This window comes from Mobula birostris, chromosome 11 (assembly GCF_030028105.1).
Source record: "Mobula birostris isolate sMobBir1 chromosome 11, sMobBir1.hap1, whole genome shotgun sequence".
Taxonomy (NCBI): Eukaryota; Metazoa; Chordata; class Chondrichthyes; order Myliobatiformes; family Myliobatidae; genus Mobula; species Mobula birostris.
This window is the reverse complement of record NC_092380.1, coordinates 88,393,271-88,504,881: the sequence shown is the minus strand read 5'-3', so window position 1 is coordinate 88,504,881 and position 111,611 is coordinate 88,393,271. Positions and strand designations below refer to the sequence as shown.

Here is a 111,611-nt window from a genome sequence, read left to right as displayed (position 1 = left end):
TCAGGATGAGATGATGGCCATGGAGAAAGGGAAATGAGCTAGCCCCAGGGAAGACTAATACTGGGTAAGAGGCCAGTGGTACAGTTGTACGGCCCATGTGGAGGTAAGGGGGTGACGTTCCTCTTACTGAAGATCTCAAAATGGTCATTATTTTCAACTGGAACACCAACAGATCCACACTAACAGTTGGCACAGGAGGGGATATGCGGACAGGGGCTTGAGCTGGAACCAGACAGGTATAAAGGAATACCGGTCCCCACTCTTTGACGTGCCTTTAGGGACCAGTTAATCGATGGGTTGTGTTGAGATAGCCAGGGAAGTCCAAGCACCAGTGACAGTTCAGGTGTATCCACAAGATAGAAGGAAATGTCTTCCCTATAACTGCCTTCTAGCACAAGTTGGAGGGGTGCTGTGGAAAGGTGGATTCTGCTGGTGCCCAGAGGCTGACCACCCAGAGCCCTGATATCATTATTTCCTCTAAGTTGTTGAGGAGGAACTCCTCATCTTTGAGGTAGAGAGATACCCATGAAGTTCCCAGTTGCCCCAGAGTCAACAAATGCCTGAAGCTCATGGCTCCACCACAGGGAAGCTGAGAGCATTACTTGGTTAGGGGGAGATACTTGCAGAGTGAATTGACTCATCAGAATTCCCCTTCTTGCTGATGGGTATCCTCTTTTTAGGGATGTATGGGGTGTCAGGGAGGGGAAGCACCTCTGGTGGGGGAACATGTCATGTCCTTTTCAAGGCGGTTTGTCCACGTTTGGTCCCCATCTGGCACTCAGCTCTCACCTGTGGCTCCCCGTAGCTGTTTGCATGCGACAGCGGCCACACCCTGGGCAACGGCTTCAACAAGCCAACTAAACCAGGTAAGGGTAGCCGATGGGTCTCAAACCCTCAGTGAGATAGAGAGTTGTCTATCCCAGCATATGAAGACAGACTCTGGCGGATTGAGCGGACGAGACCAATGAAAGGTCCAACAGTCAAGAAGGCGGTCTCTGCAAGCGTCATGGAATGCGTAGAGCAGGACAAGACACAGAAGACGTCCTGGTCATCCACTGCGCCTAGTCCCATCTCCAGCCGTTTTGACTCTGTCTGGCCACTGGATCCAGATGGGAATTGGGAAGAGAGAGTGAGGGTGATGCTGTGCAACTCTCCCTCACTTAAATCCAAATCATGCCCTAGTCTCGACACCATCATAATGGTGTCAAGGACCTCATCGACGTCGACGATGGACGAACACAAATCCTCTTTTTCTGAGCGCTTGGGACATGATGCCTGGAACTATTCTGGAATGATACAGTAGAGGCAGCAACCTGATCTTGTGCCTATCTTGTTCCTCCTGCGATGGGTGCATGTGCCCCACCTACATAGGCTCCTCTGCAGACTGGGTACTGGCTGACGAGGGAGAGGGTGAAGACGTGGTGATTTAAAGAGGTAGGAAGCTCGAAGCATTCTTTCTCTGTGCCACTCAGTTGCCCCGTTGTTGATTCGAATGACCAGATTTATCAGTTCATCTAGGCTATCTTGTTCATGCACTGTGACTTCATGTCAAACAGCTCGAAAGCAGTGATGAGAGATCTCTCATTCCATTTACCGTGTAGTCCCTCACTGACCCCATACTGGAAGATCACTCTCTCAAACACAGACACAAATTGTTGGAAAGACTGGGCTGTGGGGAAAACTAGTTCTTGTAGGTCATTGAACAGGCTAAGTGGGGAACCATCTAAGAGATTCACCATATAAGCTAGTTTACGCACATCACCACTGAACCAACCTGGCTGAGCTTGGAAAGTCAGCTCACACTGAGTTAATAAAATTCCTGCAGCCATCACAGTCACTGGAATCATCTGTCTAATGGAGGAACACTCGGTTCAGGTATGGACACTGCTGAGGGAACCAGGGCATTAGTGGCTGAGGCTGATGTGACTATCACAGAGGAGTATGTGGAATGTGCTGATGCTGGAGGTGGGTCTGTCCTGGCAGAAGGCTGCTGAATAGCAACAGTGAGATCAGTAATGGCTGCCACCTGATTCTGACTGTGACCAATTGCTGAACTGTAACTGTGAGTGTGACACCTGTTCTTCCTATTTCAAAGCAGGGCTTGCTGCTCTGAAAGTAGTAGTCGCACTGTATGAGCCACTTCTGCCAACCCAGCCTCTACTGACTGTAACTTCTCTTCTACTACCTGACCAATGAATGTCAGGATGGTAGTTCTCTCTCCGCTGGGTCCATTTTGAAGTCGAGTCTTGCTGACATGGTATGTGGTGGTGGAGAGTGAGAGACACTGAAGTAGATTGAACAGTTCACTAAATTTTAATAAGAACTGTGTGGAATGAAAGGAAAATAATAAACGGTAGGCTGACAGGGACATTAACTAAAGCTCTTAAACTAAAAGGTAATGCTAACACTGGGGCTTGAAACAGTGAGTTAATATTAAATTAATTCCTCTCATTTACAGTGCCAATCTAAACTGTCGTCTTCTTTCATGGAATGTTAACAGGGGGCATTGCCATTGCTGTGTTTTGGTCAACACTCAACAAAAGAGTTAAATACAACCACAAGGAAGCCCTAATTGGCTGGAAACGTGTACACTCAAGAGTGTGATTGCTGACCCCTTTCAGCTGGCCGCTTGCGAGGGCACTTAGATTCCATGGCAGAGTCTGTGGTTGTGACCCAAAGAGCCACTTCAATGCAGGTGATCAAACTGTTGCTCAGGAAAGGCTTTAGCAAAAGGCTGCAATAAGGGACAGAGGAGACAAAACAATTTGTGGGAAGTACTGACAACATTAAAGTTGCCGAGAGTTGCATCCATCTAATTGCAATTTTGGGTGATTGCATCTGCAAGACCGCAAATGCTGGAAGCTGAAGCAACACAGAAATTGCAAGAAGATCACGGCAGGTAAGGCAACAGCAAAGGAGAGACATAGTCAGTCAAAATGTTGGGGCCATTTTCACTCTCTCATTTCCTTCCATTAATGCAGCTGACCCGCTGAGTTCCTTCAGTTTTATGTGTGATTGCATTTTGGGGGAAGATGGTAAACAAAGGATGTAGACCCATTAATTTTCTTTGTTGGGACTCATCCTCCTGTAAGCTATTTACTTATCCACCATTATTGTAATCATGAACATTGGGCTAATCCATTGCCCTTGGTATTGCATATCCCTGCCTATTGATGACAGCTTTAGCTATTTCGTGTAGTCTGCCTGGCAACACCACTCTGCCAAGATGGTATGTAACTTTAAGGATATCTAATGCTGATCTGCACCCCTCTGCATTGAACCAGGTCTGGAAAAGAGAGGGAGATACCAAACACCGAGCTACATGACTTTTGTGTGACAGGAGATGATGGTGTGTTTAGCCAGTTCGGAGTGGTGTGGTGGTAGACTGGGTGGGATTGGCAGGTCATGGAGAAGGTTGGAATAGGCTCTCTCAGCTTAAAGAAATGTCTCTGCTTCCCTGGTCCACATGCAATGCAAAGGCAGTGAGTAGTGAGCTTATAGATCAGGGATTCCCACCTCCTGGTATCAGGCACAATTGCTGAGGCTCCAGAAAATTCTGCTGAACTATGGAAATAAAAATAATTATGCAAATATGATATGTAACTTCCTTAAGGAATGATGGATTGACCTGACTCCGGAAAACAAAACCATTGCCTATCCTACAACATACACGGATTGAAACAACTGCTCAGGAATTGGTCTAGGTTTAAACGTTTTAACTACTCATCCCAGAATCACCAGATCTTAAAATCACCAGGTCTGAAGTCAACATCAGTTTGGTCATGGGAAGATATGTTATGACTGAGAAGGTGCTCAGGAAGCTTAATGAACTGAGGGTGGATAACTCTCCTGGACATGATGGAATGCACCCTCCGGTTCTAAAGGAAGTAGCTGGAGAGATTGTGGAGGCATTAATGACGATCCTTCAAGAATCAATAGATTCTGGCATTGTATCAGATGACTGTAAAATTGCAAATGATACTCTGCTATTTAGGAAGGGTGGGAGGCAGCAGAAAGGAAACTATAGACCTGTTAGCCTGACATCAGTGGTTGGGAAGTTGTTGAAATTGATTGTTAGGGATGAGATTATGGAGTACCTGAAGGCACATGACAAGATAGACCAAAGCCAACAGGGTTTCCTGAAAGTAAAATCCTGCCTGACAAACCTACTGCAATTCTCTGAGGAAATTACAAGCAGGGTAGACAAAGGAGATGCAGCAGACGTGGTGTACTTGCATTTTCAGAAGCCCTTTGACAAGGTGCCGCACATGAGGCTGCTTAGCAAGATAAGAGCCCATGGAATTACAGAGAAGTTACTAGCATGGGTGGAGCATTGGCTGGTTGGCAGAAAACAAAGAGTTGGAATAATGGGATCCCATTCTGGCTGGCTGCTGGTTACCAGTGGAGTTCCACAGAGGTCGGTGTTGGGACCACTGCTTTTTAAGATGCATATCAATGATTTGGACTATGGTATTAACGGATTTGTGGCTAAATTTACTGATGATACAAAGATAGGTGGAGGAGCGGGAAATGTGGAGGAAACAGAGAGCCTGCAGAGAGACTTAGTTTAGGGGAATGGGCAAAGAAGTGGCAAATGAAATACAATGCTGGAAAATGTATGGTCATGGACTTTGGTGGAAGAAATAAACGGGCAGACTATTATTTAGATGGGGAGAGAATTCAAAATGCAGAGACGCAAAGGGACTTGGGAGTCCTTGTGCAAGATACCCTAAAGGTTAACCTCCAGGTTGAGTCAGTTGTGAAGAAGGCGAATGCAATGTTGGCATTCATTTCTTGAGGAATAGAATATAAGAGTAGGGATGTGATGTTGAGGCTCTATAAGGCACTCATGAGACCATACTTGGAGTATTGTATGCAGTTTTGGGCTCCTTATTTCAGAAAGGATATACTGACATTGAAGAGGATTCAGAGAAGATTCATGAGAATGATTCCAATGTCACGTGACCGGCAACAATGAATATAGAATTGAGTCAGGTTTTATAAAAACAAACATTTATTAAACTCTGCTCAAAAATAGCGTAATGTATTTAAACGACTAACTTAACTGGAAGTTAACTGCTATACAACAACTCTGGAACAGTTCTTAAAAGGGTAAATGCGAAAACAGTTCTTAAAATGGTAAATTTGGACACAGTTCTTAGAATGGTAAATTTGAAAGTCCAAGAGATTTATACAGTCAACTAGGAGAGACTTTCCTAAAGTAAAGAATTCCTCGAAAACATGATGTTACTGCTGATCCCAGCCAGAACCTGCCTTGTCCGCAGGGTTCATGACGTCGGAAATAAAATGGTTTAAAGGAACTGACCTTTTCCTCTGGAGAATAGACACTGCACAATCCTTCCTGCTTTAGCAGAGGATATCTCAGATGCAAGTCACTATATCTTGAACGAAGTTTCAATAAAGGTTGATCCCCTCCAAAACCACCGAACGATATCAGCTTTACTCGACTCTGCGAGTTCCTGTACTTTAGTAAGGTCTTCGCTCTCCAATACTACTTACAATATAAAGTAGAACTCCACTTTAAAATGAAACTGTGTCATAAGATGAATACGCAGCATAATGGAGTATCTGACGAATTAAGTAATGAACTAAACTTAAAACTCAACTGGAAAAACTAACTGCAGCACACCAGGGGTCTCCCTTTATATATCTGGTGAGAACATGTCATCACGTGACCTCACATCGGCAGGAAAATTACAACATGTGACCTCCACAAGACCATTACATCATGCTCATCAGATATTCAATTACATCATGGTCATAAGACAGTCACAAGATATCCATGAGGTATGTAACACCAGGAATGAAAGGGTTACCATATGAGGAACATCTGGCAACTTTTGGGCTGTATTCCCTGGAGTTCAGAAGAATGAGGGGGGATCTCATACAAACATTCCGAATGTTAAAAGGCCTGAACAGATTAGATATGGCAAAGTTATTTCCCGTGGCAGGGGATTCTAGGACAAGAGGGCACAACTTCAGAATTGAAGGACGTCCTTTTAGAACTGAGATGCGGAGAAATTACTTTAGTCAGAGGGTGGTAAATCTGTGGAATTTGTTGCTAAGAGCGCCTGTGGAGGCCAAGTCATTGGGTGCATTTAAGGCAGAGATAGATAGATTCTTGATTAGCCAGGGCATCAATGGGTATGGAGTGAAAGCAGGGGAGTGGGGATGACTGGAAGAATTGGATCAGCCCATGAATGAATAGCGAAACAGACTCAATGGGCCGAATGTCCTACTTCTGCTCCTATATCTTATATGGTCTTATTAATTGGTGCATAAAGTTGATCTATGCGGAACTGAATAATTTTTAAGAAAATATATTGTATTTAAAGATTTGTTCTATTGATTGCCCTGTCTATTGAGCATAAAATGGATGTGAACTATAGTCCCATCACTAAATTCGTCAGATTTTTTTTACACACCACGATGAGCAATTACAAAAAGAATTAAGCTCCATTTGCAGCAAATGTCCATTCTAGGGTTACCCTATGGCCTTTGCTCTGACTACAAAATGCAAAGCGAAAACCTTTAAGAACAATCAACTTGCCCTCTTCTGTATTTGCTCAGGGACACAGTTGGTTAGTAATGAAGGCTCAAAATGACTCACTCAGTTGAGGTCTTTGGCAGCGAGACAATCTCTGGCGTCTCATGCAGTGGAAGTAAATGACATTCAAAGACCAAATTTTATTGATCCTTGCATCTCTTGCTCTGAACATATGCTATTGGCACCAGGTTATGTCTGGAATGCAGACATGTTTCCAGGCTGTTGATCAAGCAGACTATGCTTATTAGCTTAAGGGACATCATAAAACATGAAGAAAGGTTGTGGTCAGTGTGGGTTCTGGTAACTGGAAGAAGTACAAAGAACCGTAGAATGAGATAAGTAACAACCACAAAATGGGAGGATGAAAAGGTATTTGTCAGAGCCATCAAATAAACCCAAATTTTTTTAATTATATGAACTAAATATGAATGGCCACAAGCAAAGTAAGTCTCTTAAACATAGTTGTTAATCCTGTAAATAAAATTAAGGTACTGGAGTCCCTGTTGAATGGATTACTATTCCTTTTAGAACATAGAACTTTGAACAAGAAAGCACAGTACGGGCCCTTCGGCCCATGATATTTTGCCAACCCTTTAACCTACACCAAGATCGATCTAGCCCTTCCTTCCTTCATAGACCTCTATTTTTCTAATGTCCATGTGCCTATCTACGAGTTTCTGAAAGGCTCCTAATGTATCTTCCGCCAGCATCACCCTGGCAGAGTGTTCCACACACCCACCACTCCCTGTGTAAAGAGCTTAACTCTGACATCCCCTTTATACTGTCCTCCAATCACCTTAAAATCATGCCGCCTCCTGTTTTCCATTTCCATCCTGGGAAAAGGCACTGGCTACCTACTCGATCCTCATATGCTAAATGGATTTCATTGGCTTTGTATCTGTACTCGGCACAATGACAATAAAGTTGAATCTAATCTAATCTAAATAAGCCATGCTCTCTAGTCCAGGCAGCATCCTGGTAAATCTCCTCTGCACTCTCCCTAAGGCTTCCTTATACATGAAAAGGCACTATGTACACTTCAGTTATTAGCAAACCAGGAGTGTTGGAGTAACTGCAGTGGTGACGATCTCAATGGCTTGTCAATGGTTGAGCAGCTTCAAATAGAGCACAAAACACCCTTTGGCCTAACTCACAAAGAAGAGAAAATCTGCAGATGCTGGAAATCTGAGCAACACACACAAAATGCTGGAGGAACTCAGCAAGCCAGGCAACATCTATGGAAAAAAAGAACAGTCGATATTTCAGGCTGAAACTCCACCTTGTCCATGCCAGTTGAGATGTCCATTTATGCCAAGCCCACCATCCTGCCTTTAATCCATATACCTCCCCTAGTCCATATACTCACTACCGTCTTGAAAACCCCATTAGATTTCCCTTAAGTATTTCTCCCTTCACCTGAAATTTCACTAATTTTAGACTTAGCCTGCCATAAGAAAAAGACTGTGACCATCTCCCTATGACCCTCAATATTTAATAAACCTCTATGAAGTCACCCCTCAGCCTCACATGCTATAGTGAGAACAATTCCAGCCTGCCCAAATTCTCCTTGAAACTATTGTCGTCTAGACCAAGCAACATGCTGATGAATGGCTTCTGCTCTCTTTCTAGAGTTACCACTTCTTTTCTACTGTGTAGTGACCAGAAATGCACACAATATTCCAAGTGTGGCCTAATGAATGACTTGGACAGTTGCAACACAATGTCCCAACTCTGGAGTAAAGAAGATTAACTTTATTTACCACATGCACATTGAAACATACAGTTGGCAAAATGCAGATGTAGCTGATGTTTGAAAATTAAGAGAGAATGATCGATGTGTCGTATGCTTTTATTTTGCGGGATGCATTTGTTGCTGGGACTGCTGGAATTTCTTGTCCATTTCAAATTGCTCCTGACTAAGAAGGCACTTCACAGTTAACCAGAGGACCAGAAGTTTTGTATACGTCATACTGGTAAGAATAAAAAAGTTCCTTCCCTGACAGATAATATTGAACCAGTTCAGGTTTTACGATTCAGTATTTTCCTTATTATCAATATTGTCAGTAGTACAATCCACTAGTTTTAATATTATCAATCACCTTTTGATTTTTAAATTCCTGATTTATTTAATTGTGGGAATTGGAGTTCTCAGCTACTGTGGTGGGATTTGTTCTCGTGCCTCTTGATCAATGCTCCATGTTCTGGAGATCCTACTCGAGTAACTTAACCATTAGGCTCCCTAACGACCTCAGAGGCCAGAGGGAGCCAACATGGATGTGAAAGGGATAAATCCCACTGATCAGTTTGATCTGAATTTTTTCAAGAGGTAAAGAAATTAGTAGACACAGAGTATTGTTTATGTGCGTTCCAACAGGTGTTTAATAAGGTTCCTCTCCAGAGGCTCAGTCGCTCATGGAACTGAAACATGTTATCGACCTGGCAAGGAAATCTGCTGAGAGACAGGAGATGGAGAGTTAGGGAAATGGGTAACTTGAAATGGAGGGATGTGATATACGTTTTTCTGCAAGCAAGTATTCCCTATATTTACAAATGGGTTCTATAATTGGATATAACACTACACAAAGTAAATTTGCCAAGAATGTGAATATGAGTAGTATTGTATTCAGTGACCATGGAAGTAGTATTTCTCAGAGCTACTAACAAATTGGTCTAGTGATGGCAAATGAATTTCAGTGCAGATCAATGGCAATGATCTCATTTGGATAGAAGGTTTCCAATGGTGAAAGTCACAGAGTCTTGAGGTTGAAGCTTAGTGTCCAAGGAGACATTTCACACCACCACCATGACGCACCTGCTTATGGTTTCATTCACCACTCCTCCAATGGTTCCCATTCCCACCTTCTTTACTAATCAGAATGCTGCACTGGTAGTTCATCTCCCTTCAGCAGTTGTGTTCTATGCAACACACACAAGATGTTAGAGGAACTCAGCAGGCCGGGAAGCATTCATGGAAAAGAGTAAACAGTTGATGCTTCAGCCGACACCCTTCATCATGACCTGATGTATGATCTAGGCCCAAAATGTCAACTATTTACTCTTTTTCATTGATACTGCCTGGCCTGCTGAGCTCCTTAAGCATTTTGTGTGTGTTCATTGGATTTTCAGCATCTGAAGATTTTCTTGAGCTGTCTTCTATCTTCATGCTTCTCTCCACTTTGTTCCATTTACCTCTCAACAGTTTATATCTTCTTTGTCTACATCCATTTATTTTTCAGCTTTGACCTCGCTGCTCTCCTCTACCTGCACAACTTGATTATCATCTTACACCCCTCTACAGCACACCAAACACCTTGGACTCTTGTTCCTTCTTTACACTAGCCATGTTTCCTCTCCATTCTCAGTCCTGGTGCAGGGTTTCAACCAGAAACGTTCCTAAAGATTTTTCTTTCTTTCCACTGATGCTGCTCGAGCAACTGAGCAGATTGTTTGTTACTCCATATCACAGCATCTGCTGTCTCTTATGTCTCCAGGGAAGGCAATGGGTTGGAATCTAAGGGCAGGCCAGTGTCTGAGGTTGCTGCATTGATAATAATCCCACAGGATAAAATCCAGCCATCACCCCTGACATTCAATGTATTTACCATCACCTAATCTTGCACTGTCAGTATTGCAGGGTAAACTGGTAAATTGGCAAATCGTTTTATTTGTGTCACTTGTACCAAGAGATAGTGAAAATTTTGTCTTGCATACCATCCATACAGATCAATTCATTACAACAGGTCATAAAGGTATATAAAGGGGAAATAACAACAGAATGCAGAATAAAATGTTACAGTTACTGAGAAGGTGCACCCCAGCTGGACGATTGACCAGAAACTGAACTGGAACAGCCATATACATTTTGTAGCTAGAGGAGCAAGTCAGAGGCTCGGAATCCTGAACCAAATAACTCACCTGACTCTCCGAAGCCTGTGCACCATCTAGAACACTCATGGCAGGAGTGTGACGGAATACTCTCCACTTGCTGGATGAGTGCAGCTTCAGTGACAGTCAGGAATTGACAACATACAGGATAGAGCAACCCATCCACAACTATTCACTCGCTCCACCAGCAGTATGTCCCATCATCCCTGTACCACTCTAAACCTTCAGTTATAAACGACTACCACTGATGCCAGACATCGTGACGTGCCTTGAACGGCTGATAATGGCATGTATCAAAAATCCGTTCCTGCTACTTTGGACACTCACCAATAAGCTTATTATCAGAATTGCTCTACGCCATAAAATCAGTAATGCACCTGGCCCCAACGCATGTAGAAAACACATGTCAGAATGCTGTTTCTAGATTTCAGTTCAGTGCTGTTCTCCCACAGATCTTGGTGAACAAACTCCTTCTCTTTGGTCTAAGTACATCACTGTGCAAATAGTGTTGGAGTTTCTAATGAAAGGACTTCAGAAAGTCAGGACACACAACTGCTCCTCCCTCCCAATCATCCTCAACACGGATGCCCCGAGAGCTGCATTCTGAGCTCATTGCTGTACACTCTGCTCACACCTGACTGCATGGCCAAACACCCGAGCAATTACATCGTCAAGTTCCCAATGACACAACAGTGGTGGGGCTCACCACCAACAATGATGAGACGGCCTGTCGAGAGAAGGTGGAAGGGCTCAAGGCCTGGTTCCTGGCAAATAACATCTTCCTTGATGTCAGCAAGAGAAAGGAGATGGTTAATGATTTCAAGGGAACTTGTACCACTCACACTGTGCAGCATCGACTGCACAGCAGAGGGAACTGGAAGAGGTTTCAAATTCCTGGGAGTGTACATGTCGCACAACCTCTCATGTTCCCAGAACACATCTACAAAGTCAAGAAAGATCATCAACGCTTCTACTTTCTGAGGAGGCCGAAGAGAGCTGGACTTTGCACATCCATACTCACATCATTCTACAGATGCGCAGTGGAGAACATCCTGTATGTATACATATATGTATATATATATGTGTGTGTGTGTATATATACACATATATGGCCAGAAAAGGGCCAGTGGGTTGTTTGGAGATGGTGAAGTTGAATTGTTTGAAGAGGAGGGCCCAGCGAGCCTGAGGTGGGTTGAGTTTCTGGGACTGTTGCATGAATATGCAGATCTAGTAATCAGTTCAGATCAGGAAGGGCTCGGCGTTTCACATCAGCCAATGTCTCCAATCCTCTAATAGCAAGTATCTCCCTGTCTTCTACTCCATAATGGTGTTGTGTAGGGTTGTACTTGCACACGAAGAAGGCACAATGGTCTGGCTTCCTGTCCACTCCTCACTGGGAAAGGTTGGCCCTGGCACCTGCCCCAATGCAAAAGGTCTGAGGGGTTCGGATGGCAAGGGATGTGAGTGGTGGTGAAACACCTCTTGAATTCCTCGGAAGCATGGTCCACAGCAGAAAACTAGGCCATCTGTAAGCTATGTAACCTGGTGAGGGAAGTCATCACAGCTTGTCACAGCAGACAGCCAGCCACTCTAGTGCTGTTTGGTTGTTGTTGAGCAGGTCAGTGTCAGCTAAATCAGGTGAGAGTGGGCAGTTGCACAGAACGTGTTCAATGTTCTGCACCCTTTCACCACACTCACAGGATTCGCTGGTCTTTAAACCCCACTTCACCATATTGTCTCCCGTGAGGGAAATGAGAGTATGGTGATTTGGCTGTAGCTAGTGATGTTGGAGAAGCCCAAGAAACATGTAGCTGTTTGACTGAGCACAGTTACGATCATTGAACAACGATGCACCCTTTCTCTGGGTCCATGGTTATGCCATGGGATGAAATGACTGTGGTGTGGAACTGCCATTTTTCTAATTTTCAGGATTTTCTGAGGAAACGCTGAAGGACTAAACAGACATGACAGATGTGGTCTTGGGGGTTCTTGGAGAAGAAGAGGATGCTGTTAAGGTAGATGAACACATACCTGCATAGCATGAATTGGAGGATGTTGTTTTTGAAAATTTGGAAAATGGCTGGGCTGTTGGAAAGTCTGACTGGCATCACCAAGGATTTATGGTGGCCAGTGGGTGTCATGAATGCTGTCTTCCACTCACCCCTGCTGGATGTGGATCAGATTGTACGCACTCTGTAGATCCAGTTTGGTGAACACCTGGGACCCAAAGTGTGAGTTAAATGCACTATCCTTCAAGGGCAGAGGGTAGTTTCTGTTGTATCCATGGCACTCAAGGCAGGGATGAAGACCCTCGTCTTTCTTTTTGACAAAGAATCCTGCACCGGCTGGGGACTGGGATGGGCAAATGAAGCTGTGTTGCAGTGCTTTGGCAATGAAGTCATTCATGGTTTGGGTCTCAGGAGGAAAGAGGGAGAACAGACAGCCACAAGGAGGGCTGGATCCCGGGAGGAGGTGATCATGCAGTCGTGTGGTCTGTGAGGCGGCAGAGTGCTAATTTCCTTTTACTGAAGGTGATGGCTAAGTTGTGATATTTCAGTGGGAGTTTGATGAGAGCAAGGGTTTTCTCCACGGATTTATGGGGTGAGGTCTACTGAGGTTGCAGGCATTTGGTCCAGCAGATGGGTCCCCAGCTCTGCAGTGAACTGGATGGGCAGGAGAAGTGAGGGTCATGAATGGAGAGCCAGGTATAACCCGGGATGAAAGGTGGACAGATGATCAATGGTTTCCTGCTGCTTCTGCATCACGTTCTCATGTTAGCAGATAGCTTTCTTTAGGTAAGCACACTCCGCTGGGTCAATCGCGGGTTCACTCATCCTGTCAGAAAAATGTAGAGGAGATTTGGCCCAGATGATGTAACAGTAAATGTTAAATTCAATAATAGGCAAACTTAAAGTAGGCGGAGGGAAGGCTAGGAGCAACTGGTTGAGGCCGGCTGGATCAATGACTGAACAGGACTGTGGATGACAGCTGGGGTTAAATAAGGTGCAGGTGACGAACTTGGAATAAGAGGCAGGTGAACCCCATGAGCTGGGTGGAGACTGGGAGGTGCCTACAAAAGTACCTTACAGAAACCAACCTCTTCTCCATGGAATCTGTCTACATTTCTTACTGCAGTAAAATAAAAGACCCCACCCATGCTGACATCTGCTTGCCTCCCATCAGGCGGAAGATACAAAGCCTGAAAGCACATTTCAGCAGGCTCAGGGACAGCTTCTATCCTGCTGTTATAAGTCTATTGAATGATTCCCTTGTGTAATAAGATGGACTTTTGACCCCTCAGTCTACCAAATTTTAGCACTGCACCTTACGGTCTGCCTGCAGGGCACTCATTGTAATGATAGCACGTTATCCTGCATTCTGTTATTGTTTTCTCTGATATTCCTTCATTGTATGGTTGTAATGAAATGATCCGTATGGATGGCATGCAAAACAAAGGTTTTCACTGCACCTTGGTACATGTGACCATAATAAACCAATGTTCTATTTTAACCATTTCATCAAGTAGTTCCATACGATTGTTTACCTACAAATGGGGCATGGGTTTAATAACTTATCCGGAACATGGTATCTCCAACAGTGTAGCATTCCCTCTGTAATGTACTGGAATCTTATCTTGAATTTCTGCATAGATTTTGTGTAGGTTAATTGGTCAGCGTGGACCCATTAAGCCAGAACGACTGTTACTGTGGCAACACCCACAAAATGCTGGGAGAACTCAGCATGCCGGGCAGCATCTATGGAAGTGAATAAACAGTCGACGTTTCAGGATGTGACCTCTCTTTGTGCCTGGAAAGCCAGGGGGAAGACACCAGAATAAAAAAGGAGGGGGAAGGGGAAGGAGGACTAGCTATAAGGTGATAGGTGAAGCCAAGTGGGTGGCAAAGGTAAAGGGCTGGAGAAGAAGGAACCTGATTGGAGAGAAAAGTGGACTACAGGAGAAAGGAAAGAGGGAGGGGCACCGAGGGGAGCTGAGAGGCAGGTGAGGAGAAGAGATACAGTATATAAGAGGCCAATGTGGGGAATAGAAGAATAGGGAAGGGTGAAGATAAAAGAAAAAAAAGCTACTGGAAGGAGAAATTGAAGTTCATGCTATCAGGTTGGAGATTATGTAGATGGAATATGAGGTGTTGATCCTCCATCTTGAGAGTGGCCTCATTGTGGCAAAAGAAGAGGCCATGAACCATCATGGAAAATGTTTGGCTATCGGGAAATGCCGCTTTTGGCAGATGGGGCGGAGGTGCGTGACAAAGCAGACCCCAATTTACGTTGGGTCTCACCATCGTAGAGGCGGCCGCATCGGGAGCTCAGGCTACAATAGATGACCCCAAAAGATTCGCAGCTGAAGTGTTGCCTTTCCTGGAGGGACTGTTTGGAGTCCTGAGCTAATGGAGGTGGTAAATGGGCAAGTGTAGGGATACGTGGCAGAAGGGAGATTAGTTGGGGGGGGGGGAAGAATGAACAGACGAGGGAATCATGGAGGGAGTGATCCCTGCACAAAGCAGAAGTAAAGATTTATTTGGTGGTGGGATCCCTTGAAGATGGCAGAAGTTGTGGAGAGTGATGTGTTAGATGCAGAGGCTCATGGGGTGGTGGGTGAGGGCAAGAGCAACTCTATCCATTAAGGTGGCGGGAAGAAGCAGAGATGTTCGGGAAGTGGAGGAGATACAAGTCAGAGCAGCATCAATGGTGGAGGAACAGAAACCCTGTTCTCTGATGTCAAGATAGTGTGCATTCAGACTGTCAGGAAGGGCAAGCAAATAATAGGACAAAATTGCAGCCAGCAGGGTGAGTATCAGTGCATTAGGGATGCAAAATCAAAAGTGGTAGCAAATGCAGTACTCAAAGTGTAATATCTCAATGCACAGAGTATAAGAAATAAGATGGATTATCCTGTTGCACTTCTACAGATTGTTGGATATGATGTTGTGGCTATCACTGAAACGTGGCTAAAGGGTGGTTGTAGTTGGGAGCTGAATGCCCAAGGTTACACGTTGTATTGGAGGGATAGGAAGGTAGGCAAAGGGGACGATGTGGCCCTGCGGTAAAGACCATAAGCCATAGGAGCAGAATTAGGCCATTCAGCCCATCAATTCTGCTCCATATTTCCATCATGCCTGATCTTGCATCCCACTCAAGCTCATACACCTGCCTTGTTGCCATAACCTTTGATGCCCTGGCGAATCAGGAAAGAACTATCAATTAGGAAGGAATGGTATCAAATCATTAGAAAGATGTGAATTGATTTTGAATTGAACTTATTTAAATCTTACATCCACCCCACGTTGCGAGGGAGTAAATCTTTGCATTATGACTCCATTGCATTGTACAGACATGTGAATTTATAAGTCTAATGGCTTGTAGAAAGAAGCTGTCCTGTAGACTGTTGGTCCTGGCGTTAATGCTGCAGTACCATTTGCCATATGGAAGCAGCTGAAACAGTTTATAGTTGGGGTGACTGGTGTCCTGATGATCTTCCAGGCCTTCTTCCTGCACCTGATGCTGTAAATGTCCTTAATGGAAGGAAGTTCACATCCACGGATGGGCTGAGCTGTCCATACTACTGTCCGCAGTGTCCAGCGATCAAGGTTGGTGCAGTTCCCATACCAGGCAGTGATTCAGTTAGTCAGGATGCTCTCAATGGTGTCCCTGTAGAAGGTCTTGAGAATTTGGGGGCTTATGCCAAACTTCTTCAGACGCCTGAGGTGAAAGATATGCTGGTGTGCTTTTTTGCCACATAGCTGGTGTGTCCAGTCCAGGTGAGATCTTCAGTGATGAGACACAGGATCAGAAGATGTTGAATCCTTGTGGGTTGAATTAAGAAACTGCAAGGGTAAAAGGACCCTGATGGCAGTTAGATACAGTCCTCTAAACAGTAGCTGGGACGTGGACTGTAGAATACAACAGGAAATAGAAAATGCATGTCAAAAGGGCAATGTTATAAGTCATGGAAGGTTTTAACATGCAGGTAGATTGGGAAAATTAGGTTGGTAATGGATCTCAAGAGTGAATTTGTAGAATGTCTACAAGGTGGCTTTTTAGAGCAGCTTGTTGTTGAGCCGACTTGGAGATCAGCTATACTGGATTGGATGTTATGTAATGATCTGGAGGTGATTATGGAGCTTAAGGGAAAAGAGGCAGTGATCACAATATGATTGAGTTGAACTTGAAATCTGATAGGGAGAAAGTCTGACATAGCAGTATTTCAGCGGAGTAGGAAGGAGATGCTGGCTGGAATGACAGCAGTACAGCAATGGCTTGTGTTTCTGGGAAAAATAAGGAATGAGATGTAATCCAAAAACAAAGAAAAACTCAAATGGCAAAAGAGTACAACTGTGGCTGACAAGGGAAGTCAAAGCTAATGTAAAAGCAATGGAAAGGGAATATAACGAACCAAAAATTAGTGGGATGATAGAGGATTGGGAAGCTTTTAGAAACCTACAGAATGCAACTAAATGAATTGGTAGGAGGGAAAAATTGAAATATGAATGCAAGCTAGCAAACAATATCAAAGTGGATAGTAAAAGCTTTTTCAAATATGTAAAAAAATAGAGAGATGAGAGTGGAAATAGGACCACTAGAAAATGAGGCCAGAGAAATAATAACAGGGGACAAGGAAATGGCAGATGAACTAAATGAGTATTTTACATCAGTCTTAACTGTGGAAGACACTAGCAGTGTGCCAGGTGTTGAAGGGTGTGAGGGAAGAGAAGTAAGTGCAGTTACTATTACAAGGGAGAAGGTGCTCTAAAAGCTGAATGACTTAATGGTACATAAGTCACCTGGACCAGATGAACTGCAACTTATGGTTCTGAAAGAGGTAGCAGTAGAGATTGTGCAGGCATTAGTAATGATCTTTCAAAAATCAGTGGGCTCTGGCATGGTTCCGGGGGACTGGAAAATTGCAAATGTCACTGCACTCTTTAAGAAAGGGGGAAGGCAGCAGAAAGGAAACTATAGACCAGTTAGCCTGACCTCAGTGGTTGGGAAGATGTTGGAGTCAATTGTTAAGGATGTGGTTATGGAGTACTTGGTGACACAGGACAAGGTAGTACAAAGTCAGCATGGGTTAAGGGAAAATCTTGCCTGATGAACCTGTTGGAATTCTTTGAGGAGATTACAAGTATAGAATAGAATTTTATTAAAATCTTACATCCATCCCACAACATAAGGGAGTAAGAATCTTTGTGTTATGACTCCATTGCAATGTACAGACATGTGAATTTAAAAGTCAAATGGCTTGTAACAAAAAAGCTGTCCCATAGCCTATTGGTCTTGGCTTTAATGCTTTGGTAGCATTTGCCAGATGGAAGCAGCTGAAACAGTTTATGGTTGGGGTGACTGGTATCCCTGATGATCTCCCAGGCCTTCTTTCTCCACCTGCTGCTATAAGTGTCCTTAATGGAGGGAAGTTCACATTCACAGATGCGCTGGGCTGTCCGTACCACTCTCCGCAGTGTCCGGAGATCAAGGTTGGTGCAGTTCCCGTACCAGGTGTGATACAGTCAGTCAGGATGCTCTCAATGGTGCCCCTGTAGAAGGAATTAAGGATTTGGGGGCCCATGCTGAACTTCTTCAGTGCCAGAAGTGGAAGAGATGCAGTTGTGGTTTTTTGGCCACACAGCCAGTGTGTACAGTCCAGGTGAGATCTTCGGTGATGTGTATACTGCGGAACTTGAAACTACTCACCCTCTCAAGTACAGACCCATTGATGTTGATCAGGCCGAGCTTGCTTCTGTTCCTCCTGTAATCCACAATCAGCTCTTTTGTTTTTTTGACATTGAGGGAGAGGCTGTTATCCTGGCACCACTGTGTTAGGGTGTCAACCTCTCCTCTGTAGGCTGTCTCATTACCACTAGAAATAAGGCCAATCAAGGTTGTGTCATCTGTAAATTTGATCAGCAGATTGGAGCTGTGTGTGGCAGTACAGTCGTGGGTGTAAAGGAAGTAGAGAAAGGGACTCAGAACATGTCCCTGTTGTAGTAGAGAGCAGGATAGATAAAGGGGATGCAGTGGATGTTGATACTTGGATTTTCAGAGAGCTTTTGACAAAGTGCCACACATGAGGCTGCTTATCAAGTTAAGAGCCCATGGTTTTACAGGAAAGTTACTGGCATGGTTAGAGCATTGACTGATTGGTAAAAGGCAGTGAGTGGGAATAAAAGGATCCCTTTTCTAGCTGGCTGCCAGTGACTAGTGTTCTGTAAGTGTTGGTGTAGGAAATGCTTCTTTTTATGATGCACATGAATGATGTAGATGATGGAATAGATGGCTTTGTGGCCAAGTTTGCAGACGGACGAGTCTAGGACAAGAGGGCACAGCCTCATGATAGAAAGACATCCATTCAAAACAGAGTTCTGGAGAAATTTCTTTAGCCAGAGCGTGGTGAATTTGTGGAATTTGTTTCCACAGGAAGTTGTAGAGGCCAGGTTGTTGGGTGTATTTAAGGCAGAGCTTGATAGGTTCTTGAAAGGCCATGGCATCAAAGTTTGCGGGGAGAAGGCCGGGGAGTGAGGCTGAAGAGAGGAGAAAAGAATCAGCCATGATTGAATGGCAGAGCAGACTCGATGGGCCAAATGGTCTTACGGTCTAAGTGATAGAGCTACCACTGAGCCACAGGCAGAAATATTCCATTCTTTCTGTTTGCAACCACATTCTCATCTGGGAAGGAGAGGTTTTGCAAGGGTAAGTATTTATCATCAGCCGACCTTGTCTTTCCAAGTATATTTAGTCACAAGCTGAAATGTATACAGAGAAAAGTACAAACTGAGCATTTGTGTCCATGTATAGTTTCAGGATACAAAATATTGAATTTTGTAAAATAATTTTCACTTTTTTTTGTCCTAGATAGAATCTTGATCCAAGGTGAAGGAATCTTTCTTTAGATGCAGAGTTTTCTGGAGCAAGTGATTTATGTAAAAATTCAATTACGTAGCATCACAGTACCCCCTCCCTCCCACCATACTAATATTGAATTAATGGAGGAAGCTTTTGCAGTGCCTAGCACTCAGACAATAGCTTAAACATTGAGGTTGTCTTAATCCATTGCGTGACTCTGTCATTTAGCTCAAGGAAATCATTTTACCATGAAGATAATGTTATAGGGTCAACAGTGTGACAATGATCAGTACAATCAGAATTATCACAAACAACATTAATGCAGTCCTGATTCACACATCTATTCCGGCAGAGTAAACAACCTCCCACCATTTAATGATATGTTGTGGAAAGTCGTGGTTGTCAAAAGTTATCCAGCTTACAATGACCAAACTTGATATTCTCACAACCTTGACAACTTTGGGTTGAATATCCACCAGAGGCAAACTTATTCTTGCACAATAGATGCGGAAGGAAAAACGAGGTAACATTTGTAATGATGTTACTTACTTACTTTTAATTTTTTATCTACTTACTTTCTTTCCCTGCAGATTCCTGATCTTTTATTACATCTTATGGATGGAGAGAGGAAGAAAATTGTTTCTGTATCATTTGAATTCTGACTCCTCTCTCTGGTGAAGGTGAAGAGTCTCTGGATATGCTGGTCAACATCCACCATGAAGGAATCCCTCCCATGGATTCAATGAATCTTTCCTAGAAGTTTGTGAAGATTCAGCATGTCATCTAAAACTTTGACAAACTTCTATAGATGTGTGGTGGAGAGTATATTGACTGGTTACATCATGGCCTGGTATGGAAGCATCAATGTCCTTGTGCTGAAAAGCCTACAAAAAGTAATGGATACAGACCAACCCATCACAAGAGGAAGCCCTCCTCACTATTGAGCACATCTACATGAAGTGCAAGACAGCAGTGTCCATCAAAGACCCCACCATCCAGGCCATGCTCTCTTTTCACTGCTGCCATGAGGAAGGTGGTACAGGAGCCCCAGGGACCCACACCACCAGGTTCAAGGATAGTTATTACCCCTTAACCATAAAGCTTGTGAATCAGAGGGAATAACTACACTCACCCCAATACTGAACTGTTCTCACAACTCATGGACTCTCTTTGAAGAACTCTTCATCTCGTGTTCTCAGTATTTATTGCTTATTTATTTATTTATTTATTTATTTATTATTACTATTAATTTTTTTTCTCTTTTTGTATGATGTTTTTTGCACATTGGTTGTTTGTTCGTCTCTCATTGATTTTATTGTTTCTTTGTAATTACCGTGCTTGCCTGCAAGAAAAATGAATCTCAGAGTCTTATTTCTTGACATGTATGTACTTTTATAATAAATTTAGTTTGAACTTTGAAAGCATTTATGGACAGCAGGGGGTTGATATCTGGTTGGTAAGTGACTAAGCTGCATAACATTGTTCATTTGTTACCTATGGGTGAAGGGCATTGAAAGGTATTGGTTCAACTTAACCTGTTTAACCTTTTGTCCAAAGTGCTTTTAGTGGGCTTTGCTTTTGTATTAAAGTACATCTTCTTACCCTTCTTGAGCCAGTAGTTTGTAATTGGCTCATCTCAACTGCTTCAAGTAGGCTTTCCATCACGTATCTTGTCACTGAGCTCTGAAAATCAATGTGTAGATGTCTGACATTACTATAAGTCTGCCAGTCATGATCTTGTAAAGTTTTAACAGAGCAGAACTTTGAACTACAAGGCCTCAGGATAATAGGTGGTTCAAGATTTTTGTTGATTAGGTAACTGACATTGGGATGTTTGGACAACTTTTTCCTAAAGAAGGGGGCCTCTTTGTCTTTATTGTCTTCAGACAATGTAACAATTTCTCAAGCACTCTGTCAGTCAGACAAAAGTCTCAATATGCTCATAGTGAATGTTCAGGAGTGTAAATAAACAACTGCCACTATGGATATATAAGAGTTATATCTTAATACAACACAAAATAAAATAAATCTGATTTATCTTCAAAATCATAGTGACACTACCCACGCACATTGTTATTTTATCCTAATAGGACAGAACTTTTTAGCAGTCACACATGGAAGACAGGAAGTTGCTTCTTGCTCTTTTGAGAGGATCAGCAACCAGAGGCTTATCTATTCAAAGTAAAAATGATTTTCTAAAGGAAACAGAAGTCTTTATTTCTGATTTGTTCAGATTTTAATTACTTTTGGCAGTTTATATAACATTTTTAATGTGAAAACTGGTGCCACAGAGACCTACAAATGAACGCAACCTCCAAATTAAATTTATTTTCACAATTCACATTGATGGTTTATATTGGGGAAGTTGCGAGGTGTTTGACTTATGGTGGTTACAGAATCCACCTCTGTGCTTCTTCAAAGATAGCTGATTAATTATTAAGGTGGTCAACATTTCTCCTTTAATCTGCTCTATTTTTCACTCCTCATTTCTTGGTTTCCTTACAATCTCACCCAGCTTCCAACTATGTGTTCTTGTCATTCATAAGTTCAAAGAAATGTTACCATGTCAAAGGCAGCTATTAGGCCCACTATATTCATATCTAACAACAAAAAGCTACCCAATGTACTTTCACATTCCAACAGTAGATCTGTTAGTAGTTCACAACTCTGAGGTTGTCTGCCTCTATCACATGTAAATTCCAGACACCTACCACCATCAAGGTAAAAACATTTTTCTTCATTTCTCCTCTAATATTTCTTCAATTCTACCACTTACTTCATGCTTTCTGGATTTGGCACCTCCTTGCTATTTATAATTTTATGCTCCTCCATCAGGTCTTATCAGTGCCAAGGAAAACAACCCTATCTCACTCAAAATGAAAGTAGTTAGTGCTGAGAATATTCAACAGGCCAGGCAGCCTCTGTGGAAAAAAACAATTAATATTTCAGTTCAATGTCCTGTCACCAGAACTGGAGACATTACCCCTGTTTTCTCTCCACAGATACTGCTTGATTTGAGTATCTATATCATTCCCATTTTTAGTTCAGGTTTGTAGCATTTTTTATTGTGTGTCATACTCTGCCAGAGCCTTGGCGACCACTTTTCAAGTGGTTGTCTTGGAGGAAAGATTCTGTGAGTGGTCCCCGACGTCCTTCTCACAGCACAGTTTTTTTTTTACAAGGCAGAGTTGCGAGCTCGACACTCAACCCGACACGGATGGAAAGCGTGCTTGGGTGTGGCCCAACTGGGTTCGAACTTGGGAACCTTCGCTCTGGAGTCTGGCACTGATGTTACTGTGCCACTAGCCAGTGTAGCATTTACAGCTTTTTAATTTTTTATTAATAATATACTGTACATATATACTACTTTCAGGAACTGGCAACATCCTCATTCCTCTAAACAGTCAGCGTTCTATTCAAGAATTAGTTTGCACTAACCATCACATAGTTAGCAAGCAGAGTTGTCTATACTGTTTATTTTATGCCTGCACTGTTCCTTGTTCCTTTGATTGCAGTGCAAGTTTCAGAAAAATAAATCATGAATTATTCACAGAAGACAATGGGATGTGTTGCCCACTTCCAAGACAACCCCCTGAAGTCAAGGGTGATTTGGATGCGCTCCATTTCTGACAGTTCCAGGGTGAATAATACATCCTGTGTGGGATTTGTAGATGGCCACAAAAAAAACACGTTAAGCTTGACAGAGTGAATGGATCAGACTGTTGCAAGCTTTTTTCTGCTACTCTGCCTGGCTTCCCCATGCTCCTGGAGAGGTGAACTCCTTGGTACCTTTCCAAATGCTTCTATACTAAAGTGAGTGGTCATTTCGAAGTTTTTTTCCTGTTCTTCTGAAAATTGCTTGGAGCTCAGAGTTGAGTGCTCGCTTCACAGGTCTGAGTAGACGTGTAGACAAGGTCGCCAGGCCATTGGAGCCAGCAGAGCAAGGTCAAATACTCAGTGCTGGGGATATAAAGCCCAGGAGCGCACACTCTCATCAATTTCACTATTCTGCTACTGGAGCTGTAGCATTTTGGTGAGTCAACATTGATAGTATCACTCCAACTGTCTGAGATGCGTCCTCTAAGTTGTTCATGCCTCTGGCACACAAGGAGGGCGGGAATCGCTGCTGCTTGGTGGATAATGGTAAATTTCATCAATGACTAAATTTCAACAACAGTGATGAATTTCATCACCAAAAGGCAGGTCTCACAGAATGGGAAATGATTCATGTTGACCAGGGTAGCATTGTTGATCTTGCTTGCCAGGCTCAGGTGGATGAAGGACTTTTTAAATTCCAGATGTTTATTTGAAAGTCCATCCTCCTGGAGGTTTCAGTGAAGGAATTACAGACAATTTTGTTGTATACAGTATGTAATTATTGGGCAGAATATGTTAAGTGCAACACAAGACATGGCATTTGCTCAAGGATGAAACTTTGCTACTGGACTTGAGCTAATGCTTAGCCAAAACAGAAATGAACTCTTGAATTGAGGACATACATTTGAGCTATAAAATGTAGGTCGTTTACATTTGTCAAGTTAGAACTTTCACATCAGGATTGATTGCCTGTGATGAAGAGTTCACTTTCTTTTACTTCCACAGATGCTGCATGACCTGACCAATCTCACCAGTTTTTACATTTCAAATTGCCAATTTCTCTCATCCATTTTGTTTTCAATTTATTTATGCAGAGGGCTATGATCTTGTGAATGATGTTGGGAATCTACTTCATTGTGATAAATGGTGCCGGTAAATTTAAAGAGAATTAGAATTTAACAAATGGATAAGTAATTATATTTTGACTGGTCAGATTGACTGTGTGTGATTTTCTGGACCTGCATCTTGCTATATATCCAATATTGTAACTGAACAAAATTCTGGTTATATCTTGGCTAAGTAGGTTTCATTTACGTATTTCTGTCCATTTTTACTTTAGTCAATACCAAACTGCAGCGTTAGTGGGAACTATGAAGTTGAGAGTATGCTAATATAAACCATTTTAAGAATTACTTTAACAATACTGAATAATGAGATTTTTTTCATTAATTTTAAACGATCATCTCATGGCTAATGACTCCTATCTTGCATTTTGCACAAAAGGCTTTTGTTGGCTGTGCACCAACTTGAACCAGGACTCTATGAGAGTTTACATACGATTTAAAAAAATCGTTTTCTCATGTTATTTTAGGTGGCTTATCAGTAACACTATATAAACTGACTTTTAAAAAATCTAAACAATCTGGTCTTGGTAAAATTCTGGATTTTCCAATATTAAACAGAACATCTTTATTGTGATAATACCATTTCATATGTAAACCACCCAGAAAGACTTGGGAGAGCAACCAAAAGGAAAATGCATGGGAGATAAACTGTGCTGGTGATGCAAGTAGGAAAGCAAGTACTAGCAATATTTATGGAGCAATACAGATTTTTATATATTAAATGAGTATATGATGGACACATAAAATAAAGAATTTGACTATTTCTCCCACAGTACCATTTGCTATCAGAGCCAGTATCAGATGCACAATGGATGTGAAATTGAGTGCAAAGGCATTAGATATGTAGCACCTCCAAGGGCATAAGGGAACAGTTTTGAAAGTGTTAGTGGATGAATAAAACATTTAAAAATTCCATTGATTCTGCAATGGCTCCTGCAGTTTGGAGAAATATGTGCTGTTTAAGAGGCAGAGAGAAAACATGGAACCACTAATCTGTTAGCCTAACATTAATAATAGGTAAAATCCTGGAATCTATAATGATAGACATAATAGCAGGACACCTGGAATGCTGAGGGTCAGGTAAGTGGCATTCAGGTCTGCTGACCAAGTAGGATAGAAGAGGTCCAAGTACAGTCTCCAGAAATCTATCTCACTTGCCAAGTGGCAAAACTGGACCAAACTTGAATCACTGAAGGATGCTTGACAGTTGCGGCAGGGGCTGAATGCTATTAACTCTTACAAAGTGAAAACAAGAGACATTAGGTGACAAGGTTTCGCTTCCACATGAGCTTAATGCATTCTATGCTCCCTTTGACCATCAAAACATGGGGAAAACTGACCCTGCGATTTCAGTCCGACATGAGAGCATCCTTCAGAATGGTGAACCATTGAGGAACATCCAGCCCAGATGGGGTACCTGGCTGAGTGCTAAAGACCTGTTCTGATCAACTGGTTGGAGTGTCCCTTGATGTCCTGAACCTCATACTTCAGCAGTCTGAGGTACTCACCTGTTCAAGCGGGCTTCAATTATACCAGTGCCTAAGAAAAATGCGGTAACCTGCCTCAATGACTATTGTCCGGTAGCACTTACATCCAAAGTGATGAACTGCTTTGAGAAGCTGGTGATGAGACATATCAATTCCTGTGTGAGAGGTGACTTGGATCTGATCCATTTTGCCTATCGGCACAGCATGGCCATAGCAGACGCCATTTCATTAGCTCTTCACTCAACCCTGGAACATTTGGACAGTGAAGATGCATACATCAGATTGCTCATCATTGACTGCAGCTCAATATTCAATACTATCACCCCCTCAAAGCTAATCAATAAGCTTCAAGACCTTGGTCTTAGTACTTGCTCGGATCCTTGATTTCCTCAATTGCAGATCCCAGTCAGTTTGGATCGGTTACATCATCTCCTCCACAATCTCCATCAGTGCAGGTGCACCACACTCAAAACTTAGCCCCCTGCTCCACTTGCTTTATTCTTATGACTGTGAGGCTAAGCACAGCTCCAGTGCCAGAGGGGATAAGTTCACTTGCCCCATCATTGAACTGCTCCTACAACCTACAGACTAACTTTCAAGGACTCTTCATCTTAAGTTCTAAATATTTACTGCTTATTTATTTATTAATATACTTTTTCTTTTGTACTGCAGTTTGTTGTCTTTTACACACCGGCTGTTAATCAAACCAGCAAAATGTACATACCTGCTTTTAAAACCAATTAGGTCAGAAAGCAAAGAGAGGTAGAAAAACTTTACGTGGTTGATCATAACCAATTAATGACCAGATTACAAAGTATAGTTGTTGCATATTAGTTCCTTTGAACTGTCTTATTTCACCAAATTCTAAGGTAAAAGTTTCAGCTGGCTGTAGCAGCAGTGTAGGGATAGTGTAGCACTTGCTCTGCTTGTAGGGTAAGGGCCAGGAGGGAGATCAGTGGGGAGAGGCAAGTGGACAAAGGAGTCATGTAGACAGCAAAAATAGAGAGTGGGAGATAAAGATATGCTTAGTGGTAGGATCCGTTGAAGTTGGCAGAAGTTATGGGGAATGATATGCTGGATACAGAAGCTCGTGGGGTGCAGGTTGAGAACAAGGGGAACACCCTATTTCCATTATGGCACAGGAAGATGGGGTGAGGACAGATGTGCCGCAAATCGAGGAGATGCAAGTGAAGGCAGTATCAATGGGAGTGGAAGGGAAACCCTGTTCTTTGAAGGAGGAGGATATCTCAGATGTTCTGGAATGGAAGGTCTCATCCTGAGGACAGATGCAGCAGAGAGAAAACTGAAAAAAGGGAATTGCATTTTTTCCAAGTGACATGGTGGAAAGAGGTATAGTCAAGATAGCCATGGGAAATGGTAGTTTAGAAAAGATGTGGACAGACAATTTGTCTCCCGCGGTGGAGACAGAGAGATCGAGAAAGGGAAGAGAGGTGTCAGAGATGGACCAAGTAAACTTGAGGGCAGGTGAAATTTGAAGATAAAGTTGATGAATTGACAAGCTAGGCATGGGTGTAGGAAGCAGCACCAGTGCAGTTGTCAATGTAGCATAGAAAGAGTTGAGAAGCATTACCAGTGTGACAATATTTCCCAGGTACCTTCCCACACATGTGAGACTGACCCAATGTTAGCTTGACAATTTTAAAAAGTGAAAGTATCATTACAATTTCCTTTACAGTAAAATCAATACGCAAATAAAGAAACACATTTAGTTTATTGTGTAGTAAGCCTTGTTTAGAATAGTGTTCAAGTTTTAACTCTAGATTAAGAGCACCACCTGCAGGAACAAAAAGTCAAGGGAGCTTAACAACAGTATTGTCAACAAGTGATGATTAGCTACTCAACCAGAAGTTCCTATTCAGGTATCCAAAAGAAAGTTAATTGTAAATTTGTAATTGTATTATGTAAACATAATTAGACGCACCATAACTCCATTGAATCACACCTTCTGGTTATGCTTGTTCAGTGAAACCATCTATATAACAACCAGCAGAAGAACCTTGTTCAGCTTTTACATTTGAGTCATTAATCATAAAATTCTCACAAATGTACAATAATAGCCCAAGACAATTTTATAGTTTCTTGTGTAATCACCTTACATTTTTAAGACAGCATATTAAAGCAATTTCTCTATGAGCGAATTTTAATAAGGAAATAAATGTATATTATTGAGACTTATGCTAAAAACACCAAAAAAAATTAAACAGCAAACTGTATTTTAAAAACTGGAGGTTAGTATACTCTACATTTTGAAGGTCTGAAATCAATGTGAAAACTAAAGTGTTGCTAAATGAATGTGTAATGAGACTTCAGTGCTTCAAAATTTTAAATATTGTGAAGTGATGAATCTAATTTTTTACTAATTCAGTTTTTCTACTGAAAGGGATTTATGTCTTAAAAATATGAAGCTGAGTTTGCTGCCTTTTCAGCAGAATCTGCTGGATTTTTCACTTTTTACACAAGATTTATAGAAAAGTATAAAATAAATGAAAATATTTTCAGTCATTAAGAAATAGTTTATTGTTCACCTGCACACAAGTTCCCATTTTTCCCACAAGGATTTTAAACTGCATTTTCGTGACCTGATCACACATAAAAAACATTCTGAGAACCATTTTATACAGTACCGTCTGAAATATACAATCAATACAACAGTCATTTGTTTTAATACAATTTATTTTCTTTCCAGGAATTATATTCAAGGTGTGATAGTTATAATACTCTTTTTTTAAAGCTTTGTTCCACAGCTCATTTTATTTTCCATCAACTAAATTTGCACAAATGAACCCACCCAGCCCCCCAATGAAACTAGATGTGCGCCAATTTAAAACGGTCTGAAGCAGAAATTAGATATTTTTTACTAATGGTTACCATTATGGAGAGCGTCTCTGCATTTTCGTTAATAAATGACACTGGATTGTGCGAAGGACATGTTTTGCTGGTCCAAACTCCGGTTGTAGTTTTAAAGTAGATTCATACCACTGCATTGCTTTGTCGTACTCTTCCTGTGAGGCAGACAAACAATTTATAACAACCTGAAAGCATGAATAATCACTTTATATTATCAAAGAGCTTTCCAAGTGTTACCTTGATTATATCCCTCCGCTAATTTAGTAAATTAGTTTGCTTCAACTCTTACCATCTTTTCACCAAGGATGCGTGACTATTTTAGACCAACTTTTACCAACTCTGCCTTCAGGATCACCCCACAAGGTCTGGATAGTACAGTCTCCTTGTTTCATCTTGCTCTGATCTTAACTACTTGTTGGAATTCTTATTAGGTGTAAGTATTTGCTGTTTTAATCTGGATCCCAGCTGGTTCTTAATTTTCATTAGAATATGTAGGACAATCTTTGGTCCAAGTACAAACAGAACATCCTGTGTTATTAGATTCTTCAGATTGTGGTGCTTGTTTCTTCTCTTTCTCCAAACCTTTGAACTTAATTTATTGCACTCTATTTCCAATACGTATTCATCCCTATGTACCATTTTATTCATCTACAAATAGTACATCTGACTACAACCTCTCTAGATGCAGCTTGCTTTATTGATGGTGACTGGGCTTTCTTCTATTCTAAGCATTACAGCAAATATACTCTTTCATGCTTACCTCATCCAGTGTAACACATTCCCTTAACAGAAAAGGATGTTTCCTCATATTGCAGAGAAAATTTAGGTAACTACTTTGTGAATATCTGTGTTCCCTCTAAAATTATTATCCATAACTGGATGCAGTTCATTGGAGCAAGTCCACCCCTCAGTTCTCCTTTGGTCTCTACACTGTCCCCACGAGATTCAAAGGAATAAGGATTCCATCTTGGGTAACTTATAAACACAAGAAATTCCGCAGGTGCTACAAATCCAAAACAGCACAATCAAAATGAGTTCCCGCAGCATTTTGTGTGTGTTGCCTTGGGTAATTTGGCTTCTGTAATACCTATGTTTCCTATGTGGTTCAATGTATTCATAAGTAACGGATGTCTGTCACTGTCTGATGTTTGGTTATTATCTGACTTTGGAACCTGTAAGGAAACCAAACAGTGACAATTTCTTCCATTTTGCTTTCAAAAGTTCTAGCTGTATCCATATTGGTGACATAAATTATAGTTATTGGGTACATTTCATCTAGGTATCACGTGTATGGGCAGAAACATCTAATCTACACCGTTCTTTATATTGCATTGGGAAACTTGAAGAATAAGCTCAGTACAGAGCTTAATCCAGTTTCTAAATGCAAGATAAAGAACAATGTGGATTAGATGCATAGAGGCAAATCAATTATATACAAAAATATTCCCACATCAGTTCTTCAAACATTTGTGTACTTTGAAATAGCCAATGCATGGTTGCACTTTCTTGAACACACTTGGATGAAATCAATGTAAATAGGAAATCAGCCACATCAACAGAACATGAAAAATGTAGCAACAAATATTGTCACTTACCATTCCTACGTAGACATTAGCCAGGGTAAAGTGATTGACAACAAAATGTGGTGCGATTTCCACTGCCATAGAAGCAACAACAAGAGCATCGTCCCACAGTTTTGCATTGTGAAAAATGTTTGCCAAGCTGATGAGAGGTACATCCTGCTCAAATAAAAAACAATGCATTTAAAAGGATAAACACAGCTCTATTTGTATAATACCTTTCATGTCAATTTCAGACTAAACCAGCATGGTGAAACATTCAAGTACAGTCACTTCTAGTGCAAGAAGAGAAACTATGAGGTTTGAGGTCAGGTTACTTCTTCACAATTGGGATCACCAAGTAATCGGCAAACTTTAGAGGCAGGTTCAAAAAATAATGTACCAAAATTTAGTAATGCTGATTAAAAACTAAAGATGCTTTATTTAGCTAATTATAGAACCATGAATAAAGAAATAACAATAGTTTCATTTCTATTGTCTGACACAATTAAATGGTTTCTATTAACATTTTAGGATGGCATCAGCTTCTCCTTTCCACATCTCCTCCTCCTCTCACTTTTGAAAGCTTAGTGACATAGTGATAGGCAACTAGGTGTGATGGTTGTTTGGGTGCAACAGTGGTATTACAAAATCTGAAAAGCTTTATACGCTGATGAAAACCATTTTGTTGATCAAAAATGTCCAGGCCTTTGGAGCTTACAGTTTACATTTGTCAAAACAACATGCAGATTAGACAATAACATAAGCAACACCTCACCACTGCATCCAGCTACTCCCAGACTCCTCCTCCTGTGCCAGCTCGACTATATAAAAGAGCAAGGAATCCTTGCCATATGACAACAGTTTCCTCAAAATGTTAAACTTCCTGAAGCACTGATCATTCTTCCCCCTTCCCCAGATTCATTATTTGCATCTTAAATCCTCGTTTATTTAGTAAATTACAAACACAAGATATTCTGCAGATGCTGGAAATCGGGAGTTATGTTCACAAAATGCTGGACGAATTCAGCAAGTCAGGCAGCATCTATGGGGGAGGGGGAGTAAGCAGTTGATGATTCAGTATGAAGTATCAACTGCTTATTGTCTTCCATAGTCCCTCCAGCATTTTGTGTGTTTTGTAAGTTGGTTTATTACTGTCACAATGTGCCAAGGTACACCGAAAAAACTTGCTTTGCATACTATTCATTACAACAGTGCATTGAGGCAGTATAAGGCAAGTATGAGCAAGTATTTACTGTACACAACAGCAATAGTGTTTATGCTCCGGCTAAGCCTTCTCATCCTCCTGTTCAGTTATTCCAACGGACATGTACCTTTCTTCATTGTGCTTCCTTTTGGAAGCATCTATGCAGTCTGCCTCAATCACAGTCTGTAAACATGAATTCTGTAACTTAAATACTAAGTGAAGAAGCCTCTTCTGAATTCCTATTGAAATTATTAGCAACAATCATAGTACCCCAAATTCCTCCCTCCAATTCCCCTTACAATCGTCAATTAAAATCTTGAAGACCATCAGACCACCCTTTAGTGTTTTCTTTTTCAGAAAATGAAGCAGAAGACTATTCAATTTTTTTTTTAATGATGGTTTACATTTTGTGTCATTTTAACAATCTTCCTTTTAGGCCATTGGTCTCCTGTGGACTCATCTTGACTCTTCTTAACAACCTTCTCCTACCCAACATCCCACGTCTTTTCACTATTTTATATGGCCTCTTTACTTCTCATTTCCTTTGATTCCATGCCTCCTCTTATGTTACAGCCAATTCTATTGCCTTCAGGAATACAGCCTGTCATAAAAGATCCAGTGTCGATGTTCATTATTAGGATCGGTGCTGAAGTTGAGGCTGACAAAGCAACACCAGTGGAGACAGAGGATTCTTCAGGTTTATAAATATGGTCTATGACATACTTGTAAAAGCTGGCCCCTGATTAAATCCCACCTGCAAGGAGCAAGCTGTCTTTCCCATTTCTCCAGGCCTAGGGCCAAGAATGTAAAACAATTTGAAGGCACCTCAGCTGGCTCTGCACACAATAAATCATGTGACCCATGCTGCACAACTGCAAATGAGAAATAATTTGTCAGGATTTTTGCCGACTAGAATAATGCAGCTTGTAGACAGACTTCTGTCTTCTAGGATGTGCCTTGTGCATCAGTGATTTGACTGAGTCCACCTTAATAAAATTGTAGCTTCAACCTTTTTTATTGGCAAGAAATATGACACAAATTCAGAGTTACAAACTTCCGTTGGCTCCTCCAAATGGAAAGTCAATGTTCCACTCTTAAGCAGTGGGATTGCATTACTTAATTTGCGATAACATTTTATTTTCAACTTTCTTATAACTCTAACAATTAGATTAACCTAAATACTCACCTCCACTCTCACAATTTCTCTGTCAAAGAGAAAGTCCTTTCTCTTTGGTAAGGCACTCCTGCTTTTTCTGTAAACCTCTGCATATCTTTATGTATTTCTCTCACTCCTTTTTGAAAGGTGACTGCATCTGCTTCCAACAATCTTTCAGTCAGTCAAATGAAGATTATTTTTCATATAATCTCCTTGCACTCACATTAAATCTGCAACCTTTAGTTCATACTGTCTCTCCTCAGTCCTCCTCCCAAAATGATTTTACTAAGTCCAATGTCTGGGCTGGTCCAGGAATCTGTTAGTATTCTCATAATATATTTTTGAGCTTCTTGTCACCCATAAAGTTTAAATTATGTTCCACGTTAATAAATCCTGGCCACAAAGATGACTGCGTTCTTGGAAGAAGCAAACAAATTCTCAGAGAATCAGGGTTTTACTACTGGGTTGATTAATGACAAAGACTGAAGAAACAGAAGGCAAATTCAGTCATGGAGATATGTTTGGTTCACTTGTTACTTAACATGAAGCAGAAATGAACAAAGCAAATTGATGGATACTAAAAGGTGTCTGTCACACCAGGTCATGGTGAAGTTATACCTGGAATAATGTGTATAGTTCAACATGATGCAACACATGGGGTCATTGCAGAATACAGAGAACATTAATTAGGATTATTAATAATATTCAGGATGGTGCCAATAAAGGGATTGGGTAAAGTTTTCTGCTCCTGCTTTTGTTCCTTTATCAAAGAATAAATAGATGCAACAAAGAAGATAAAACTTTTTCAGATACTTGGCATGATACAGAAATAAAAACACAGTTATATTATTAGCATGGGTAAGGGATGAGATGGTACAAGGTTGAGTATTGTGAAAAAAATTAGGACACATCTGCCACATTAAGATGAGCAGAATAACGCAGAAGGATTGTATGGAAGACCAGAAATTAACTTCCACAATAGGTTGGAATTGCACTGCGTCTGGTGCACAGCTCATGCACTGTGAAGGTAATTACTAGATTCAGAATTGTGCCCCTCAGCTTCTGCACCCTTTGCAAACAAATCCTAAGCAATCAAATATTATTTTTATTCAAGTGAAAGGAAAACAATGTCTCAATACTGCAGCTTGTACTCATGGATACTCACCAAAGACACCCACTGATGTGTGATGGGCAAACCAGCAGTATAAAGGTTTGTGTCAAGTCTGCACAAAATGCAGCAAGAGTGAAATCAAGTACATGTTCAACATACCTGACAGATTTTCTAATTTTACTGCAAATGCACTGGCTTAGCAGCAATCTTATGTATATATTGGACCGTTGTAAAAACATTTATTCACAAAAAGATCATCTGGCTCACTGACCCAGGTTACAGTAACCTCAAATTAAAACTTGACTTTTTCATTAGGTCATGCTACAAGCCAATTCTCACCTTCATGTGGTAAGGAGCAAAATGTAGTGCTTGACGTAGACAATCAATAGCTTTTTTCCCTTGACCTTTAACCCTCCAATAGAGTGCTGCCATACTTGTAATTACCCAGGATGTTTGATTCTATTAAAATGATCAAAAAATTAGTTGACATAACTTGAAAAGTTTTACATTCAAGTAATGTTCATTTTCACAGAAAACATTGTTTTTCATTAGATTTCGTCCCTATAAACAATACTTCTATTTCTATGCTAAGTTCAGATTGAAGTGCATATCACTGGCTTAAAATGAATATTCACAGCTATTAACAAAGCACACATGTAAGGAGTGTGAGCTGGTATTACCTTGTAATAGGTCACGAAGAGATCTGCAAGAATGGACATGATGATTTGCTCTTAAGCTTTCATCTTACAAAACTTCTGGTGGCAAGAAGTTTTGGATCTCCTATCACAAATGACTCTGTTATAAGCTGTAGATTCTAACCCACATTCAATTTTATTCTATGGTTCAACATATACACAGGCAGGTTAAATCAATCACTCCTTTGTAGACAAAAATCAAAAAAACACCTTTCTTTTTGGCAATAGTTAGAGAATGCAGTGATCTGTTACCAAGGAGTGCTGAATAGCAGTAAAGATCAGTAATATATTTCTACATAATACATCCTGATTTTCCTATACTAATTTCCATATTTAACATGCATCTTAAATTGTTTCTATGATTAATTCTATACTTCATAAGATATATATCTATAACTGCAATTGACACTTGAATGTGGCACTTTGACTTTTAGAACTATAGCCCAAATAAAATTATAGCCAGCAACTCACTTTTTCTAATTCTTTGGCTATTCGTGTTCCAACCTGCTCAAAAGGTTGAGGTGGATACTTTCCTTTGCCCAGGTTTTGTAAAGCCTATCGGAAAGCAAACAATCTGTTATTACAGTTTATATTAATGTAAAATAGCACTTTCTCTTAATACACATTTTCTATTTTTGTTAAGTTCATGTCCTGTGATTGGTAATCCTCCTGTTGATGAAAAAGAGCTTCCTTTTTATTCTAAAATCTCTTAAATTTCCTATGTCTTCTATACTTGAAATTATCTAGACTTTACAAAACAAATTAAAATTTTAACCATATTCAAGATATGTATACTAAAATTGTAAATGAAGGTCAAGCCTGGAGGGAAAACAGTAAATTTACTATACTTGTTATACTTATAATATTTATTCTGGTTAATTGGGACATTGATTAATTGGGCAGCCACTTATTTGAAGCAACTCTCAAAGAACAAAAACAGCCGGGATTCTATTCCTTTACTTCCGACACTATGCTACTTAATTTGGACAGGAAACTGTTGCCAAACAGTTTCTAACTAGCGTCATGGCATGCAGGGCTGTTAGACACTATACCATGCAGAGAGTGAACAGTTTTTAAATAGCATCACCTGCATGTGTTTTTGTTCAAAAAGCAAAAATTTCTGGTGAGTAGTAAGCAGCAAGACAATTCAGAACAGTTTTGCTTACTGTGGTTTCAAGCATTCTGGCTGGGAGATGTCAGAAAGAGCCAGGAGTGAAAAGAAATAGCGAAATGATTTCACCACTGCAACAAATTAGAAACTAAAAAGAATTTGGAAGTATCAATAATCATCTTGAATGTTACAAAGAAAATGAATATTTGGAGTACGTAATCATTGAAAGCATTGTTTGAAGGCAGTTCATTATCTGTACTAGGTGTCTGCACTGATTTTGTTCATTTACAGTCAAGCAAAAGAACATGGCAACATACACTGTATGAATTCCTCTGTTGATAACTATTAGGAACTAATACAGTTTTATAGTACTGAAGTCATTTTGGTAATGCTCTACTGTGGTCTGTATTTTATTTAAATACATAATTTGTTACTCAGTTAAATGTAATTTGTTTTTTTGTTTATTATCTTTTTAACTATTTCCATGAAACTTCAGCTAATTGGCTACTTAACTGGCCCAAAATCTACTGCCCCGATGTGTTCCAATTAACTGGAATCCCTTGTATTAAATTTCATGTTAAGTGACAGATTTTAATGACTAAATAATTATCTTCATGTAACCTGTACAACTGCAATACAATCCATGGTAGAAACAACTTCATGAAGTATTAATCTCATACTCCCTCTATCATTTTACCTAAGGTATCCAAACAACTAGCACTTCACAAGATATCTATGCAGAGATTTCAAAAAAAATGGCAAAATGTGTTTCCAGACTTCTGTTTTACTTGTGCATAGATCTAGCCAGTTTAAAACTTTTAAATCAGACAAAAATGCAAACTTTAAACAAGGCTGAGCAGAATAATACATTGAAAGAAACATTTTATTAACTGTCAACATCCCTTAAATCCAAACTTCTACATTTCTAAATGATCTCTACATTTGAATTAATTTTGTCAGCCCACAATACATGGTACTTGCTGTTGTGGTTAGATATTAGACTGAATTATCCTGGACTAAGTACACTGCCCAGACTTGTATGCAGTACTCATCCACATGGATTAACTCTTTCCAGATGTGGAAGACAAATCAAGCCCAAAAAGGATCTGAGCTGTGGGCAGCCTCTGAAAGCATATCCTGTGGCCACATTACTGGAATGTATTGATACTCTTTGACAGATCACAGCTGCCATGTGTTTCTGATTAATCTTTAAATCCCTAATGGTCAGAGATGTATAAGATTTCTTAAAGAGGTACAAATTTATTAATAAATTTTATGTATTAAAATACCCCTTTGGCAGACTCTTGGAATCAAGGATAATTTGCTTTCATTATGGTTCTACAGGTCTGAGATGCCAATGAAATAAATGCAAAAAACTCCAGCACCTGCATTCTTCCTCATGGAATAAAAGCTGATAGGCTGAATGTATCACCACCCTCACCTGAATCTACCTATCGCCCGCCAACTCTTGTTCTACCTCTTCCCTCCATCTTTTTATACATGAAGGATCATTAAGGATGAAGGATCCCAACCCAAAACGTTGACTATCTATTTCCCTCCTGCCTGACCCACTGACTTCCTCCAGCTTCTTTGTGTGAGGCTGGATGCCAAGTATGCTCGCGGTCATCTCCAGCAGGAGAGTGTTCTGTTGTCCAGTGCCACTGTGGAAAGTGAAATGCCAGTTTTGTATTTCTACATGGAAGCCCAAGCCACACTGGAGACAAAACGGTTGAAAGACAGGTTCTGTGCAGAGCCAGTTCTTGATGAGCACTATCTGCATCACTGGAAATTGGCCACATTATGCTCTTTGCAATACAGAATTCTTACTGGATGTCACATGATGGAAAACTGTTTGATTACTTTGCAGTACAGAATGAAAGTTTCTGCAGAGTAATGTCATAGTTGATTAACACAGCACTTGAAAACCATTGTTAATTCAACACATTTAATAAAATCAGGAAGAGCATTTTGAGAGCTTCAAGACAGAACCTGCACCTACAGCTCAGCATACCTCTCTCAGTTGCTTTTCTCCAGTATAATGTATACTGAGTCGACTTGCCACACCATATAAATGATCCAAGGTGTGCATGCTGGCATGGAGGTTAGCATTACAAACTGGTTCCACAGCTGGCTCTTGCAGGGATGTGGCAAAGTCAATATGTTCTGTAATGCTAAGAAGTAATTAAAAAAATAAATCATATTTTTAAAAACAACCAAATCACTGGAATTTGTGTTTGTGCTGCAGTTACACACATAACGCTTCTTCAGTAGTGTGGTGAAATGTGGCAAATTGTAAAGCATCACTGCTATATTAGTTCTGTACCAATAATGTATTATGATTAGTTCTTTTTTTCATTAATATCTGAACAAAGAAGGTTTCAATATTCTAGTATATCCTATAAGCAGAACTAAGTCTGTTTACTTTGTGTAAAAAGAAATTGGCACATCATTTTATTTTACAGCATGGAAGGAAGAAATTTTATTTAGTCTTAATTAGATCCACTCTTTTGCTCTTTCCCTACCATTAGTTTCCTTCTAATATCTGACCTTTTAAAGTTTCCCATTGCATTTACATTCACCACCTTAATCTGCAGTTCATTCCAAGTTCTAACCACTTGTTGCACAAAATAGTGTCAAAGTGGCCCAAAGTTTCTTCTAAAATCTCTGTCCGTTAGTCATCGTCAATCATTCCTTTTAGTTTAATCCCTCTCAAAATCTTTCATAATTTTCAAAACTTTAATCAAAACATTTCTATCTTGAGAATAACCACCTAAATTCTCCTGTAGATCTACAACCTTTGAACCCTAGAACAATTTTAGTCAATCTGCACTGTTATTTCTCCCCTTCTTCCCTTTTCTAAACTGTGGTGCTCCGATTGACATCCACTATTTCAGGCATAGCTGTAATGGTATTTGGCTTTATCATAACCTAAGCTTTTGTAGTCTATGTCTCTATTCATAAGAGGATGCAATAATTTATATTGGTCTACATTAATAAAATATTTCATGATTATAAAAACTCAATTTATTAGCAGCTTTTGTAGGTAAAGTTAAGAATTTTATCTTAATGCTTATTTTCCACATCCTCTCTCTTAATATCTAAAGTTTAGGATACATAAAAGTGGATCAAATATTTTATTTATAACTAAACCACTAAGAGAGTTAAAAAGTGTACATTAGAAATGAACAAATTTTACCTCCTTCACAACAAAAATTATATAGCTGTGCATCCTGCTTATGCGTTGTGCTACAGATTTGATTAACTCAGCATGGACGAATTGGGTTGAAAGACCTATCACCATGATGTCATTTTATATAAAATGGCTTAGTACCAGACAACAAGACTAAATCAATGGCAAATTTCCACATTCTTAATTTTAAAAGGTACAGTAGTTGTGTCAATACAGAAATTAATTGGGAGGCAACAATGCTGCAAAGTATATTAGATAGAAGAGGTCAGTAATTTAAAAAAAAATCAAATAACACAACCAGGGTTTGAACAGCAAAGGTGCATTAAATAAATACCAGGAATTTCTCCCTACCCCCCAAATTAACCAGTTTTTCATACAAAGACAAAACATAGTAATTTATTATTATAGCGATTTTTTAATTTACATCTGAATTGTCCATCTCAGACACATTGGTCAACAAAGTAACTTCAGGTTGCATAAAAAAGTGAAATTTAAAGTGAAAAAAACTGTAATAGCTACTTACAGAAAACACAAATAAAATATTATGCTTATTGACAGTTTAAAGAATTATCTATCACTTTATTTTATTTTAGTTACTTTGGATAAGATAACAGCCAGTGCTAAACTAGGACTGAAAATAGGCCTTGGTATTTAAAGCCTATTAGCCCAAGTTGAGTTGTTAAAAGATGGTGGATTAAAAATATTATTCCTTTGTTCAAGAAAGGCAATAAATAGACATAGTCCTGGAAGTTGTAGATTAGTGAGTCTTACATCAATTGTGAGCAAAATATTGAAGAGTATTTTTAAAAACAGGACTTATGAGCATTTGGAGAAGCATAGTCTGACAGTGGTGTCTGAAAAGAGGATGCTGTCCAAGTTGCATGCCATCTTGGACAATGTCTCCCATCCACTACATAATGTATTGGTTGGGCACAGGAGTACATTCAGCCAGAGACTCATTTCACCGAGATGCAACACTGAGCGTCATAGGAAGTCATTCCTGCCTGTAGCCATCAAACTTTACAACTCCTCCCTTGGAGGGTCAGACACCCTGAGCCAATAGGCTGGTCCTGGACTTATTTCCTGGCATTTACATATTACTATTTAATTATTTATGGTTTTATATTGCTTTATTTATACTCTATTCTTGGTTGGTGCAACTGTAATGAAAACCAATTTCCCTTGGGATCAATAAAGTATGACTATGACTAATTAGAGACAGTCAGCATGGCTTTGTGAGGGGCTGGCTATGCCTTATGAACCTGATTGAGTTTTTTGAGGAAATGGCAAAACAAATGATGAAGGTAGAACGGTGGATGTGGTGTATATATATTTTAGTAAAGTGTTCAACAAGGTTCCCCATGGTAGGCTCATTCAGAAAGTCAGGAGGCATGGAATTCAGTGACACCTGGCTGCATGGATTTAAAATCGGCTTACCCACTGAAGATAGAGGGTGATAGTAAATAGAGCATATTTTTCCCCGGAGATTGGTGACCAGTGGTGTTTCACTGGGATCTATTCTGGAACTACTGCTCTCAGCGATTTTTATAAATAACTTGAGTGAGGAAGTGGAAGGATGGGTTAGTTATTTTAGATGACACAAAGGTTGGTGGTTTTGTAGATAGTGTAGAAGGCTGTCAACGGTTACAAAGGGACATTGACAGGATGCAGAGCTGGGCTGAGAAATAGCAGAGACTGTTCAATCTGGAAAAGTATGAAGTGATTCATCTTGGAAGATCAAAGCAGAATACAGGTTAATGGTAGGACTTGGAAGTGTTGAGAAACCGAGGGATCTTGGGGTTCTCATCCACAGATCCCTCAAAGTTACAGCACAAATCGATGTGTTGGCCTTCAATAGTTGAGTGGATTGAGTTCAAGAACGTTGTGGTAGTATTGCAAATCTATAAAACTCTTGTTAGAGTACACTTAGAGTATTTTACTCAGTTCTGGTTACTTCAATATAGGATGGATGTGTAAGTTTCAGAGAAGGTCAAAGTAATTTTATTATCGATATAAGTATATGTACATTGAGATTCATTTTCTTGCAGGCATTTACAGGAAAATAAAGAAATTCAATAGATTATAAAAAATTATACAAAAAGACTGATAAACACCAATGTGCAGAAGACAAATTGTGCAGGTATTAAAAAGAGTAAATAAATAATACTGAGAACATAAGTTGTAGAGTCTTTGAAAGTGAGTGGAGTTGTGGAGTCAGTTTACTGTTGAGGTGAGTGAAATTATCTACATTGGTTCAGGACCCAGATGGTTATAGGGTGATGGTTATTGTTGCTGTCAAATCTGTATTGACTAGAGTCTGCAAGTGAGGAAATTGCACAGGGAGGTATCAATGCCTAGGTCTTGGAGTTGAGTTTCAAGGGGATAAGAGTGCTGAAAGCTGAGCTGTTGTCAATGAAAAGCATTCTGATGTATGTATTTTCATTGATCAAATGTTCCAGAGCAGAGTGAAGAGGCAATGAAAGGGCATCTGCTGTTGACCTGTTATGATGATAGGCAAACTGGAGCAGATCCAAGTCACTTCTCAGGAGTTGATATACTTCATGACCAACCGCTCAAAACACTTCATCACAGTGGATCTAAGTGCTCCTGGTTGATAGTCAATGAGTCAGGTTATCAGGTTCTTTTTGGGCACTGGTAAGATTGAAGTCTGCTTGAAGCAGGTGGGTACCTCAAACTGCTGAAGTGAGAGGTTGAAGATGTCAGTAAACACTCCAGCCAGTTGATCAGTACAGGTCTTCTGTACTTGGCTAGGTACATCCTCTCTGCCAGACACTTTCCATGAGTTCACCCTCCTGAAGGATGCTCTCAAGTTGGCCCCAGAGGCTGAAATCACAGGGTCATTAGGGTCTGTGGAAGTTCATATTCTGTCAGTTAAAGCAAACATAAAAGGCATTGAGCTCATCTGGGAGCAAAATCATGTTGTTATATGCTTGGTTTTGTTTTGTAGGAGGTGATGGTATTCAAGTTCTGCCACAGTTGTCTGAACATCCTTCTGAACTTCAAGTTTGTTCTGGAATTGCCACTTTGCATGTGAGATGGCTTTCTGGAGATATTAACCAGATGTCTTGTAGTTTCCTGGATTGTCAGCAATCCAGACTTCGGGGCTTCTGTCTGCGGAAGATTCTGAATAATGTTGTGGGGGTACACTCGTCCGTGAGTGTCTTTATAAAGTTATGACAATAGTGGTGTATTCATTCAGGTCACCTGATGAGCCCTTGATTACCAGACCACCGACTTGAAGCAAATCTGTAATGAGGTTGAAGAATGGAACGGTAGTCATTCGGGATGGTATTGTAGCAGTGGTCGAGTGTGTTAGGTCCTCTAGAACTGCAGGAAATGTGTGGATGACAGTTGGGCAGAGATTTCTTCAAGTTAGCCTGACTGAAGCCCCTAACAAGGATATGAAAGGCATCAGGATTGGCTGTTTCTTGTTTGTTATCGTGGCACTCAGTACATCAAATGCTTGCTTGATATCTGCCTCTGGTGGTATGTAAACTGTGGTTAGGACCATGGAGGAGAATGCTCCTGGCAAGTAAAATAGTCAGCGCTTAATCATTAGATGTTCCAGGTTGGGAGAACAAGAGTGAGACAAGACTGCTACATCTGAGCACCACGAGGGGTTTATCATGAAGCAGGCACCTCCAACTCTATCCTTTCCCAATTTATTCATTTATTTAGAGATACAGTGCAAAATAGGCCCTTACGTTCTTTTGAGATGCACAATTTACAATAGCCAATTCACCTACAAACCGGCACATCTTTAAATTATGGGAGGAAACTGGAGCACCTGGAGAAAACCCACGGATTCCATGAAGAGGACGTACAAACTTCTTATAGAGGATGCCGAGATTGAACTCCAAACTGTAATGGCGTCGTGCTAACCGCTACACTCCCGTGGCACTCATCTGGTAGGTTGAGAATCCCTTGAGCTGGAGCATGCTGTCCAGAGGGTCAGGGGTGAGCCATGTCTCAGTGAAACAGAGTTGCAACAATCCCTCATTTCCCTCTGCTACAGCAATCTTGTCCTTAGGTCCTCTATCTTGCTCTCCAGTGACCACATCAGCCAGTAAAATGCTAGGGAGCAGGGGTCATGTTCCCCATTGCTTCAGCCTTGCTTGAGGTCCATTTCTTCTGTGCTTTCTACGGCAGACATCCAGCACTTCAAGGTGTTGTACCTGTATTCCTCACAGTCAAGTTTGCCAAATCCTTCAGGAGATTGTAAAATAACTAGTACATTTCTTAAAGGGAAATTACATGCTGCGGATTGCTGCGTTAGCAATTCAGAAGCTGTATATCTGGTAGTTTTGAGCTGTCCACAAAACGTTACCATATATCGGTGCACCATCTTTATTCTAGAGATTTACCAGGATGCTCCTTGTATTAGAAGGCATGTCTTACAAGGTTAGGTTGAGTGAGCTCAAGTTTTCCCTCTTAGGATCGAAGGAGGATGAGAGAGTCGAAAGAAGTATACAAGATGAAAATCCTATGGTATTACAGGAAAGATACTAGCATGGATAGTGGAATGGCTGACAGGCAGGAGGCAGTGAGTGGTTGGCTGCCAGTGACTAGTGGTGCTCATCAGGGGTCAATATTGGGACTGCTACTTTTCACATTGCTTGTCAATGATTTGGATAATGGAATTGATGGCTTTGTGGCAAAGTCTGCGGATGATACGAAGATAGGTGGAGGGGTAGGTAGTGCTGAGGAAGCAATTCGATTGACGTATTGGAAGAATGGGCAAAAAAGAGTGGCAGATGGAATACAGTATTGGGAAATGTATGATAACGCATTTTGGTAAAAGGAACAATAATGTGGACTATTATCTAAATGGGGAGCTGGTTCACACATCAGAGGTGCAGAGGGACTTAGGAGTCCTCGTACAAGACTCCCAGAAGGGTTGAGCCTGTGGCAAATGCAATGTTGGCATTTATTTCAAGGGCAATAGAACATAAAAGCAAGGAGATAATGCTGAGTCAGGCCCTATGATGGATGTGGAGATGTTTCCTATGGTGGAAGTATCCAGAACTGGAGGGCAAAGCCTCAAAATTGAGGGGTGACCTTTTAGAACAGAGGGAAGGAGGGATTTTTTAGCCAGAGAGTAGTGAATCTGTGGAATGCTCTGCCATTGACCACGATGGAAGCCAAATCCGTGGGTATATTTAAGGTAGAAGTTGGTTGTTTCCTGATTGGTCAAGGCATCAAAGGATATGGTGAGAAGGCATATGTATGAAGTTGAGTGGGACCTGGGATCAGCCATGATGGAATGGCGGAGCAGACTCCAAGGGCTGAATGGCCTAATTCTGCTCCTATGTCTTATGGTCTTATAAGAAGCATAGACTGAGTGGATAGCCAATGCCTTTTTCCCAGGTTAATGTGAGAGGACATGCTTTCAAGGTGATTACTGGAAAGTATGGTGGGGGGGATCTCTGCTTTTTTAAGTGGATGGAAAGCACTGCCAGGCCAATGAGATATTTAAGAGATCCTTAGATAGGCCCATGAATGAAAGAAAAATGGAGGGCTACAAGGGAGGGAAGGTTGTGCATTGAAAGTACTGTACTATGCTATACTGTTCTATGATTTTTCACATGATTTAGCAACATCATTTTGTTGTGAACAAAACATATAAATCAGAATGAATAAAGTCAACTAGGTCTGAATTTTGACATTGATTGCACTTCCTGTTTAATTTACTTTGTTCACGAAGACTGGTCTATTTATCCCTGAGTGCAGCAGTTCCTCTAGTATTATTAGTTTGCAGGTAACCGGACTGGACCTCAGAACAGCCGTGAGTTAGAACCCGTGATGTACTGATGTCCTGAAAATTTTGTGACTTAAAAAATCTTTCAAGATGGAGAACGTGATCATTTTCATTGAAATGATTGTTTTGAAAAATCTCACTCAAATGAGAACATATTCACAGCTCGACTAGCTGGATACGTCCTGTAGCTCTGCATTTTATGTGATGGGGTTCTGAGTTACCCCTACGGACTGTGATTTTGAAAGAGAGAGAGAAAGTTATTTAACACCGACATGTTGTTTTGAAAGAGAGAGAGAGAGAGAGAGAGAGAGATGAAGACTGCTCACAGGTAGTTTATACTTTCTTCAAGGATATTTGCCTGCTTGTACATTTCTTACACAGACAAAAGAAGGAGGAGTTATTCGAGTGACAGTTGATGCTCAGCACGGGAAGATAAAACAGAAGGTCAGATGATACAACTCAGGCACATGTTTGTGGACACTGAATGAGCTTTGTTGTGCCCACAGAAAAAGTGGGTTTTTGGAGGATCGATCAGGCGGGCCGATCAGTGGCACTTGCAGAGAAAAGAAAAAGCAGTGACCGGTGGGGAGTTGTCCATGTGTCCACCCTTTGCCTGGGTTGACAGCTCCACCACAGAAAAGGTCTCCTTTGTTGTGGTCACAGTCGACGACTTTTAAAGCATTTCTGAGAAAATCGACGGCGTCAGCTCATCTGAAGACTCAAATCTCTCCCTCTCTCTATCACTACTCAACTCAATACCACGAACCAAACTGAACTGAACTTTACTCATCATCGTAAGACTATATCTTTTTACCCCTAGACTTAAAGAAGCTTGGTTTTTCATACATATATTTCCACACTTACTGATTTACTTTTTATATATATAAAATCACTGCTAATCTGTTTGATTTATCTACATTTATATTATTGTATTGTGTAGTTACTAATAAATATTATTAGTTAATAGCAATACTGGACTCCAAAGTGTTTTCCATCTCTGCTAATTCTTTCTTCCCGTCGCGGGGTATGTGACATTTGGAACTCTACATCCCTTTGTCTGATTCTCATTCTCTAATTTTTATTTCATAGTTTTTTAATAACAAAGGACAAGTTCTCTCTGCTTAATTACCTTCAATGACCCACTGACCAGATGACATTGTGTAAAGATTATCCTTTTTAATATACTTCCTTCCTCCATCCTCACTACAGCATAATATATTGTTTTCCCCTATTCCAATTTTAACTCTTCACTTTCCACTGATTCTGCCTGATCTGCGGAGTGTTTCCAACATTTTCTGTTTTTCTTACAGATTTCCAGTATCTTCAGCTTTCTAGTATTTTCAATAGACAATAGACAATAGGTGCAGGAGTAGGCCATTTGGCCCTTAGAGCCAGCACCGCCATTCACTGTGATCATGGCTGATCATCCACAATCAGTATCCAGTTCCTGCCTTATCCCCATAACCTTTGATTCCGCTATCTTTAAGAGCTCTATCCATCTCTTTCTTGAAAGCATCCAGAGACTTGGCCTCCACAGCCTTCTGGGGCAGAGCATTCCATATATCCACCACTCTCTGGGTGAAAAAGTTTTTCCTCAACTCCGTTCTAAATGGCCTACCCCTAATTCTTAAACTGTGGCCTCTGGTTCTGGACTCACCCATCAGCGGGAACATGCTTCCTGCCTCCAGCGTGTCCAATCCCTTAATAATCTTACAGATTTCAATAAGATCCCCTCTCAGCCTTCTAAATTCCAGAGTATACAAGCCCGGTCGCTCCAATCTTTCGACATATGACAGTCCCGCCATCCCAGGAATTAACCTTGTGAACCTACGCTGCACTCCCTCAATAGCAAGAATGTCCTTCCTCCAATTTAGAGACCAAAACTGCACACAGTACTCCAGGTGTGGTCTCACCAGGGCCCTGTACAGCTGCAGAAGGAACTCTTTGCTCTTATACTCAATTCCCCTTTCATTTACAGCCTGGTTAGGTTTAAGCTGGTATTGGATTGATTTATTTTGAACATCCAATAGCAAAGCAGATTATGTTCTCTTGGTTCTATTATCTGAGTTATAAAATTGCCAGTTCATATAACCAAAGCTTAAGAATTGCAGAAATTTTAACAATGCAATTAACAAACTATACAGCCTCTTAAGAAGTCAAATTATTTGCTCTTTTTTAAGGCTATATTAAATACAACAGAGTGGGTATGGATTAAAGGAGGAGCAAAGGGATGCCAACTTACTCAATATTTTTAGTTGAAACTGCTAGCCACGTGCTTGCAACTGTTGTTAACTGCACTTTTCGGATTTTTAGACATTCATCAGGACTAGGCCATCCGAGTCTAGCATAATCTCTCCTCTTTCCTGTAAGGTGCAATATTATTAAAACAACTAAAATATGTAAGAACATATAACAAACTTCCTTAACTTTTGGATTAATGCAAGAAGATTCTGGAGTATTGCTGCAGCGTATATACATCTCTAAAGGATGAAACCAATTCACTTTGAAATTATAGTGGTGCAGTATTTTAAACTTAAATCTACAAAATTACTTCACCTCCTATTTTCAATCTAAGAATTTGTTTCAAACAAACTCCCACTTACTGTGATTAAAGCAAAGAGTTTAAAATTCTGGAATCTGAAGGCCATTGTAATAGGCAATGATCAAAAAAACATTCAGCAAATATCAGTGCTTAACACATTAACAAATAGACATTAGTAATCTGTAACTTACTTTTGGATACCATCCATCCATCCATATGAAAATAAAACATCTGCAGGACTTATTAACCCAAAATCCCAAACTTACATAATGCACCAATTTACCTTGTGGTCCTGGAGATGGTACTTTAGGCCCACTTATTTCAAATGCAGACTGGTAGTGGCCATCGCCTTCTTCATTTACCAAATAATTGTCACTCTTCTCATCATTTTGAGCAGTGTAATCCTGTGCATCTGTGCTCTCCATTCTTGACCTCTTAACACGCTTAACTTGAACAGTAATCTTTTCCAAAAATGAGAGGACAGTTGTAAGTTTTTTAAAACTTTATGGTACAAAGACAAAACATAGTTCAGTTCAATTGAAAATGCAATCTTTGTTATAATCAATGGCAATGAATGCCTTTCTACTAACAGTGAGCAATGCTATAACTAGAGACTTTAAAGAGAATGCCCACCAAAGATAACCCAACATCTGTGGCAAGAATGTTCCTTTCGCCAATGACTGCTGCTGTCAGCCATCGTACAAGGAAAATCCTACAAGCTAGCAGCTGTTTGTGGTCCACATTAAAAGTATTTTTAAAAAAAGAATACCAAGAATGGAATAAGCAAGCTTATGCTTAGAAACAGAAAATTATAGTATTAAGCAAAGTTTGGAGTATATATATATATAAATAAGGTTGAAGATGATTGTCATAAATAAACTTAAAAATAAGGTCTTTTAGAACTCTCAAATTTCTAAGTATTTGCAAAGGAACTACAAAAACCTGTATGAATTTTTTTAAGGTTCAAGTAATTTGCTAAGCAGTAATTACAACCAAGGACACCATTAAAGACTCATGAAACAAAGTACTGGATTTGAAATGCATTTTGTAATGTTAGCAGTTAATATATAGTTTGAATTCTCAGAAATTCAACTCATTTGCCTTTATTTTATTAAATGCAATGGCAAATAGCACCACTCTGTGGAGGAATGCAAAATCACCAAGAGCAACAATGAGATTTCATTGTTAAATGACATCAATCCAAAAATCCTTCAGTTGCTGCAAGCTTGACAGCAATTTAAGGATTTCTGCATTGATGTCATCAAATGTGCGAATGACAATATTTCATCAAAATCACTCCCGTAAAACCTGGATCTATTATTGCTGCATGTGTCAGCACAGTGATGCTATAGGGAGGACATTTGTCTCAAAATTCCGTGACCCAGGTTTGATTCCCGGGACTGTATGAAGTAAGTTTACACGTGACTGCCTTTGGTTTGTCCTGGATACTCTCGTTTCCTTTCAGATTCTCTCTTCATGGAAGAATAGGGGTGGGGAAGGGTGTTGTTTACTAGGCAAGCTGCAGAGGAATAGGTAGGGGAATGGGATTGATCTAAGAACTAGCATAGGCCTGATGGGCCAAATGTTTCTTCTATGACTGAAAGCAATATGAAAACATAATTACTCCAGTATTTGAAGATAGATATTACTATGGAAACAAAAAATGCACATTTTTTCACATCTGTATGCCCTTCAACTGTAAATCCTAATGTCCAAAATACAAACAGTAAGTTTGTAAAAGTAAGTCAGTTTGTTACTCCAAAAGAATGATAAATTTTGTTCAATGAGCTGTCTTATCTTTTAATTATCTTCATTGAATTTTGTATCTCAAGATCTCGGATTTCGCCAATGGACTAGTGACAGGATATTTGTCATTGTCCATTCAAGCATGATGACTGGATATTTGACATTAAAATATGTTTGTATATACTGCATAACGAATATATATAATTCTCAATTTATCAGCAATGGAATCATGCATCTCCTTATCCTGGCAGGATTTCTGCATCCAGACTAATTTAATTACAGGTAATTTTTAACAAAAACATGGATTTCTGAATAGCTAAGCCCTTTTATCAAGTTCTAGCTGAACTGCCCATGAAGATACCAGGCTTGGTCTCTTACTGACATCACTCAATATTGAACTACTTCACCTTATTAAAGAAGCAAACAAGTAATTCAACAAAAAGAAGTTATAGTGAATGATCAAATCTCAACACAAGTATGCACTCTTAAAATCTTAACTTTAATTGAACTCAATTGTAATGGTTCATGTTGTTAGTTATCTACAAAATTTGAGGAAGTTTCAGACAGGGATTTCCAAACTGGATTGATATATCTTAATAACTGTTTTCAGTGATGTTAAAAATGAGAATTTTAAAATAATTATGCAGATTCAAATATAAGAAAAAGTTTGAAATTTCTGCAAAACAATTTACCAGGATAGTTTGATTACTTATCATCCATTAAATTGATCAAGAATATTTTATATGAAGCCTTTCATGACTTCAGCACCTCTTAATTACAGATGGCTGGAGAAAATAAATCACACTGTGGTTGCAAAATTTTTGCTTACATTTTTTTTGTGAAGTAATATCAGCTGTCAGAAAGTTCAATCAAATGTAACACAGGTATAGATTTTGCAGTTGGTTAAATACTTTTGAAACATTGTAATAATCAAGAAGTTGAAGAATTAAGCCAAGGTACAAATATGCCTTGCAAAGGGTACTACTGTAAAGGAAAATAACTTGCCAAATGATTTGGGAAAGTATGACCAATTTGATACGAACTAAACTTACCTGCCAATACTAAAGACAAATAATTACAGGAAACACTACCATGACAACAATCAAAATTCCCCTTTTACAGAACTATTACTTACCCATTCAACTTCATCATCATTATCTTCACAATCTCCAAAACAGGATCCAGGCACTCCATCCTGAACACTTTTCTTTAAAACCCGAATACCTTGTAGATCTACTCGATGACCTTTAGCTTCAAACGCTCCTTCAAAAGCTCCCAAAAGGTCTTTCTCTGTGGGCCATGTACTGTCAAAATCTTCAGCTGCAGCAGATGGATTTTCATCAGACTCCAATGTTTTTGAAATTTCTTGTTCGTTAGTACTGTTGTTTTCTGCCATGTTACAAACAGTAATATGTTAACGTAGAACATAGACAAACTAAGGATTAGGTTCAAGATGCAGACAAGTAACTTGATACCCTAAAAAGCTAACATGCTTCATGCATTGTTTAAAATAATGATATGACAGTGCTCCACTGTTATAGCCAAGCAGAGATACACACTTACATTGGTAGTAGCTTGATCAATACCCTAACATTGACACAAAAATTAGTTACTGCATAAGACCATACAGCAATTAGCTGGAACATTGTATTGTGTTTAAAGTGTATACAAGCTGATATTACTGTAGTCAGTCAAATGTCTCAATTCCAAGTTTGGATCTGCTTTATGGATTATTTCAGTCCACTTTGCAGAATGTCATGTATATTGAAGAAGTTCCTTTCAATTTGACAGGAGCACAACTACAAATTTCCAAGAGAGCAGAATCTTGTACAACTGTGCTTTCTTGAACCAATCACAAATATTATAATCTGATACCTTGTCTGAATTGCATACCCTAAATTAAACTGCTCTCATTGGGATCCCGATGGGAGTTCTGAGATTAATCCCTTTCAAAATTATATCTGATAGATAATCACATCTTGGCAAATTGTAATGAGCCAGTTGTCTGCATGAAAGCACCAATGGGAATGTTGCTTTTGCATGAGTTAGCTGTTCCATTTGCCGCATTCTTGCCCAAGTTGGATGATGATCTGTGGAAGATGCAGGATCTAGGTCTGTGCCTTGACACGGCAGGGAGCACTGCAACTGTCAGGTGCCAGTTGCAGGAAAAATTTGGAGGAAAAATTAAGGGGAGGCACTACTTGAAGAGCAAAGGATAGCTTTTAATGCCCCTATCAAACTTTAATACTTAAACAGTACTTGCAAACACAAAATACCATACCGGTATCTGTAGAACCTTGCTGTGTTTAAATTGGTGTTTGTCTATAATCAAGGGAAACTTTTGGAAGAGATGGTGTAGTTAAAAATTCCAGAACAAACATGAAGACAGAGTGTGCCATGGCAATACAAAAAACATTGTCTAATTGTGGTCATCCCAATGGTGCTACAATAAGGATCTGGGAAAGATTGTGGATAAAGGGAAGTCTTAATTGAACAGTTCACATATGGAAAACCTCAGACAGATGGCCATGGACCTAAAGAAGAAATGGATGCTGGAGACAGAGTGCCAGTTTGCAAGGATGAGGTTCAGAGTGATGACAGCAAATTGCAAAGGGAGGTAGTCCTACAAGAAATTATTTTAAACTCCAGGAGGTCCAAGACAGGAAAGTGTTGGGTCAGTGGTTCTGCCAATGTAAGTATGAGAAAGAAGGAGGTTGCTTCATTGATAAGGAAGAAAACAGAATAAGAAATGTTCGGTCGAAAAACTTTAAAATGAAGCAAGTTCAGGATTAGATTATAGGAAATGCGATGGAAGTTTATCCAAACAGGCTTGGGGAAGGGAAGGATGTTGCACGCAGCTGAACAGTCAATCACGATATTAGTACAAAGTCATCTAGAAACAGAGGGTGGATGGGAGAGGAGAGCATAATGTGATCAAGAGGGAGAGCTTAAAATTGTGCTTGGTAGGATATCATGGAAAAACTAAAAGACAAGTGGGGGAAAAGGGCTAGTGTTTAAAGTTAGAATTCCAGAATTATGTAGGGGGTAATGACCAATTTTTGTCAAAGGAAGATAAGAACACAGCAGGAGAAGAGCATCAGCCCCTTCAAACCTGCCCCACTATTTAATATGAAAGTGAATGATCTATGCTGGCCTCAACAGCTCTTCTGTTCTTTTTTCCATAACCTTCATTCCTCAATCTATCAAATATTTATTCACCTCTACTTTACATACTTCAAATAAGCCAGCTTCCAACACCCACCAGGGCAAAGAATTTCACAGATTCACCACTCTCTGTAAGAAGAAATTTCTATGTATTTCAGTTTTAAATGATAAGCCTTTTGTAGTTACATTCCATTGATTGTAACTCTCCCACTAGTAAAAGCATTCCAGCATCTATACTGACAAACCAGCTTGTATGTTTGAAACAATCATGCTTAATTTATCTAAGTTTGAAGGAGCACAGGCCAAAATTATTTCGTGTCTCCTGGAAGGACAACCCTCTCATCCTGGTGGATGTTGCAAATGAGAAATGAAAAATTCATAAAAAAAGTTATCTGACAGAATATGCTTTTCTGATGAAAAATAATTTCATTCAATAGAAAAACATATATGAGAGATGAATAACTTACTCATGAGACTAGTAAGAAATTGAACGAGGAATTCATTGAACCATCAAATTTAATTTAACCCTACAACATCAACACTGAAACTTGTTTTTCCCCTAATAGCTGTTGACAGTGTTAGAAAAGTATCACCTCCCCAGTAGATAACCTGATGTGCAAATTCTTCAAATATATTGTGCTGAATGAGAAACTGAATTCATTCTTTGCTTCTTATTAGCAAGCATGCTGTCAGATTTAATCCTGCGCAATGAGGAAGGGTTAATTAATAATCTGGTAGTTAAGGGGGCTTCAGGGAACATTATAGTATATGATAAAATTTTATCCAATGATTTAAAGTGATTTTGCTCAATCTGAAGTCTGAGTCATAACACTAAAAAAGCAAACTATGAAGGAATGAGACGAACTGGAAAACTACATTAAAAGGTACGGTAATAAAAGTATTACATTAAAAGATTAGCAGTCTGCAACAAATCTATTTCCCTTTAAAGTACAGACTGTCCCAGGGTTACAAATGCCTGACTTACAGACACCTGTACATATGAATAAGCTCCCATATTATCAAAAGTCCTGACTTACACCCATATCTATTCATTCCTACAAATGGTAAAACTTCCACTCTTTCTCTCCACTTTTAGTAATTGTTCTTATCAGTCTTAAATGGTTTTGACGTCATTCATTTCAATATTGTGGATGCAGGGTTACCATTTCAAGTAATTTTTGTACATTTGCCAATCTACAGACAAAATTGACTGATGAATATCTGTTAAAAACAGAATCTGTTCAATACCCAACTAAGTGGACAAGTGGTTCAGCCATGGCTATCTAATAATAGTATTAGATCAAGTGGAAGGCCAAAGCAGCAGCTAAAAAGTACACAAACATGAGGAATTTCTGCAGATGCTGGAACTTCAAGCAACGCACATCATAGTTGCTGGCAGTTAGTCCTGACGAAGGGTCTCGGCCTGAAACGTCGACTGTACCTCTTCCTAGAGATGCTGCCTGGCCTGCTGCGTTCACCAGCAACTTTGATGTGTGTTGCTAAAAAGTACAGTAATCTTATGGATCAGGAAAATTTCAGAAATTAACAGAGGCCCAAAACATTGATAAGGAAAAAGGTAAAATATGAGTGTAATCTAGTAACAAGTGTAAGAGTTGTAAAAAGGAAAAGATGAGCTTACATAGGTCCCCTATAGACTGATATAGGAGACATTATACTGAGGTATAAAGAAATGTAGAGAAAATGAAATGAAAGATGTGTTGTGTCCATTTTCAAAGCAAGATGCAGAAATTCTTCTAGAAACTGCAGAATAACAGGTCTGAAAAGGATGAGGAACAGAGTGACATTAACACTGAAAAAGTATTAGGGAACAAATGGGGCTAAAAGCCAAAAGATCCAATAACTACATCCAAAGAAATCAAATGTGATGATGAATCAGCATACAGGAGGGAGACTGAAAATTTGTCTGAGTGTTGTCATGACAACAACTTCTCACTCAGTGTCAGCAAGACCAAGGAACTGACTTTAGGACAGGGGAACCAAAGGTTCACGAACCAGTCCTTGTAAGAGGATCAGAGGTGGAGAGAGTTAGCAACTTTAAATTCCTGGGTGTTACTATTTCAGGGGACCTGACCTGGGCCCAGCATGTAAGTGCAATTCTGAAGAAAACACTGCAGCAATTCCACCGTCTTAGGAGTCTGCTGAGATTCAGCATGACGTCTAAAACTTTGCAAACTTCTATAGATATGTAGTGGGGAGTATATTGACTAGCTCCATCATGCCCTGTTATGGAAATACCAATGCCTTTGAATGGAAAATCCTACAAAACGTAATGGATTTGGCCCAGTACATCACATTTAAAGTCCTCCCACCCATTGAGCATGTTTACATGAAACACTGTTGCAGGAAAGCAGCATCCATCAGAGATCCCCACCATCCAGGTCATGCTCTCTTCTCGTCGCTGCCATCAGCTAGAAAGTACAGGAACCTAAGGACTCACACCATCAGGCTCAAGAACAGTTACTACCCCTCAACCATCAGGCTCTTGAACAGAAGGGGTTAATTACACTCACTTCCCCATCATTGCAATGTTCCTACAACCAATGATCTCACTTTAAGGACTTTTTATCTCATGTTCTCATTATTTATTGCTATTTATTTATATTTGCATGTGCACAATTTGTCGTCTTCTGCACTCTGGTTGATCTTTCAATGATCCTGTTAGTTACTATTCTAGAGATTTGCTGAGAAACCCAACAGGAAACTAAATCATAGGGTTGTAAATGGTGACATACATGTACTTTGAACTTTAAAGCTACAGTGCATGGATATAGTGGATGTGCTGGCTGTTATCCTCAAATGCCACAACAGAACATGGCTCACATATTGGAAGATGGTAAAGCACTCCCAAAGAGGGGAAACTCCAGATTCTGGAGGGAAAACATCAGTCATATGAAAATCTTATGAAATGTTATTAAGAAGGTAGCTACAAAGCACTGAGCAAATGATAAAAGAGATGTAGAGTCAATATAGATTTATGAAAAAAAGACTTGACAAATTAAAAAATGCTTTTATTTTTAACTAACAGAACAATGAAGTGGATATCCAGGCCCAGCGGTCAATTTTTGCTCTAATTTTCATGTATTCTGGTGTATTTGGATTTAACAAAATGTCAATAATGCACCAGGCAAAACATTATTGGAAAAAATAAAAGCACAAAGGACAAAAGTAATAGACAGGCATGGATTGAGGATTAGTTGGTAGACAGTAGGAGATGGAACTTGACAGAATGGATGAGGGAAGATATTTTCACTTGCAGGAGTAGCTAGAAATACAGGAGATATTTTTAAAGTAAGTTACCCACTTCGGACACAGAGTAGGTGATTTTTTTTCTCTCTCAATGGGTCTTTGGAGCTCACTTTCACAAAGGCAGTGGAAGCAATGTATTTGAACATTTTTAAGAAAAAAGATAGATAGATTCTTGAAGAGCAAGGTTGTGAAAGGTTACCTTTAATAGCAGCAATGCAGGGTTGCGGTAACAATTAGGCCTGCAAAGATCACAGCAAACACATGCTGAGGGAGATTGATGAAGATAATGCAGAGAAAAGTATCAAACAATGCTGGAACTGAGATGCAGAACACAGTAGCTGAAAATCAGAAATAAAGTCTAGAAATAATCATGTCATATGGTAACTGAGTTAAAGATTGATGACCTTGTCATAGTACTGAGCAGAAGAGGGTGTTTCTTTGTAACTGTTGAGGATTGAAACTTGCTCAATTGGAAGAAGACATACTGTTCCTTGAACTTCCACTGGGCTTTACTGGCACAGTGCAAGCTGACAAACACAGTGAGATTGGGATTGACTGGCTCAGACATTAGAGTGATAGGTAACTGCTGGTTTGGAGTCATACCTGTAGAATGAATGAACAATCTGTGCTTGATTTCTAAGGACATCAGTCTTTGCAGCAAACGGATTTGGCTGAGGGTAAAAATGTTTATAGGAATGATATTGGGCTTAGCTGAGACTTCCACTGGAATGTGTGTAGGCCTGGTCTCAATATATAAACAAGGATATTCTTTTAATTGAAAGAAGTCAACCAAGATTCATCAAGTTGGTTCCTGGGATGAGGGAAATTGGCTTAAAAGGAAAGATAGAGTAGGGTTTAAAGAACGCAAGGGATCCAAATTAAACCATAAAATTCTTAGGGATAATGTTACAGGTTCGATGTAGAAATAATGATTCCTGACAGGGATGTCCAGAAACAAGGCTCAGTCTAAAAATAACAGGGCAACCATTCAGGACAAAGATGAAACAAACAAAATGACACCAAGAGAATGATGTCCTTGGAACCAAATAGGGTTATGAAACCGCCTACATCGTCTATTCAAAACAAAAATAGGTTGATTTTTGGATATTATAGTAAAGAGAGGTGGAATGAATGCATGAAAGTGATACTGAGGTAAAAGACCAGACATGACATTGAATGAAAGACCAGACATACGGGTTCAAGTGGTCTAATCTTGCTTCTTTTTTTTTTAATGTTTTTATGTCAATTTTGTAGGTACTAATCTACATAGCTTGCGACTGATTAAATCTAAATGATGGTGAGTTTATGATGCCATCTGTGTAAAGTCAAAAGTTGTTCAGTTACCATTAAGTCATTTCTGTACCTTTGACTACAATGTTTTCTACTGTTTTGAGGGATACTTCCATTATTTGGCTGCTTTCATGAAATACAGTCCAGATCTGAATGATATTTAAAATTCGTAGTTTTCAGCTAAATTACACACAGTACATTTCAAACTTTTAATTAATACACATTAATCACAAACAAGAGAAAATCAGCAGATGCTGGAAATCCGAGCAACACACACAAAATGTGTGTGTATGTTGTTCGAATTAATACACAAATATGAACTTTGAATTCAGTAAACCTGCACAAATAAAAGTCCGTTCAAGTTAAAAATTATCCATCAGAAAAACTGCATAAACTAGTAAAGGGATTCACTTTTAGTATCAGATGGCGAAGAATCCATTGTTGTAACTCCAGGTAGCTGTGATGGTTCTTTGATAACTCTTTCCTCTGAGGACTTGATTATTTCTTCTTGATCTGCATAATACTTCTGTTGCTCATGAGTTAATATGTTTTTCTGATTGCCATAGCAATGACTTTCTAGGAATAAGAACACAAAAATAAAATGCAACTTTTATTACAAACCCAATCTGGAAAATTTATGCAACATATTTACATAAACGATTAAAAAGACCTCAGCCCAACTAATGAACTGGAAGGGGACTAATAACCTTGTGGGAAGATTTGCTAGTAATGCACGGGGTGAGGGGGGGGCGCGTTTAAAACTAGAGTTGCAGGGGGATGGGAACCAGATAGTGGAGAAGTTGTGGAGACAGACGATGTTAAGACCTCAGACAAAGTCAAGAATCAAAAGGTTGAGCACAGTGCAACTAATGCCCTGAGCAGTGTATATTTCAATGCAAGAAGTATCGTAGGAAAGGCAGATGAGCTCAGGACATGGATCAACACCTGGAATTATGATATTGTAGCCATTAGTGAGACTTGGTTGCAGGGAGAACAGGGCTGGCAACTCAATATTTAGGGGTTCTGCGACAGAGCAAGAGGGATTAAAGGTGGATGGGTGGTGTAACTAGTCAGGGAAAAATGTCAGGGCGATGCTCAGTCAGGACAGACTGGAGAACTCATCTAATGAGGGGTTATGGGTGGAAATGAGTAATAAGGAAGGTATGACCACGTTAATGGGGCTCTACTACAGACCATCCAACACTCCAAGGGATTTAGAGGAACAAATTGGTACAGAGAGAGCAGACTGTTGCAAGAAACATAAGGCTGATGTAGCAAGCAATTGCCTTAGCAGACACGGTGAAGGAGAATTCTCAAAGGATTCTACAGATATGTTAAAAGCAAAAGGATTGCAAGAGACAAAATTGGTCCTCTGGAAAATCAGAATGGTAATCCATGCATGGAGTCAAAATAGATGGGGGAGATTTTAAAAGATTTTTTTTCATCTCTATTTACTCAGTAAATGGACAAAGAATCTTCAGAAGTGAGGGAAAATGGCATCAACTCCATGGACCCGAGAGATTACAGTGGAGCTGTTCACTGTCTGAAGGAAATAAAGGTAGATAAATCCACAGGGCCTGACAAAATATTTTCCTCTGGCCCTGCTAGAGGCAATTGTAGAAATTGCCAGAATCTTAGCAGAGATACTTAAATTATCCATAGCGACAGGTGAGGTACCAGAGAACTGGAGGATAGCAAACGTTGCTCTGCTGATTAAGTAATGCTCTAAAAATAAACTAGAAAATTATAGGCCAGTGAGCCAGACATCAGTATTGGGAAAGTTAATGGAAGCTATTCCAAGGGACCGGATATATAAGTATTTAGATTGAGGATAGTCAGCATAGCCTCATGTGTGGTAGGTCGTGTCTAACCAATCTTATAGAAAAAGAATCTGGTGCTTTCCCAGCATATATGACCAAGTCTTCTCAGGCTTCTGGCCGGGTACAGTTATCGATTATAACCGACATTTCAATGACAAATTCTATCATCTTCATTGGGGATGATGCCTGGGCACATCTAGTCCAGTGGTACTTATACGCCCGCAGACCATCACTCCTGATTGGATGAGGGCTAACCAATCAGTTTTCTGCTCTCTCACCTTGTTTACAATTCCAGTTCTAACAGAGCGAGACCTTCGTCTTTGTTAAAATTCTTCTCCTCTAGTTTTATGATGTTGAAGTCAATCCTATGGTCATTACAAATGCAGTGTTCTGCTACCGCCGATTTCTCCAGGTAACCCAAACAGATATACCTCCTGTGCTCCTTGATGAGAGTTTCCACCGTGCACCCTATAAATGCCAGCTGACCTGAGTCCTGGATCATGTATGGCCTGCACAAGCTGTGATTTGAGCTTCCTTATGGGTTTGTGGGTGGTATTAACCTGGCATTTCTTCAGGATCCTGGTGATTCTTCCAGAAACCATGGAAATATGGGGAAGACAAGCAGTAGCGATGGGTTCCTCCTCGTTATTAGGTTTCCTGGCTTTCCCGTTGGCTCTTTTGAGGGCCCAATTCATTTTCTTCACCTTGTAGCCATTCTGTAGAAACACCGTCTTATTTCCTCCAGGGTCTGAAATAGTTTTTGCACGATTAATGAAAATAGAAAGAACAACTCTACACTGAGATGTACGATGGTGGCTGTGACTGTTGAGGTATAAAGTCCGTGTGAGTTGGTTTCTGATAGACGCCATGTCCAAAGCTCCCATCTGGTTTCTGTCATATTGGAATGGCCAGGAATGGGAGGCAACCATTCTTCTCTATTTCTATCGCAAACTGAATGTTTGGATGTATACTGTTCAGATAGTTGTGGAACTGCTAGTGTGCCTGGAGCCCAAAAGGCCACACTACAAAGATGTAGTTGAGTATCTGAAGAAGCATTTAGGGTGTAACGGCGATGAACTGAAAGTCTTCCATGTTAAAGTTAGCAATAGCCGGCGACAAGGGTGATCCCACAGCCACTCCATATGTTCATAGTAGTTGCCCATGTAGAGGAAGTATGTCGATGAAAGGCTGTATTCAAAAAGGTCAATGGTACCCTTATCAAACCTTGACCGCAGGAGGGCCAAGTTGCCCTTAATGGGAACTCTTGTGAACAGAGACACCACGTCAAAACCGATCATTATGTCCTCAGGATTCAGCTGCATGCGAATTATCATTTTAATGTAGTTAGTTGAATTCGTGATGTGATGCTCACAGACCTAACAAAGGGAGACAGCATAGTCGTTAAATGCTCAGTGAGGTAGTAAGTCAGAGAATCTGTCCCACTGATGAAAGGCCTCAGCGGAGAATCGTCCTTGTGTATCTTAGGAAGCCCTTAAAGTCTTGGTGGCACCGGTGCCTGAGGCACAAGTGTCTTGTCCATGTCCGCTGGCAGTTCGGATTTCTTCAGTAAAGCAGAGGTGATCCTCAGTCGAATCCATGGAATCCCGCTGTAGAAATCTGTAGGTGGGATCGACCAGAATCTGTTGGACTTTCCTGTGGTATTCTTCCAAATATTTCCAGTTTCTGGAAGGATCGCCAAGATCCTGAAGAAATACTGGATTAATACCATCCACAAACCCATTAACCCAAAAAAACTCAAATCACAGCTTGAGCGAGTCAAAGATAACCAGGGAATTATAGGATTCCCTGTGAATGCGGAGCAGTGTATGTCAACCAAACGGGAAGCACCGTGGAAACCAGCATCAAGGAGCGCAGTACCCGGAGTTTGGGTTACCCGGAGAAACTGGCAGTAGCAGAACACTGCATTTGCAATGGCCACAGGATTGGCTTCAGCGGCATAAAACTACTGCGCCATGCCAATGATTTGGGGACCATCTAGTAAACGAAGCCACTGAATAAAACTAAAGGAAAAGAATTTTAGCAAAGTTGAAAGTCTCACCTCAAGTAACAACTAGAATTCGATTGTAAACAAGATGGGAGCAGAAACCTGATTGGATGAGGAGTAGCGCATAAGGAGATATGGACTACAGAAGTAGAAATACCACTGGACTAGACATGCCTAGGCATTATCCTTGATGAAGATAGCAGAGCTTTGTCATCGAAACATTAGTTATAATTGATACCTGTGCCTGGCTGGAAGCCATATAAGAGTTTATTCAATTTAATAGAGCTTTTTGAGAAAGTTACCAGGCAAGTTGATGAAAGCAAAGCAGTGGATGCTGTCTAGACTTTAATAAGGTATTTGACAAGGGAAGTTGGTCAAGAAAGTTCAAGAGGAGGTAGTAAATTGGATTAGATATTGGTTTTGTGGGACAAGCCAGGGAGAGGTAGTAGATGATTGCCTCTCTGACTGGAGGCCTATTTGCAAATTTGTAGATAACACCAAGCTTGGGGGTGCAGTGGACAGTGAGGAAGGCTATCATGGCTTGCAGTGGGATCTGGACCAGCTGGAAAATGTGTTGAAAAATGGCAGATGGAATTTAATGCAGGCAAGTGTGAGGTGTTGCACTTCAGTAGGCCCAGACAGGGTAGATCTTGCACGGTGAATGGTAGGGCACTGAGGAGTGCTGTAAAACAAAGGGATCCGGGAATATGAATTAGTAGGCTAGCCAAGTTGACCAGTTGAATAGGTTAGGATTGGATTCCTTAGTATGTGGAAGATTGAGAGGAGATTTGATAGAGCTATACTAAATTATGAGGAGTAAGGTAGGGTAAATGGAAACAAGTTTTTTCCTCGAAGGTCGGTTGAGACTACAACTAGAGGTCATAGGTTAAGGGTGAAAGGTGAATATTTAAAGTGAATATGAGGGAAAATTCTTCACCCAGAGGGTTGTGAGTGTGGAACGAATTGCCAGCACAAGTAGTGCATGCAAGCTTGATTTCAATGTTTAAGAGAAGTTTGGATAGATACATCGATGGAAGGGGTATGAAGGGCTATGGTCCCAGTACAGGTCGATGTGAGTGGGCAGTTGAAATGGTTTGGCACAGATCAGATGGGCTGAAGGGCCTGTTTCTGTGCTGTACTTTTCTATGACTCTATTCATAGATGCACACTTATAGTCAAATAAAATTTACAGAAACATATTTTCAAAGTGATAGTGACTTCATATTGTCAAGTTGAAAGTAACAGCCATCATAGTTCAATTTTATCAGTCTACTCTCTGTTGACTCACATTCATATTCTGCAAATACATCCTATAGTATAACTGAGAAATAACTGTATTTAAAATCTAATGCAGAGTTAATACACTTCTGTTACAGTATTGAGAAACCATCTCCTTCAAATAGTGAGAATAGATTTGAAATCAGTAACTTTTAATGATAATTAAGACTTCATGCAATTTGACACAATATTAATTTCTTCCTCTTATTATGTTTATCTTATTAGCAAGATTTCACTACGACAGCTTATGAAGTCTAAGCACGTGCCTTATCTGGTACATTTTCATCTGAAATAAAATTCACTTAGAAGTTGGAATGATTTTCCAGATTCTGTTACCTTCTTCAAGATTCATATTTGCTTACCTGCACAATTCGAAGATGTAAGGTTGTATAGAAAAGGATAAAACTGTAGACAGCGGATTAACTTCAGATTGTTGTCACAATCAGGACATCTAGTTGTTCTGTCCAGTGCTGTTCTGAAAGCTTGCAGGGCGGCACTAACATTCCTCAAGGCAAGGTAGGCATTTCCCAAGCTTAAGAATGTAAGTGGCTGGAGGTGAGGCAGTATGTGTGTAATGGGGGTGAAGGGGGTGAGGGAAAAAAAATTGCCGTAATTTTATAGAAGTAAATATATACTTTGTTAGTAATTGCAATGGCAAAAGTTGAATTAAATATTCAACAGCCTGTGAGATACAGTTGTAAGAGAAAGTTTGTGAACTCTTTGCAATTACTGTACCTGGTTTTTTGCATTACTCATCTAATACATGATAATGGACAAACACAATCTGCCTAAACTAATAACACACAAACAATTGTACTTTTTAATGCCTTTATTGAACACATTGTTTAATCATTCACAGTCCAGGCTGGAAAAAGTATGTGAAATCTTATATTTAATAACTGGTAAAACTTCACTTAGCAGCAATAACCTCCACCAAATGTCTCCTGCAGCTGCCGATTAGACTTGCACAATGGCAAGGAGGAATTTTAGACCATTCCTCCATACAAAACTGTCCCAGTTCATCAATATTTCTGGGATATCTTGCATGAACACCCCTCTTCAGGTCATGTCACAGAATCTCAATTGGGTTAAGGTCTGGACTCTGATTTGGCCATTCCAAAACACAAATTTTCTTCATTTAAACCATTCTGTTGTTGACTTGCTCTTGTGTTTCAGATCACTGTCTTGTCGCATCATTCAACTTCTATTAAGCTTCAGGTTATAGACCACTACCCTGACGGTCTCCTGTAAAATGCCTTGATAGAATTTGGAATCCATTATTCTCTTAACGATTGCAAGTTGTCCAGGTCCTGAGATGCTCCTTCCACCATACTTCACAGTTTTGGTGTTGGTGTGCAGTGCCCTTTTTTCCTCCAAATATAGCAGTGTGCATTTCTGCCAAAAAGTTCAACTTCTGTCTCATCTGTCCGCAGAACATTGTCCCAGAGGTGTTGTGGAACATCCAGATGGTCTTGTGCAAACTTGAGATGTGCAGCAATATTTTTTTTTGGAGAGCAATGGTTTTCTTCATGGTGTCCTTCCATTAACAACATTCTTGTTCAGTGTTTTTCTTATGGTGGATACATGAACAGAGACTTTAGCAATGTCTAGAGATTTCTGCAGGTCTTTTGCTGTTACCCTTGGGTTTTCTCACCTCCTTCAGCATTGTACATTGTGCTCTTGGTGTGATCTTTGCAGGATGCCCACTCCTATGGAGAGTAGCAGCAGTACTGAGTTTCCTCCACTTGTAGACAATTTCTCTTACTATAGACTGATAAACACTCAGGTCTTTAGAAATGCTTTTGTCGTGTTTCCAGCTTCATGCATCTCTACAATTCTCCTTCTAAGGTCCTCTGAAACTTGTCTTGATCGAAGCATGCTGCACATGAACAGATCTTTCTTGAAGAGAGCAAGCTTTCTCATTAACCTGACTTTGTGTGCCTTTTATATACGGCAGGGCACAACTACAACCCATACCTCAAATTTCATCTCATTGATTGGAACACCTGACTCCAAATAACTTTTATAAAAGACATTACCCCAGAGGTTCACATACTTTTTTGAACCTACACTGATAGTTTAAATGATGTACTCAGTATTAAAAAGAATTAGTACAATTGTTTGTGTGTTATTAGTTTGGGCAGATTGTGTTTGTCTATTATTGTGACTTAGATGAAGATCAGACCATATTATATGAGTAATCAATGCAGAAAACCAGGTAATTGCAAAGGGTTCACAAACTTTTTCTTGCAACTGTATATTGCAAAAATTGTCTACATCATGTGTGCAATCACCCAAAATAAAATCTGTGGGTAAGTGATACCTGTATATAATGTTTCCAAAACCCTTGGAGATTTCAACTTTAGGAATGCACCTCTGTTTATTTTAAAATAAGCTGGTATTTCCCCCAAGAAATTTGGGTTAACAATTAAAAACAATTCATGCTTTGGAGTTTTATTCTTTTCATAATTAATGTACTGCAATGAAACTCTGAACATTAAAAAAACAAGTATTCTATTAAGCAATAGGTGAACATTACCATTAAGTCTCACTGCATCAATCGCACTGTTGTAAAAACAAAACCTTTTTCCTCCAAAATAAACTATGAGAAACCTGTCTTTAATAGATAGAAAAAGTGATTGATACTGTACTATCATTAAAGTAGAATATAAACACCCAACTAAAATAGCTTTTCTGTCCTTTTATAGTTGGTACCAAGTAAATGATGAATAACAGACTAATTCATTTTTGCAGGATCCTTGTTCACAGGCACATCCTAAATTTAAAATCATATGATTTGATTTGTAACGCAAAAATCACGCATTCTAAAAGGATTTGATTTTGATATTTAGTTTGTGCTGAGTCAATTGACTTTTACCAATGTTGAAATTTAGAAAACTATAATCTGGGTTAGGCAATGGTTTTGTGACTGATTTGTCATGCACCTGTGCTTCCTCCAGCATTGCTGTCTGGAGCTAGTTAATTTTCCACCACAGTCCCAACGCATCTGTCCTTAGCCTCCTCCACTGCCAAGGCAAGGCTACACATAGACAGGAAAAATAGCACTTTGTATTCTGCCTGGGTAATCTACAACCCGGTGGCATAAATGCTGGATTCTCCTTCTTCTGAAGGTTCCCTCTATCCCTTTTCAATTTCTTTATCTACCCAGTTCTTTCTACACTCACCCCTGCCCACATCGCCTATTTCTTTCTCCTCACCCACCTCTCTGCACCTACCCATGATCCATACTCACCTCCTTTTGTTTCTACCTGCCCTCTCCTCCTCCCTCATCTGATTCAATACTCCACCTTCCTCTCCTATCAAACTCCACCATTTTCAGTGCTTTGTCACCTCCGCCTATCACCTCCCAGCTTCCTTCGCTATTACAACTCTCCCCTCCTCCATCTGCCTGTCTTCTCTCCTCACCCAGATTCTCCAATTGCTTGCTAGCTCTTGCTTCACCTTTTAGACTATTCTTTCAGTCCAGTTGAAGGGACTTAACCTGAGAGATCAACTGTTCATTTCCCTCCACGGACACTGCCTGGCATGCCGAATTCCTCCAGCATCTTACGTGTTGCTCCAGACTCCAGTATCTGCAGTCTTGTCTCTTTAGTATGCAAGATTATTTCTTTCCTTCATCCACCTAAAATCACCACTCTTCTACAATGTCCTGTTTCTCTCTCAATACTAGAATTTCTTTGAGGGGATGCATGGGTGTCCTTTTCTCCACAGTCTCTTAGGCCTCACTAGCCCAAAACAAACCTGTTGAACCAACATATTAGGCTAAAAGATACATATACCTGAAGAATGTAGAACAGTCTAAAGGTGTACATTGTGAGATTACTTACTTCTGCAAGATCTAAGCTACTACTTTACATCTTTGCGTCAGGTTTTTCAGGAGTGAATTAAAACTTATGCTATTACCCACATGTTCAATAAGGTCAACCAGTGGACACTTAATACCATTTTGAAGTATGAAGCAGTTTTCTAAAATGTTTATGATATTACTTCATATGTATTGTGCAAAGCTAACATTAGTTGCTATAAAAGACAATACAATTTAGATTCTGAACGGTAAGATTGACACAAATAATTAATTTCACATTTAACTTACCTCTGTGCTGTTAATAGTAAGTGCTTTTTGCAAAAGAGTGACAGCATCTTGATGCAGCTGAATATGAATTAGTAGATTAGCCAAATTGACCAGTGGAATGTCCAAATAATCTTCTGGAACCACATTCAGTGCTCTTTTCAAACAAGCAAAGGCAGAGGTTGTATTCCCAACTGCTCTCCAATAAAGACCTGCTTCATTCAACAGTAACCACATTGGAGCAATTTGCTGGAAATTTTTAAAAAATTATTATTTTCAAATAGAGAATTTGGCCATCAAAATCAACACTCACATCAATCAAGAAAACAATAAAGCCACATTTTAACAAATACAAGAACTTAAATACGTCTATCCAGTCCATCCATATTATAATCTAATATACTGCATTCATTACTGGTAGGCATAATAAAAATAACATGTTCTCTCTTGTAAAATTCTGAGTGTACAGTGAAGCCTGACATTAACAAGACAATTAAAAAAATAGTAAAGCACAACTCTCACAATTGCTGCATGATTGCAAAATAAAGAAATTAATTGCATTCTATCATTTACTGGTTAATTTTCAGGGGGGGTTACTGAACAGTAGCTTAGAAATAGCTATTCACATCTGTTTTAACAAAAAGTTATTAATTAACAGGATACATTTTTAAGGAGATGTGAGAAGAGGGATGTAAATATATCAACCCAACAAAAAGTTATACAACTTGAAATTAAAATATATGGGACCCCCAGAATTCCTTACGAAAGAGAGGAATTCATGTGAAGCCACTCTAAATCAGAGTTTAGGCCCCATGTGGAGAATGATCAGCTCTGAAAGGTTTTGAGAGAGTATGCAAAGGTAGTTCTCCAGTGGCACGAGAATCTGAAACTGATCTGAAGACACTGATCTAGGATGACTGACAGAAAAGTCAAAGGACAGCTCTTAACTAAAATTAAAAGGATGGTGGAAGGAGATTCTAAAAGGAAATTGAGTAACTGTACACATTTCTCTACAACTAGAAAGGATGGCAGAGTTGAGCAACTGATAGAATTGCTGCCTCACAGCTCCAATGATCCGGGTTCAATCCTGACCTTGAATGCTGTCTGTGTGTACTTTAACGTGCTAGGAATACATCTACAAGGTTCAGTTTCTTCCCACAACCAAAGGACACATGGATGATTGGTTAATTGTCCACTTATATTTTGTGCGCAGATTTATTTTTGAGCAGTACAATTTTGTTTAAACTTTTCAGCAAATCTGCAGACATTAAAATGCTTTTTCAACAATAGCACTAGCGAAGTAAGTTGCAATTGCTTTGTCTCCCATGTAGGTTTTTTTTGTAAAAAAAAGGTTTCTTGAACATATGCCTCATACCATCCTTAGTATTTTTTATGTTCCTTTTTTAACTACATCTAAAGTGAAACATCAATTTTTACAAAAAAAAAAAGACCTTTTTATGGAATTAAACAGAACTGTGTAGAATTTTGTTTGGCTAATAATTAGCATTGTGAACGAATGATCATATTCTACATATTTCTACCAAAAATGTTCAGCCAGAAAGAGAAGAATACTGAAGAATGGACTTTTTAATCAGCCCTAAACCAAAATAACAACTATTTGCTCACCTTTTCAATAGCCTGTGAAATCACTTTTCCAATTTCATCCTCAATAATATTTAAATGAGAGAACAGAGCCTATTCAAATAAAAGCAATTGCACGGTTACAATCATAACTGCAAGAAGTGTGTCCTATAGAAATACATTGTACACCATTTGCACATTGAATGCTTTGTAGTTTAAACTGTGGCATTGTCATTCAGCACAGTGCAACATATCTCAATCAATTTGAAATATCTATGATAAATATATGAAGTAAAATATTTGACAGATGAAATTTTATAAAGGTGAACTACTTAATACCAAATTAATAAACTGGAAATATGAAATATTTTTACAGTTGATGACTGTTTTGTTCATCAATCCATGTTAAGTAAATACTATTAACTTACTAGAAACTAATTTTAAGATGAAGAGGAACTCTATAAATTTGGTCTGTACTGCCTGTCTGGAACCACAACACATCTGAGAAACGTCAGCAAAACATGTTAATAGGTGACCATGGTATGAAACAGAAATGGAAGAGAACTCTTAAATATGTTAAAGCAGGTTATAATAAAATTATTAGTTTTCTTTATCAAGTTTTCTTATTCCTAATTCATATTCAGTGGTTCACTATCATACCACCAATTCAAACTCACTGACTTCAGTTTCATATTGTTCAATCAGATTGGAACTTGCAACCATTAAGTTTTTGTCCAACAGCTAATCAGGCCATCTTAGCTTGCACAAAAGTGACTCAATTGAGAATTAACTCATTTTTTTTTAAATTGAAGAATTGGTAACAACATGTTATTTCAATATAACTACATGCCTTAGCATTGATAACTTTTCCATAATGGTAGTTTAGAACATAAAGTAACTGAAAAAGACTCTATTTCAACTTATGTTTGGAACAAAAATATCATGTCAAAAAACAGAAAATGCAAGAAGCACACAACAGGGTGAGATAGCATCAGTGGTAAGAGAGATCTGTGTTTCAGGTCAAAAAGCTTTCAGTCAAAACATTAATTCTGTTTTAGTTTTTACAGACATGACCTCCGAGGGCATTTTAACATTTTCTGGTTTTATTTCAGACTTATATCCACAATGTGGTGCTTTGTTGAGATTACCTGCTTGGCATAGTAGTCTGGTTCTTCAGATTTCAAATCTGATCTGTTTTCCAATTCTTTCACTATCTGATGGAGTTTTTCATTATTGCGGCTATCTACAATTGAAGAACAGTCTGGAGGGTGATCAGTCACCTCTCTCTCCTGGTCATTTGAAGCTATCAAAAGTGATTGGACACTGGAAGAAAATATAATTAATCTCAACATTACTAGCTGGAAAGTTTAATGGAACAGATTAAATTTATCAGAAAAAAAAATTTATTTCAAGTAACTTAGACATCAATGATATAATATTAACATCCAAAAAAAATCAGTTTGTATAAGCAATATAATCACCCAAACTTGTAAAATATTATTCTACATGACACAAGGTAGCTAAATGCCAGCACTATCTGGGGCATCTGGAAGATATCGCTGAGATTTTAGACCTTTGAAAATTTTCTAAAGAAAGCGTAAAAAAGATGTGTATTAATCACACATTTTAGAATTAATTGACAACTACTCAAATGTTTATTACCTTATAACATACAGTATTCAAAAACATTTACTGATATAAAATTATGTCTATAAGCTTCCTAGAAAATAAACCTGCAATACTTTGTATTATATTGTTCCTGAGTCGCTATTCTTTAGTAACTTTCGGTAACTTGCAACCTCATTATTTTGCAAAATACCACTTTCAAAGCAACAGCATCACAATACTTACCTAAAACCTTTATATTCCGGAGGTAGAAAGTATGTTGGTAGATCAGCTGCAGTGGGAACAGTAGGGTAAGTTTGCATACAATCTGATCTTTTAGGCCATAGTACATCCTGTGCCAACATAAACAACACACAAATAATGCATTATTTAACATGGCATTTGATTTGCAATTTCGTCTGAATTTGTTGTTTTTTTTCCGAATTTATATTCAGAAGAAAAATACTTGAACTCAAAGCATTATTTTCTATAATTTCTGCACAAAGTGAAAGCCTACTTAACCTTCACGAGCAAGTTATTTTTCCCTGCTCTCCCCATTTTACAGAATACGAGTATATATACAATCTGCTTAAGCTTGACTACTTTGTAAAAGGCTGAATTAAGATACATCAGGGCAAGCTGGGGAGACTCTTTTCAACTGCCTCGATGAATACAAAAAAAAAAGGAAAAATAAAATCTGCTGCACAACAGACATCAGAAATACTGAAAATGCCCTATTTTTCTGCACAGCAGTGCGCTTGAAAGCAGTTCCTTGCCTTGGAGTTCATATAAAAAAAAGACCATGATGAGTCATTTGTGCTGATTATACTAAAGCAGAGAACCATATATCAAAAGGAAAACAGACTCACTGCTGTTGTATGCCAACCCTCATGAGGTTGGAGCCAAAACAATTCGTTTCAAGTATTCGTTTCAACAATTTGTTTCAAGTATTTTTTAAAAAAACTAATCTGTAGCTTGGATAATAAACAGTAAAATCTACAACAGATTAGAGAAAGTAATTCAGATTACAGTATTAGTAAAAGAATTTATTTGAATTAAATCAAAAACATATAAAATGTATTACAAATTAGTAGTAAGTTTTTTGGTTAGGACTATTTTTTTCTTCAAATCAGGTACACCATCGACACAAGTACTTGACATAGGGAGAGAGTAAAGATGACCACACCTATGGTCCCATGTTTCCCCCACATACACTTACACTATAACTTGAGAGATCCTTTCCCCATATGTTTAGCACAGATCGACTTGCTGGTAGTGATGGATACTGTTGATTCAGGCTGCTCCATGTCATATTTGTTGCAAATCTCATTTCAACAGGCATCATACTGGAGGTAGAACTATCATCACCAAACTAAAAAGAGGAAATATGTGCTGTTTTACTAATTATACTAAAACAAGAATATTGAAGTAATGCAATATTCCAAAATTTGAAAATAAGGTGGGGAATCTATTGGAATGAGTTATGAAACTGAGTCCTGATTAGGAATTTATGTATACTATGAGTAATGCAAAGGGAAGAGAAATTAATTTACAAATCACTGAAAAAAAGACAAAATCTTTACGTGAATATAGCGGTTACCATTAAGTTTCAGTCACTATGTATGACTCAAAAAAAAACAAAACTTGACCATGAGTGTTATTAATACTTTCCATACTTGCAAACCTCCAAACCGTTAATGATATCTATAAACTGAGTTTTAAATGTCTACTTTCAAAATTTTTAAATGAATACATCAGCTTAATATACCATCTAGCAGTCTTTACATTTTAGATAAGCAATTACTGACTCAGTTATATGTTGCCAAAATTCAGCCGCCATGCATCTAGCATTAACACTATTTAACAAGAATTTTGATCTAGTCTAGTCTATTTTTTCGTTGATGCTGTTAAAGTGCAATTAAAGCATTCTGTGGGTCAGTTTTAGGACAATTCATAATGAATCAAATCTCAAGAATGAGAAATTACAGTGCACAAATATACTAAAACAACAAAAACAACTAAATAAGTATTGAGAGCATGTTTAAGAGCGGGAAACAGCTTAAGTTACTTTATAACAGAATTTTGAAATAAACTTAAACACCAGACCACGTAGTGACCAAAGGTTTGGCAAAACCCATAGGATTGGAGCATCATTTTAATGGTAGAAATAGACTTGGAGGTCTGGAGTAACAGAAGTCCAGAATAACGTGTGATAGAATAGGAGGGGCAAGAGGGGGAGGTGCTGCATTGCTTGTCAGAGAAAATATAACAGCGGTCCTCTGGCAGGATAGATTAGTGGACTTGTCCAAAGAGGCTCTTTGGGTGGAATTGAGGAATAGGAAAGGTGTAGTGACGCTTATAGGTGTGTATTATAGACCACCTAATGGGGACCGAGAACTGGAGGAGCAAATTTGTAAGGAGATAGCAGATATTTGTAGTAAGCACAAGGTTGTGATTATGGGAGGTTTTAATTTTCCACACATACACTGGGAAGCCCATTCTGTAAAAGGGCTGGATGGTTTGGAGTTTGTCAAATGTGTGCAAGATAGTTTTTTGCAGCAATACATAGAGGTACCAACTAGAGAAGGGGCACTGTTGGATCTCCTGTAAAGGAATGAGATAGGGCAGGTGACGGAGGTATTTGTTGGGGAGCACTTCGGGTCCAGTGATCACAATACCATTAGTTTCAATATAATTATGGAGAAGGATAGGACTGGACCCAGGGTTGCGATTTTTGATTGGAGAAAGGCTAACTTTGAGGAGATGCAAAGGGATTTAGGAGGAGTGGATTGGGACAATTTGTTTTATGGGAAGGATGTAATAGAGAAATGGAGGTCATTTAAAGGTGAAATTTTGAGAGTACAGGATCTTTAGGTTCCTGTTAGGTTGAAAGGGAAGGTTAAAAGTTTGAGAGAGCCATGGTTTTCAAGGGGTATAGGAAACTTGGTTCAGAAAAAGAGAGGGATTTACAATAAATATAGGCAGCTTGGAGTTAATGAGGTGCTTGAGGAATATAAAGAATGTAAAAGGAATCTTAAGAAAGAAATTAGAAAAGCTAAAAGAAGATACGAGGCAGCTTTAGCAAGTAAGGTGAAAATAAATCCGAAGGGTTTCTACAGTTATATAAACAGCAAAAGGATAGTGAGGGATAAAATTGGTCCCTTAGAGAATCAGAGTGGATGGCTATGTGCGGAGCCAAAAGAGATGGGGGAGATTTTGAGCAATTTCTTTTCTTCGGTATTCACTAAGGAGAAGGATATTGAATTGTGTAAGGTAAAGGAAACAAGAAGGGTAGTTATGGAAAGTATGATGATTAAAGAAGAGGAAGTACTGGCACTTTTAAGGAATATAAAAGTGGATAAGTCTCCGGGTCCGGACAAGATATTCCCTAGGACCTTGAGGGAAGTTAGTGTGGAAATAGCAGGGGCTCTGACAGAAATATTTGAAATGTCATTAGAAACGGGGATGGTGCCGGAGGATTGGCGTATTGCTCATGTGGTTCCATTGTTTAAAAAGGATTCTAAGAGTAAACCTAGCAACTATCGGCCTGTGAGTTTGACGTCAGTGGTGGGTAAATTGATGGAAAGTATTCTTAGAGATGGTATATGTAATTATCTAGATAGACAGGGTCTGATTAGGAACAGTCAACATGGATTTGTGCGTGGAAGGTCATGTTTGACAAATCTTATTGAATTTTTTGATGAGGTTACTAGGAAAGTTGACGAGGGTAAAGCAGTAGATGTTGTCTATATGGACTTCAGTAAGGCCTTTGACAAGGTTCCACATGGAAGGTTAGTTAGGAAGGTTCAGTTAATATCGAAGTAGTAAAATGGATTCAGCAGTGGCTGGATGGAAGATGCCAGAGAGTAGTGGTGGATAACTGTGTGTCAGATTGGAGGATGGTGTGTAGCAGTGTGCCTCAGGGATCTGTACTGGGTCCAATGTTGTTTGTCATATATATTAATGATCTGGATGATGGGGTGGTAAATTGGATTAGTAAGTATGCAGATGATACTAAGATAGGTGGCGTTGTGGATAATGAAGTAGGTTTTCAAAGCTTGCAGAAGCTAGGCCAGTTAGAAGAGTGGGCTGAAAGATGGCAGATGGAGTTTAATGCTGAAAAATGTGAGGTGCTACATTTTGGTAGGACTAATCAAAATAGGACATACATGGTAAATGGTAGGGCATTGAAGAATGCTGTAGAACAGAGGGATCTAGGAATAATGCTGCATAGTTCCCTGAAGGTGGAATCTCATGTGGATAGGGTGATGAAGAAAGCTTTTGGTATGCTGGCCTTTATTAATCAGAGCATTGAGTATAGGAGTTGGGATGTAATGTTGAAATTGTACAAGGCATTGGTAAGGCCAAATTTGGAGTATTGTGTACAGTTCTGGTCACCGAATTATAGGAAAGATGTCAATAAAATTGAGAGAGTACAGAGGAGGTTTACTAAAATGTTGCCTGGGTTTCATCTCCTAAGTTACAAAGAAAGGTTGAACAAGTTAGGTCTTTATTCTTTGGAGCGTAGAAGGTTGAGAGGGGACTTGATAGAGGTGTTTAAAATTATGAGGGGGATTGATAGAGTTAACGTGGATAGGCTTTTTCCATTGAGAGTGGGGGAGATTCAAACAAGAGGACTTCAGTTGAGAGTTAAAGGGCAAAAGTTTAGGGGTAACATGAGGGGGGACTTTTTTACTCAGAGAGTGGTAGCTGTGTGGAACGAGCTTCCAGCAGAAGTGGTTGAGACAGGTTCGATGTTGACGTTTAAAGTTAAATTGGATAGATATATGGACAGGAAGGGATTATGGACCGAGTGCAAGTCGGTGGGACTAGGTGAGAGTAGGTGGTCTGCACGGACTAGAAGGACCGAGATGGCCTGTTTCTGTGCTGTAATTGTTATATGGTTATGATAAAAAGAATGAGTACCTCACTATCAGATGAGCTGGAGCTGAGGCATCCTGAAGTCAAGCTGGTGTAACAAAGGTGAAAAAAGAAATAGTGTTCCTCTGGGAACTAATACATGGCCTGAGGGTCATTTTGGGATCAATACACTAAGGTGCAAAAATGGGGTAATTTCAGACAATGCTCAGATACAGACACTGAAACACTTGCTAGGATACAGTTTTGTGGTGAAACCAAAGATCATGGCTTCTGTGGTCTCAATATTTGCTTGTAGAAAATTACTTCTTGTTCTCCTAGATGCCAGGAAAACAATTTGACTACTTAGGGATAGTGGAATTTTTGAGAGATGATGGTGAGGGACAGTTAATACATGTCAAAAAATGTTGTTGTTTTCAGATGTTGCTGTATGGATAACACAGATACAGATAAGGGATGAGGAGCAAAGTTAGAATAAAGAAACAAAAATGAGAACAAAGAAATACCAGTAACAGCAAAGGAATGGAGAGAGAGGAGTCAATGATCCTCTGGCTAAGAGAAGATGGAAAAAAAAAAATTAGAGACAGGCAAATAAAGTTCCATGCCGTTAAAAATCAGTGCAAGGGGGAATATATTGGCAAAAGCAGTGTTCTGGTTTAGTTGGATAAGACCTTTTACATCACATGGGATATAATTAATTACTTTATTAAGAGCCATCTTATTAGAGAAGGGGAGGGAGGGAACGGCGACTCAGACCATGAGAGGCCTGCGTCGGGCATTTTCATGCCTTACAAGGCACAGTTTGGAAGTCTGTGTGGGGTGCCACTCCTCGCACAGACTAGAGCAATGTGTGATTAAGTGCCTTGGTCAAGGGCACAAACATGCTGCCATAGCTGAGGCTTGAACTAGCGACCTTGAGGTAACTAGACGAACGCCTTAACCACTTGGCCACGTGCCCAACACATTAGAGAAACAGAAACCTAACTGATGGGATTCAAATGAAGAGTTTCTGTGACAAAGGGCAGAAATATTGAAGGCTACGAAGGCTACAATAGACTGGTTACGAGGAAGTAGTTTGTGAGTGCTGAAAGATTAAGGGTTGCTTCCTTCAAAGGGAGGACAAAACTGATAGTTAATCTGAATAAAGGAAAATGACAGAATCAGAATCAGGTTTATTATCACTGGCATGTGTCGTGAAATTTGTTAACTTAACAGCAGCACAACAATGCAATACATAATAGAGAAGAAAATAAAATATATTAAGTAAATCAATTACAGTATATGTATATGGAATAGATTAAAACCATGCAAAAATAGAAATAATATATTAAAAAAATGTGGTAGTGTTCACAAGTTCAATGTCCATTTAGGAATCTGATGGCAGAGGGGAAGAAGCTGTTCCTGAATCACTGAGTGTGTGCTTTCAGGCTTCTGTACCTCCTACCTGATGGTAACAGTGAGAAAAGGGCATGCCCTGTGTGCTGGAGGTCCTTAATAATGGATGTTGCCTTTCTGAGACACCACTCCTCGAAGATGTCCTGAGTACTTTGCAGGCTAGTTCCCAAATATTTTTAGCAGAATGACTTTTTACAGAGGGTGCAAAGTTTAAACTACAGAAGTTGCTGCCCATTGTTGAAACAGAGAAATGTCAGGGCTGTGGAAAGCTGTGCAGTTCAACAATGAGAGTCAGAGGCAGCAGCTTCCATAACATTCAACAGTTGATGAAAAAGTCCTCATGATCCAGGCAGTATGTTAAAAAATTAAGCAGGTGCTCCCCATTTCCCAGCAATTGCTCACACACCATGCCAGCCAAGGTGCATACCTGAGCTCCACCTCAGTGTTGAGTGGCCGCACTACTCACCTGGCCTGTGTATTACTTGTCTCACCACCAAACCATGGTACCATTCATTATAGCAGGGAGAGGTAAGAGTTTGCCAAGTTCCCAGTATAGCACCACCATCAATAACACATCACTATATAAAATACTAGAGTGACCCTTTTAACACCAATTTCATGAATGTTCTTGTACCTGGGAACACATCTCAAGGAATAAGCAAGGTACTCTTGTAAATTAGGTCAACTATGTATTCCTTAAATTGCTCATATTTTCATTTTATACCTGTACATGTTCAACTGTGTCAAATAGGTCTCCTCGTGTGTAGCGCACAGGACGATCCCATTGACAGTATAAAATTTGTTGTTTGTTAATCCAACGACAAATCTGATGGTTACCTAGAAAATTAAAACATACAATTGGACATAATTTAACCACTGAATACCTTTGCTTATCTCATGTTTTTAATGTTTCACAGATTCTATTTTGCACATTTTACAATCTATATTGTTCATATCTTGTTTGGAAATTAGGCAACTAATTCATTACCTATAATGACAAAGCAATATGATAAATAGATGAATTTGAATGTATTCAAAGATATAAAAATTATTTTTTTGCTGTAGTACATTATTAACCACTAAAGTTAATTAGTACAAATGACATTATACTTTGAAGTTATTCCAAAAGTCAATTCAAGAATTCAAAGTGCTTCTAGATGTTCCCTTGTATAAATTTGGCCCCTCTATTAAGTCTGAAATGTTTTCCTCTGTAAGAGCAACCTAACTATAGGGAGCTGATAATTATAAAAGTTGTTCTACAGCTTGTACCTGAAAGCACTTAAAGAAGGTAGCCTGAAAGCAAGTTAAAAAAAAAATGCAACACACATCAAAGTTGCTGTTGAACACAGCAGGCCAGGCAGCATCTACAGGAAGAGGTACAGTTGACGTTTCGGGCCGAGACCCTTCACCAGGACTAACTGAAAGAAGAGCTAGTAAGAGATTTGAAAGTGAGAGGGGGAGGGGGGGATCCAAAATGATAGGAGAAGACAGGAGGGGGAGGGATGGAGCCAAGAGCTGGACAGGTGATTGGCAAAAGGGATACGAGAGGATCATGGAACAGGAGGCCGAGGGAGGAAGAAAAGGGGGAGGGGGGAAACCCAGAGGATGGGCAAGGGGTATAGTCAGAGGGACAGAGGGATAAAAGGAGAGAGAGAGAGAAAGCATGTGTGTATGTAAATAAATAACGGATGGAGTACGAGGGGGAGGTGGGGCATTAGCGGAAGTTTGAGAACACATGCCTTTACACTTCCTTCCTTACCACCATTCAGGGCCCCAGACAGTCCTTCCAGGTGAAGCGACACTTCACCTGTGAGTCGGCTGGGGTGATATACTGCATCCGGTGCTCCCGATGTGGCCTCCTATATATTGGCGAGACCCGACGCAGACTGGGAGATCATTTCGCTGAACACCTATGCTCTGTCCGCCAGAGAAAGCAGGATCTCCCAGTGGCCACACATTTTAATTCCACGTCCCATTCCCATTCTGACATGTCTATCCACGGCCTCCTCTACTGTAAAGATGAAGCCACACTCAGGTTGGAGGAACAACACCTTATATTCCGTCTGGGTAGCCTCCAACCTGATGGCATGAACATTGACTTGTCAATGTGAAAATACCCTGCTGGAAGACTGTTGAGCTTTATGATGGTGCTCACCACCACCCTTTCAAGACAATAATGGCTAGTTTTGTCGATCATGACCACGTTCCAGGAAAGGAATTAAAAATATTGCTCAGAAAACGATTTTCCCATATAGATTTGTTGATTGCTGGTGTCTGATAGCATGCAATTCACAAAAATGTTGCACTGTGCAAAAAATGATTGATTTTACCTAGCTGAGTCTCTTTTGCCATTTGCGTTTCATGGATTATGTTTCTCAGCAGCTGCTCATCTTGCATGACTTTGTGCTTCTCCAACAATTCCTGTTGTCTCAAATAATTATCATGCTGCCTCTGGTATTCCTTCAGTTCATTTAACGTCCGCTGCAATGATCTAAATATATGAAACAATGTAATAGATCTAATATGCAAAGGCAAATAATAGTATAAATGCAGTAAAGATGGGACCCTAACAAATGTGTGAATTTAACATTTGAAATTACAACTTTTAACATGATTATTTCCACGGGACTGGAAACAATGCTTTTGCCCTACAATTTTCATGGAAATAATAATACTATTGTCAGAAAGGAACAAAAGTTTATCAATTGGAATTAGCTACGTGAACTATAGAATTGTATTCCTCTACAAAAACGACAATAGTGATTGCAGTAACAACATTTCAAAGAGTTAAAAATCTTCAACAGTAGCCTTTAAAGAAAACTGGACAAATACTTTGAGAATAATAGAGCCAATGGTCTAGGAAAAGAGAGGCAAATGGATCCAGAGGAGTTTGGAATGAACAGAAATGCTCATCAGAAGAGTGCCTGTTATACTTTATAGTGAGAACAATTTAAATGTGTACTTCTCCTCCATACCATACCTGTGCTGTGCCTCCAATTTTTGCTCCAGCTTCTGCTGACACAAGACAGCATGCTTCCTTTTCAGTGCATGTTCAAAGCCAGGCTGTATAAGCAATGCCTGATCATAACACAATACCGAATGGTTATACTCTCCCAACATCTAAAAGAGAAGAATAAAAATTTCAGATTTCATTCAAAGCGAAACAGTTTCAATATTTAAAACAAGCAATCTCAAACACTTCTGAGTACTGTACAGCTTTGTTTACCCTTTGATGTAAAAGATATGGTTAAACTGGAAAGAGTGAAGAACAGAGTAAGAGGATATTGCCAGGACTAAGAGGGCCTGAGTTATGGGGGAGGTGGCCAGGCAAAGTCTTCATCCCTTAGAACATAGGAGAATAAATTTCTAAAATTATGAGAGGAATAGATAAATTGGATGCCAACAGTCTTATAGACACAGACATAGAATAGTGCAGCACAGTACAGGCCCTTCGGCCCACAATGTTGTGCCGACTCTCAAACCCTGCCTCCCATATAACCCCCCACCTTAAATTCCTCCATATACCTGTCTAGTAGTCTCTTAAATTTCACTAGTGTGTCTGCCTTCACCACTGACTCCGGGAGCGCATTCCACGCATCAACCACTCTCTGAGTAAAAAACCTTCCTTTAATATCCCCCTTGAACTTCCCACTCCTTACCTTAAAGCCATGTCCCCTTGTATTGAGCAGTGGTGCCCTGGGGAAGAGGTGCTGGCTATCCACTCTATCTATTCCTTTTAATATCTTGTACACCTCTATCATGTCTCCTCTCATCATCCTTCTCTCCAAAGAGTAAAGCCCTAGCTCCCTTAATCTCTGATCATAATCCATACGCTCTAAACTAGGCAGCATCCTGGTAAATTTCCTCTGTACCCTTTCCAATGCTTCCACATCCTTCCTATAGTGAGGCGACCAGAACTGGACACAGTACTCCAAGTGTGGCCTAACCAGAGTTTTATAGAGCTGCATCATTACCTCATGACTCTTAAACTCTATCCCTCGACTTAAAAATGCTAACACCCCATAAGCCTTAACTACCCTATCTACCTGTGAGGTAACTTTCAGGGATCTGTGGACATGTATCCCCAGATCCCTCTGCTCCTCCACACTACCAAGTATCCTGCCATTTACTTTGTACTCTGCCTTGGAGTTTGGTCTTCCAAAGTGTACCACCTCACACTTCTCCCGGTTGAACTCCATCTGCCACTTCTCAGCCCAGTTCTGTATCCTATCTATGTCTCTCTGCAATCTTTGACAATCCCCTACACTATCTACAACACCACCAACCTTTGTGTCGTCTGCAAACTTGCCAACCCACCCTTCTACCCCCACATCCAGGTCATTAATAAAAATCACGAAAAGTAGAGGTCCCAGAACTGATCCTTGTGGGACACCACTAGTCACAATCCTCAAATCCGAATATACCCCCTCCACCACGACCCTCTGCCTTCTGCAGGCAAGCCAATTCTGAATCCACCTGACCAAACTTCCCTGGATCCCATGCCTTCTGACTTTCTGAATAAGCCTACCATGTGGAACCTTGTCAAATGCCTTACTAAAATCCATATAGATCACATCCACTGCACTACCCTCATCTATATGCCTGGTCACCTCCTCAAAGAACTCTATCAGGCTTGCTAGACACGATCTGCCCTTCACAAAGCCATGCTGACTATCCTTGATCAGACCATGATTCTCTAAATGCCCATAGATCCTAACTCTAAGAATCTTTTCCGACAGCTTTCCCACCACAGACATAAGGCTCACTGGTCTATAATTACCTGGACTATCCCTACTACCTTTTTTGAACAAGGGGACAACATTTGCCTCCCTCCAATCCTCTGGTACCATTCTCGTAGACAACGAGGACATAAAGATCCTAGCCAGAGGCTCAGCAACCTCTTCCCTCGCTTCGTGGAGCAGCCTGGGGAATATTCCGTCAGGCCCCGGGGACTTACCTGTCCTAATGTATTTTAACAACTCCAACACCTCCTCTCCCTTAACATCAACATGCTCCAGAACATCAACCTCACTCATATTGTCCTCACCTTTATTAAGTTCCCTCTCATTGGTGAATACCGAACAGAAGTATTCATTGAGGACCTCGCTCACTTCCACAGCCTCCAGGCACATCTTCCCACCTTTATCTTTAATCGGTCCTACCTTCACTCCTGTCATCCTTTTGTTCCTCACATAATTGAAGAATGCCTTGGGGGTTTTCCTTTACCCTACTCGCCAAGGCCTTCTCATGCCCCCTTCTTGCTCTTCTCAGCCCCTTCTTGAGCTCCTTTCTTGCTACCCTATATTCTTCAATAGACCTATCTGATCCTTGCTTCCTAAACCTCATGTATGCTGCCTTCTTCCACCTGACTAGATTTTCCACCTCCCTTGTCACCCATGGTTCCTTCACCCTACCATTCTTTATCTTCCTCACCGGGACAAATTTATCTCTAACATCCTGCAAGAGATCCCTAAACATTGATCACATGTCCATAGTGCGTTTCCCTGCAAAAACATCATCCCAATTCACACCTGCAACTTCTAGCTTTATAGCCTCATAATCTGCCCTTCCCCAATTAAAAATTTTCCTGTCCTCTCTGATTCTATCCTTCTCCATGATAATGCTAAAGGCCAGGGAGTGGTGGTCACTGTCCCCCAGATGCTCACCCACTGAGAGATCTGTGACCTGACCCGGTTCATTACCTAATATTAGATCTAGTATGGCATTCCCCCTAGTCGGCCTGTCAACATGCTGTGACAGGAATCTGTCCTGGACACACTTAAGAAAATCTGCCCCGTCCAAACCCTTGGAACTAATCAGGTGCCAATCAATATTAGGGAAGTCAAAGTCACCCATGATAACAACACTGTTATTTTTGCACCTTTCCAAAATCTGCCTCCTAATCTGCTCCTCGGTATCTCTGCTGCTACCAGGGGGCCTATAGAATACTCCCAATAGAGTAACTGCTCCCTTCCTGTTCCTGACTTTCACCCATACTGACTCAAAAGAGCATCCTGCTACATTACCCACACTTTTTGTAGCTGTAATAGTATCCCTGACCAGTAATGCCACCCCTCCTCCCCTCCCCCCCCCATCTCTTTTAAAGCACTGAAATCCAGGAATATTGGGAATCCATTCCTGCCCTGTTGCCAGCTAAGTCTCTGCAATGGTCACTACATCATAATTCCATGTATGTATCCAAGCTCTCAGTTCATCACCTTTGTTCCCGATGCTTCTTGCATTGAAGTACATGCACTTTAGCCCTTCTACCTTACTACCTTTACACCCTCTGCTTCTCTTTCCTCAAAGCCTCTCTGTATGTTAGATTTCAGAGTAAGTGTCAAAAACTAGCGGGGCATAGATTTAGAGTAAGAGGAAATTATTTAATAAGGGCATAAGGGGCAACTTTTTTTATGGAGAGGGTTGTGAATATACGGAATGAGCTGCCAAAGGAAGTGGGGCTCGCAGGGCTGTGGACTTAACACAGGAAATTGGGACTAGCTGGGTGGACAACTTGGCCAGCAAGGACTGGTTGTGCTGAAGGGCTTATATCTATGTTCTATGACCTTCTGAAAAACCATACACCACTTGTATCCCATGGCTACAGTGCGTATCATTTATGAGACATACTGTAATTCTGTGGAGTTGTTACAAATGATTCTCCCCACATCCCAGAGTGCTTAAGGAAGAAGCCCAAGAAATAGTGGATGCATCAGTGATAATTTTTCAAAACTCTTTAGATTCTGGATTAGTTCCTGAGGATTAGAGGGTGGCAAATGTAACCCCGCTTTTTGAAAAAGGAGGGAGAGAGAAACCAGGGAATTATAGACCGGTAAGCCCGACATCGGTGGTGGGGAAAATGCCGGACTCAGTTATCAAAGATGTGATAACAGCACATTTGGAAAGCGGTGAAATCATCAAACGAACTCAGCATGGATTTGTGAAAGGAAAATCATGTCTGACGAATCTCACAGAATTTTTTGAGGATGTAACTAGTAGTGTGGATAGGGGAGAACCACTGGATGTGGTATATTTGGATTTTCAAAAGGCTTTTGACAAGGTCCCACACAGGAGATTAGTGTGCAAACTTAAAGCACACGGTATTGGGGGTATGGTATTGATGTGGATAGAGAATTGGTTGGCAGACAGGAAGCAAAGAGTGGGAATAAACGGGACCTTTAAATGGCAGGCAGTGACTAGTGGGGTACCGCAAGGCTCAGTGCTGGGACCCCAGTTGTTTACAATATATATTAATGACTTAGACGAGGGAATTAAATGCAGCATCTCCAAGTTTGCGGATGACACGAAGCTGGGTGGCAGTGTTAGCTGTGAGGAGGATGCTAAGAGGATGCAGGATGACTTGGATAGGTTAGGTGAGTGGGCAAATTCATGGCGGATACAATTTAATGTGGATAAATGTGAGGTTATCCACTTTGGTGGCAAGAACAGGAAAACAGATTATTATCTGAATGGTGGCCGATTAGGAAAAGGGGAGGTGCAACGAGACCTGGGTGTCATTGTACACCAGTCATTGAAAGTGGGCATGCAAGTACAGCAGGTGGTGAAAAAGGCGAATGGTATACTGGCATTCATAGCAAGAGGATTTGAGTACAGGAGCAAGGAGGTACTACTGCAGTTGTACAAGGCCTTGGTGAGACCACACCTGGAGTATTGTGTGCAGTTTTGGTCCCCTAATCTGAGGAAAGACATTCTTGCCATAGAGGGAGTACAAAGAAGGTTCACCAGATTGATTCCTGGGAAGGCAGGACTTTCATATGATGAAAGACTGGATCGGCTAGGCTTATACTCTCTGGAATTTCGAAGATTGAGGGGGGGATCTTATTGAAACGTATAAAATTCTCAAGGGACTGAACAGGCTAGATGTAGGAAGATTGTTCCCGATGTTGGGGAAGTCCAGAATGAGGGGTCACAGTTTGAGGATAAAGGGGAAGCCTTTTAGGACCGAGATGAGGAAAAACTTCTTCACACAGAGAGTGGTGAATCTGTGGAATTCTCTGCCACAGGAAACAGTTGAGGCCAGTTCATTGGCTATATTTAAGAGGGAGTTAGATATGGCCCCTGTGGCTAAAGGGATCAGGGGTATGGAGAGAAGGCAGGAACAGGGTTCTGAATTGGATGATCAGCCATGATCGTACTGAATGGCGGTGCAGGCTTGAAGGGCCGAATGGCCTACTCCTGCACCTATTTTCTATGTTTCTATGTTTCTACCCCTGCCCCAAGGCCACACCAAGTTATACATAATCCCCACAGAAATACATCACTGTCCTTCACTGTACTGAAATTCTCTAAGAGTATATTCATCAGTAGGATTATAATAATTCATTTTAGCAGCTCACTACCATTTAATCAAGAGAATTAAGAAACAGGCAATCAATGCTGGCCTTGCCAACAATACCCATATCGCCTAATGAAATAAGAAGATCCAGGACACCTGGCTATAGTATATCATATTTCTCTGGATAGCTCTTGATATTAAAGACAATTGATATTGTTTTTAATTTTTTTTTAAAATCACAATTTATTTAGAATTCTCCCTCTCTCCATGATTTCTAGATTTGCATTGTCTGCACGTTCTTCCACTTGTCGATTAGCTAACTGAACAATCATTAAGCAGTTACAATGTTGACATGACAGTGGTTATATAAATGGCATCCACATCAGAAACTTATTTTGTCCATGGATATTTTCCATATATTTCATAAGCATGTTTTTAAAATTCAATTTTGGGACATGGATCCTACCTCTAATTCAACGTCATTCTATCCCTAATGGCATTGAATTGGTGATAGTAAGCTATGTTATAGATATTAATTACTTTAGTTATGTGGCTTTTTCAATGCCCTGCATTGGCAATGTCACTGAATGTCAAGGACAGGTGGTAGACTCTCATTCAAGACAAACAGCAGACAATTTTGTAGCTTGAATGTTACCAACTTAACAGTCGTTGGCAGAATGTTATGGGAAAACCGAAAGTTCTGTAAAAATCCAGATCAAATAGCATCCATAGAAAAAGCACCAGTTAAAATCTCAATTCTGGGACCTTCCATTAAAATTGAGGGAGAAAGCCTTGGTAGCAGAGAAGGTATTCGTGGGGGTATCTATCACCCCTCCCACTTCCTGTGCTACCAGGACCACAGCATTTTCTCTATTTTTGAGTTCTGATGAAGGGTCTGGAGTTGAAATGTTAACTTGCTCTTTTTCCCAGCCTTTTCTGTTTTTATGTAAGGTTTCCAGTATCTGTAGCTTTTTTTTTTATATATACAGGTTTACTTGTCAGAACATTAGTTATATATGGCAGGCATGAGCTGCTTCTTGCTCAGGACTTTTTAATGGGATTGAATATTGTGCAATCAGGCCCACTTCTAACCTTATGATGGAAAGACAACTACTGATGAAGTAGCTGAAGGTGACTGGACCTAAACCATTGGCTTGAGAAACTTTGTCAATGATGACATAAAGCCCAATGTGAAAGTTATTTATGAGCTCCAAGAGTTTCAATTATATAAGGAAGTAATAGTACATATTACCTTCAGTTGTGTGGCTCTGAAAAATATTTGTATTATTCAATTGTTAGAGGACCTCATATTTGTGGGGGAGACAGAGGTTGTGAGGGGGGTAACAGGGATTGAGAAAATGAACAGTTGTCTATATTTTTTTCATTTTAACAGAGTATCATTCAATATGTGGGACAAAGATTTCTCTAACCTCAAAGACAAATACCTATTTTTAATGCCTAAGAAATGGAATGGAGACCAATATAAATGTTAAATGCTCTGTTTCTTTGTCAACACAATTCAAAGCCACTCAACTCTCAAATGTCTTTCACAACCAGTGTTGCATTCCATCAAACTTTGTAAAGTAACTTTCATAGAAAGCCCAGTAAAAATAAAAAATCTGTTAGTATGATAAATTTGAATTTCTCGCCTAATATTTTGTATCCTTGAGTCCAATAGTAGCAGAACTTGGCAAACTAAAAAAGACCACCAATTCTTGGTGGAAGAGAATGCAACAATTTTCTTCAATTCCATTTTCTTGCTTCATTGACTGCTGGCTGGATCTGCATTATGACATGGTGTATACAAATCAACTTCAACCAGCAAAACTAACAAAAATGTTACCTCTTTCATCCTACCTTTATTTTTCACTGATTGATTAACTTTCAATTGTGATGTAACAGAAGTGAACCCATTTGAAAGTGCAAAAAACAGTTTTCCAAATTACTTTTCCAGATGTCCCAAATTATTTCTGCTGCTATAAAAAAAAATGCTAAAGGGCTTTCCACAACTACACAACATAAAAAAAAATCTACTTCAAACGACATAGTACACAAAGAGGGAATAACTTCACTCAACTCAGCACTGAACTGTTCCTAAAACCTATGGACTGACTTTCATGGACTCTTCATCTCAAGTTCTTGATATTTATTGCTTATTTTTTTTCTTTTCATATTTGCAGTTTGTTGCCTTTAGCACATTGGTTGTTTGTTCATCTTGTTGTGTGCAGTTTACATTGTGTTTCTTTGTATTTACTGTGAATGCCTGCAAGAAAATGAAACTCAGGGTTGTATATGATGGCATATACTTTTGACATGTATGTACTTTGATAATAAATTTACTTTGAACTTTGAAAGCTGTTTTGTGGTAACACAACAAATATGATTTGTGTTGTGCATAATCAACCAGAATTACGACATGAACACTTCATAATAAACCTAAAGATACAAATATTTTCAATCAAAATGAAAAAGATCAATATGACAGCAGTAAGATTTATCATGTCTAGGCTTTCGTAATATTAGACAATATATCAAAGAAAAGTGCTGCAAAGAACTATCTGAAATAAATGGAAGTCAAAGCAGCATACTTACAGCATAAATGTTTCCCAGAGTGTAATGGCTTGTAAGAAAGTCAGTAGATACATCAAGTGCTGCATGAACCAATATGGCTGCATCTGCTGAGAAATGGGCCCGGTGTAAAACATTGGCCAAATTCATCAATGCTATGTCTTTATGTTGCCTGTTAAAGAAAATATACATGAGCAATTGACTTATTTTAGGTGACACACATATACATAACATCAATAAGTGAAATTCATTGTTTTGTACTCTCAGTCAACAATTTTTGTCAAACAGTTCTTTACAGAATCTATATTATATAATGTAGCTGTTGTTTGCAATACATCAAGGGAAAATTTCTTCAATATAAAGTCATGGATTATTTTGTAAACTTGCATCAGATGCAAACAATTTATTTTTGACTGCTTCAGTTATGGATCTGTACGTTCAGCTGTCTTCAGAAGTTTTGTAAATCCACTGTGATTACGATTGTAGAAATGTGATTAGCTCTAAACACCAATATGCTGAAACCAAAATAGATATGACATGTTCATGTACGTACATAAATCTAACACTTCAGACCCTCTGGCAAACGGAAAGCAAAAGAGCATTGGATAATTCCTTATGTAGTTAATTATGTTATGCTTTCTGCTAGTTGGTGGGATGGGCAATGGAAACCACTACGTGACATAAGTCTGATCATTTGTCATGCCCAACTATCTTCTTAAAGCCCTGCTTGATGATGGCAACATGATGTATCCTAGCATCTCACTCCTGATAAAGACAAGTCCAATATTCTTGAACTGAGGAACATACTGCATCTCACTCCTGCCACAGATAAAACAAATTCTACTAAAATAAAACTCATAATCCAGAGCCTGGTTACACAATCAAACTGATGCTATCTCTGCTATACAAGAATATCAAATTCAAAATATTGTAGAATATTCAGAGATTTTTCTTTTACTCAGCCTACCATCCTACTATCGCTATAAATAACAGCTTGAAGACATTTTATTGTCCCTCTTCAGTACATGGGTGTAAAGCAGAACAAAATAATTGTTACTCCGGATCTGATACAGCATTAAAAACACCATAAGCAGCATCAAGAACACAGTAAAAAAAAGAACAAAAAACACAATAAACATAAAAGCAACCTGAAAAACACAATGTACAAATAATTTATCTACATAGACTGATTGCACAGAATGTACATAAAGTGATGCCAGGTAAGGTGTATGCAGTGGTGATTGGGTGGGTTAATGGGTGGAGGAGCTGACCAGCCTCACTGCTTGTGGAATGCAACTACTTTTGAGTCTGGTGGTTCTTGTGTGGATGTGACTCATAGGAATGGGTCAAACAGTCCAGGAACAGTGTGGGTGGCATCCTGCATGATATTACTGGTCAGTTCCCTGCACTTTTCTTTGTACATGTGCTTGATGGCAGGTAGGCAGGTGACAGTGATGTACTGGGCAGCTTTAACTACCCATTGTAGAGCCTGGATGCCTGCAGCAGTGTAGTTTTCATACCATGCAGTAATACAGCATGTTAGGATGCACTCAAGTGTGCATCTGTCCTAGGTTGTGAGTTTTGATGAGCACAGAACAACTCTCTTCAGCCACCTCAGAAAGTAGAGGTGTCAGTGAGCTTTCCTGACTGTGGAGGTTGTGTTCTGGCACCATGAGAGTTTGTGCAACATGTACTCTTCCAGGAGTTTGAAACTGCTCACAGTTTCCACAGCCGTGCTGCTGACGTGAATAGGGGCAAGAGAGGTGCACGTTTTTCCTGAAGTCAACAACCATCTCCTTTGAGGAAGAGGTGTTTGCCCGGCACCAGGGCTCAAACTCTTCCAGCTCCTCTGTGTAGGCCATCTCATTGTTGTTGGTGATGAGCCCCACCACCATCAAATTTGCCGATGACACAACAGTGTGACTACTCGTGTGCTTGGTCTTGTGTGAGCAGGGTGTACAGCAGTGGGCTCAGCACACTGCCCTGGGGGGCACATGTGTTGAGGATAATCAGGAGGGAGGAGTGGTTATGCATCCTGACTATCTGAGATCTGTTGGTTAGGAAGTCCAACAGCCAGTTGCACAGTGGTGTAGTTAGACCAAGGAATAGGAATTTGTTCACCAAAGTCTGTGGGACAATAGTGATGAATGCCAAACTGAAATTGAGGAACAGAATTCTGACATAAGTGTCCTTGTTTGCTAGGTGTGCCAGGGTTAAGTGCATGACAGATGCTGTGGCATCTGATATAGAGCAGTTCTATTGGTAAGCATATTGGTGAGTGTCCAGTGTGGTAGGAATGAAATTTTTGATGACAAAGAACTACTCTGCACGTGGGATAAACAAGAACATAAAATAAGAGAGGTAGCAGGCCACCTAGTTTCTCAAGTCTGGATATGTTCATTGGTGAAATATCTCAGGCTACAGTTCCTTTGTGTGCCAGTTCCACACAGCCTTCAGTTCCCTGACTGCTCTAACATCTAATTACCTCCTTGTTATATTCTTGTAGTGGTCTAGATTTCCCAAGGCCTTGAGAGAGAAAACTGCAGAGCTACACTACTCTGTGAGAAGAATTTCCTCTGCATCTCAGTTTTAAATGTCGCATTAGTGGAAACATCTCCACATTTACCCTGTTTAGCCCCTTCAGCATTGCATTTTTACTTACTTAGCAAGACAGAGCAGAGAAGGCCCTTCCATCCCTTTGAGCCACACCGTCCTAGTAACCCTGATGAACCTGATTAACCCTAACAACCCTAACCTAATCATGGGATAATTTATAATGACCAATTAACCTATCTAGTATGTCTTTGGACTGTGGGAGAAATCTGGAGACCTGGAGAAAACCCATGGGGAGAACGTACAGAGACTCCTTATAGAACTACACTGGAATTGAACTCTGGAACACCCCGAGCAGTAATATTTTTACGATATTTCAATAAAATCGCTCAACATTCTTCTGAACTCCAAAGAGTTAATTTCTAACTATTCCTGATTGCACAACCCTTTCATTGTAAGAATTAACCAGTCAAATCACTTTTGGACTATTCACCAAAACTGAACACAGTATCCTAGATGTACCTGTGCAATTGTATCAGTAATTGTTTATTTCTAAACCGCAACCCCCTTGCAATAAAAGCCAGTATGCCATTTGCCTTCTAACTATTTGCTGCACTTGCATGTTAAATTTCATGTCATAGACATGGGCCACATATTTGCAATCTCTCTTCATTTACAGTGTATGACTTTATACTTCCACAAATTCAACTCCATTTGCCAAATTTTCACTCAACTACTCAACCAATCAACACCCATTGTACAGTCTAAATGGACAGAATCCCCTTTCAACTATTTTTGTATCATCTCTGAACTTGGAGACTTCGCACATTGCCCCCTCCTCTAAGCCTTTAATACAAATTGTAAATAATTTTAAGTCCAACAACTGATCAGTTACTTTCTCCTAGTCAAAGACTCAGTTATTCTCACTCCTTTGTTTTCTAAGTGAGGAATGGTATTCAATCATGTTTACACACTAGCCGCCATACTATGAGTTCTTATACATAAGATGCACATAATTTACATCTCAATTTTTGTTTTATAAAAGGTAATTCCTATTATTTTCAATTCCCAAGAAAGCAAATGTGGCCAGCAATCATTACATCCTTGGTCATGTTGGTTGAAGGAGAAATGAAGCTGAGGAAAGCAGCACATAAGTACTATGGCTCCCATTAACAGAATGTTTTTCACATGTCTGTTGCTTACCGTGGAGAGAAGTGCAGTGCCCGAATAACACATTCCACTACGTGGTATGGCTCATTTTTCATCCTCCAGTAAAAGGAAGCCAAGTTATATAGCACCCATGAAGATGTATTCTATAAAAATAAAAATATTTCAATAATGGAAACAGCATTAAGAGTAATAGATAAACCTGGATTTTTGAAATCCTCCACTATAATTCCTTAAATGAACCTCAGTTAAAGATTACTTGACACCATTGCAAATGATGTAAAAGCAGTAGAACAATTAAACACTTAACTGTTGTTTACACCAAGACTGCAAAATTTAATAATGTAATGATTTACTGGTGCATTCAGATAACAGATAACAGAATTGTTTTAGATCTATGGTCATAATCTGTTTAACACAAGTTCACTGAAAAGTAACTCATTTCCTATGTACACTTTTTTAAAGAAAACTGCATAACATTATGCAATCAAAGAAATAGTGATAAAATACTTCATACACACTGTTCTTTCTGAAATTATGTTTCCAAAACTTCAACATTAGTAATGTTGGGGATCAAATACCCAATTTATTTATCCTGCTTTAACTATCATTTTTAGTGAATTTGATAAACATGACACCATCTTCCCACAAAAATCCCATTTCCAGCTGATGAAAATCAATGCTGCTAGAAGCTGAAGAGGCCAAACCCAGGCTAACTCTTCCCTTTAGGACTAACAGATTAATGGAGAAATGACTTACATTGAATTAGATGTAAAGTGATATGATTAGAGGTGACTGAAGATATTTGCTACAATCTCAAATTCACAATTACATCACTTTTCAAATAATATTTTGGAAACACCAAAACAAGGTACTCAACTTTTTCAACAACTCATTTATAAGTAAGAAATGGCAATTTAAAAAAAATTTATTTCAATGGCTTTGCCACATGATACACATCAAACATGCAGTGGGGTGGAATTTAATATAAAAATCAACTGCATTTTCTACCATAAAATAGTTAAATCTCAGATGTATTACTTTTATAAAGTAAATGCTATCAAAAATGATAATACGGATTTCTTAAAGTAAATCAAGCCACCTCCATGTTACAGAGGATTTGCATTTCTTGAAAGCAATCCCTACTGTAAATTTCTGTGATGTAAAGCTGTGTCATCAGTGCATGCCAAGAAATGCAATTTGAAAAGGTGTTGATTTATTTACTTTCTTTTTCCCACATAAATGCCATGAGAAAGAATTCTATTTTGCTTCAAACCTTTGGGCAGTGACTCGTGAATTATGTAAATTCAAATTTCCATAAACTGAATGGTCGTAATGTTTGGGAGGGCCAAGGGTGCTGCTTGTAGCTTGACTGACATCTTTGATAGAAGTAATAGGGTTAATTAACCCCTGAAAAGCACCATGAGGCAACATTGGCCACAAAATGGTTATCTGGTCCACTTGCACTTTCAGCTCTGCAGCCCTTCAACTTAAAAGCTGAAATGTGTGATGCCAATTAGCCATTTCACAACAGATGCAAGTTCTTTAAACAAAGGGAGGATTATTGCATTTTACACCTATTCCACCAAACTCTTAACAGCTTGAGTAAACTAATTTCTTCTAAATCTAACCTCTAATCCTTCTACCAATTATTTTAAACAGAAATTATTTATGAGACAGGCACCTTGGATAAAATATTTAAGTGGTGACACTAGGAAAGGTTGGCTGTTTACCACAGCAGAAAAGGTTAAGATCTGATAGAGTCACTTAACATAATGAAGAGCATTAGTGACATAATAATGAGAAAGTGTTCAGAGTAGAGTTACAGGCCAAAAACAGAGAAAAGCAGAGGAAGGTCTATTTCCCAAACCATGCACTTACTGCCAATCTGATTCTAACTGCATGAAAAGGTGGCGGAAGCAAATTCTTAAGCAAAATTAATATAATATGGAATTAAAAAGGATGACAAAGTAATAATTAAGTATATGAAGTATGACTAATTGTACAACTCTTTTAATCAGCATAATCAAGCACAAACAGTGCCTAGAAAAAGTATTCGCTTCCCTTGGAAGTTTTCATGTTTTATTGTTTTACAACATTGAATCACGGTGGATTTAATTTAGTTTTTTTTTTGACACTGATCAATAGAAAGACTTTTTCCATGTCAAAGTGAAAAAAGATCTCTACAAAGTGAGCTAAATTAATTACAAATATAAAACTCAAAATAATTGATTGCATGACTATTCACCCCTTTAATATGACACGCCAAATCATCATTGGTGCAGCCAATTGGTTTTAAAAGTCATATAATTAGTTAAATGGAGATCTGTTCTTGGAGACCCATGTGCAATTGAGATACTTCAAATGACTGTAGTAAAAATACATCTGTATCTGGAAGGTCCAAGTCAGTATTCTGGCAAAAACTACACCATGAAGACAAAGGAACACTCCAAACAACTCCACGAAAAGGTTATTGAAAAGCACGTCAGGAGATGGATACAAGAAAATTTCCAAGTCACTGATTATCCCTTGGAGTACAATTAAGTCAATCATCAAGAAATGGAAAGAACATGGCATAACTGTAAATCTGCCTAGAGTAGGCCGTCCTCAAAACCCAAGTGATCATGCAAGAAGAGGACTAGTGAGGGAGGCCACCAAGAGACCTATGACAACTCTGGATGAGTTATAAGCTTCAGTGGCTGAGATGGGAGAGATTGTACATACAACATCTGTCACCTGGGTACTTTATCAGTCGCAGCTTTATGGGAGAGTAGCAAAGAGAAAGCCACTGTTGGAAAAAAAAATACATGAAATCTCAGCTAGAGTTTGGCCGAAGGCATGTGGGAGACTCTGAAGTCAACTAGAAGAAGGTTCTATGGTTTGATGAAACTGAAATTGAACGTTTTGGCCATCAGACTAAACACTACTGTATGTTTGGCATTAGCCAAACACCGCACATCATCATAAACACACCATCCCTATCATGAAGCATGGTGGTGGCTGCATCATGCTCTGGGGACACTTCACTGCAGCAGGCCTTGGAAGGCTTGTGAAGGTAGAGGGTAAAATGATTGCAGCAAAATACAGGGAAATCATGGAGGAAATCCTGATGCAGTCTGCAAGAGAACTACAACTTGGGAGTAGATTTGTTTTCCAGCAAGACAATGACCCCAAGCATAAAGCCAAAGCTACACAGAAATGGCTTAAAAACAGCAAAGTGAATGTCCTGGAGTGGCCAAGTCAGAGTCCAGACCTCAATCTAATTGAGAATTTGTGGCTGGACTTGAAAACGGTTGGTCACGCATGATGCCAAAGCAATCTGACAGAGCTTGAGCACTTTGTAAAGAAGAATGAGGAAAAATTGCAGTGTCCAGATGTGCAAAGCTGGCAGAGACCTATCCACACAGACTTAAGGCTTGTCGTGGTGGAGAAGTTTGTGTGGTCCTGTGATCCCGAGAGCAATGCCGTCTGGAGCTATACTCCTGGTAGGGTCACCCATGGCGGTAAGGTCGAGGGTGAGGTCCCTGACAAAGGACAATCCAACCAAGACCTCAACGGTGGAACAGGCGCACTAAGTTACTTTGAACTCAACAGCTGTGAAGGCGGATGAAGGCTGCAACAAATCCATCAGCTCCAATCGTCGTGGTTTCCATACCATTGGAATCAGTTGGTTGGTTTGTGAAGTATCCACTTCTTGGAGTGCAACATCAAGTACACGTTAAACAAATACACACACAGGCATCTTCGCTCTGTGGGCCACTTCTTCAGAACAAAGACCATCACCCTCGACCTCGAGGGATAGCCACGACGAAGGCTGTAATTGCTGCCAAAGGTGCATCTACTAAATACTGACTTGAAAGGGGTGAATACTTATGCAATCAATCATTTTGTGTTTTATATCTGTAATTAATTTATCACTTTGTAGAGATCTGTTTTCACTTAAACATGCAAGAGTCTTTTTCTGTTGATCAGTGTCAAAAAAGCCAAATTAAATCGACTGTGATTCAATGTTGTAAAATAATAAAACATGAAAACTTTCAAGGTGCGGGGGGTGTGATTACTTTTTATAGGCACTGTAGCTGTATTGATCCACCATATCTAGGCACCTTACAAGGAACATGTATTTAGGTAATCTTAAATGATGACCTGTGACAGCTGATACAACAAATAATTAAATAAAGATCCAAGTTATACCTTTAGCAACGCTGCATTAATTCTGTGGCCTATTTCTTCAATACTTCTACCTAATTTTCTTGACAAGCTGATGAAGATTGGATCCTCTTTTGATAATACTGGTGCTGTAAGGTTAATTCGTTCTTGGATACCCTAGGAACAAATTTTTCACTTACTACAAATCACTTTGATTTTCAAATCCCAAAATTGGGCATAGCAAAATACTTTGCATATTTTCCACACAAACCACATCTAGATGTAAATAGTTCAGAGCATTTGCAATAAACCAACAAGGATATGGATGACTTTCTTACTCTTTATAAACATACAACAATGGCAACAGTCACTACAAATGTATTCTTAGAACAGATGTACTATTAAGTTGATTAGATTGTGAGTAAGTTTAAAATCTTCTCTGCTGGCATTCATAACTCCCATATACAGTGGAAGATTACATAATATCACTATCTTTTAAAAATTCTGTACAGTAAAAAACACAGCAAATTTATATTTCATTCAGAGTGATAATATTGTAGGATATAAACCAACATTCACTAATAACACGGGCCAGTTTAGAAAGATTTCACATTGGTATCTTAAAACCAAAGAGAAAGTTTTAAGTTCTCTAAACTTGGATGATTTTAACTCAAATCCCAAGGGTGAAAATGGCATTTAGTATTTCGCCCAAAAATTTATGTGAAGGAGTACAAGAGGAACAAAAAGAGAGTAAACATATTCACAGTAATTCACACAATTTCACGGAAATCTAGTCTTTACAAGGAAAATATAGTTCCAATGATGCATATAAGGGAATATTTTAGAAGTATCTATGTACACAATATAGCTTTATATTTAGAGCCCGTAAGTCACTTCATTGTGAATATTTTTACATTCTTACAATAAAATCCTACCTTCAACTGCTGCCAATACATACCCAAAGTTTTTTTTAACACCTCAATCTATACTATGTTCTTAGCAAAAAACAATGAGACACCATATTTAATGAACAATATTATACAAATTTGACTTAATATATAATTTTTTCTCAGAACTGTCAAGAATTTAAAAAAAATCTCATCTCTAAAAAAGGAATTTACCCTTAAGTGCTGAAAGGCATGAATACTAAATGGAAGCTCCATTATTTTTGTACAATCTGGTGTTTCTAGATTTGGAGGTGATGGGGTCTTTGCATCAATGTACTCTTCAGGACTACAATAAAAGAACAAATTATCAAATCAGATTTTAGAAAAGCTGCAGCAACATAACAAAAAAACATTGGAAACAATGCCGATTTACATATAAACATAAATGTAATTAATACAAAAAATTGGTTTAAAAAAACTGACACCTGCAAATAAATTGGTCAGTTGTTAGTGATGTCCTATGTACAAAATCTCGCATCAAGTCTGTGGTGCTCACCTGCTTTAAGCAGGCTTCAATTATACCTGTGCCCAAGAAGAATGTGGTAACTTGGCTCAATAACTATAGTCCAGTTGCACTTATATCCATAGTGATGAAGTGCTTTGAGAGGTTGTTGATGAAACACGTCAACTTCTGCTGAGAAACAACTTGGATCTACTCCAATATGCCTACCACCACAAAAGATCAACAGCAGATGCCATTTCATTGGCTCTTCACTCAACCCTCGAACATCTGGACAGTGAAGATGCATACATCAGAATGCTCTTGACTACAGCTCTACATTCAACACCATTATCCCCTCAAAACTAATCAATAAGCTCCAAAACCTAGTCCTCAATACCTCTTTGTAAAACTGAATCCTCAAATTCCTCAACTGAAGACCGCAGCCAGTTCCGATTGGCAACACTATCTCCTCCACAATTATTATCAATACAAGTGCACCACAAGGCTATGTGCTTAGCCCCCGGCTCTACTCACTTTATACTTATGACCTTGAGGCTAAGTACAGCTCCAATGCTGTATTTAAGTTTGGTGATGACACCACTGTGGTTGGCAGAATCAGTGATGGTGACAAGTAAGAAAATAGGAGGGAGATTAAAATTCTAGCTGAAAGGTGCCACAACAACCTCTCACTCAATGTCAGCAAAACCAAAAAGCTGATTATTGACTACAGGAGGACTACTAGAGGTTCATAAGCTGGTCTTCATTAGGGAATTAGAGGTGGAGAGGGTCAGCAGCTTTAAATCCCTCAACATTTAGAGGATCTGGCCTAGGTCCAGCATGTAAATGCCATTAAAAAGAAGGCACAGTAACACTTCTGCTTTCTTAAATGTTTGTGAAGATTTAGCAAGTCTATAGATATGTGCAGAGTATACTGTCTGGTTGCATCGCGGTCTGGTCTGGAAACACCAATTCCTTTGAATAGAAAAACCTACAAAGAGTTGTAGATACAGCCAGATTCAGGGAGTTATTTCCCTCCAACTATCAGGCTCATGAACCAGAGAGGATAACTTCACTCACCCCAACAATGAACTGTTTCCACACTTGTGGGCTCACTTTCAAGGGTTTTACAACTCATACAGTCATGAATCTGCTGTTGTGGTCCTGAGGCTCCTGTAACTCCTTCCTGATGGCAGCAGTAAGAAGAGAGCATAGCCTGGATAGTGGGGTCCTTGATGATGGATGCTTCTTTCCTGCAACAGTGCTCCTTATAGATGCACTCAATGATGGAGTAGGCTTTACCCTTGATGGACTGGGGTGTATCTATTACTCAATTATTTATTATTATTAGCTTTTTTCCCTTTATATTTGCACAGTTTGTCTTTTGCACATTGGTTGTCCATCTGTCCTTGTTCTGTGTTTTTTATTCATTCTATTGTGCTTATTTTTATTTACTGTGCATGTCCACAAGAAAATGAATTTCAGGGTAGTATATGGTGACCTCTATGTACTTTGGGAATAATTTTACATTGAATACAAGGTGGATGGTAACAATCTTTTCTCCAAGGTGGATGAGTCCAAAACTAAGGGAGATCAGAAGGGAAAGGTTTTAAAGGGACGGGAGAGGCAGTTTTTTCATGCACAGGATGAATATATGGAATGAGCTAAAGGAAATGGTTGAGGCAAGTGCAATAATATCATTTAAAAACATATCTCTTTGACAGGTTCATGGAAGGGGGAAAGAGACATTATGGGCCGAACATAGGAAACTGGGACCAGCTGGGTGGACAACCCAGTTGTAATGAATTGTTGGGCCTGTATCCATGCTGCTTGCTCTATGATTACATTTGATCCTTCAAGACTGCTTTCCCATAACTCCATATTACCAATTATAATCAACAAACTTTAATCCCCCTTTCATGTAAGTGTCAGCCTTAAAAACATTCAAAGCCTCCCTTTGTCAAAAAGTTTTTGGAAGTACAATTCCAATGACAGAGCATTACAAGAGAAAAATATTCATTTGACCTTCTTAAATTGGCGAATCCTATTATTAAACAGGGTGCCATAGTACCGTAGCAGTTAGTGCGATGCGATTACAGCTCAGAGTATTCCAGAGTTCACAGTTCAATTTTCATGCTGGAGTCTCTCTGTACATCCTCCCTATGGAATGCCTGGACTTTCCCTGGGTGCTTCAGTTTCTGCTCATAGTCCAAAGATGTACTGGGTAGGTTAAATAGTCATAGTAAATTGTCCCATGATTAGGTTAGGGTTAATCAGGGTTGTGGGGTTGCTGGTGCAGTGTGGCTCGAAGGACCAGAAGGGCCTATTCCACCTTGTATTGCTAAATAAATATTCAAACAGCAAACCCTACCCTTACATTATGCCACCAGAGAAAACATCCCCTTCACACTTCCGGCTGTGAGGTCCTCTCAGCATCTTGCATTTTTCAATCAAGTCACCTCTCTTCCAAATTCCACAGGATACAAGCCTCCGTCATAGAAACCTTCTTCATAACACAACCCATCCATTCTAGCTAACAGTCTTGTAACGTTCTCCAAACCGTTTTCCAACACTTTTAAATCTTTTCTTAAATAAAGAGACTATTGTACACAGTGTTCTTTGAGCTGATCTTACCAAACCCCTATGTAAAACATAACCATACAACAGTAGTTCTTTAATTTTTCTAATCTACATATTAGTGTTTTGGATGTCATGCATGGGAATATCCAGATTAGCTTGCATCTCAGAGCTCTACAAGTTACTTAAATAATAGTTTTCATTTATACTTTTTCTGCCAAAATGAATACCACATTTCCCCTCCAAAATGAGTATTTTCATTTTTTCACATTAAACTCCATTTACCAGATCTTTGCTCACTCACTTAAACTAGCCATATCCTTTGTAATCTCCTCATAGCCTCTTTGAAACTTATTTTACTATTCATCTGCGTATTACCTGCAAATCTAGTATACTTTTGATCCCTTCAACAAGGTAGTTGATACGATTCACAAATAATAAGGCCCTGCACGGATTCTCTGGACGCCAGTAAGAGAAAGAAACATTTATGCTCAATCCATATTTCCTGTGAGCCAGACAATCTTCTGTCCATGCCTCCTACATCATGGGCTCCTATTTTCTGCAATGACTTTTGAAACGTTAAATGCCTCATGGAATCCAAGCACAACATTCCATTGGTTTCCTTTTATCTAGAGAACATGCTGCTTCATCAGAGAACTCTAAAAACAATTGGTCAAACATGATTTTCCTTTCAAAAAAAAATATCAACTTTGCCAGTTACTTTTTTTTAAATGCAACACACAAAATGCTGGTGAAACTCAGCAGATCAGGAAGGCTTCTGGCCTTTGTTGTAGAGATCAAATCTTCATTAAGTTCATTGCCTTCCTATAGTTAAGCTGGTAAATGGTCTACTTCAAGATGGTGGAGCTAAACAGATATTACAAAAGATATTTTATTTTTAAAAAAAGAACAAACACCTGATATCCTTGCTCTCCAAGGAAATATATGTTCCATCATAAAGGTCAAGGTCCCCAAGAGGAACTTTAGCTTTAATGCAGTCAGAATCTTCTTTGTAATGTCTCTGTTCCAAACCTGTGTCCCGGTCTTCATTTTCTTCTATATGAATTTTTTGAGCGACTAAATGTTTCTGTATTCAAAGAAGATGATTAATTTCAATTGTTAAACAGTAATCTTGATGGAGTTATATTTTAAACAATCAAAACATTGTGTATCTATTATTCCAAATTTCCCCCAGAAAATAAGGTAATGTTTAATAATAAATGAGGCTTAAAATTTACATCAAAATATTAAACTACATAAATTAAATCAATAAGATGAACAAAATGTTTTTGGTTCCCAAATTTCAAGAATTAAATGAAGCTAACCAGATTTTTTATAGAATTTGTAATTTCATCTTTTATTCAAAATGTCACTTATTTTTGTCATAAATTGTTCAACGTTCATCGTTTAATGACTGATTAGTCAGCTTAATGCCAAAAAGGGAAGCTGATAATGTCCAGGGAATTAAACAAAAATAAACCTAATACATTAGTTTCAATTTTGTAATAATACTGATTCATCTTTTTCATTTAATTACTTTGTTTATATACCTTGCATCAATAACTATTAAAAGGAATTTCCAACAAACTGCCTTTAAACTCTGAAATTGTATATTATATGTGCTGTCTTCTTGTTACTATCAGGTACAGGAGCCTGAAGAACCATGCTCAATGATCTAGAAATAGCTTCTTCCCCTCCGCCAGATTTCTGAATGGCCCATGAACACTCTTTATTCCTTTTTTTGTGCTATTTATTTTGTAACTTTTAATGTCTTTGTAATGTACTGCTGCCACAAAACAAAAAAAATTCCCGTTTTATGTCAGTGATAATAAATTTGATTCATTCGGGATTCAAGTAAACATCATGCAATAAAGATTGCTCGCTTGTAAGGCACAGCCCTTTATCTTTAATCTTAGTTACTGATGCCATTACATTAGAATTACAGCTGACCTTGCTCCTGCTTTTAAAAGCCTACAACTTCACTGAAAAATATTTCCTATTCCTGCTGTGAAATAATGCAACTCATTGGCAGCTAACACTCCAAATTTCTGCATGCCTTCAAGACTCACAGCAGGTTCTTTCATCTCCTATCTAGAAAGACAATGAAGTTACATGCGAGATTGTAAATTTATATAGGCTTTCATTTATACATCAGTTTTAGTGAGATTTTGTATTTCCCACCTCATGAATTCACATGATGCTTTATGTCTGGATTTGGATTTCATCTACGCAAATCAAATCTTCAGACCAAACTAACTAGAAATTAAACAGTCAATTGTGCTTTTTTAATTAAAGCATGAATCAATTTGAGTAGGAAGAGAATAATTTTAGTTATTTAATCTTGAATCATGATTTGTAAGAACACACAAAAACAAAAGAAGCCATTTCATAGTGATTATAAAAGGAATTATAAAAGCAAGGAAATACTGAAAATACAGTGGAAGTCTGATAATCCACCATCCTTAGGACTCCCAATTATTAATTCCCCACTCTACCTTAAATCTTCAGAACGGGTTATATAGTGGTGTAGTAAATGCTTCAGCAGATCTGATGTTTTTAAAAGGTACAAGGGAAACTTCGTGGGTTTAAAAGGAGTGTGGAAATGTGGTTCCAATGGTCTTTTAAAAAAAGTACTCAAGATAAGTCAATGCTGAAACATCAAGATTTCAAAACAGATACAGAATTTTCAGTGTTTTAATGTACTCAGCAAGTGACGTAGCATCCATGGAGAGAATATTCCAGGTATATGGTCTTTCAACAGAACTGGAAAAAGATTACAAACAATTTTCTTTGGAATTACTCCAATACTGATGTAAGACCAATCTGATACGCTAATTCTGTTTGGCGTTCTCGAATACTGCTTGACCTGAGCATTTCCAGGATTTTCTGTTTTTTTTTAAATTAAAAGTTGAGATGGATACATTCACAAGATTACTCAACCTGCTAATCAGATAGTAGTTTGCTTTGTTATTATCCTAGCCTGTAGAATAATACTTTAAAGACAGTAATCCCTGCTTACAGATGTCCTCTTGTATCTTAAACTTTGTTTTTCTTCAAACTCACCTTCTCTCATTTCACACATATTAGATAAAAAGATCAACTTACTTCCAACTCTTTGAGATAGTCAACTGTAGCTTCTTGTCGCATAAACACCACCAGATCATGGGGATGTTTCAAATTAAGAGGAGAGTCCACCTGTAGAAATCAAAAGGATTATTACAACATGTTCAATCACCTCAGAATCTACTTCCACAGATGTGCAATTAAATTATCATTACTTTATATGCAAATATTCATTCAGAAGTGCATCATTCCTCTCAAACCTTTATGTGCATCCTAATAAATATGAGCCTTATAAAGTTATCGGGACAAACCACTGTCCTATTAAATTCAGAGAGCAAAGGTACAACAATGATGGAAGCAGAAAGAAGAAAAAGTTTAAATCAAAAGATCTTCTGGACATCATAGATACTTCCCATGGCAAAGGAGGCCTGACTTTAGAGCTGGGGCCCGAATGGTGCAAAGATCACTATAACCCAAACACTTGTGAAAATCATTATGCCCACATCCTCAACTGGATGAGCCATAATTTTTGTCTGTTACACTTTGGAAAATGGAAGCCATTGTCACTAGCTCCATCATAAATTGCAGATTTTTTCCCCAGAAACCACTACTTCAGATTGAACCAGTCTGTTGACAATCATGACACTGTGCTGAACCTGCAATCACAGATCTGCTCCATTAAAGATCTGATTCACTTCAGCCCATCTGTCAAAACCCTCACTCAAGACCATCTCCAAAACAAAATGTTACACTGCTCTCTCATTGTCTATCATTTCTAAATTGCTGCTCATGCAAAACAACTTCCTTATTAAAAACACATTCATCCTCAATTCCTATTGTTCAAAATTTAACATTTTCATGATTCTATTAAAACCTTGCATGGTTCGATACACCCTGAATCCTGAACCCTAATACTCTCTGATCCCTGTTTTCCATTGAGGATGGTATCTTCTGCATAATGTCCAACAACCTTCTCTTGCATATTGCTGGTGGTTGTGTTTTCGATCATCCTACGTTCCAAGCCTTAATTAGTTTGATTTTAAAGGAACTTAAAATCCATAAGGCCTCAAGACATAAAACACAAGATGACTTGATGGGCTGCATGGCCTAATTCTGCTCCTACGTCTTATGGCCTGATGTGCTTTTTGTTTTACTGAGACTTGGTGTCTGCCACTCCAGACACAGTGATACAGCTCACTGGCTTCACGATTCACCACCAAGGTAGGATGCTGAGTCTTTCAAAGGCAGCAGAGGTGGAGTTTGCTTTATGATTAACTCCTCGTGGTGCGCAAATGCAGCAGTTCTTTCCCAGTCCTATTCACTGACCTAGAACATCTCGTGATCAAGTGTCATCCATTTTATCTGCCACAAGAGCTTTCAGCCTTTACTTTGGAAGCGGTATACACTCGACTGTTTTCATCTTGTGAAAATAGGCACAAGATGAACTGAGGGATGTAACCAACAGGAATGAAACAGCGTACCTTGGTGCCTTTACCATCACCTTGGGGCATTTTAACCAGACCAGCTTGAAAAACTAAATATTTATCACCAACACGTCACTTGTAGAACCAGAGGAGCCTACGCACTAGGCTACTGTTATACGACCATCAGAGCACTTACCATGCCATCTCACACCTACACTTTGGAAGGTCTGATCACCCAGCTGTACTTCTACTCCCAGAGTATAGGCAGAGACTGAAGACCGCAGCATCAGTTGAGGATGAAGAAGGTACGGACAAGGGAGATGGAGAAGCACTTACAGAATTGCTTTGAGTGTGTGCCTAAGTGAACATACCATACATACCTGAATCAAAACCAGTAGATGAACCAGGAGATTCGTAGTCTGCTGAGAGATAGATCTGTGGCATTCAAATCTTGTGATCCAAGACTATACAAGAATGCCAGAGGTGACTTACAGAGGGCTATTTCAAGAGCAAAAGAACAATTCTGATTGAGGCTAAAGGTAGATCAACTCTGGCAAGGTTTGCAGGCCATTACTTCCTACAAAGTGAAACCTAACATCCTGGATGGCAGTGATGCTTCACTCCCAGATGAGCTCAACACCTTTCATGCTAGCTTTAGAAGGGAAAATAAAACTACAGCCAAGAGGATCTCTGCAGCATCCAAGGACCTTGTGATCTCTGTCTCGGAGGCCAACATCAAAACGTCTTTCAAGGTGATCTCTCGCAAAGCAACAAGCCCCGATGGTGCACCTGGTAGGGCTCGGAAAACCTGTGCCAACCAACTGGCAGGTGTATTCAAAGATATTTTCAATCTCTCACTGCCACAGTCAGAAGTTCCCAACCATTTCAAAAGGGCAACAATCATACCAGTGCCCAAGAAGAGCAGGATGAGCTGCCTTAACGACTTATGACCAGTAACACTGACATCTAGTGATCAAGTGCTTTGAGAGGTTGGTTATGGCTAGAATCAACGCCTGTCAAAGCACAGACCTGAACCCACGGCAATTTGCCTTTTGCCACGATAGGCCTACAGCTGGTGCGATCTCATTGGCTCTCCATGTAGCCTTGGATCATCTGAAAACTACTAATACTTACGTCAGGCTGCTGTTTATTGACTACAACTCAGCACTTAACACAAACATTCTGACAGTTCTGATTAAAAAGCTCCAAAACCTGGGCCTCTGTACCTCCCTCTGCAACTGGATCATCAACGTCCTCCCTGGAAGACCAGTCTGTGCAGATCAGAAATAACACATCCTCTGGTGCACCTCAAGGATGCGTTCTTAGCTCACTGCTCTACTCACTCTACACCAATGATGGTGTGGTTAAGCAGAGCTCAAATGCCAACTATAAATTTTCCGATGACAACTGTTGTTGGCAGCATTACAGATGGTGACAAGAAGGCATATTGAAGGCGAGACAGATCAGCTGGCTGAGTGGTGTCACAGCAACAACCTTGCACTAAACATCAGTAAAATCAAAGAACTGATTGTGGCATTCAGACAGGTCAAAACAAGGGCACACACATCAGTCCTCATTGAGGGATCAGAAGTGGAAAAGGTGAGCTATTTCAAGTTCCTGAGTCTCAGCATCTCTGAGGATCTATCCTGGGCCCAACATATTGATGCAGTTATGAAAGTGGCACGACAGCAGCTATATTTCATTAGGAGTTCTGCTATGTCACCAAAGACATTTGCAAATTTCTACAGATGTACTGTGTAGAACATTCTAACTGGCTGCATCACTGTCTGGTATTGGGGCGGGGGGGGGGTGCTACTGCATGGGACTGAAATAAGCTACAGAAAGTTGTAAACTCAGTCAGTGCCATCAAGGGCACTAGTCTCCCCAGCATCCATGACATCAATAAGGAGCATTGCCTTAAAAAGGCGACATTCATCATTAAGGACCTCCATCACCCAGGACATGGCCTCTTCTCCTCCCCGATGGTAGGAATGAGGTACAGGGATCTAAAGGCACACACTCTACAATTCCGGAACAGCTTCTTTCACTCTGCCATCAGATTTTTGAATGGACATTGAACCCATGAACACCACCTCACTACTTCTTTTCCCCACTTTTTGCACTGTACTTATTTATCTTTAATATATGTACACTTCTTACTGTAATTTACAGATTTTGTTCTTATATTGCAATGTACTGCTGCCATATAACAACCAATTTCACAACATCTGCCTATGATATTAAGCCTGATTCTGAATCTCTTTGTATCATACATATTAGTTGAAATAAAGTAATTCATTTTCTGGAAAATCCAATCAAAACAGAAATTGTTGAAAGCAGCATGAACAGAGAAAAACAGAGTTACTTACTGGTTTGGGCTCAGGACTGGGAAAAGAAGAACACAACTTAAGTGCATCCAGTAGTTTCTTCACTTATCTGTTATACATTATTATCTTTTAGGCCTATGCATTTATTAATTCAAAACTATGTTAATGTAATTTATTACAACAGCAATATGCATAGTTTACTCAAATTTTAACAAACTGCAGATCACCCACATTGAAATTACTTTTACACTAAAACGTAGGTGCACACAGATTTTCTGACAACGCACTAAATTCACCCTGGCAGAGAAAAAAAACTGGTTCATAATCAGATAATGGATAATCTGACTGTTCTAGAGGAAAAACTATTACGATCATCTGGTGTAAAAGTTCAAAGAAAACTGACTGATTATGTAAATGATAATGGTATGTGAAATTGAAAGTATTCACATTTTCATTTAAAAATTAAGAAAAATCTGCATATCAATTATGTATCTAATGGATATTTTTCTTACAACTTAGATGATATTAAAAATATTAAGCTAGTGTGAATGTGGATCAGAAACAAAAGGCAATTTCCACTTTCACACTTGGGTTGTAATCCAACAGGATTTTTGTACCTCTTAGATTTAATCCATGAGAATTCAAACACCTCTTTTTTAAAAAAGATTCACTTAATTTAAACTGACAAGGTTTAGAAAGACGGGATGGATAACTGACAAAGTTCAGTAAACTATTAGAGCTAATTTTCTATTATTACTTGATCAGTACAATTCAAAAATTATCTTCTCAACCGAGATATCCTCTGACAAGATCAAAAATACCACTTTAATAAGGAAGTGGATCATTAATTTGCGCCACAACAGCTATCTACAATCATTGCAATTTACGAAATAAACTGAAATGTGCCAATACAGTATTCTGCATTATCAACCTCCATCTACAACTTTCATTGAGGTATGTTAGCAACAAATGCAAAATACCACAGCACTAAAACATCAAACAATCTGAATGACTTCCAAGAGTGATAGCCTAGCAACTCTTGTTTTAAAATCAAAACACTTCCTCTCTAAAAGCAGTTGTGGGCATGTAGTTGATTCATGTGCACAAAGGTAATAACTTAAACAATGCAGACACAGATCACATTAAGACTGATCAGATTCCAGACAGCTTTACTCAGAACAAATTTCACAACATATGTCAGTGATATTAAACCTAATTTTGCAAGTGAACAAGGTGGACTTGTTCAAAAAATAAATAATATTGGTGAAGAATCAATACGTTATGGTAGTCTGCCTTCCTGGCAAGTTGCATGCAAAACAATTATTTGAAATGTTAATTTAATAGACTATTGTTCCAACTGCCAAAGTTTCAAGCAAAACTGCCATGCATAATTCTCATGCAGGTACATATATAACCTGATCTGTTAAGGAAATGACATACCAACTAAGTATTTTATTTCTTGAATCCAAGTAGGGGAATGAACATTGGCAAGTATTACAACATTTGAACATATTACAACATACGAGACCATATTGCTTAATCAAATCAAAACAACAAATTTAAGATGATTTTAATTAGAAAAGTCCCTAAACTTAATCATATCCTTTTCCAAATTAAGTGCAAATCATTTGAAAACTCAAAATACACATATTGTAAAACACCAAATAATTATATTTCTAGCTACATGATAGCTCTTGCATGTTCAATTTAGTGTAAATGATGATGCACTAAGAATTGCTCCAGAAGTTGAATATGTGCAGCCAAAAGTTCAGAGAGACAAATTGGAGAGTACTCATTTAATGCTTCCTATTAAGTTTTGCATGACTATATAGATTCCAAAACAAACCATAAAATAAATACATTTTTAATAAGGCCTGGTAACCCACAACACACAGGAATGGAAATCTGTAACCATCATCCGATCTGGCTTTTGCCTGCTTGCAGACCAAATAATCCGTCTGACCCTGAACTGCCAGGTTTGCTCAGGGGCAATTAGGGATATGTAATAAATGTCAACCTCACCCATGATTCCACAAGATAAAAGCTGAGGTGTAATTTTCAGCCCTGGCAGCAACCTCTTACGTTATTCAATATTCTGTCATTACTTACCCTTGTGCTACCTTAATGTAATGTTGTGATGTAAGATGGTAAGCAAAATAAAGTTTTTCACCTCAACTTGTTACATGCAATAATGACAAATCAATTTACCAAACGCTGTCCAGATCTCAAGCAAAGTGGATAGGGCACCCCTCCTGCAACTGATACAATGGCAAGGCAAGGTGTAGGGTTGAAGCAGGATGAATTAGACAGAGAATGTGTTGGATCAGATGGCAGAGACCAGATAGATTATATATTGCATTAAATTGCTACCGTTTAGTTAACAAATTTTTCATCACAAGCTGGAGATTCTGAATGGGGAATTCAAAATCACACTGCCAAGTCCGTCGTCATGCATGAGTCAGATGAGGCAAGGATAGCAGATTTCCTTCCATGTGCCACACAGGTATTTGGTCATAATCAATACTGTTTGCTGTATGTGCTTATACATTCTACTAATACAGATTTGTGCATTTTCAGTTAAATCCTCAAGGGTGTAATTGTGAGAAATAACCTGTCACAATTTTTTCTGTGCATATACTCTGGGCAATTCCAAAATATACACCATGACAACTGTTAACCTGTACAAAAGTGAATACCCTCAATAGTTTATTCTTTATTGTGGAGATCTGAGTACAGGAGTAGAAACATCCCCCTTCCATGAGGGCACATCTAGAATATTGTCTACGGGTCCCGTCTCTATCGAAATAAGGAGATATTTGGGATAAAGAGGGTCCACCAATGTTCACTAGCTTGACTCTTGGAATGGTTGACATCCGGTTTAGGAGAGTGAGTATGATCACAATGAAGCGTTTAACATACTTGAGAACTCCACATGCAGGTATAATGTTTCCCTCTGCTGGTAGGGCACAAAACCAGGGGTCGAAGTCTCGAAGAATGAGGGTACGTTCAGGACAGGTGTGAAGGAATTCTTTCACTCAGTCGGTTACAAACAAGAAACACTGGAAGAACTCAGCGGGTAGAGTTTCAAAAATCTTCTAAGAAGGAGGGCTGAGGAAGCTCAGTGTATTCAGGGGGTATTGAATTAACACAGAAAAAGTCATTCTGAAATGAAAGATCACCCATGATTTTAGTGCATAGCAGAGCGGCTTTCAATTTCATGTGTTTTTGTTTGAGCGGAGGTGGCGAGGGGAGGAGGGTACCGAGATTCAGACGCTGCTCGTCATAATACAACCGTGAAAACTCGTCATCTATCGAGTGACTCGCGTTCCTATGGATCAAAGACCGAAACCGTGGGATAGGCTGGAAAACTGGTTACATTACGAAATCTTTCCCTCCCGACCCAGAATAAAATCCCACTGGCCTCGGAGATCTCAGTCCGTCCGCAAACTTTTACAGCCAGCAAACCGATAGCATGCCTGCCTTGCCGGCACAACGCCCGCCTGACCAGCCATAAACCCCATCCCCCGACAACAATCCCATTCACCAGCGCCCCACCTGCTGCTGAATCTTCCCATCCTCAGTTACAATCCAGTGCGTAGTGCCCCACGAGGTTCTCAAAGCCGACAGAAGGACCGCTAGCAAGAGGCGTCGGCGGTGACAGCAGCCACCGTGTTCCTCCTCACTACACATCGCCATGTTTAATCAGAGCTCCCACCTTTCAAACGCCCTCCCTACGAACCGGAAGTGCATCACCCGACGTCGGAAACCCCTCCATCATTGTGCGGGGCAGAAGAGGGAGCTGTCGCCTCACTGGCAATCTGCCGGGATGGAGGATCAAACACTTCCTCGGCGGTAGAGGAGGCAGGCGGGACAGGTGGTGTCTGATGTGCAGGACGAGTGCGCTTCTGCCATCCCAATAGGACTTTGTGTAGGCCCAAAATTTTCAATGCATTTCTGAACCTGGGATAGAGTGCGCAGGAGAGGGAGCATGATGGATTTTTTTGCACGGAAACATTGACAATGTTCGCGAATCTTTTCTGCTGTCCACTCGCTATTCCCGCGGCGGAGCTCGGAATAGTGGCTGTTTAAATCTGGTGCAGGGTACGTGAAGGTCGCGACCTATCCAGCTTCTCCAGTATGGCATTAGTGTTGGGATTTGACCTGGGAGAGAAGTTGATATTGTTTTGGTTGAATGTTAAAAAGGCGGTCTTGATGGCATCTTTCCAGGGTATTGGAGTGCCTGTTATCACCGGTTCAACTCTCAGAAATGTAAGGGCAGAGAATTATGACGACTCTTTGCGTGCTCGGATAGGAATAATCAAATATTTTCATTTAAGACTACTAAATATTTCCATTGAAATCTAGTCACAGCCATGGATACTGCAGTATACAGTACAATTTTAAGGCGTTAAAATAATCTATCGCTTACTCAAAATCGATGAACTTCAGATGGCGGACTTGGGTCGTGAGTGCAGTTCCTCTTAAAAAGACGGAAATGGGGGCTACCGCGCCGATTTATAGGTACGATTGAAACATGGAGGCTTTCACTCCTGACAATCCTGCTGGCAAATATACAATCTCTGGAGATATGGCTCACACCTGCAATTTCTGATGCAGCGCTCCTCAAAGGCAGGATGGCTCAATTTTTAAAGTTAGAGGTGGCGTATGCTTTATGATGAACTCATCGTGGTGCACGAAACGTAATAGTTCTGTCTCAGTCCTGCTCACCCGACCTGCAACATCTAGCGGCGGATGAAATGGACATCTGTTATCCATTTTATCTGTCGAGGGTTTTCCACCTTCATCCTGGTAATATATATTCCACCTAAGGCCATTGTCAGGCAGGCACTGGATGAGCTGAGCAAAATAATTAGCAGATACGAAACTGCGCACTCTGATTTCCTATCAACTTGAAGACTCTGTACAACTACCACTGACATATCACCTGTGGAAGCAGAGGAGCTAACACACTTGACCACTGCTATACCACTATCAAGAATGCTTACTGTGCCATCTCACGTCCACACTCTGCCCTTCTACTACCAACATTTTATCATTTCTTAATGCATGCATTACTAAATGACAATAAAAGGGGACTGTGTGTCCTCATAATCATAAAGGCACAGACTAAAGACCACAGCGTGATTGGGGAGAACCAAGGTATGGTCAAGAGAGGCAGAGGAATGCTTACAGTCAGTGGACTGGACAGAATTCAGGTACTTATTGTAAAATTTGATTGAATATGCCAGAGTTGTCACCAATTTTATCAGGACCTGTGTGGATGAGAATGCGCCTTCGTGAACATACCCAAACCGAAAGCCGTGGATGAACCAAGAGATTCATTGTCTGCTGGGGGCTAAATCTGTGGCAATCAAGACTGGTGGTCTAGAACAATACAAGATATCCAGGTATGACCTACAGAGGAAAGAAAAACAATTCTGATCGAGGTTTGAGACAGGAATGGATGTAGGTACATCAGCCTTGGCAGGGTTTGCAAACCATTACTTCATACAGAATGAAATCTAACATGAATGGCTGTCCTGCTTCACTTCTAGATGAGTTCCACACCTTTTATTTGGGCTTTGAAAGGAAGGTAAAATAAAACTACACCTGTGTGAATCCCTGCGGTATCTGATGGCCCTGTTAACTCTGTTTCAAAGGCTGATGTTAGAACATCTTTCAAGGTGAACCCTTGCAAGGCGTCAGGCCCAGGTGGTGTAGTTGGAAGGGCTCTGAAGACCTGTGCCAACCAACTAGTAGGAGTGGTCAAGGACATCTTCTAACTCTCACTGCTGTAGTTAAAGTTGTTCACCTGCTTCAAAAGCGCAACAATCATGCCAGTACCAAAGAAGAGCATGGTGATCTGCCTCAATGACTCACCCAGTGGCACTCACATATACAGTGATGAAGTGCTTGGAGAGGTTGGTCATAGCTAGAATCAACCTTTACCAAAGCAAGGCCCTACAGTTGCAAGAAAAAGTTTGTGAACCCTTCGCAATTATCTGGTTTTCTGCATTAATTGCTCATAAAATGTGGTCTGGTCTTCATCTAAGTTAAAATAATAGTCAAACACAACCTCCCTAAACTAATAGCACAAACAATTGTACTTCTCATGTCTTTATTGAATATATTGTTTAATCATTCACAGTCCAGGCTGGAAAAAGTATGTGAATCCTTGTATTTAATAACTGGCTGAACCTCTTTAGTAACAATAACCTCTACCAAGCGTTTTCTGTAGCTGCTGATCAGACTTGCACAACAGCAAAGAGGAATTTTAGACTATTCCTTCAAATAAAACTGTTTCAGTTCATTAATATTTCTGGGATACCTTGCATGAGCAGCCGTCTTTGGGTCATGCCACAGCATCTCAATTGGGTTAAGGTTTGGACTCTTACTTGGTCATTCCAAAATACAGATTTTCTTATTAAACCATTCTGTTGTTGATTTATATTTTGGATCATTGTCATTACATCATCCAACTTTTATTAAGCTTCAGGTGATGGACCGCAACCCTGACATTCTTCTGTATAATGTCTTGATCCAATTTTGAATTCAGTATTCCCTTAATGATTACAGTCTGTCCAGACCCTGATGCAGCAAACAGTCCCAAACCATGATGCTCCTTCCACCATGCTTAATAGTTGTGATGAGGTTTTGGTATTGGTGTGCAGTGTCCTTTTCCCTCCAAATATAGCGGTGTATATTTCTACCAGAAAGTTCAATTTTTGCTCATTTGTCCACAGAACATTGTCCCAAAAGCATTGTGGAACATCCAGGTGATAGTTTGCAAACTGGAGATGTGCAGCAATGCTTTTTTAGAGAGCAGTTGTTTCCTTTGTGGTGTCCTTCTATGAACCTCATTCTTGTTCAGAACTTTTCTTGTAGAGGACACATAAACAGAGACTTCAGCGAGTTCTAGAGATTTCTGCAGGTCTTTGGCTTTTGCCCTTTGGTTCTTTTTCACCTCCTCAGCATTGCATGTTGTGCTCTTGGTCTGATCTCTGCAGGATGCCCAACAGCAAACCAGTACTGAATTTCTCCCATTTGCAGACAATTTTTCTTACTGTGGATTGATGAACACTCAGGTCTTTAGAAATGCTTTTGTAGCCTTTACCAGCTTCGTACATCTCTGCAATTTTTCTAAGGTCTTCTAAAGTTGTTGTGATTGAGGCATGGTGCACATAAACAGATCTTTCTTAAGAGCACACTCTGTCAGTGACCTGACTTTGTGTATGTAATACACACA

At 39.5% G+C, this 111,611-nt stretch overlaps 1 protein-coding gene across 3 annotated transcripts; it reads right to left on the bottom strand.

The window, feature by feature from the left end:
* Positions 1-27,771: 27,771 nt before the first annotated feature.
* On the bottom strand, positions 27,772-108,848 carry ttc17 (tetratricopeptide repeat domain 17). Of its 3 annotated transcripts, none has more exons than XM_072272681.1 (25): positions 108,795-108,848; positions 100,657-100,746; positions 98,469-98,638; positions 94,710-94,821; positions 93,634-93,765; positions 89,476-89,585; positions 85,744-85,891; positions 77,836-77,975; positions 77,186-77,346; positions 75,580-75,692; positions 69,802-69,954; positions 68,829-68,935; positions 68,126-68,300; positions 67,023-67,091; positions 65,421-65,645; positions 61,669-61,855; positions 56,615-56,779; positions 49,617-49,870; positions 47,019-47,196; positions 46,436-46,556; positions 37,236-37,395; positions 34,585-34,668; positions 33,758-33,877; positions 29,981-30,124; positions 27,772-28,540 (listed from the first exon to the last, which is right to left on the bottom strand). In XM_072272681.1, the coding sequence occupies exons 2-25, from the start codon at positions 100,696-100,698 to the stop codon at positions 28,409-28,411; spliced, it is 3,402 nt and encodes a 1,133-aa protein (XP_072128782.1). In that variant the 5' UTR covers positions 100,699-100,746; positions 108,795-108,848; the 3' UTR covers positions 27,772-28,408. The 3 variants fall into 3 exon arrangements, 2 of the variants coding, with proteins under 2 accessions (XP_072128782.1, XP_072128781.1); XM_072272680.1 differs by lacking the exon at positions 108,795-108,848 and adding an exon at positions 107,921-108,072; XR_011887798.1 differs by lacking the exons at positions 27,772-28,540; positions 108,795-108,848 and adding exons at positions 32,338-32,464; positions 107,921-108,072 and having other exon boundaries at positions 30,040-30,124.
* Positions 108,849-111,611: the final 2,763 nt, after the last annotated feature.

Coding starts and splice junctions, on each gene's coding strand:
- ttc17 (XM_072272680.1), bottom strand. CDS start 108,061: ATGGCGATGTGTAGTGAGGAGGAACACGGTGGCTGCTGTCACCGCCGA. Junction 67,092..68,125: donor CAGACTACTATGCCAAGCAG/GTAATCTCAACA, acceptor TTATTTGAATAG/GCTCTGTTCTCTCATTTAAA. Junction 34,669..37,235: donor GAGAAAAGCAACTGAGAGAG/GTATGCTGAGCT, acceptor GCTTTCCGATAG/GCTTTACAAAACCTGGGCAA.